The sequence below is a fragment of the Eurosta solidaginis genome, chromosome 1 (assembly GCF_040869045.1).
Source record: "Eurosta solidaginis isolate ZX-2024a chromosome 1, ASM4086904v1, whole genome shotgun sequence".
NCBI lineage: Eukaryota > Metazoa > Arthropoda > Insecta > Diptera > Tephritidae > Eurosta > Eurosta solidaginis.
The window spans coordinates 30,822,782-30,948,359 of NC_090319.1; the positions used below are offsets into that span (position 1 = coordinate 30,822,782).

Sequence of the window (125,578 nt, forward strand, 5' to 3'; positions counted from 1 at the left end):
GTACCGAGGAGTGCCTTGATATTTGCTATTAAATTACACTCTACACCTTTGCTACGTCCTCAGCGGAAACTTTAATTACTTTGTCTCTCTCTCTCTGGTGATGCGTTGCAAGAACACAGAAGACAGCGACGACACGACAACATCATCAACTCGCATCGAATCACGCGCGGGGTCAAAATTGTGGCTTTGCTTGAATTAAATTTTTATACTCAGCTGAGCAGAGCTCACAGAGTATATTAACATTGTTCGCATATAGGCAATCCGTAACGGCATAAACTAATCGAGATAGATATAGACTTCTATATATCAAAATGATCTGGGCGAAAAAAGAAATTCATTTAGCCAAGTCCGTCCGTCCTTCCGTCCGTCCGTAAACACGATAACTTGAGTAAATTTTGAGGTATCTATATGAAATTTGGTATGTGGGTTCCTGGGCGCTCATCTCAGATCGCCATTTAAAATGAACGAAATCGGACTGCAAGCACGCCCGCTTTTGCGATATCGAAAATTTCGAAAAACAGAAAAAGCGCGATAATTCATTACCAAAGACGGATAAAGCGATGAAACTTGGTAGGTGGGTTGACCTTATGACGCAGAATAGAAAATTGGTAAAATTTTGTACAATGGGCGTGGCACCGCCAACTTTTAAAATAAGGTAATTTAAAGGTTTTTCAAGCTGTAATTTGGCAGTCGTTGAAGATATCATGATGAAATTTGGCAGAAACGTTACTCATATTACTATATGTGTGCTAAATAAAAATTAGCAAAATCGGATAGCGAACACGTCCACTTTTTATCAAATTTTAATAAAAAATTTGACATCTTTACAGTATATAAATAAATTATGCCAACATTCAACTCCAGTAATGAAATGCGCAACAAAATACAAAAATAAAAGAAAATTTCAAAATAGGCGTGGCTCCGCCCTTTTTCATTTAACTCGTCTAGAATACTTTAATGCCATAAGACGAACAAAAATTTACTAACCCTTTTGAAATTTGGTAGTGGCATACATCCTATGACGACAACTGTTTTCTGTGAAAATAGGCGAAATCGGTTGAAGCCACGCCCAGTTTTTATACACAGTCGTCTGTCCTTCCGCTTGGCCGTTAACATGATAACTCGATATATCTTTACTAAACTTAGTTCAGTGAACTCACTTTATCTTGGTATAAAAAATGGCCGAAATCGGACTATAACCACGCGCGCTTCGATATCGAAAATTACGAAAAATTAAAAAAATGTCATAATTCTATATCAAATATGAAAAAAGGGATGAAACATAGTAATTGGATTGGTTTGTTGACGCAAAATATAACATTAGAAAAAACTTTGTAAAATGGGTGTTACACCTACCATATTAAGAAGAAGAAAATGAAAAAGTTCTGCAGGGGAAATCAAAAGCCCTTGGAATCTTGGCAGGAATACTGTTCGTGGTATTACATATATAAATAAATTAGCGGTATCCAGCAGATGATGTTCTAGCTCACCCTGGTCCACATTTTGGTCGATATCTCGAAAACGCCTTCACATATACAACTAAGGGCCACTCCCTTTTAAAACTCTCATTAATACCTTTAACTTGATACCCATAACGTACAAACACATTCTAGAGTCACCTCTGGTCCACCTTTATGGCGATATCCCTAAATGGCGTCCATCTATAGAACTATGGCCCACTTCCTCTTAAAATAATCTTTAATACCTTCCATTTGATACACATGTCATACAAACACATTCCAGGGTTACCCCAGGTTCATTTTCCTAAATGGTGATTTTCCCTTATTTTGTCTCCAAAGCTCTCAGCTGAGTATGTAATGTTCGGTTACACCCGAACTTAGCCTTCCTTACTTGTTTGCATTTTCGTTTAATTATTTTGCAAACATTTTTGCGTGTAAATACATATTTCATCACAGTTAAGTACACATTTTATCATTATTTTAATTAAAAATAAATTATGTTGATTGCAATGCAGTTAAGCGAATGAATGAACACGATTTTATATTATTGATTATTGCTTATTTATAGGATAAAAATTTTTGTTTATGACTTAGCGTTGTAGGCGGCGATGTTTGTTTTTATAATTCGTGCTGTTTTATTGTTTAACAAAAATAAAAAAATATTTACATATTTTATTATTTATGAATAATTGTGTAAACATATGAGATTGTAAATGCCCAACGCATTTTTTTAAAGTACTTAATGACGGAAATTAAATTACTTTAAATGACGTCACAATCATTTATTTTGACGTCATGAACAATAACAGTTAAAATTAAAGGCAGCGCTGAACAGAATTTCATTCAAAGAGCAATCGCCTACACTCGCAAAATCACCTAAAGAGATAAAAATCAGGGTACCCCCTAGATGGACAAACCTTCCACGCCCACGTCTCCTGCACTCTGCGAAGTGGTCAAGCCCAACAGTGCGCTGGCGGTCTAGATCTGCAGTCATCCATCTGGGAACATGACCACGGATAATTGGAAAGATGTGCTTAATGACCTTCTCAGGTTGTTTAGGGAGATAATAACCAAACATCCGTTGCGTGCTCCCACGAACCGCCATGCAGGCCTGGTACCAGCCTCAAATTGATCTCCTGCACCGACGAGCGTTCTTGCAAATTCAAAAGGCTCGTCATATCTTCGGTAGGTAAGCTGTGGCCTGGGGTCGAACTGGTTGCGGTCAGTTTAAAAGAAATTCCAAACAGACGGAGAGCTTGGGCCTGGATGGCAGATGAATTGGCGGAGCCTGCAATGGTCTGGGAATCATCTCTCAATGTAACCCGGGACTACCCACAAGTGATTGGAGCATAGTGTGGGTTGGCGAGACAAGGGAGTAGCAATGCTATGCTTATTTCCTGCATCTGCTGATAATTTATTAGCAAGTGACAACAACAGTTTTTGCCCTCTAAGTACGCCCATCATGAGCCTCTTATCTCTTCTCTTTAGAGATTAACGAAACTTTGTAAATTTGATATTGTTGAACTTGCACAAGAACTTAGGTGTTCTGTGGCTTGATTCCACACCATTTCTCCTTGATTACTCATACGCAACGCGTTTCTCATTTTTATTTCTCCCAAAAAAAAATGGGTCGTCCAAGTCTGGCGCCCTCCTTCGCCAAATGCATCGGTCTTTCCATTACACTCGATACTCTTTTGACTGAAAATCCAATAGAGATGTACTTTTCTGTCTGATCGAATCCTCTACTGTACTTGGTTCCACTCCAGCACATTTGTGTTGTAGATGGTGTATTATATGAGCTCATTGGCTTGATTCCAACCTGGACGAATAAATACTAGCTGGCGCTTACCGTGTGCTTTTATTATGATCTGAAAATTCATCTGTTGTTGTTGTTGTAGCGATAAGGACACTCCCGAAGGCCTTGGGAGTGTACCGATGTTGATAGTGCTTTGTCGGATACAAATCCGGTACGTTCCTGTAACAAGCACCATAAAGGTGCTAGCCCGATCATCTCGGGAACGATTCGGTATGACCACATGAAACCTTCTAGGCCATACTGCCCACCCACCCCCTACATCCATCAGAAGTTCGGGGTCGCCAGAACCTCGGCTTTTAATGAAACAGGATTCGCCACGGGTAGGTGAGGTTGGCAATTGGGTTGGAGAAGTTATATATTCCGCTGGCAACCTTGAGAGGGTTGCATACGTACCGCGGGTATATTCTATGCCCCCTACCCCGCTGTGGGGTGAAAAATCATCTCTTCCTACTCGGCGGATCATATCAACTGTATGTTCCGTTGACTTTAGCCCCAGAAGTCACCGTGGTGTCCAAATCGTGAATATTTCCAGCTGAGTTCCAGTGCCTCCCAAATCGTCCTATGAAAACCGCTTGGGATAAAATTTCTTACTGAAATCTCTAAATGCTAATTTTAACGCCTTCACGCTGATTAAAATGCGATGTTTGGCTCTCTATCGGAACCTGGCGTGTGTTGCATTCAGTACATCTGTGACTGGTGTCGGGAAAGGAGGTTACGCGATTCTTCTCATTAGTATCGGGCATGTACGTTTCCCTGATTTTGGCCCCCTTCAACCATGTACGTGGTGTAAGCCAATCCCTAAGAACCAAGGTCGACACTATCCATTAGTTCATTTGAAGACCGCTTTCATGGTGCTTTTTATGACATTCTTAAGCGCTGCTCTTTGGGCTGTATAGGTGTTATGAGTTTCATCATTCAATGGTGATAAGTAGGCAGTCTGTGCAATTCGTCGTATTTTGTGGCATTTAAACGCTCATACCCTATTTCGCCATTCAACCAATACAGGAATCCGACAGGCCTTCCGCATATGTCCTTCATTTTGTGTCATCATTCCATATAACATGAAATATTTTTGGTTTAAAAAGTTGTTGTTTCCATCTCCTTCTTTGTAGTTGGTTGGAAGCTTTCACTAGCTCCAAGCTAATAGATTTGTGATCGCTGTGTGTGTAGATGTTGCTGATTATCGACTTTGCTCGTCTCGCTATATCTCTACCAAGAAACTAAAGAATGTGAGAGAGCCTTGCCAGTGTCGAATGTTTACTTATCACGTTCATTTAGAAGTTCTAGCCTCAGGGGTGTAAAGCTTTCGAGAAAAACTCTACCTTGATCGTTAGTTCCACTACAATCCCATACGAATGACCATTCATTGAAGTGTCCACATATTATAAGCGGGTGTTTGCCCTATGCTTTTATTATCATGCCAAGAATCCCAAGATTTTTGTCCACGTGAATTCTGCCCCTACCTCAACCACTACTCCCACCTCTAGGTGTATGGTTTCACACGTTTTCTATTAAACAAATATAGAAAATTGTGCAAAAATTTTAAAAAGTTTATATGAGTGCTATAAATTGTTAAGATAACAAAATATTCCCACCCCTTCTGGTGCAAATTCCGCAAGCAAGCCCACCAGTGCGTATGAATGTTACGGCGCCAGATAACGAATAATTCGATGTCTAATTTGCAGTAATCAAAATGCAAATACATATAGGCATATGACATGCAAACACAAATATGAGTTGAAAGGCAATGTGTGTGGGTGTGCGTGTGTATGCACGTCCATTTTGCCTTGATGCATACATTCAGCACAAATACCCATTAGAACGTTGCATATCGTTTATTTGAACAGTGCAAAATAATTTCATTGCATGTTTGCATTTACATTTCAGTCCAAATAATTTAATTGCATATTAAATTTATTTGAAACATATATAAAATGCGCATTAAAATAAATATTATTCGTTTGTGCGTAGATTTTTAATCTAAATACATTTACAGTAGAGTACACGAAAATAGCGTTGGCAATTCTTTATCAAATTTCAGTAATTGTCAGAGAACTGCAAAAATCACAATTTTCTTGATTTAATGAAACACTAATACTGTTTTCACACAGAAACTTAATGATCTCATTTCACCTTCTAATGAAATCGTAAATTTTTTGCTTTCACACAGAAGTAACTGCTCGATTAGTATTAAGGATGAAATGTCAAGCGAATAAAATGACAATGCTATATGACAGACAATCATGGCGGAACGATACAAGGTAGCAGCATGGTGACATACCTACATACATACCATGTACTTTGTTTTTGTAAATTCAATGGACAAATGTCAAAATCCTACTGCGCCGGAAGTAGATGTATCAAATCAAATAAAAAAGGTTATAATCAGCTGTTCGATGCGGCCGCCTTGTATCGAGACAATGACATTTACTTTGACAAATGACATTTTTAAGCCCTGAACACACCAAAAACTAAGAAACTGAATACTCCCAACAGAGTTGCATTGTGCTTTTGACTTCATTAGGCATTCGGTTAGCTACTAATGAAATAATTATAGATTCGAATTTTGTAGGGAAGATTGAGCTCAATAAGCGTCTTAATGTAGAAAACTGCCTTTATTATTCAATACGCCGTCTGTGTGAAAACAGTATAAAACTTGCATTCATATTCAATCATGCGAATAAACTCATAATTGTATAAACTCAGCATCTGTCTTTGCTAGACTCCGTTAGCATGATTGCGATCGAATGACCGAACAGGTTTTGCGTACGATTGTATTGATCAAACGAAGGCAAGCGGAGAATAAAATCAAAGCACGAGAATTAGTATCGTTTAATTCGGCAAACAAGCAAAATCGTAAGCAATGTTTATATGTATGTTTATATCTGGCTTGTAGCCGTGACGTAAGGGCAGAAGAATCAGCAAATATTCAGACGCATGGAGTTTTCATATATGCCTTTTCATTCAGCGATGAATGTAATCGCTGTTGAGGCAAACGAGCAAACGCCTGAATTGAATATTCACGCATGCAATAAGTTGGTTGATTTTAAATCAATGTCGATTATGTAACTTTAAGCAAGTTGGATCATTGAACACGATCATGTTGCCGAATGTAATCGAACGTTGTTGTATTCGATTTTTGCTGTTCTCTGATAATTGGGTAGTTTGCTTTAATTTCTAAATTTAGGAAAACACGGTTATGCGTTTTGTAACTGATACTATGCAAACCAGGCTCGAAAACGTTTTCGAAAAATTGAAAAAAAATTTACCAAAATTTCCCACTAATTTTATAAAAGCCCCGTCACATAAGCAGTTTTCCATATAGATGCGTTTTACTCAATCTTATGCATTATGAGCATATTGCACGTATTTTTATGGATAACGGTAGATTGAGCGACACTGGCGCCATCTGACATGAAAAAGTGGGCAACTCGCAAATTTTGTTGCAAGCAAAGCGTAAGAAGAAGAATTTGCTTTGGCTAAGGGAGCTGGCACACTTTGCTAGTAAAATTTTTTTCCCACTCATTGCTGACTTTTCTAACAGTTTTCGCAATTAACTGCAATATAACAAATGAATACGACACAAAATATGTCAGCAAATACTTTTGTTGTATAAAGATATTGTTTAAAACAGTGCTTCGCGAAATTTTGGATATGAATGGCAAGGCGAAATAAACTTCAATCGCCAAGTCTGAAGTTTCTTCATATTTACAAACGCAACATCTTGGTTGATTATGGCGATGTTACTGGAATGCATAAGCTTGTGTTAAACACATCTATATAAAAAATTCCATTGTGCCGTGGCCTTAAATGTGCATGCCATGTTTTGATATGGTGATGTCCAGACTCTGGTTTTTTGTTGCTCAATCATGCCAAAACACCGAATGGATTTCGATGAAATTTGGCAGACATATAGACAATAGTTTTGTAAATAGATTGTCCTAAACCCTCTCTAGGTTGTCCCAGAACGGCGGAAGAATACCGGAATTTCACACATATAGCAAATAGCTTGGAAGAACCAACAGGCTTTATTTTTATTGAAAAGAGTTCCCGACTCTGACATTACTTGATTTAGAATCTTTGTTATATTTATCACTCAAAAAACAACCCTTAACCAATAACATAAAGTGCATAAGTAGTATAGGTAGATCAGGGTCTTAAAACTTTTGGAAAAGCGAACAATACCACCCTACTGTAATGCATCCTCCTTATACTTTGCACAATTTACACAGCTATGAGATTGGCACTACGAATAAACGCCAAATGCATAGCTGTCGCTACTAGCGTCATCTGTGGCTTTTCGGCAACACGAAGTCGAATAATCGACGAAGTTTGACTGACACTTTTCTTCTTTGTACAATAAACACAGCTATACAATAATACGCACTACAAATAAATGCCAAAATCAATGTGTTTATTGTGCAAAATATTAGTTAGATTACTTACCTACATCGCCTTCACCAAAACAGTTTAGAAAAGTCACAGCAAAAGTGGGGTACGGGGCTTTGGGTCTATTTTGGGAGCATCTTAGAACTATTTCCACACTTGTGCGATACATGTACCGAAATTTTCGATATCGAAAAAGTGTGCATGGTTATCGTCCAATTTTACCCATTTTCTTCCTATACTGGGTCCATGAAATCTACTGTACTAATTTTGGTAAAAATGTCTTTATTCTTGATCATTGACGCCATCAAAACATATTTTATTGCACACAACTGTTAATACCTACACACATATCAATAAGCTGATAAACAGCAAAGTTTTTAAACAAAATTTGCATTTTATCGCAAATAAATAAACTGAAAAATTGTTGTAAAAAAATTGATTAAAGCAACAACAAAATGCCACGAAATATTCCGTTAGTTCAAACATTGTTCATTTGTGGCATTGTTCATGTGGTGGTGCTGGTCAACGTTTGTTAGTACATCGCTACAGTTTGGCAGTATTAGGGTTAATTGTATGCCTGATTTGTCGTCGTCGATTAATTCCGGTGCATCATTGCGGCGCAACGCCACAGCACCTCGGTTTCAATGCGATGCATGCATTTAAGTATTTTCAAAATTTTCAAATTTAATCATGTGATCTCCTCACGCTCCGCTCCACTTATTGTCACATTATTGCCTTTCAATGTTTATGTAATATTTTTTTGTTTGTTATTGTTGTCACATTATTGCCTTTCAATGTGTGTGTAATATTATTTTGTTTGTTATTGTTGTTTAAAATTTTTTGGTTAGCCTGTTTGCTTATGCATATTATTCGCGTTTATCGCCACATTGCGGCAACTGTCAAATTAAAATAAATTTTTTTGGATATAAAAAAAATTTTAATTTTTTTATTCAATGTGGTATAAAAGGCAGCAAAAGTAGAGGCGCTGGAATTCAGTTTGATTTGGGCTATCAAGCAGTTTCGATTACAGTATTATTTTTAAAGTCAGTTTCATTTAAGCTATCAGTTTGGTTATTAAGCCAGCTAGTTGCAAAGTATAAGTGTTATTGTGAAGTACTTTAATAAAGGCCATTTTTCCATTATTCAATATTGGAGTTATTTATTCAACAATTTAGCGATACGAACGTTAGCAGAAGATTGCAAATAAGAGGATTTGCAAGTAAATTCGTTACAGTATTATAAATGTGAATGTTTGGATATTTGGAATGCTTGGATATGGTGATGTTCAGACTTTTGTTTTTCTCACTCAATCACGCCAGACTGCCTGATCCTAGACCGCCTGGAAGCAGTTACTTTTTAATTGTTTTTACTCTTATTTAGTCACACATCATAGCCAGAGCATCTGAACATATTTTGGAAGAATATCGCAGTAAATAGGCTGAAAAGATCTACAGACTATATTTTTATTACGAAGGATCCCATGCCTTTGACAACAGTTAATTTTAAATTCTTTAAATCGGTATTACTCAAATAAAACTGGCCTTAACAAATGACATAAAGTGTATGGGTCATACAGAAAAGCGAAAATCCACCTTTACACAATAAACACAGCTATGCCATTGGCACTACGAAAGTATACCAAATGCATGCCTGCAGTCATCTGTGGGTTGCCGGTAACATGACATCGAATGAACAGCGAAGTCAAGCTGTCACCTTTTTATTACACATTAAACACAGTTATGCAATTGGCACTATGACAGACTCCCCCCCCCCCCCCCGCCCCCTCAAATAGATCGAGTTTTACAAAATAGTAGAAAAGAGAGTAGTGGCACCCGTCTCCCATTTCGGGCAATTGCGGCAACATTTTAGCACTATTTTGTGCCTACTCGGAAACAATTTGGGACAATTTCGAAATTTTTTTATAGATCGGCTCTATTTTGGCGGCCACCGTGGTGTGATGGTAGCGTGCTCCGCCTACCACACCGAATGCCCTGGGTTCACACCCCGGGCAAAGCAAAATCAAAATATTACAAATAAGGTTTTTCAATTAGAAGAAAATTTTTCTAAGCGGGTCGCACCTCGGCAGTGTTTGGCAAGCACTCCGAGTGTATTTCTGCCATGAAAAGCTCTCAGTGAAAACTCATCTACTTCGAAGATGCCTTTCGGAGTCGGCATAAAACTAGTAGGTCCCGTCTCGCCTATTTGTAAGAAAAATTAAAGAAAGAGGCCCGAAGCAAATTGGAAGAAAAGCTCGGCCTAAAATCTCTTCGGAGGTTATTGCGCCTTACATTTATTTTTTATCTATTTCGGGACATACAATCATTTTGGAATAGTTTCAGTGATATTTCAAGATGATTTCTGATAGCTTTTTCTTAATTTCGAGACTGTGCCAGGATAGTTTCGGTATAATTGCAAGGCTTTTCCGGGACCATTTCGACATAATTTCACGATAGCATTTGGATATGTGTTGTTAAGAATATGAACAATCCTTTGCTGGATTGAACCCAGTGCACTCCAGTATGGGCTTTTCTGGTAGTTCGAGTGTCTCGGGAACTTTTTTTTTCGAAATGGGAAAATTGGGAGTGCCACGAAATCCCCAAAAAAAAAATACCCAAACACAAAATTCCCAAAGAAAAAAATACCCAAACACATAATCCCCAAATTCAGAATCCCAAAAATCAAAATCCCCAAACACAAAATCCCAGTGCTATGATAAACATAATGACCGTGTAAAAAATAGCAATATCTCTTTCCTCTTTCATTCATATTTATGTATGTATAACCATATATTCACGTTTTGGCAATACATATTTTTACTTATCCATATATAGGACTGCTAGTCGCTCTAATTCGAACAAGCTAACAGAAGCGTGTACTACGCAGAAGGACATCACCGTGGCGGTAGCCACGGTTATCCCACACACCTGGACTTTGCATGGCGTAGCCCAGGGTTATTTTTTATAAGCGCGGCCGAAGGCCGCCTATGCAGAAAGTTGGTATGGATAATTAGCCTTCTTTGGTCGCGGCGATTTTAAACCCAATTTGAATTTATTTCACACATAAAATGGGGATTTTGATTTTGGGGATTTTGATTTGGCGATTTTGTTTTGGGGATGTTGTTTTGAGTATAACGTGGTAGACCCCAAAAATGAACATCACGCATCTGCTGCCCATGAGATATGGTCACTTATGAACGTTACTTATCTTTTTAACCGCCCAGGAATACACTGCCAAGTGTACCTTTTACCCTCCTTTGTTACTTTGGCAAATGTTCGACCCCCATTATGTGGAGGTTTTTACGAAAGTAGTCATGTCATGTCCAAACCAACTGCTAAGTAAATGCTGTCTAACTCGCCATTAAAACGTGAGTTTTATGCGGGAGTGCCACGAAGTCCCAAAAAAAAAATACCCAAACACAAAATCCCCAAAGAAAAAAAATGCCTAAACACATAATCCCCAAAATCAAAATCCCCAAACACAAAATCCCAGTGCTATGATAAACATCATGACCGTGTAAAAAATAGCAATATCTCTTTCCTCTTTCATTCATATTTATGTATGTATAACTATATATTCACGTTTTGGCAATACATATTTTTACTTATCCATATATAGGACTGCTAGTCGCTCTAATTCGAACAAGCTAACAGAAGCGTGTACTACGCAGAAAGGCATCACCGTAGCGGTAGCCATGGTTATACCACTCATCCGGACTTGGCATGGCGTAGCCCAGGGTAAAGCCCCCATTACTGATACTTAGCACAGACTTGACTTGACTTGGCGTAAACTTGGCAACTTAGCCACGATTATAATCCACTTGGCGCATACAATCTGGCATCATAATCAGAGGTGAAATTTATTTTTTTAAATAAATGTCAATTTGTATGACAAAATGTCAAAATGAAATGGAAACAAACAAATGGCATCTCAAAATGTAAACGTCACCTTAGAACTTACATAGAAAATCAAAATTCAACAGACTTCTAAGTCAAGTTAAGTGTTGCTAAGTTTTGAGTAATCAGTAAAATGCAATGTTCATTTAACAGAACTGTAAGTGGCAATGCTCAAGCCAAGTCAAGTATATGCTAAGTATCAGTAATGGCCCTTTATTTTTTATAAGCGCGGCCAAAGGCCGCCTATGCAGAAAGTTGGTATGGATTATTAGCCTTTTTTGGTCACGGCGATTTTAAACCCAATTTGAATTTATTTCACACATAAAATGGGGATTTTGTGTTGGGGATTATGAGTTTGGGGATTTTGATTTTTGGGATTTTGATTTTGGAGATTTTGATTTTGGGGATTTTGATTTGGGGATTTTGTTTTGGGCATTTTGATTTTGGGGATAACGTGGTAGACCCAGGAAAATTTTTTCTCCTTAGTAACTTCTTTATCAAAATAATGAAATTAAAAAAAAAAATAAGCAATCCTCTCACATAAGGAACGTGTATAATAAATTGCGAAAAAAGTTTCTTGACGAAAAATCGAGCAACCATATTACATTTGGCATATGCTGGGCCAGTGAAGCTCAACCCACAGGTCATATTTGCAGACTGGCATGCAATAGTGGATTCACGCTGATTTTCGAAGCTCCCTTTGCGAAGTATTGATCATCTTGATAACTTTACCCGCTTCATCCGCTTTAGTTCCTTAATACTTTCATTTATTTTTGGCTGGACTTAGTACTATAGGATTATTTACACAACCACTGTAAATACCTATTAAGATAAAGAGGCTGATATAGCCCACCCAAGATCTTGGGTTCACGCCCCGAGCAAAGCAACATCAATTTTTATTAAAAACGTTTTTCAATTAGAAGAAACTTTTTCTAAGCGGGGTCGCCCTTCGGCAGTGTTTCGTAAGCACGCCGTGTATATTTTTAACAATCCAATAGCAAATCGATAACCTCTAATAACAAGTACAAAACTTTTTGATGACATACCTATAAATATGCGAACAATATTCGAAAATAAATCATATCGATTAAAAAATCGTCAGCTTATTGATAACTATATAGCATAACACTTCCAGAGACTACGCTTACGCTCTGGGTTCCCCCATACCGTAAGCAAAGTATAGTATTATAACGAATTTACTGCAAATCCTCTTCTTTGCAACCTTCTGCTAAGTTCGAATCACTAAACTGTTGAATAAATAACTCCAATATTTAATAATGCAAAATGGCCTTTATTCAAGTACTTCACAATAAATAACTCTACTATTTCCCGACAGATAGCGTGCTTAATCGAAACTGACTGTAGCGCCTCTACTATTGCTGCCTTTTATACTCTTTGATTTCCTCGTTGCATCTTCTAGGCGCTTCTGTTCTAGAATCTACTAGTTGGTTATCTGTTATAATTATAACTACAGATGTACGTGTATAGCTCTCATATGCGCGTGTGTTTGTGAGCGTCACTTCCCCAATTATAATTGCATATCTCACAGTATAATTATATCCTTCTGGGGCCAGAACTGGTGTCATACCCGTTTCCCTCTGTAACCCAACTAAACTGAACCGGTGCTTTATATACTGTTAAGGAAACATCACCATTAACAACTGGATAGTATAGGTGGTACAAAGTTCGACAAGTGATTGACGACGGATTTTTAATAACTTCTTTTTTTAATTTAAGGATTCACTCATACGGCTATAAGTTTATGCAGCTGCTGCGTGAGCTCGTGATAATCTTATTGTAAGATACATTACACCTTGTTGTTGCTAAAATGGAGAACACAGATGCGTTTTTATATTTTCACTGGTCAAGTCAGCACTTATCACTCACTGCACGTAAATATGACTAAAGTAACAGATTGAACACAAATGACATGCTTCAATGGCGTTATGTAAGGGAAGCATTTACTGGCTTGACAAACAAGAAGAAAGAGAAAGAAACTTAAAGCAATCACAACAAATGAGCACAAATAAAAGAACGGCAAAAGCAGAAATGGTAGTATTCGAAAATTTTATATTTTATAGAACACTAAAAAGGAAATTTTCGTGTAAGCAATTTTAACTTATCACTTTACTTATTTATCAAGATGACATCAGTTTGGACAATGAGCATCTGTGACACAAACTCCGCAGCTCCGTTGTTGTTGATACGATTAAGCCGCTATGGAGATAACTGCATATATTTACATTAAGGTGGGTAAACTCTTTTTGTCACATTGCCACTAACTGATATTTTACTTGAAATTCTATGCAAAGAGGTCATTGGGCCCTAGTATAAAGCAGATATGGGCGGTTAGCCGAGCGGGCTGTGCAAATGTTGTTACACCTACACAAGAGCGAAATTGCACAAACGGGTTATCGAGCTCCTTTTCTCAAGCAACTGCTTCTAGCACATTATGTTTGTTGTCTGTTATATTCTTGTTATATGGCAACCCTTTAGCTATAAGTTCTCAAGCTGTAATATTATAATGGAATTAACAATAAACTAGTTTGATACACGCGAGCAAGCGAATAAAGCTGTAGTCATTGGTGCCGTTTGTCGTATCGCTGTAGTCGTATCCCTAACGTAATCAGCTGTTTATCGTTCCGACGGTAAACCAAAAACCAATTGGTTGGCTATGATACGGTTACGACCCTGGCGACACAGACCTCATTTATCATCTCAGTGAAAACCCGAGTCACAGCGTTACCTCCGTTTTGGCTTCTGCAAGAATGCCAGACTCTTTTGTAACTCCTTTTTGCCTTATCGGCCACTTCATTAAATGTCCTCTCTATCACTGTAATACTACCACCATCCCCCTTCTTTTGCCTTTTTAGTTTTTGAAGTAGCTGTTTCCCTTATATTGGGGTCCTTCTCTCCTACATGTCTTCTAGATGCGGCTAACCTGCATCACGGCCTGGGACTTAGTTCTTTCTGCCTCTTAAATGCAACTAATCATCCCATGCGATCCCTACCTCTTCCCTCTGGTCAAACTCATCCTTCTGGTTCTGCTATTGAAAGTTTTCACGCAGCTAAATTTTTGGTCCAAAATTGAGGTCGGCCTACATATGATAAATGCTCCCTCTTCCGGAGACGTGGTCAACCTAAGCCTTAGACAATTGTTAGTGCCACATGCTACAGAGGGATCTCTTATTCGCTCTGCTCGGTACTCTTCTCCACTCTTCTTCTCAGTTCGGACTTGCCAGCCACTCCCTAGCCGAGTTCATTGATTTTTCGCTACCTTCTCTCTCCAAGACCGACTCATCATCTACCGTGGCTTGCGACCCTTTTTAGCTCTATTTTCCTCATTTCTCACTTCCGTTGTAAATTTCGCTGTTATTCATATTGGTCGTTCGACAATATTGGTTCCGCCAGTGCCATCCTAGTGCCACTTTTCAAATCGGTCCGATATCAGAAAAAACTCCGTTCAACCGAATATATTCCTGGCCCGGAAATCATGCAATAACCACAGTTCGCTTAACAGCTTGAAGTGCTGGGTCACCGATATTACGCCGCTTTCATAGGAGTTTGAGTGACGCCGATGCAGGTGGCTTCTCGACTGAGGCCTTACACCATCGACTAGATGCCTACGCCAGTGAGAGGTCAGCACGGGAAGGTCCACACATGTTTCTAAATTATGTGTTGTATGAGTTTTACGTAGACATGAATATAAGACTGAGTTGGCATCCATAGGAAATGAAAAAGTTGCATAACACCGCCTCCCAAACTTTAAGCTTATGCCTAGAAGATCTCGGAAAATTGCTTGGTTATATGACATCCGATATTAAGAATTGATACGTCATTATTTTGTTCTTAAGACCTCTATACTTTCTTGCAATGTCCTTTGTCGAGTTTAGTTGTTTTCCATAGAGGCTTCATACAAACCTTAAAGGCAGTTTTCACCATCTTTAGATAGTCACCTACATATCTATAAGTTCTTGTTTTCCATAGAGGCTTCATACAAACTTTAAGGCAGTTTTCACCATCTTTAGATAATCACCTACATATCTATAAGTTCTTGAAGCTCACGTCGCTAACTGAAGCTCCGCTTGGTCACCCTGTGTTGGTGAAAAAGGAAAATGGATGGTGAAAACAGCCCTAGGACACTTAACTCGTAGATAAAGCTATGAAGCGGATGAAGGGGGCACCTTCACTGAGTTGGGGAAATAACCTGGAAAAAGACTTAATCAAATAGCCCAGTCGGTTAATCAGCAGTTAGGGCCGTATTCACCATCTCTAATTATGAAAGAATTTAATTGTAGGTTATCAATGATTCAGATAGCTTGATTTGAATTATAATTTAACTGAATATTAGCAATCTCTCAGATAACTTCATTTGACATTTTCGATTTCTCCAACACAGGGTGATGCACCCCCGGTAAATCTATAATTGTAAATATTTTGTAGTACAAATCCCGTAAATTTTTTGTGAGTACACGAAAACAGCTGATTTGTGTTTACATTTTTACCTCGGCTCCTCAATCAGCATGGAGGAAACGATAACTTCGAATGCTCAGAGAAAATTTCGATAGATCACTGACTGATGGAAGAAAATATTGTTACGAATTTACTTGCAATTTCCCTTATTTGCAATCTTCTGCTAAGTTCGAATCACTAAACTGTTGAATAAATAACTCCAATATTGAATAATGGAAAAATGGCCTTTATTAAAGTACTTCACAATAACACATACTTTGCAACTTGCTTAATAACCAAACTGACTGATAGCTTAAATGAAACTGATCTATTGCCCGACAGATAGCACGCTTAACTGAAACTGCTTGTAGCGCCTCTACCGCTGGTGCTTTTATACTCTGTGATTTCCTCGTGGCATCTTCTAGGCGATTCCAGAATTTACTTAGTCACCGCCATATAATTATAACTACAGATGCACGTATATAGCTTCTCATAGGCTTGAATTTGTGAGCGACACTTCCACAATTACAATTGCATACTTTTGGGAGCATCTCAGATATCTGCATGTGTTTGTGCATCTCTTCTCTGCTGCGTGTACGTACATATGTGTAGACATAATGATTTAGTCGTTTATGTAAATACAAGTGACTGTCTGCTTTATTGTTGTTATGACTTCATTTACTTAGCATCAGACTAGGGATGTGAGTATCACTTAGTGCCACTCATATTCGTCACAATATAAATCGTAATCATTGACAAGCAATGCACTCAATAGAGACATTTAATTTCTACATACCATCAAAATTTCATCAGTTCCCACCAATTGGTTTTGTAAATTTTATGGAATCACAAGGAGACAGCCGTTCAGTTGTTCACTTTTGCCTTTAGAGTCCTCATGGAACTTTATTGAAACAAAAGTGTTGACGCTTCGTCAAATAAACCAACAACTAGTCATTTAAAAATAGTCAGCAACAATATGATACTTAGAGATGCTAAGCCTCAAGTTTTCTCCAGGGTATCCTTATCCTTTTTGAGTGTGTGTGCATGTGTTAAGAGTCATTGACTTTTTGACATTACTGTAATTTCACTTATAATAAATTACAATGCAGTAATTATGCCTAAGCTTTTGTTGTTATTATTGCTACATACATACTAACAAATATTATTGTTGTTATTATTTATACATTTTAGACATTTGAGATGCCGGGAAGTCGAGTTTTTACCAAACAAAACAACTTAAGAAAGTGTCCTTTCACACACATACACTCACGCTTAGACAGTATAGAAGTTAAGTGGTCACACGTGTATTGTGCTTAATACCGTTACGTTTGCAAGATTGTGTGTTAAGAAACAATAATCACCTGTTTTGTTTTTTCTCATTTAAACTCAGCACAACAATACCGGAACGGAGCGGAAGTAATACAACTGTTAACGCCTTCGGCATGTCAGCTCATATAATGGGATATGTTGGTGTGCGTGGAGACCGTTTAGCGATGTCGCATTAATTATAATTCATTTTAAGTTACAAAGGTTCTGCAATAGCAAATACGGGTATAGGTTCGCTTGTGTGTGTGTGGGTGTACCCAAGTGGACTGTCAAAGGTGTTAAGTGTTAAACTACAAATTTTACTAAGAAAAGGAATAGTACTCGACTTATAATGCGCCATAATATAATTCATAGGTACAGGTAAGTGAATGCTTAGGTGTTGTACACATAATATATTTTGAGTTGAGTGTTAAATATTTGTTCCGCACTTAAGTTATGGGTCCTTTAGGCGCAATGCCTCTTGTTGGGTTCGAGTATTCGCGGCGGTGACGAACGGTGTTGCTGTCATGCGAAGGGAACGAAGGTAAAAGCGGATACCGTCGAAGAGCTCTGGATTAATTTATACATTTAGTACAGAGTTTTTAAACAAAAACAGACTACGCACCCACTACTAATTGTAAGAAAAAGGGTTCTATTTTCGTATGTATGCATGAAACATCGATATTTGAGCCATGAACTGGAGTTATGTATTCATGCCAGTATAAATGCACGTTTATTTCTTTTTAACACATGTAGTTTATCATGGAGCATGCGTACTATATTACTCCTTTTGTACTACATTTGTATGCATACGGTTGTACTAATGCCGTATGCATACAAAATCACTGGAAAAACATGTATATTTCATACGTACGAAAGCACTATCGCTGCATTGATCCATACGAATTGGTTCTCCATACATACATATTGTAACGAATTTACTTGCAAATCCTCTTATTTGCCCTTTTGCTAAGTTCGAATCACTAAACTGTTGAATAAATAACTCCAATATGTAATAAGGCAAATGGCCTTTATTAAAGTACTTCACAATAACACTCAAACTGTGCAACGAATAGCTTGCTTAATAACCAAACTGATTGATAGCTCAAATGAAACTCTACTATTCAAAATAATACTGCTCTTGCTCGCTAGATAGCGCCTTAATCGAAATCTCAAATCAAACTGAATTCCAGCGCCTCTACAATTGCCGCCTTTTATTCTCTTTGATTTCAACCTTCGCATCTTCTAGGCGCTTCCAGAATCTACTAGTCCAGCAGCTCTCAAACTTCTCAGCTGTAACTACAATTGCACAATTATATAGTTTTTCTCATTGCATACTTATAGGAGTATCTCAGATATATGCATGTATTTGTGCATTGACTCTCCGCTGCTCGTATACGTACATGGTACATATGTGTAGACGCAATTATTGTTTCGTTTATGTAGATACATAATGACTGATCCATGGATGTGAATTCACGTCACTGCTTAGCATCGGCTTAGAAATGGCAGCACTCCTTAGTTTTGCTAATATTTGTAACACTGCCCTCCACCTAAGTCTGATCGTCCCGATTAAATAAATCTCCCGATCTAAACGTTGCCAGCCTTTCTAAATGGACCACTTTCATTTTGGTTCGTTGTTTACCGATGGTTTGTATGCGGTACACTACATCGTAGATCCGAATACAACTTTGTATGGGCCTTCCCAATTACACTGCAATTTCGGGGACAAACCTTTTTTACGTTGTGTGTTGTATAAAAGCACCAAATCTCGTTCCTGAAAACCTTCTGAATTAATTGCTTTATCGTATCTGGCTTTCCTCTTGTCACTCATAATCATTGTTCGTTGCCTTATCACATCATGTATTTCTCTTAGCTCGTCTTCCAAATCACTAGTGGATTTCTTGACATTTCTCTCCGTATTGGAATCTATCCCAAACTGCAAATCAGCTGGCAGTCTAAGGTCATTGCCAAAAATTACTTTTGCAGGGTTTGGCCCGTTGTCTCATGCACTGCTGATTGGTAAGCCATCAAGAATAATGGTATGCGGGTATCCCACTCTTTATGGTATTTGTCTACTACTTTCCTTAAGTGTTCCTCAAATGTTCTATTGAATCGTTCTACCATACCATCGGATTGAGGATGCAATGCAGTTGTTCATGTTTTTCGAATGCCCAATGATTTACACATTTCCTGGAACACAGCTAATTCAAAATTCCTGCCTTGGTCAGAATGTAACTCCATTGGTACACCATACCTTGCAACCCATTCGTTTTTAACCACTTCTGCTACTGTTTCTGCTTCTTGGTTTGGGATTGGTTATACCTCTGGCCATTTACTGAAATAATCCATAACCAACAGTATGTATTTGTTTCCGCGGTTGCTAGTAGGAAATGGACCTGCGACATCCATGGCGATCCTTTCAAATGGTGCACTATTTACTTCATCTGGCCATGACTTCGGGTTTTGGGCCCTTTCGCTCTGTTGCATACCTCGCAGTTGGCAGTCGAGTTGGTGACCGACTGACGGCAACCAACCCAATGGAATCTCTGCTTAATTTTCTCGAGTGTCTTCGTGATTCCAAGATGACCTCCACTTGGACCATTGTGCAGCTCGCTGAGCACGTCAGGAATCCTCTTCCTGGGAACAACTATTAGTTTCTTCTTGCATTGACCATCCTCACTCTCCCATACTCGATGCAAGCAACCGGATATCAACTCTAGACTGTTCCAATATGACTTTGCAATAGGACTCTCTGCTGACATCTCCTCTCTGCTTGGTCTTTCGTTTCGTTCGAGCCCTTGCATAACATGTGACAGATCTGTATTTTCTAGCTGACACTTTCTTAGTTGTTCCTTGTCCCATTCATCCGTACACGTTATAGTCATTAGCCGAACATCTATAATGTCTTCTTTAGCCTCGGTCTTTGAACAGTGCTTGCATTCCAGACTACATGGTCTTCGTGACATTGCATCGGCATTTCCATGGGTACTACCTTTTCGATGCTCAATGGAAAAGTCATAGCTTTGTAGTCGCTCGATCTACCGTGCCAATTGTCCTTCCGGATTACGGAACTGCAGAAGCCATTTCAACGCTGTTTAATGCACTCTACCAATGCCAACAGTTCTCTCCGCGTAACACAGTAGTTCCTCTCTGGTTTTCCAATCGAACGGCTGTAATATGCAACTACCTTCTCCTGTCCATCGACCAGTTGTGATAAAACGCCTCCTATAGCATATCCACTCGCATCTGTATCAAGAATAAATGTTGCTCCTGAAATCGGATATGCTAACATCGGGGCAGTGCATAAACGCTCCTTCAATGTTTGGAAAGCCACTTCTTGCTCCTTCTTCCATTCAAAAGCTTTGTTTTTTCTTGTAAGCTCATGGAGGCTATGGGCTACGCTGGAAAATTTTGGTACAAATCGGCGGTAATATGTGCACAGCCCAAGGAAACTTCTCAACTCATGCAGGTTCTGTGGTCTTGGCCAATCCTTTACAGCCTCTATTTTTTCGTTCGCAGTGCAGATGCCCTCTGTCGTTACCTTGTGACCCAAATAATTGACTTCCTTTTTAACACTTTTTGGGACTTAACTTCAGACCAGCGCCAGCTATTCTCTGGAAAACTTCCTCCAAGTTCTTAAGATGTTCATCAAAGTTCTTGCCCAATACGATGATGTCGTCCAGGTACACCAAGCATGTTTTCCAATGTAGTCCTTTCAGTACCTGGTCCATGAGTCTCTCAAAAGTAGCTGGTGCATTACAAAGTTCAAAAGGCATCACTGTAAATTGCCACAGACCATCACCGGCACTGAAGGCTGTTTTCTCTTTATCTTCCTCCTTCACCTCAACTTGCCAATAGCCGCTTTTCAAGTCCAGTGTGGAAAACCATTTCGTACCAGATAGCGAGTCCAGAGTGTCGTCAATTCTTGGCAATGGGTAGCTATCCTTTTTCGTAACGTCATTCAACTTCCGGTAGTCCACGCAAAACCTCATTTTTCCATCCTTCTTCTTTACAAGTACTACCGGTGAGCTCCATGGACTAGCTGATGGTTCGATGACGCCGCTGTCGCTCATTTCTTGTATGATTTGACTCACAACTTCCCGCTTCGCCAGTGGAACACTACGTGGAGCATGACGGATCGGCCTCGCATCTGCCGTGTCAATTTGATGTTTCACAACATTGGTGCGGCCTGGTTTGGAACCATCCTGGTCAAATATGTTCGCGTACTTTAGGAGCAGTTGTTTTGCCTTACTCTGATAGGCTCCCTCTAGCCCCTGCGTCCATGCCGTGATGTCATTTGAAAGATCAGTATTACCAGATGAAACGTGTTCCTGGAGCTGTTCACAGTTAATAACTACTTCGGCCTCTTGGCATCTTCCCAAAATAGCTCCTTTGGTCGAATTGAATGGTGACTTGAACTCATTGAGCACTCTTACCAGAATACGTCCATCTTGTTTTGTCATAGCCAGGGTTTTTCCTACAAGTATGTTCAGTGCTGATTTATTTGCTGCGTGCAATATGACCTGGGTTGCCGCACTTGAAACATTTAATAACTCCGGCATTTTTATGTTGTGATCCCTTCAGTGCTTCCAAAATTGTGTCTACCCAATCTGGTCTTTCCACTTCCACACGATGAGCTTTGTATGCTGGTTTAGTCAATAGTAAGGCAGTTTCCTGAGTCAGTGCATGTGATACCGTCTCTGCAAATGTTGGCTTTGGGCTTGCGTATGTGGCTCGCTTCGTTTCGACGTCCCGTATGCCTTTTATAAAGCTCTGAATTTTTACTCTTTCGGTGTATTCCACGGGTGCGTCGGCATTCGCCAAATGTGCAAGCCTTTCGACTTCTGACGCAAACTCCTGCAAAGTCTCATTTGCTTTTTAGTAGCGGTTTTGCAACTCAATTTGGAATATATGTTTTCTATGCTCGCTTCCATAACGTCGTTCTGCAGCAGCCATCAATGCTTCATAACTGTTCCATTCGTACTCTGGAATCGTCTGTAAGATTTCGGCAGCTGGTCCTTTCAATGCTACGAAGAGTGCAGCAACTTTATCTTCAGCATTCCAGTTGTCCACTGTTGCGGCCTTCTCAAATTGTAGCTTAAAGACCTGGAAAGGAACGGAACCGTCAAAGGATGGTGTTTTTACCTTTGGATTACTCGCTGTAACTGCTCGATACGTCCTCTCAAAGCATCCACCTCGGCCTCGATTTTATCCTGTCGACCACTGAAGCCTTCATGAAAATGGGTTAGTTTTTATCCATATGCGCTTCCAGTTTAGATGATATACGGACTTCCTGCTCTTCTAGTTGTGTGGAGATCTGAGATGATATCTGTGCTGAAATTTGTGCCGACATTTCTGAAATACGCGTTTCTTGTGCTTCAATCTTCGATGTTATGCGTGTCTCCTGCGATTCTAGTTGTGATGCCATATATGTCTTCCGCTGTTCCAGTTGAGATGACACTGTCGATGTTTGAGCAGATATTGCAGCTAAAATCATGTTCAAGTCTGTGCTGGTAACCGTCTGCGATGTTTCGTTTTTCTCTTCAATTTTTGTTGTCTCCTCGCTATCAAGATGAAAGACATGCTCTTCCACATCAATTCCTTCTGCTTCCATTGCCTCTCGTAGCCGTGCCTGAAGTTCAAATTTAACGCCGCTTTTATTCAATCCACGGCTCTCCAACTCCTTCTATAGTTGCTGGATCTTCAATTCACTGAACTTTGCCATGTCCTTGTTGTCCTCTGGAATTTATTCAACAATCCCACTTCTGACACCAATTGTAACGAATTTACTTACAAATCCTCTTATTTGCCCTTTTGCTAAGTTCGAATCACTAAACTGTTGAATAAATAAATCCAATATGTAATAATGCAAAATGACCTTTATTAAAGAACTTCACAATAACACTCAAACTGTGCAACGAATAGCTTGCTTAATAACCAAACTGATTGATAGCTCAAATGAAACTCTACTATTCAAAATAATACTGCTCTTGCTCGCTAGATAGCGTCTTAATCGAAGTCTCAAATCAAACTGAATTCCAGCGCCTCTACAATTGCCGCCTTTTATACTCTTTGATTTCAACGTTCGCATCTTCTAGGCGCTTCCAGAATCTACTAGTCCAGCAGGTCTCAAACTTCTCAGCTGTAACTACAATTGCACAATTTTATAGTTTTTCTCATTGCATACTTATAGGAGTACCTAAGATATATGCATGTGTTTGTGCATTGACTCTCCGCTGCTCGTATACGTACATGGTACATATGTGTAGACGCAATTATTGTTTCGTTTATGTAGATACATAATGATTGATCTATGGATGTGAATTCACGTCACTGCTTAGCATCGGCTTAGAGATGGCAGCACTCTTTAGTTTTGCTAATATTCGTAACAATAGCCGTGTTTTTTAACATGCGTATATCCGTTTACGCTTAAACTTTATATTGACTGCTAAGGGACAAACTATAAATACACCTCTGAAATTGCTGCGCATAAATTTTGTCCTACTAAATTTCAATACGCATTACACTCAGATGTAACTGAAATATGTGTCTTTGTTTCACCCTCTACACTAATTCTATGTGTGTCCACAATTCATCGCAACAGATTCAGCTATATGTTATACCCTATGGCCATCAGAGCGTTGCGTCTCCGCTTTTCAGTACACCCTGTTGCTGTAGCTAGTTGTTTAACCACAGCCGCTAGATGGGTCTCCTAAGCATTATCTAAGCGAAGATACGCGTTTTGTTACACGCGCAAACGAAACGTATACGCGCGTGTTAAAAAACACGGCTAATATGTATGTAATTAGAATAACAATAGCTGTGTTTTTTTTTTTACTTCTATATACGTTTAGGCTTAAACTTTATATGGACTGCTAAGCGACAAACTTTAAATACACCTCTGAAATTGCTGCGCATAAAATTTGTCGTACTAAATTTCAATACGCATTATACTCAGATGGAACTGAAATATGTGTCTTTGTTTCACCCTCTACACTAATTCTATGTATTCTATAAGTGTCCACAATTCATCGCAACTGATTCTTACTTACTTACTTACTTAATTGGCGCTTAACCGTCTAAACGGTTATGGCCGTCCAACAAGGCGCGCCAGTCGCTCCTTCGCTCCGCCAACCGGCGCCAATTGGTCACACCAAGGGAGTTTAAATCGTTTTCCACCTGGTCCTTCCAACGGAGTGGGGGCGCCATCTACCTCTGCTTCCATAGGCGGGTTCCGATAGAAACACTTTCTTGGCCGGAGCATCATCTTTCATTCGCATAGCTTTTCATGGCAGAAATACAATCGGAGCGCTTGCCAGACACTGCCGAGGGCGACCCCGCTTAGAAAAATTTTCTTCTAATTGAAAAATCTTATTTCTAAAATTTTGATGTTGCTTTGCCCGGGAGTTGAACCCAGGGCATACGGTGTGATAGGCGGAGCACGCTACCATCACACCACGGTGGTCGCCAATACGCAACAATACTTACATGAAGTAATAATACTAAAAGCTAGAAAATAATTAGGTAGGTCCTAGGTACTAGTCATCATACTCCTCATCAGTCTAGGGCGTTGATCAGACAATTAAATAAAAGCGTTGGACGCATCAAATTTCTATTGATAGTCATATATAAGACCAACTAAACCTTGATCAGGTTATGATACGCCATGCAAAGAATATTTTGTAGTGCAGTGCAGTGCTGCGTAGTGCAGCCTAATGTGGCCTTACCTTAAGAACGTCAAATTAACCAAATGATTTTGTTTCGTTTTCTGCCATATCAAAACGAAATCAAATCGTTTATGTTGATTATTAATTTCAAACTATGCTGGCTATGCTATGTTATCCATTTTGATGGCGGAGTCATTAAAGGTGAGAGCATTAGCCAAGCTGATTGTAACTTTTCTCATGAATTTTTACAGTACGAACATTTCTCAGAGTATTTTTGACATTACCACCAACGAATTACACAAACAAATTGCATGGAGTTTGTGTGTATGTCCGCTCGCTGTTACCGCCTTACGGCTTCACCATGGCTATAACATTGCCAGCACAATTCAAACATAAAGTATCACCTTTTTGTTAACGTTTTTAACGTTAACGAAAGCTTTTCGTTTCGGAAAAGAGGATAAATACAATAAGAGCCGTCACTCGTTATTTTGTGGCGAGTATCTCGCTGGAAATTGAAAAAATTGATGCCGAACGTTTTCTGAGAGGGACATTTTTAATTGTCTCGCATTTATCCATGCCGTGTAGGCCCCTTGTGCAACTGTGATTTTTGGAAAGAGAATCAAATACATTAATTAAATACAGTCGAAAAATAAACACAAATACCACACGAAAATGTATAGAAGACATTTATAAACATCTCGCCCAAAAAAAAAGTAGCGACTACCTCTTAGTATACATCGAGTAAATGCCAAAAAAATAACGAGTGAAGGCTCTTATTGTATTTATCCTCTTTGGTTTCGGTTAAAAGCGAGATACAATTTATCTTGATAATTTCTTTATCGATAATATTTCGAAGTGTTTCAACGGAAACGGTGGAATTTTTTTGATAAACGATTAGCTTAACGTTAAGGTACATCCTTGGTTTAGTGACTCATTACTACAAGGACTCTTTCCTGACAATATGTTACAATCTAAGTCCTCAATACAAAATCCTCCTCGAACTCGACAATATTTGGATGTCACATCTATTCTTATATGTATTATGTGTTCCAAATATGAGCCCAATCGGACCACAAATACGATTGCATGTAATATTTGTTCCAAATATGAGCCAAATCGGACATTACAGGTCGCTTTCTATTCATGTATGTATGTATTATGTGTTCCAAATATGGACCAAATCGCACCACAAATACGACTTTTTTGAATATCTCGATCCTTGCGCCACCTAGTGGCGATTTTTTTCCATAGGTCACTTTCTATTCTTGTATGTATTATGTGTTCCAAATATGAGCCCAATCGGACCACAAATACGAATTTTCCTTGCCTCCCAACCCGCTGTCGTGGTTTATCGACACCTCTAGTCCTATTTATCAACAGACTATTGGGCAACAGGATTGTCACAGCGGTTGGGGTGGAGAAGTAGGAGAGACCTCCTGCTCTGGTTGATGTTCGTAAACTCCATGTATCGAATGCAGCAGATGCCAAGTGTACCCTATGCTGACAACCCGGCAATCATCGTCAGATGGATATCCCGGGGACTCTGCGCCACTTTTTTCAGGGATACTTGAATGTGGTGGCTAAGTAGTCTGAATTCTTATTTAGACAGCATTTAAACTTAGGGGGTTTAATCCTAAATAATATGTATGTAAAGGCAAGATTTGTGCCGCTAGGCTTCCGCCAACCTCCTGCACTCCAACTGCGTGCTTCAACATCACCCGCGCCTTCTAATTCAGCAGAAAGGACCCAAAATAAAGTTATAAAAATAACGCTCAACTGCCATAAACTGCAAAATCTTTTTGTCATCTTCAAATTATTTGACGTCCGTTGCGTTTATGTTCTAAAAACAAAACTCCAGGTATCCGGTTCGCTTGTTGAATAGAATTCCTGTAATTCAGCAAAACAAAAAAAAACAAGGACGCAAGGTAAAATAAGTTATAAGCGTGCATGCCTACAATTAATTAAACTGAAACGTTGACCAACTATTTTTTTTTTATTTTTAACATCGGCAGTGGGATATGGGTGTGATAATTACATACAATGAGGTTTGTGTAATGTATCATTAAACGGAAATATTATTGTATTAAGAGCTGGTATAGAAAGTGTGGCGTAGTAATAGTAATAAAAATACATGCCGCCTGTTAAAAGACGGCAAGGTTGTACATAGATAACAATACAAGCTTTGAAACTGTTAAACCTATCGAAGTCTAGATCCAGCTTCAACGAGCTATCCTCTTCGAATTTGTTTGAGTCGACGAACTCACCCGATTCCTCTTGAGATCACCGGATAATTTTCATCTTATCTTACCTCAAGCTAAAACGGAGAATGAAATCCACTCTCTCCACCGAAGCGATGCCGTCCTCGGTTACGAAAAGCACGAAAAAAGGCTTTATAAACATGAGTTCTTCTCCTTGATAACCATACAATCAACCATAGGCACCTGCCAGTTGTGAGCCAACAGTATTTTGACAGAATTTTCAGGATCCAAACCCTTGTTTGAGGAGACCTGGGAAGTTTAACGGCTGAGAAAATCGAGTAAACTATGATTCGGCACTTTTCTAAGAAATCCTACGACTACTGGTCCTCACAGTTAGCGCCACGTAATAATAATTTAAAAGTCGATGACCATCTGTAAAAACGTTGCCCAGATCTTGGCACGAATGCGCTTTTTCTGGCTAGTTTGGATATGGGAAAGACAAGGCACTTGCTGTCATTAAAAAATCGGCTCATTCGCAGAATATTATTACGAGACTGTTGAAGACTTCGTCTATCTGAGAACTAGTCAGCGTAGATTCCCATTGGAGGTGTGCTCCCGTGAGAAAGTAAAGATGAGATGGGAGGGCCCTTGAAGTATTCAAGAGGAAATTTCTCGGGAAAATGTTTGCTCCTGTTCGTGATACCAAAGGAATGGAGGTTTAATGATGAGGTGCATGTATGAGCTTTACGAAGATATGAACATAAGGTCAAAGCGGGTTATATTAATTTTGTCGAATGGGTTAACCCTTAATTAGTCGCATGAAGAAAATCACACAAATAGTCGCGTGGGGTCTCTGGTGACCCCAAACAAAACTTAGAAAAATAATTATAAAAACTAAATAAAACGATTTAGAATTTTCATAAACATAAACATACTTTATTATTAAGTATTTCAAAAAACTAAAAGGTAACTTTCACTTTTAACTTAAATTAAAAAATAATTAATTTCAAATTCATCTTAAAACATTTCATTTTTGCCATAACAGAGTTAAAAAAATAAAGAAAAGTTAATCTGAGCTATCAGTCACGTCTTGCTTAATGCACTCTGTGCATAATGGCTTAGAGCATCTTTGGCAAATAAATTTGCCACAATTGTGGCATTTAGATGCCACTTTCTTGTCATCCTTTCTGGGGCATGATGAACAGCGTCCGCGTTTAGCTGTTGATTGTTGCGGCGGCTCGTGCACATTATGTACTTCAGAAAGACGTTTTTTTATTGACCTGGGAATAGCAGATTGGCGAACTCGTCTTTTCTGGTGGTCCTCGACAAGTGTTGTAGCTAATTTTTTCAAAAAAATGCGCCTTATGTGTGTGTCGCTCTTATCAGTATTTGCTTTATGTACAACAAATGCGTTAATGCCAGATATGTTTATCAGATGAAAAAATACAGCCATCGGCCACCTTCTCGTTCTCCTCCCAACGTTGTAAGTGGCACAAAGTTGGTCATTACAATCAACACCACCTTTGGTACCATTATAATATGTAACTATTTCTGGTTTCTGAGCGCTGGCTGTTGCTTCATCAATGGCATTATCATTATGCATTGTTGAAAGGAGAACTACGGCTTTCTTTGGCTTAGGAACATAAGATACCATCGTAATTTGATTATGAAATCCAAATAGTGAGCTAAATTGTTCTCTGTTTTTGCTTGGTAGGAATTCACAAGGGATATCAGGCTTTCGTTTATTCAATGTACCAACAAGGGTCAATTTATATTCTGGAGTTAGCAACTCCTTAGCCAGTTTAACGCTAGTATACCAATTGTCAGTCGTTATATTGCGACCACTGCCTTTCACTGGCTGAACTAGGCGTTTCACTATCTCATCTGGAGAATTAGACACCTGATACTCTCCATCTGGCTGCTTACCCGAGTATACTTCAAACTTGTACAAATAATATGTTTTCGAATCAACCATGGCTTGCACTTTTATGCCATACTTATTAGGTTTATTAGGCATGTAAACTTTACCTTTAAAACGACCTCGAAAACCAATCAATTGCTCATCTATAGTCAAATTCTCACTGGCGGAATAAGCTGCTAAAAACTGGTTTTCTAAAATTGTACACAGATTTCTTATAGCTGCTAAATTGTCAATTTTTTGTCTTTCTTCTCGATCTGAGGTATTATCAAAGCGCAAACAGCGTAATAAAAACAAAAAACGTCTATGAGACATCGTAAGCCGAAACATTTCTATGCCAGATCCATCTTGTGCCCACAAATCTAAAAAATTCAAGTGAGAAGCTCTTAGGACTCCAGCCATAATCAATAAACCCAAAAATGCGTTTATTTCCAAAGTATCAGTTGGAAGCGCATCACGATTTCGTTTGAACTTACCTTTTAATTTCGAGATATATAAATTAGTGTTTACGACCAGAAGTTCAATAACTTCATTGTCAAAAAAGAGTCGGAAGCATTCTAGGGGAGATTTAGCATTTTTTGCATGCTGTTTAACTCCCGGTAAATGAAGAATTATGTTGTGGGTTCGCGTCCTAACTGCACTTGATGGCGGTGCTTTATACCATTTCACTTTTGATGCATTTTTTGGATTATGCCTGGATAAGTAATAGTTACCAAAAGATAATTCAGTATTTTCGCTGTCTTCGGTGTCTGAAATTTCGCTTTTCAAATCATGAGAACTTTCTTCAATAACGAAATTTGCAAACTCGCTTTCGGACGAAGAACCACCAACATCTTCCTCAATATCCGACAACTCATCCAGCCATTGCAGTATTTGCCTTTCTTTATCCATTTCAAAATAGCAAATTTAAAGAAAATCAGGGAAAACTATCGAAATAATAACGAAAATAGAATACGCATTCTAACAAAACATAGCTACAGACAAAAACAAATATATTTACTAAGAAAAACCCGAAACACAACAACTCACCTCCGAACGAAAATTTTACGTAACTAGTCGCGTGGGATCAGAGCATAAAACAGTAGCGACAGGTGTACACGCGTCGATGTTTTGATCTATACTAACTTGTACTCACAACAAAGAGTTAGAAAGCTAGAAAGAGAGCGAGCGCTAATTTGAAATGGTCTTGACCCCACTCGACTAATTAAGGGTTAAGAAGCTATGGTCCAGCAATGATGTGGTGCATGTATGAGCTTTACGAATATATGAACATAAGCTCAAAGCCAGTTATGTTAATTTTGTCGGATGGGTTCGAAGTAAAGTAAGGGAGGAGATCTCCACTGAATTGACGAGAGACAGGTAGGGAGAACTTGATATCCCTTGGTGCTGTCAATAAGGGCCAGTTATTGAAGAGATGTCTGGCGTAACACGTAATAAAGTGACGTGCTCCCCCTGCGGATTAGGGCCTGTAGAATTTGCCCGCGGTAGGTATACCGATCGTAAAATGCGATCATACCATGTAGCCGATGTGACGCTTTGAAACGTAGCAAATGTACGTCATCTTTTAAGTGACACTTAAGGATGCAAACGGTACATTGAATTTTTCGAAACATCGATGTTTTCCCCATTAATATCGATGTTTTGCTAGACGATACATCGGATAAAAAATCGAGAAACATCCGACATCGCCCATTCCTAACTATTTATAGGAAAAAAGGGCGCTTTGCAAATATGAATTGTACATGAAACATGCCTCTCCTTCTATTTCGTAAAATGCTGGTGTAATTGAAATTCATATGTACCCTTCGTCTCCTGTTACACCAACAAAAGCAGATGATATTGAAATTTGGGAAGATATGAAATCCGTTTTCCCAAAACTTGCGAAGATTGCAAGGATATACCTCCCCATCGTCGCCACATCTGTGCCAAGTGAACGGATGTCCTCAGAAGGTGCCGAAACCGTCACTCAGGATAGGAATAGGCTTCTGGGAAGTAGATTGGCAAAGCTTATTTGTCTAAACTCGATCTCAACTCTGTTTATGTAATTAAACAAGTAACTTTTGTACCTGTGCATCACAATCATATTGATGAGTGTAATTAATGTTAAAGATCCTTGAAGGAAATTCCTAAAAATGCATACATATGTATATAAAAACGTTCCTATTTTATTAAGAATGTGTGTTGTTTTTAAACCCATTGGCTTGTAAGTACTAATAATTTTACACCGACATTTCCGTAACACTAATGGGCTTTTCCATTCAAACACTATTTACACTAGCTAGTATGGAAAAGCCCGTACTTTCAAAGTTAAAAAGAAACTTCTGGCAATACTTTATATCGGTGGTTTGATTCAAAATGAAAACATCGATGTTTTTTTGGCGATGTTGCATCCCTAGTGACGCTTTGAAACGTAGCAAATGGGCGTCACCTTATTAGTGAAGATTTTATAAACAAGGCTTTTCAATCCTGGATTGGTGTTTACTCAAAAATGAGCAGTGTGGACGTGGTGTATGACCTGCGCGTTCGGACATTAAAAACTGTACCGAGGGGAGCAGGACAAGTCAGATGTGACCTGATACAATGTATCGCAGATGCCTGTATTCAGGACTTGTTTCCTGCCTTGAGGATTTCAATGGTTCGCGAGGGGTAGTGGTTTCATATCGTATTTTGGCGGTTGTTTTCGGATTTTTCCCTTTGGCTTTTGCCTTCGACTTTTTCCTTAATGCGATGATTTCACTTTTGGAGAAAGTTGACAAATAAAGTATACTTAACGAAGCTATGCAGCCTCTTCTTCGCTGGAGTTGGCAATAAGGCATTCCCTGCGGAGTAATGCGGCCACTTCAGACCTCCAATCAGACAATAAATCATTCTCTTTGGAGTGATGCGATCTTCTTAATTGGAAAGTTGGCATATAGTTTACTCTTGTTCCACTCACAAGACTAAACTGCCTCTTTACTTATTCAAACCTAATCATAAGTATTTCGAAGACTCTTTGGCGGAAGGTCAAATAAAAGGTTGATCGATTCCCAAAAGTGTGACCCCGTTGTTTAAGCCATTGTAACCTGTTGAGAAATTGAAGATAAAGTAGCCTATAGCTTGTGAATAACAATTGATAATTGTAGGAGTGGGTTTGTGCTCACTCTTCTTTTTGAAATGTTTGAGACTAGATCTAGAGTTTGAGTCCTTCATTGACAGGTACTCACGTTAAAGCATATTGAATCAATAAGATATTTCTATATTTGGTCGGTGTTGACGTGATCTGATATCATATCATATTTATCTTAAAGTGATAGAAACCTAGTAGACAATTTGGAATATGAAATTTAGAACCGCATGTTGTAATATATAATGTAATTGTAGTATATTGATATCAATCTGTTTATAAGTATGATTCTGCACTTCGAACTGAACTGAAATATTCTCAGTTTGGTAACTTTGCTATCCTGCGTTCCGTTTTCATTCAGTCCAACTTCGAAAGTCTCGATTTGACGTATCCTACACTTAAGCCGGAGTCATTGGTGCCGTATGTCGTATCGCTGTATCCGTATCCCTAACGTAATCAGCTGTATATCGTTACGACGGTAAACGAAACCCCAATTGGTTGGCTACGATACGGTTACGACCTAAGCGGCACCAATAATCGATTGCATTGATTCTCATAAGGTTGGTCGAAACAGCTGTCAAAAGGTTACCGATACGGTTACCGATAAGGCACCAATGTCTCCAGCTTTAGAGCGGGGTTCCGTTTTTCTCAGTTGCAAATTAGTTGACGGAGATTGTTTCGATTTTTATTTTCGGGGGTTTTAAAGCGCAATTTTTTAAAAAATATGTAAGTAAAATATACATTAATGTTTCTAACATTTATTTTAAAACAAATTTTTTTTGTGATTTTGTAGGGCAACAAGTACAACATTAGAGCAATATGAAAAATTGTTGGAAAAGCTGTCAACAAAAACAGACATTGCACAAGGTTTCTCAAAGAGGCCTAACGAAGAAGTGCAGGCGTTTTGGAAAGAGATTGCATCGGCATTGAATGTACTTGGTCCTCCATTGAACGAAGCGAATTTATGGAGAAAGGTAAGGTTATCCTGAAAATAACGTGTGTGTTTCCTAATACTTGTAATGATTTTTGCAGACGTGGGTTGATTTGAAGTGCTAAGTAATCTGTACCAACACCATGCTGGCAGCTGCCTTCAGAAAAAAACCTCAAAGCAGCCATTACGCTGTAAATTGCTGTTAAGGAAGTCAAAGTATTTCTCGGAACTTCTGCATCAAATATATCCAAGATATACTTAAATGCGTCTTTATTTAACCAAAAATTATTTGAATTTAAAAATATTTAACATGAATGAAGGTTTAGCACTTTCAGCACCAACTTACAATTCATCTCTCATCCTGAATGGATCACTGATGTCCCTCAATCTCCGTCTTTCCACTCTCACGTCTACATTGTGGGACGCAATGTCCTCCTCTTCAATTAAAACTGCAACGGCTAATGTTTCCATAATTCATTTGTGTTAAGTAAATGTTAAATAACGAAATGTTCACTAATTTAAAAAATTTCAACCAAAAATATTTCTATATTTTGTTGTGTTCTAATTTCATCAATTTCTCATTCTTCCTCTTCTTCTGTCAATTCAAGCGGAACTCAGGATACCTATTTTCAATTCAAGCGGAGCGAAAGCTGAAACGGACTTGTAATGCAGAATAGTGGTGATGATTTTTTGCACATTTTCCCTTATTGCTTCTATATAACAAAACTAAGGCCCTTATTATGAGACAAATTCAATCTTCGACTGTGGTCGAAAAAAATGATCGAACGAGTTTTCATTCGATATTATGATACGATATGATTCGATAAAGACTAGTGTCATTGTTCGACAATTCGATAAATTCAGCCGTTCAAAAAAGCACATTCCCATCAGCTATCAAATAAAATAAAAGCAAAATTATTTATTATGAAGAAAAAAAGCTTAAGTACGGGAACTAGCCAGAAGTAGAAAAGGGCTGAAATGAATTACTACACGTAATTGTAGCTTTCTAAACATGTTGTTATATGTGCTAAAAACTAAATTTCATACTGACAGCAACGTTCATGGACTGGATATCCAGTAAAGATTAATGGCTGCATTGACAACAATTCTCAGATTTTGCGCTAGGGGTTGTCTCAACTGAGCATCGGGAACGAGAATGCACTCGAAATTTTTTTCCACCTGATCCTTTGTGCAAGTTTCGTTTGTTATAAACGAATTTTGTCCCATTTTCGAAACCTATATTCCAAACTGTTGTTTTGTATTCACGACCTTGGACCTATATAAGATTAATACAAATAGGTCGAAAATACTATTAGGTAGCAAAATCGTAGAAGATAAACACAAAAAACTTACATTTCAATTTTCTTCTACTTCAATCCATCGTCGACAACAAGCTTCTATTCGATTCGAAATTAGATACAAAACGAAAATTTTTACAGCAATGAGATATCATAATACGAATTTGAAATTGCATTTTCGATGTTCGATAGCCAACGAAGATCGAAAGATGCTCATAATAAGGGCCTAAAGCTATAGCTAGAGGAGTCATGTGATTTTTTATGTTATGATGCAGAAGGTTGTCATATCGTATGATTATTTCATCTAAAAGAAAGTTGTATGATACGAACTAAAATGATCTTACTTTATGCAAACGATGTGGTATACTATGGCTTCTTCTAACAATACGGACTTTTTCTGTCTATGTGAGGTCCTCACGGACCGGCCAGTTCAACCTATGGCATGTTGCTGTTGTATCAAGAATAAAGACACTCCCCGGATTGCCCTCGCGTAGGTTAGATTGACAATTGGGTTGCGGAAGATCTGAAGCTATAAAGCTGTGTACTGCGCTTAGCAACCCTTTGAATAGGTCTGCCAACCTATGACATCTTTTATTATGGTTTGGTACAAGCTGTTTGGTTACTATTTTGGAATATACCAACATGCGTGCACATAAATTTAACTTTGATTTTGTGATATGATATCAATCGATGCAAAAATCTTGATTGCATGATAACATGCTGTTGTTTTTGTTGTTGTAGCGATAAAAACAACAAAAACAGTGATAAAAATAACTACATGATAACATCGCTCGGGTCTGCTAATACGTTCTTAAAACTGACAATATAAAAAATCTAAAGTGATATTTTGTTGCAAACTGCTTTAATAATTATTTTATTGCAGTCAAATTCTTTGTTTTAGTTTTTCCACATATGTATGTATATCTATCTAGTCCTTTAAAATTTTGATATAAAAAAGCTATATTTTCTATAGCAAGCTTACACCACATGGGCTTAAGCATTTTAGTAAAAATTAAAAAAAAAATCACTTAAAATTTAATAATAAAAAGAAAATGCATACTTTTGCTGTTTTTATTTTATAAATATTTGTTCTTTGCTTTTGCTTAGGAATTTCAGTTACGTTACTTTTTCGTGCACACTGTGTAACACAATACGATTTGTGCTTAACGAACATAGCTTATTTAGACATTTATTTATTTTTTGACATATATTTATTAATAGTTAATTATTATCACTATTTCAATAATTTGGTGTATTGCTTACATTTTCATATGTTTATGTATTTTTTTGTTTAATAAACGATATTTGCGTGCTACAACAAAGTCAAGCGATCTATTTTTAAATTTTCTATTATTTTTTCTTGCAAATAAACGTTTTGTATTTTTATAAAAATTTTATTATTATTCAATATTATGCTAGATCACGTGCAATTAATTTGGTTGTATATGAATTCAGTTTATTATTATTTTTTTTTTTTTTTTGAAAATTCTTTTTTAAACAAGTTTCGCTTTTCCACTAATTTTATTTGCAAAATTTTGCAATCGAGCAATAATTTTTTGTTCTTTTGTCAATTCGAATTATCAACTTATGCACTAATAACTAAACTTATTAAGCTTCAAGCCAAAATCAAAAAAAAAAAATATTCAAAACTTTAAATAATTTTTAGTGCATAATTTTGTGCATTTCTTGAACAGTGCTACGTATGTAGCGAAAGCTTTAAAAATATGGACCTCAACTTAAATGCTAGCGACAATTTGTTAAAGGTACAAAAAATTTATATTTACTTTCTATATAAATATGTTTTTTTTTGCCTTAATTTTGCAATAAAATTCGAAAACTTTATTAGAATCAAAAAAAAATTTATGCGCGTAATTCTTAGCTTAAGTGTGTCTGTATGTACATACGTAGTTGCCAACTTAATATGTCATACCACTTTGGATTCTAGTTTTATCCTTTCAGTACTTATAGTTATAACACAAAATTGTTTGGGGCTTTGTTCTGTAGTCCTTGTGCTTTTCCTTTCGTGGGTGGGTTTATTAAGTTGTGACGTCATGCAGTATGCTTGATAAATTTTTATATGTTTATGCATATACTTTGCTGCTCTTGGAATTATAGCTTGCCTTGTTTGTTCTTTAATAGTAGTCACTATATCATTTGGCCGTATCGGGCGGTGCTGTAGCGGCGCCAAAGAGTTCCTCATAAGAAGGTGCTGTAAAAAAGATGTGAAAAGTTAATCGAATTTTTTTAAAAAAAGATATATAAATTATATTAGATTTTAGTATACAAGAAAGTGGAAAAACCCTTATGTTAACAGCCAGCTCTGAACCTATATAAAATTATCATCAGCATTATTTCATATGATGTTTTATCGCGTGAAATTGATGTTTTGATGTGATTACCCATAAGCTTAACTTAAAATATTTTACGTAAATTAACGTTTCCCCTCCGTAATGAGCGAAATCATGGAAAGGGCCTTGGCTAAATTCAGCAGATGGGCACAGGGATGTGGCCTTAGGTTAAATCCCGACAAGACGGACCTGCTTCTCTTCACGAGGAAGTACAAGCCACCTGCCTTCAGGCTACCATTCTTAAACGGCCAGCAACTAACCCTGCCATCGAGTACCAAGTATGTGGGACTAACAATTGACTGCAAGTTGAATTGGAAAGTATGCATCGAAGAGCGGGTACAGAAGGCCTACATCGCCTTCTATGCCTGCAAATCAATGTTTGGTAAGAAATGGGGACTCAAGCCAAGCATGGTACTTTGGATGTACGAGGCAGTGGTGCGCCGGTGCTTACCTATGGTTCCATAGTCTGGTGGGAAGCTCTAAGTAAGAGCTACAATCTCACAACTGCATGTGTTGGTGCCATAGGGGCCGGACGCACTTGCCCCAAAGCTGCTTTAGACCCCATTTTGCACCTGCTTCCGATCGACTTGCATATACTTTGTACATCGTCACAAACCGCACTGAGACTCAGGGAGTCTGGGTGTTGGAAGGATACTCAGCAAGGGCATAGTAGTATCCTAAAGAAACTTCCGGATGGTACATGTAGTACCGAAACAGATTACTACCCTCGCAAACTGAAGTTTGATTACGGTTGTAATACCGCCATTCCAAGCAGGAACGAGTAGAAGAGAAACCCGGGCATAAGGGTCGACGACATCCAAATCTACACTGACGGCTCCAAGATGGAATCGGGAGTGGGGGCCGGAGTCTACTCTGACTCCTTAGATTTGTCTGCATCATTCAGACCCCCATCACACTGCACCGTGTTTCAAGCAGAAATCCTCGCGATTTGGCAAGCCTGCAAATCACTGGAGGGCTTGAATGTATCTGGTAAAGTTTGCATCCTGTCGGATAGCCAAGCAGCGATAAAAGCGCTTTCCTCGCCACACATTAACTCAAAATTAGTGTGGGCTTTTGTAAGCGACTCATATCCCAGTTATCCACCAATCTAGAACTATGCGTAATCTAGGTCCCGGGTCATAGGGGGATAGAGGGTAACGAGAAGGCCGACGAGCTGACACGCAGGGGCTCATCGGAGATGAACGAGGAAATAACCAGTGTCGAAGTAGGCATACCCTTAGCAGTAGTAGCCAAGGGGAATATCCAAAGCTTCTACTTGAGGAAAGCACAAACAAAGTGGAATAACATCACCACCTGTGCAATATCAAAAACCATTTGGCCAAAATATGATGAAAAGAGGACGGGAAGTCTTCTGAACAAATCCAGGGCCAACACACGCAAACTGATAGCAGTCTGCACCGGTCATTGGGCAGTTAGCTAGAGCCCGACTAAGGTTCCTTGGAACCCCGTTTCTAGAAGACCTCAGAGGTTTATCTGTGATAGCATTCCCGAATATTCTTAATTTATCAACAACTCTGTCTGGTTGTTATACATTGAACGTAACATTCCGAAGGTTTTAAGACGAGTTACATGGCATCAAAATGGCTTTAAATAGCTACTTGGGCGACCAGGGTCGCAGCCATTTCACCTACCTACCTAACGTTCTTCAATGTGATTTAGATTGAAGTAATCCAATTAAATATGATTTGCTCTATATTCTGACCTGATCTTGCGTCACACGATGCGATGTCATCTCTGTTTAATGTGATATGATGTTTTAGCGGTTCACATGACTTGATATGAAATTATGGCATTATGAGCTGATTTTATGAAATTTGACTAGGTATCACACGACCTAATTATAACTGATTTGGCCTGTGTGATATGTATGTACTAATTTAATTTATTGTTATCAGCAAAGCTCGTTATAATAGGCCGACTACAGTCACATGGCTCGATATGATATGATGCGGTAATCTAACCTGTTGAAATGTGGTACAATGTGTCAGATGTGACCTTATTGAATGTCAACTACAACAATCTTAAGTCTGTAACTAAATGGGTCGCGTGACTGCTGGATAAGTTCTGATTTGATGTATTAGCCGTAATCGATCGAAGGAAATGATTTTGTGCAATAGTGAGCTTCGATTTGAAGTAGAGTTTTGCAATTCAATTATTATTATTGTCGATTATGATTCTAATTTGTTTTGCAATATTTTGCAGCTAAAGATACCTTCGCAGCATTTATCTTATTTTTTATTTTTCGATGTGATCTTGTATCATATCACACAGTATGCCCTAATTTGCAGTGAAAATTTTTATATATTTTGAGGCATGGAATCCTCCGTTGGTAACCATTTATAGTATATGAATTGATATAATGTGATTGTAATTTTGATTTGGTGAAATGATATCCATTGATGAATCTATCTGATTTCACCACTTTATAACTTACTAGCAGACCGGCAGACGTTGTTCTGCCCTAAATTTGGCCTATCTGCATACATGTTAATAAGCTTTTTCCGTCTAACTCTGCCCTACCCCTCTACACTTTTTCCTAATCTTTTTATTCACTCCTCCCTCTGTCTTTTTCGTTTCATCTTCGTCTCATTCTATCTCTTTCTCAATCTCCTTCTCTCTTTTCTCTTCTCTCAAGTTTTTCTCCTTCTTCTTCATCTATTATTGCCAGTCCCAGAGGGTGGTATGTATTTTGTTCAACTCCCATTCCGAGTCTCAGTCCCAGTCCTAGTCTCAATCCCAGTCCCAGTCCGTCTCTGGTATACCTCCCGGAAAAAAGCATCGAAAATACTAATATAGGCAAATTTATATACGAAATTTCAGGCAAATCGAATAGGACGTATGTAAATAGGTATGTGGGTATTATTAATTATTGTCTTTATTTCGGCTTCGCATGCATATTTACCAGTTTTGCCAGGCTGATGCGACTAAATCGGATATCATAATGAATTTTAGAGCTCTCACCAACAGCTTTCATTTGATATCCATAATACACACACATTCTAGGGGTATCCGGGTCCATGTTTTGGCCTATATCTCGAGACCCTAGTCAATCAGCTCATCAACAGCTTTCATTTGATATCCATATTGTATAAACACATTCTAGGGGTTCCCGGGTTCACGTTTTGGGCTATATCTCGAGACCCTAGCATCCCAGTTGTATGAAGATTATCCTATACTATAGAACTCATCAACAGTTTTCATTTGATATCCATATTGTATAAACACATTCTAGGGGTACCCGGGTCCACGTTTTGGGCTATATCTCGAGACCCTAACCTCCCAGTTGTATGAAAATTATCCTGTACTATAGCACTCATCAACAGCTTTCAGTTGATATCCATATTCTATAAACACACGAGTTATGGAGTGACAATCAAAATGTACACTTCTTTTTATTTTTTTTTTTTCAAATTTTGAATTTTTTCTAAAAAAAAATCATAACTCAAGAATGGCTAAACCGATTTGGGATTTCATAATCAACTAACCATCATCTCTCCTTCCTGTATCTTTGCTAAAAATTTCATGGCAATCTTTCTATCCGTTCTCGAGTTATGGAGTGACAATCAAAATGTACACTTCTTTTTATATATATAGATTTTGTCTATACAGCAAATTATGTTGCAAGAAATTATTTGATATATATTATATCATACATATCTCGAACTTATAGAAGCTACGTGGAATATTTATGGTTATGATATTTAAAGTTGTATATTTAGCATATAATGATATAATAATCAAAGCATAATCTGATTTTCTGCCCTGAGATTGTGTACATATCATAATTAAAAAACATACGGGTTTCATGATATGGGGTCGTTAGGTTTGGGCTGGGCTCCCTTAAAGTTTTTGTGTCGCTTGACAGGCCAGATTCCGCAAAGGAAGAAGTTCGCGGTGGTGCAGATTAATTTGCACCACTCAGCTTCCGCCTCTCTCGACCTAACGAAGTTCATTGCAGAAAACGGAGTGGACATAGCTCTAATCCCAGAACCCTGGCTACTTAGGGACAGGATTGTCGGATTAGGGCTAGACGGCTACCGTCTACATGCACCAAAAGAGGGTAAAATTAGAGCATGCATTGTAGCTAAGAAAAATATTAATCTATTTATCTCTACACAGCACTGCAACGGAAACCTCGTCAGTGTAGTCTGCGAACAAAAGCAGGAGCGCAAGCTGCTGCTATCGTCCGCATACTTCCCGTACGAGGGGGACACGCTCGCGGAAACGCATGGAATGGACCTTGTCCACAGTAGGATACTCTTCAACATCGATCTTGAAGTGGACGTTGCCCGGCCAGACTGGAATAAATATGCTGAAGTAGTTTCTCGCAAACTGGCATCTACGGAAATGGAAGTCAGACGGGGAGCTAATATATATAGACAGAGCGGTAAACCGACTGACAACGATATTGACAAACACTTTTGAACTCTGTTGTCCCCTTACTAGACCACGGCAAAACCGAGGACTACGTCGTGGAACAGAGAGCTAAGCCAACTCAGATCAGCAGCAAGAAAACTCTTCAAAAAAGCCAAACATAGCCCGCTGGAAGAGGACTGGGATGCCTACAGATGTAGCTTTAACAAATACAAAAGCTGCATTAGGAAGGCAAAAAAGATATCATGGGAACAATGCTGTGAGAACCTGGCGACGACAAATGAGGCATCAAGACTTCGCTAAATACAATCAGGATCTAGTTTAGCCCCTAGTAGCATAAGGAAGTCTGATGGCTCATGGACCGTCTCCAGTCAGGAAACTCTAGAGGCCTTGATGGAGACACACTTTCCGCGATGTACGGATGCGATAGGCACGACGATGCCAGAAAACCACGCATACCCTTCGGAAACCGGCGTCACGGACATCGTTGACCGGTATAAAATATCATGGGCTATAAAATCATTCGAACCCTACAAATCGGCGGGACCGGATGGTGTGATACCGGCTATGTTACAAGCCGCTTGTAACGAATTGATACCACATCTACACGGCATCTTCTAAAGATGCCTACAAGATTGTTATCTACCCGAAGCCTGGAGAAATGTACGGGTGGTTTTCATTCCCAAATCAGGAAAGCTTAACTACGAGAAAGCCAAAGACTATAGACCTCTCCTACTTTATCCTTAAAACACTGGAGAGACTTATCGATCTACATATTAGACGCAGTACCAATCTCTTGCAGATGGATGCAGCTCAGCACGCATACCAAAAAGGCAAATCAGTTGAAAGCGCCCTCTATAAGACAGTCAGTGCCATCGAGAACTCACTGAACTACAAGGAGTACACGTTAGCACCTTTTCTCGACATTGAAGGCGCTTTCAACAACATGTAGACGGAGGCCATCTGCAAGGGTCTTACACGATTTGGAACCAAAATCTCTATAGCTGCATGGATTGATTCTATGCTTAGGAGTAGGGTTGTCAACGAAACTTTAGGAACTGGTTCTATTGGTAAAAGGACCACCAGAGGCTCTTTTCTGGATACTCTTGGTCAACGAAATTCTAGAAATCTGTAGAAGAAAAGCAAGAGGGGTAGTTGCGTACGCTGACAACTTAGTGATTCTGATCACAGGCAAATTCTTGCCAACGATCAGCGATCTCATGGAAACGGCACTTTGCGACGTTTAGCGATGGGCAGTGAAAAATGGTTTGGGGGTAAACCCAACAAAAACCAAACTTGTCCTGTTCACGACAAAGACAAAGTTACTTACCGAGGCTAAACGACACAACGCGAAACCTATCTTCGGAAGCCAAATATCTTGGAATTATACTCGATTCTAAATTAAGCTGGAGAAGGAACGTCAAGATGAGATCAAAGAAAGCTCTAGCAGCATACTACACCTGCAAAATGGCTTTTGGGCGGAACTGGGGACTGCCACCATATGTAATTCATGGCATGTACAGCACAGTCATTCGACCGATACTAACATATGGAGCTCTGGTCTGGTGCTAGACAAAAAGAGTAATCAACAGAGGATCGGGAAGGTACAAAGGCTGGCATGCCTGGGAATGTGAGGCACCGTGAGCAACGCACCTCAGGAAGCGCTAAATGTAATCTTTCACTTGATGCCTCTGCAAGTCTTCGTGCAGGGATTAGCCGCAAGGGGAGCTCTACGACTAAGAGAATCCAACATGTGGAAATCGGCTAAGCACGGGCACGCGACGATTCTGGACGATATGACGAAGGGACAATTAAACGGAATAATAACCGACCTACCATCCAAAACCGACCACATCACAGCGGCTTTGGATTTCCAGGTTTAGAACATACGGTATCCTTCAAGAGATGTATGGGAAGTAGGCCTAGGCAATGGCAGGGGCATTACAATCTACACCGACGGCTCGAAAATGGCAAAGGGAACTGGAGCTGGGATGTACTCAACACATCCACAGTTAAGCCAATCATTCCGACTTCCTGACGCATGCAGTGTATTCCAGGACGAGGTCTACGCCATAGACAGAGCAGCAAAGCTGCTTAAAGTGTGGTATCCGACACCAACAGCCAAGTCATCTCAATGTCTCCCTTTGCTGGGTCCCTGGGAACAGCTGTATTGAAGGGAATGAACTCGCAAATGAAATGGCTGGGAAAGGCTCCGATTTGGACATAAGTTAGGTGGACAGCTGCGTCCGACCACCGCTGAGGTATCTCCTGGGGGAATTGGGGAACATGATAACAAGGAAACGGAGTTGCTATGGACCAAAAGAGTTGACTGCGAAGTGTCAAGGTCCTTATGGCCATGCTTGGATAGGAAAGGCACCAGCATCGTTCTCTGGTGAGGGTACTTAAGGGGTACTCAAGGGGTACTTAAGGGTGTCATCACAAGTCGTTGTGCTATCGCACCAATGCTCCGACGGTAACGAATACCAACAAGCTCCATCTGCAGAAGCTGTCAGGATGAGGAGGAAGAGGAGCCGATCTACCACTTTCTCTACCAATGTCCGGCGCTTCAAAGAAGAAGGCTCAGATTTTTGAGCTCACGGTTCTTCGACAGCCTGGCAGAAGTTGGGAAGGTGAACGTCCCGCTTCTTCTTGGGTTCATCACGGAAAGCAAGTGGTTCATTGAGGATTGCTAGGAGGTAATGGGGTTAAACGAATGTTCTGCCACCCTGCGCTTACTGAGGGCACTCACAATGGACAAGAATGTTTCCGAGTGGAAGTGTGGGTAATACCCACGCACGACCTCTTAACCTAACCTAACATTCATGATATGATATGCTGTGATATCGTATGATGATCTGATCTAATAGAATGCGGTGATATGATCTAAAATTGCAATGTTTGATATAAACTGTTTAAGTGAGTTGTGCTCACTTAAATAGCAAATGATATTCCTGTCCTTAATTGACCTCTTGGCACCTAACCACCCATCTGTAACTTGCGATCACTTCTCCAGTGACTTGCGTTCACTTCACTAGTTATGACTTGCGTTCATACAACGCTGGCTGTAGAGTAGACTGCAGTTGCCATCCAGTGCTTCCAGTCAACATTGTTGGAGTTGCCTTCCATCAATCTTTTTCTTCCTATATATACAGGTGCGATGCATTATCTCACTCTCTTATTTACGTGGAAAGCTAAGCAGATATCATCAACCAATATTAAATCTTCATCGAATAATTAATTACGAAGCGAGTACGAACATCATCACCTACGCCAACTCCAGGGAAAAGAAAAGGAAGTATTCACCCACAACCGTAAGTTATATCTGTAAATATCAATCATCCGAGGTAGCACTTGCGCTGCGGTAATCCCCTAACTCAATCTAACCCTTGCGCGGTCACCACCATACTCGCGTGAGATTGGTTCTCGAATCCCACCTAGCCCTTGCGCGGTCGCAAGACGGATTAAATCCCGAATTATATTCTTCAACTTAACTATTCAAATTTCATTTCATTAAATTTTTTTTCCATTGTGGAATTAGTTATCTTTTACATCATCATATTTGCTGTGTGAAGTATCAGCCTTTAATTTCCAATTGTTAGTTTTAAGTATTAAATTCAATAAAAGAATTAGAATTGCATTAGTATCCACATGCGTCAATGCTTTAAACATAAACTACTTGCTGTAATACGGCATTCGGAAGCAATCGCGAAATATTCTTAAAATAGCCACGAAATAAACTCGAAACACAGTTATACAGAAAACAGTCCTGAAATTATCTCGAAATATCTTGAAAATATCCGAAGATAGTTCCGAAACGATCCCGAGGTAGTACAGATTTGATACCTAAATAGACCTAAAATTATGCCGAGCATAATGTCAATATGACCTCGAAAGGATCAGGAAATAGTCCCGAAATGATCCCGCAAACGCTTCCGGATTTATCTCGAAATAGTACCCAACTGATGTGTCGATTATTTTACCTTTCGGAAATAGTACCTTGTCCATAATAATATCTCTCATTAAAACCCTCTACTTACGCAGTTCATGCGCTCCTGGCGCTTCAGCTCTACGCAAAAATGATGTTCTCGCAGCGGACGATGTGGAAGACATTGACGAATCGTGGTGTGGCAGTGTTGATGACGCTGAGCCAATTGACGGCGACACAACTGCTGGTGGAGGTTGGGGTGATACACTAGCTGGTAATTGCATCAGCGAATAACCAGGTGACTCTGAGAGTGGTGAATATATTGGTACCTGCGCTGGTGGATAAGAATTAATCATAAGTGGACTACTGGTCTGTTGTTGATACATAACATATGGTATTGTCGTTGGACTACGCAGACTAGCGCGTGCCGAAGGACTATTAAATTGTGACGATGTACCCGAAGCATAAGAAAGATCTGCATTAGCACCACCCACAGCAGGACTGAGTGTAGCCGCTGAAGAATCTGAAGTGATCGAACGTATTGAACTGGATTCGCTGTCTTGTGAAGAATGTGTGCTGTTACTTAATATATTAAATACTATAATATCAGCAGTGCTATTACCATTATCATATCCGCGTGGCGGACGTGGTGGACCACCGGATAAATTATTAAGCACACTACCGCTACAATGTATGCTATTGTGACTCTCAAATGAATTTCCTCCATCACTATTACTTCCAGCACTAATGCTATTACGATTATCATATCTGGGTGGCGGACGTGGTGGACCACCAGAAAAATTATTAAGCACACTACCACCGCTAGCACCACCACGCGAGTACAACTTGAAAGGCAAATTAAGTACAAGATTCTTGAAGAAGCCACGCAGTACAGCCTCAACACGCAATTCATATGAAATATTTATAACGCCACTTAGCTCATCATCGGTTGGTTGCGCCGTCGTTGGTATCATCAGCTCATGCGCAAAGGAACGCTCACTCTTTTTGTGCACAGCACCAGTCTCTTTATTCGCAATTGTCACACACTCCATTTTTTGTATTCGCAATGGTACATGACTATAATACCAAATATATTGTAGGGCGCTAAAACGTAACTTTTCCACATTTGTTGTGCTATTATTTGTCACAGTGACACAAATCTTCAATGGTTCGCCACGTACCGCGGCATCTTCGGGCAACAATGCCAGCATTGTTATGGGACGTGTACCGAAAAGGCTTATGGTTTTTGTGATTTGTTTCTCTACTGAGGTGGGATTCGAACGATAACATGGTGACAGTGGCATATGTTTCATAATGGTTAACGGTATTACGTGACGTTCGTCGAACGTCCAGGGACGTTGTATAAGTATTCTTAACTTATATTTGATGGAACCATAACTACCTTTGAAACTTGAAGGTAAATTCCTTTCGAGTGGTACTGTAAATTCGAATGTATGTTCGCCAGGGCTTAGTTCAATGCCGCGCGGCTCGAAGACAGGCAGTATGTGTTCGTTGTGCGCATAAATTTCTTTGCTGGAATAGAAAAGGCTACGCGCTGATTCATTGTTGGAGTTTTTACGCAATATTTCCATCCATTTGCATTTTCCTTTACCGGTGATTTGAACTTTAATTGCTGCGTAAATAAAGCGAAAGAAAGAACAAAGGCAAAAAAAGTTAAAGTATATGTCACATTGTAATATAGTAAATGAATTCCAATACATGCAAAACTATATTCTATCTGGGGGTATCCTGGTCCCCCAACCTCTTCTCTACAGTTCTCTAAGGACAATATCCGACCTTACCGCTTTAGTAAAACTGGGAAGAGTAACTGCCACGCTCCGACGGTATACCGTCCGTTGAGCAGATAAATATTGCGAGGCGATATTTCGAGATGCAACAGGATATATTAGAAGTTGTTCTTGCTGTTGATGTAGCAGTGCTTCGCCCCATCCAATAGGTGCGACCGATCACAAATTGTCATCAATATCATCTAACGGGAGTCCAAGGAAACTTGCTGTTTCAACAGGGGTGGACCATAATGTGAGGGGTGTTAGAGGCGTTAGTTCCACATTACAATTAAAGAGATGGTTGGTGTCATGTGGGGACACATTGCAAGCGGGTCATACACTTTGTATGTCGGGGTTGATTCTGGATAGCTAAGAGTTTAACCTGTTACAGTATCCAGATCGAAGTTGAGCTAGAGTGACTCGCGTTTCCCTGTGGAGTGTGTGTTCCTCTTCCGCAAGTTTTAAGTACTGTTCTTTGAGTACTGGATTCACCGGGCAATTCCTGGCATAAAGGTCCAACGCCTGTTTGTGGAGTTCACTGAGAACCTGCTTTTGTTTTTTTGCTTCATACGGCTGAGTTCTCAGGTGCCGTATTTCCTCATAATGCTTACGGAGATGACTCATTAAGCCCCTGGGCGGTGTTGGCCCATCAATCAGATTTCTGTTGGGATGCCCAGGTTTCTGGGTATTCAACAGGAACTGTTTGGTTAGCATCTCATTTCTCTCCCTGATGGGGAGTATTCTCGCCTCGTTAGTAGATGAAGTTCTGGGGACATAAGAAGACAGCACGGGGCGGTTCTGAGAGCAGTATTTTGGCAGGCCCGTAGCTTCTTCCAGTGTGTAGTTTTTAAGCTTGGCGACCATATAGCGGACGCGTAGCATGCAATCGGCTGGACAATTGCTTTGTAAGTGGTAATGAGCGTTTCTTTGTCTTTTTCCCAAGTACTTCCAGCAAGATATTTGAGGATTTTATTACGGCTCTGGATTTTCGGTACAATTGCGGCTGCATGCTCACCAAACTGTAGATCCTGGTCAAACGTCACACCCAAAATTTTGGGGTGTGGGACAGTCGGCAGCGTAGTGCCATCGACGTGGATGTTCAAATTGGTCGACATTTGGGACGTCCATGTTGTAAAAAAGGTCGCGGAGGATGATGTGCGAGGCGAAAAAACTGGAGAGGTCAGGGAGGTAGCCGTTTATTCTGTTGCAAAGCTCATCGATCTGTGGGCCTGGGCCTGTGGTCATTATTGTGCAGTCATCGGAGTAGGAAATGATTCATCATGATTCATGTTCTATGGTTTTGATTTAAACCGGAATTTATCTGGGTGCTAATGGCATTTAGCCCGGTGGTTGTGCTATGGAGTTTTCTGAAGCTGATGACAGGCTAGCTGCAAATTTGCTTTGAAGTAGGGGAGCAAAATGGCTTCAAGCGTCTTGGCTACTGGCGATAGGAGATATCGGGCGATATGACTCTCCTATGTTAGCTGGTTTCCCAGGCTTTAGTAGCGGGACCACCTTTGGCGTTTTCCATTTTTCGGGAATGACGAAGGTGGAAAGAGACAGGTTGAAGACATGTGCTAAATATTTGAAACCCTCTTTCCCTAGGCTTTTAAGCATCGGCATGGCGACGCGCTGAATTTATGTTTATGTGCGTGTCTGTTGGCCTTCCGTCTATCTTTGTCGAGCGTAGAATGCATTATATATTGTCGGCAAAAATCGCTCGCGCATTTTTTCGTATCCGACAGCACTTTATCGCCAAAGGCGGTGGAAATTTTGTCATTGTGCTTACACGGATTCGATAGGGACTTTACGGTGGACCAAAGCTTACCTACACCGGCAAAGAGGTTACAACCGCTTAGGTGCTCCTCCCATTTCGCCCGCTTGTGTTCATCCACAAGCAATCTGATGCGTTGGTTTATATCCCTTATTTGTGGGTCGCCGGGATCGAGCTGTCTTATAAGGTCACGTTCTCTCGCTAAATTTGCGGCCTCCGTCGGAAAGTGAGGCCGAATTTCGGGAATTCTTCCGGCAGGAATAAAAGGACCGGCGGCGGATTCAATGACCTTGCGGAAAGCACGTTCCCCTTGGCGAGCATCAGTCGGTATAGGGAGGGCAGCAAAACGGTTGTCTGTTTCCTTTTTTAAAGTTTATGAAAGTGCGTTTTTCTGTGACGATGAAGTCGGCGGTACGCTCGAGCGAAATAAGTATAGGCAGGTGGTCGGATGCCAATGTTACCATCGGCTGCCAGTTGACGCTAAGGCGTAGACTACGGGACGCCCTTGGGCTTGAACAGCAAGGATCCACAAAAGAATTATAAAAGTTACGTGGCCGTCGGGTTTAGGGATCTAGCCCAGAACAACCTGTCCGATGCAACCATCCCTTGCACGAGACACACTAACAAGAGCATGACCGTCCTAAAAAGATTCTTTTCCGGCAGGCGCAGCAGAATCATTTCTCAGGACCGTTGTCAGGAGACGAACCCGGATTGGATTCGATACCTTCCCGGAGCAAGAGAATATGGAGCGGTCCCGCTACAAGGAGCTGCTGGGAGGATGATAATTTGTGGGAGGGACGCACCAAATTATTTGGGGTTACACTGAAATGACAGTCCTTGGTCGGGAAAAATCTCGAGTCGCTCTGGTACATAGAACCGACTGCCTTGGGAAGCGGATATATTAGAGGTCGATCAGTTACTTATTTCAGTGTCAGAAGTAACAGAGGTCGATTAGTTACTTATGACACTCAAATATATTGTGCTCCAATTATAGGGTAAAGATATTTTTAAGGAGTCGCTAAGAAATTACAGACTTTCTACTTCAGTTTCAAAATTTTCATTTTACAAAATTTTCTATTACAACAGGGTTATACAACTGGGTATACAAATTACAAAAGTTCGTGAACGAACATTTTATCGCTACACACATTAATACGACTACCCAACCATATTTTTATTCATTACGAAAAAGGGCCAAAACTAAGAAAAAAAGATCGTACAAGTATTTCTTCAAACGTTCAAGAAATAAATGCAGGCTTAAATTTATGGTAGCGGCATCAATCTTTGAAGCAATTTTATAAAGAAAATGGATAATAATATAAGAAAACACATATTTTTATTTAAACCATTTTCAAGTTTGGTTTACAAGAGAAAAATTTTTAAATTACTTGAGCGATTTCTTGTAATCTGGATACCGCGCTTAAGAAGTATTACGCCTGGTTTTTCAGTGCGAATTTAAACTCCAGTTAAAGTTGACTAGAGTTTAACCCTGCCACTTCGGCCGCTTAAGGTGAGATGAGTAGCAAAATTTTATGATATCGAACAAGTTGGCAAGGTTAAACTCTCAGTCCACTCTAAGCAGGAACTGAAAAACAGGGCTTTGAGTACCAAACAACTTATCTCGCGTCATATAAAAAAAGGTGATCCAATTTACTTCACGACTACCTAGAGCAGCATCACCTACACCAGCTCGGAGTACTCCATTTCATTGTGCGGAATTATAGGACCGTTCGGCGTTTTGAATACCTTTGGCCCCGTACATGGTTTAATTATTACAGGTTACCCATGTAACCTTAGACCACCCTGTGCTTTTCATTTCATTTCATTTATTTGCAGTCAATGGAATAAATCCTTACAGACTAAATATATTAAATAGTTCTTAAATTCAATGTAGAGCTAAAAGTATGAAACTTATATACATATGTATATATGGACCGGAGAGCTTAAAATGCAGAGTTTGAAATAAATAAAAATTTAAACCTTGGTAGTGAAAAATCCAATGAAACCGTAACGCTCAGTGAGTCAAACTCTCGTATAGCACGGGCAATAGGAGCATTACAGGCATAATTAGTTCTAAGATTATCACCATAAAAGGGATAGAAATTTCGGAGAGAACTTTGAGGGACATTAAATCGAAACCGCTCCAGCAAGTACGGGCGGTCAATAAACCCATTAATAATGTTATAAGCGAAACTTAAGCAGATAATAGATCTACGATCCAACAAGGTCTTAAGGTTTAATAGCAAGAGACGAGAAGAATAAGGAGGTATAGGTTCAGAGAAGTTTAAAGGTCGAAGAGCATATTTAAGAAAGATCTTCTGTATACGCTCTATTCTATTTACAGCTGTCTGCTGGCTTGGCCTCCAAATAAAAACTGCATATTCCAAACGCGACCTAACAAAGGCCGTGAATAATAACTTGATCGTATACGGATCTGAGAATTTTATAGTATTACGCCTAACGAAACCAAGCATAGAATATGATTTAGCAGTTATATAGTTTACGTGATTGTTAAACGAGAACTTACTATCAAAGATAATGCCAAGATCTTTAATCTCATTAACACACTGAAGCTCACAATTTGAAATTCTGTAAATCGTATGTAGTGTACTAGTTGTTTTCGCATAAGTTATGTGGAAACATTTGCCGGGGTTCAAGGAAAGATACGATTCCTCGCACCAGTGGTAAAGTTTGTTAATGTCATTTTGTAATCTTGAGGCATCATCTGGCCCCTTAATTGCTGAGAATAATTGCTCAGAATTTTGCTTTTCACATTCCAAACTCCCAAGCACCTAAAAATGAGAAATGTTATTTCTTTTCAAACTCCTTTCTGAATAATGAACAAAACTTTAAAACAGTACTGAAAGTTTGGGTACACTTTTTTAGTTTTGATAGTTACTTTTGATAACATTCGGGAAAAATTTAATAATTTTGCGGTAAATTTTTGGGTAAATTACAAATAATAACGCAATTTGTAACAATGTTGAGTACTTGAACTTTGTATTTATTTTGCAGATGCCACAAATAAGCGCAAATCCTGGTTGCTGTGCTGCCCGAATGCTAAAAACCCGCAAGCAAAAACCGTGGTACTGTTTTGATGCACTTTCTTGCTGCTGGTCAAAAGGATGTTCGGCGCTCTTTTCAAAACATTTGGCTCGGCCGTTTGAGTTTCGAGATCTCGTTTACGGAGTACTAACAATTTCCGGAAGTTCCGGCTGTGTGCAACTGCCAATAGTTTGAAACCTAGCGTGTGCTCAAGCTGGGCATAGCTAAAGGCAGTGCGTGACTGTTTCTTTGCAGCTCTCCTTGACGCAGCTCATGCCCAAGTTGTAAAAAGGGATCTCCGTTCTTTCTGCATGCAGACAAGTGGCCAGTGATTGTGGCCATGATCCCAAAAATTATTTTTCTTAAATGATGCATCTTCACCACCAATGCTGCATCTATCGGTGCCTGTTGCCCAGTTAGCTGCAGCCTAAAGCGACCTCTTGCAGCTGCTGACGATCTTGGACGAACTGATGGGGAGTTAAGCGTCATGAGCGCTGTTTGAGTAAATGGTCAGATGTGTTATTATATAACTCTATTCGAAAGAAATTTTTTTCGGATTAAAAAAAAAAATTTCATTTGAAAGCATTTTTCTTCGAATATAGTTACAGGATAAGACCCCAGGACTTCTGCTTGGAAGATACTAGCCGAGTTTGAAAGATGCGCTGACAGCGACAGCTAAAATTGCTGAGAAGCTTTCAGCTCCTAAACCGCAGTCCATATATCAATCTTAGGATTTATCTATGACGCGTTATGCTCACCATCATTTCCCCTCAGTGTCAAATGTGACTAATAGGTTGTTTATGGTCACATTCTCTAACAAAGCCCTTGGCTAAAGCTTTATCAATCGTTGTGTTTCAAACGGAGATTTTTGTCGAATTTGTGCCTTTTTGAAAAAGGGGATTTCATTTTTCCCTTCTCCACTTCTTCTTAAAAACAACCATGAGTGCGGAATGTCATATTTTTAAAAAAGATACATGCGAAACCTCGTGTAATTGAATCATGGGCCCGTATCGGCATTATTGCTCTAATACCGATTCATGGTTGCCTTAGAGTACACGAAACGGCGAAGACGAATTATGAGGTTATTGCTGCATTGGCAATGCAAAATCGCCTAAAGAAATGTTGGAGGATTTATATAAATACTTTAGTATACAGAAAGTCGCAAAGTACTGAAACTATTACAACATAGTGATACATATACGAAAGCGTAAACATAGCACTGCAGAGAAGAGGAATTCAGATGCCTATCCAGAGATGGATTGACAATCTACTCCACACAAGAATTGATGAAGTCCATGTAGGCAACAGCGCAGTTAAGGTTAGTACCACGAGGGGGTGCCCCCAATGAGGTGTCCTGTCACCCTTTCTGTGGAGCCTAGTAGTAGATGAACTCGTGCAAAAGCTATCAAACAGTGGCATAAGATGTCAAGGATATGCTTTCGACATAGTTATAATTCCAAAAGGTAAATTTGAGAGTACGCTCTGTGACATAATATAAAGAGCATTGAACATTACAAGGGGATGTTGCGCCAGTGTGGGGCTTAACATCAACCCATCTAAGACTGCCATCATCCCCTTCACCAGAAGAAGTGTCCCACCAGTCCTGAGAGCAAGAACTATAGATGGCGTGGCACTAGAATATGGAACCGCTGTGAAATAATTGGGGGTCACTTTTGACACCCCAAGCTCCTATGGAAACAACACTTCGACTCCATGAAAGATAGGGCCACGAGGTCCATCATGGTATGCAAGCGTCTAGCAGATAAATCATGGCGCTGTAGCCCACATGTGCTAAGATGGATGTATACCATGATAGTAAAACCTATGATAACATATGGCTCGATAGCCTGGGCATCGAGAACATTTCGGGCGACGACGAGGTAAGCACTACCAAAACTTCAGCCACTGGCATGCGTATGCATCACGGGAGCTATGCGCACATGCCCTAAAACAGCGCTGGAGGCTATCCTCGATCAAACCTCGCTGTATATATCGATAGAGCAGTCAGCCAAGCGAATCCTCTTGAATATCGCCAAAGGAGCGCTCGGGCAAAGGTAAAGTTATATCGTCCCGGAACATGGAGGAATTGAGAGAGAAGATCCCAATCTCCAAACTCCCGAGGGATGATATTCTCAGGCAGATAGTTTATGAGAAAAGGTATAAAGTAGAACTGGGAGACAAGGGTACGTGGGAGGAAAGCAGAATTGATAACATTCATCAGCTAAATACAATAGTATGGTATACCGAAGGCTCGAAGACCCCAGAGGGGATTGGATCTGGAGTCGTTGGACCCATAGCCAAGATATCAACACGCCTGGGAGATATCAACACGCCACGAGCATTTTTCAAGCGGAAGTATTCGCCATAAGCCAGTGTGCTGACCTGAACCTTCAGCGCGAATACTACAATGAAACAATTGCCATACTCAGTGACAGTCAGGCGTCAGATCTCGGCGTCTGAAATAAAATCAGCACTGGTTGTTGTTGCTGTTGTTGTTGTTGTTGTTGTTGTTGTTGTTGTTGTTGTTGTTGTTGTTGTTGTTGTTGTAGCGATAAGGTTGCTCCCCATAGGCTTTGTTATCGACGTGATGGTCCTTTGCCGGATACAGATCCGGTACGCTCCGGTAACACAGCACCATTAAGGTGCTAGCCCGACCATCTCGGGAACGATTTATGTGGCCACATTAAACCTTCAAGCCATCCCACCCTCCCCACCCCCAAGTTCCATGAGGAGCTTGGGGTCGCCAGAGCCTCGTCTGTTAGTGAAACAGGATTCGCTGCGGATAGGTGAGGTTGACAGTTGGGTTTGGAGAAGCTATATATTGCGCTGGCAGCCTGAAGGATTGCGCTACACAGCCACTTGAATCTGGTATTTTAGTCGCCTCTAACGACAGGCATACCTACCGCGGGTATATTCTGATCCCCTAACCCGCTAATCAGCACTGGTCCTTGAGTGCGTTGAAAAGCTAAATCAACTAGCAGCATACAACGAACTACTGTTGGCCTGGGTTCCTGGCCACAGGGAAGTTGAGGGTAATGAGCAGGCGGACAGCCTAGATAGAGAGGCATCAACGACACGACCTATTGGTCCTGAACCGTTCCTGCCAGTATGCGTGCAGGAAATTAGAGGGCATCTATTAGTAGAAGAAAGGGAAAAGAGGGACGAACACTGGCGCAATATGCCAGGCCTGAGACAATCTAAGTTACTGTTAGGGGGTTACAATACAACTCGATATAGGGCATTAATAGGCCTCTCAAAAGATAACCTAAGAATCCTAACAGATATTCTTACAGGACACTGTAGACTGAACAGTCACATGCAAAAACTGGGTATATCATCGAACAACGCATGTCGATTTTGTGATCGATCAGAGGAGACGGCGGATCATATCCTCCTGGAGTGTGATGCAATCTCAAGATGCAGGGCTAAGTTTATGGGCTCGCCATGGCCAGAGCATTCTCACATCAAATCCCTCAAGTCAGGTGAACTGCTAGGGTTCATCAGAGATGTCGGCTTTGATGAGGTGCTGTGAAGCAGCTGAGGGCTCAAAAGACCAATGGTCGCAGTGCGATCCTCAATTAATTATCTATCTAGTGATAAATATTAAAAAAAAAAAAAAAACAACGAAAATAATACATGTGAAGCAAAACTTGGTAAAAATTGCAGAAAATCAATGACTTATGTTCATGCGTGTAGGTACATGATATTAATTGAACCGGCTATAACTAAAGGCTCCATTACTGATACTTAGCATAGACTTACCTTGACTTGGCGTAAACTTGGCAACTTAGCCACGATTATACTCCACTTAGCGCATACAATCTGGCATCATAATCAGGTTTGAAATTTACTTTTAAATAAATGTCAATTTGTATGACAAAATGTCAAAATGACATGGAAACAAACAAATGGCATCTCAAAATGTAAACGTCACTTAGAACTTACATAGAAAATCAAAATTCAACAGACTTCTAAGTCAAGTTAAGTGTTGCCAAGTTTTGAGTAATCAGTAACATGCACTGTTCATTTAACAGAACTGTAAGTGACAGTTCTCAAGTCAAGTCAAGCCTATGCTAAGTATCAGTAATGGAGCCTTAAACATCTCACACACTCATAGAAAATGTTGCAGAATATGAACCGAACGAACGGAAAATTTTTGATAGAAATGAACGTAAGTGGCAACAGTGATGATAATCATGGTACATTTGTACTTTTTTTGGTACATTTTGTTTCACGAAAGTACGTTGGTACTACATTAACATATTTGGTACATTTTTGTAAAATACAGCACTACACTTGAAGTCATTAGCAAAGCAGCTCTGAATGTATACAAAAATTTTAAATTTTTCAAAGAAAATATATAGTTGAATTGTTTTGTTGACGAGCACAATTTGCCATTTGCAAGTATGGATTATTTAAATATGTTTATGAAAAATAGCATAACTGATTCTAAAATTGTGAACAAATTTTGCATCAACGGAATTAAAGTACAGACAATAATAACTCAAATAACAGGGCCAGAAAATTATAAATCCACTAGCAGACCCGGCAGACGTTGTTCTGCCTTAAATTTGGTCTATCTGCATACATTTTAATAAGCTTTTTCCGTCTAACTCTGCCCTCGCCCCACTACACTTTTTCCTAATCTTTGTATTCACTCCTCCCTCCGTATTTTCCGCTTCATCTATCTCCATCTTCATCTCATTCTATCTCTTTCTCACTCTCCTTCTTCTCTCTTTTCTCTTCTCTCAAGTTTTTGTCATTCTTCTTCATATCTTATTGCCAGTCCCAGAGGGTGGTATGTATTTTGTTCCAGTCCCATTCCGATTCTCAGTCCCAGTCCCACTCCGAGTCTTAGTCTGAGTCTCAGTCCCAGTCCTAGTCCTAATCCCAGTCCCAGTCCGTCTCTGGTCTACTTCCCGGAAAAAAGCATCGTAAATATTAATGCAGGAAAATTTATATACCAAATTTCAGGCAAATCGAATAGGGCGTATGTAAATACATAGGTATGTGGGTATTATTAATTCATGTCTTTATTTCGGCTTCGAATGCATATTTATCAGTTGCAACAGCTTTCAATTTGATATACATTATGTAAAAACACATCCTAGTGTTACCCTGATCCACGTTTTGGCTGGTTTGGTTTATCCCGAGACCCTAGTCACCAATAGGTATGAAAACTGCCCTGTACTAAAGCACTCATCAATAGCTTCAATTTGATACCCATAATGTAAAAACACTATCTAGGCGTTCAGGGGCCCACGTTTTGGCCTATATCTCAAGACCTTAGTCACCCAGGGGTATGAAAATTACCCCCTACTAAAGCACTCATCAACAGCTTTAATTTGATATCCATATCCTATAAACACATTCTAGGGGTACCCGGGCCCACGTTTTGGCCTATATATTCAGACCATAGTGACCCAGGGGTATGCAAATTACCATCTACTAAAGCACTCATCAACAGCTTTCATTTGTTCCCCATATTCTATAAACACATTCCAGGGGTACCCGGGTCCACGTTTTGGCCTATATCTCGAGACCCTGTGTTCCTGAATTTTCTTCGCTATAAACCTCACGGAGCCCAAGACCTTTCCAACGAATGCAAAACCGTGGAAATCGGTTCGTGCGTTCGTTAGTTATAGCGTCAGGAAGGAAAACCCGACTTATTTTTATATTATAGATAATTGCATTTTATCAGAATAATTATTACTCTCTAATAATAGATGAAACGACTAATATATGTATATCAAAAAATTTGGCAGTTCCGATTCGAATTTTTGATAAAAAGTGCATTGATAGATTTTTAGATTTTATAACTTTGACCGATAGTAGCACGGAGGCCATTTTTAATGCCAATATTAAATCATTGAAAGACCATTCAATACCACTTGAAAAAATTATTGGTTTCACTGCCGACAATTGCTCGGTTATGATGGGAGCAAAAAGCGGATTGCAAGCAAGGCTGAAGCAAGTTGTTCCAAATCTGCATGTTAATGGATGTGTTTGTCACATTTTAAATTTAGCTTCAATGGCCGCTTGTGATGCATTTCCCAACAAAATTTGTTAAAAGACGTAAACTATAATTTTTGCTCTTAGGAGGGCAGAGTTTCAGAGTTTTCAAGAACATTTCGGTACAGGAATGCATGTTATACTAAAGTCCGCCCCCACAAGGTGGCTTTCTAGATAAACAGTCATAGATATAATTATTTTGCAATGGGATGCCCTCAAGTATTAATTTAATCCTTACGTATCTGAAAATAGAAGCAGTAATCAAAATATTAATCGTATATCTGAAAATTTTCAAGGCCTATTTATAAAGTATATTTTACATTTCTTTCTTAAATTTTAAATTAAATAAATAATGTTAATATAGAAATGCCGTCTGAAGATATTCGCATACATTTACTTATTACCAAATTAAAATTTTATAAAAAAATCTTATTTAGACTCCAGTCCTATTTGGATGTTAAATATTGATTCAGACGAAAATCACTTAACCCCAGATGAAGTTTACTGCGGTGTTAATGTGGATATTGTTCTATCAAACAACCTTTTCGAAAAAGATGACGTACACATATTTAAGAGCTGTGCTAAACAATTTTATATACAATTTTGTAGTACTTTATTAAAGAAAGTAAATTTGAATGATAAAACTTTGTTGTGAGCTGCAAAGCTTTCACCAGAAAGTATTTTAAGCGGTGAAACAAATGGTATTGTGCCTTTAGTTATGGACTTCTTTCCGAAATCTGCATTTAATAAAATAGGATTAAGAGCAGTTAAAAATAAATTAAAAGCGCAAATTTTTTCCAATATTTATAGAATAGTTCAAGGCATATTGTCAATTCCACATTCATCCACAAACGTAGAAAGGATATTTTCTATGCACAATTTAATTAAAACTAAGTGCAGAAATAGACTTCAAATAAACACAGTTTCGAATTTAGTAAAAACTAAAGACTTGATGAAATCAACTAACAGTAGTTCTCATAATATAGATACGAAAAAAAACTTTTTGTCAACTGAGGTATTTAAAGAACTCAAAGAAGTAGAACTGTTAAAGTAGTGATTGAAACTTGTGTTGTTAGTATAGATGTTTCTCAACTTTTATAGCTGAATCTAAACCTTTTGTACCTAAAATGTTTTTGCATTGAATGCAGCTCTTATTTTGTTTAAATATTAATTTTATGTTCCTTACTGGTACTCAATAAAGAAATCTTTTTATATATGTACATAATTGTACGCTTCAATCGATAAACTTCTTTTATCATTTTTACTGCAAAAGTATTTCTTCATAAATCATATTTCCCTGTTATACTACCTTTAATTTGTGTTAGAAAGTTTCCTGACTAAAAAGAGTTTTTGGATAAAGAAGCAGAATATAGCTCTAGTTTGGTTCAAACTCACATCCGAAGACTTTTGGTACATTCTTGGATGATTTGGTACATTTTTTTTTTTTCCTCGTTTGATACAAAATGAAAAAATCCATTTATCATCCCTGAGTGGCAATCGTGCATATTTGTTTCATTTCATTGCGTTCCAACTAGCCAAATACTATTGTGACCGAAAACAAGAACAAGAATAGCTGACATTTTTCTTTTCTGTTCGAAGCGTGTACGTGAAAAAAATTTTGCTGATGGTGTTTGATTGATTATAAAGCTCATAAAATTATAAAATTTTAAGAAAATTGTATTCGTTGTGAGTACAAAATGAGTTCAAAATAATTTTACTACTAAATTTTCAAGGAAAAATCAGAAATTAAAGCATTTAAGCGTAAGTGAAAAAATGGTTGCCGGTTGTCGGCGACGCAGCACGAAGGTTACTTGTCGGCCATCTATATGAAAAATGTATACAGGAAATTTTGTGTCAGCAGGAATGGATGCACATATTTATTAGACCAACGCAGCTATTTTTAAATGAATAAATTAAATTAAAATTTTGAGACAAGAATAATTATTGGAATTTTTTTACAGATGGCGTACGTTTTGTTTACGGAAAATATTTATATAAATATGTCTATAACAAGTGTGTGTTGATTGAAAAAAGTTTAAATACTAACGCGTACGTCGGCAAAGAATAATTTGTCGTAAAGATTCATGCATTTTATCAATTTGCATTAGTTAAATTACAATTGAATTTGACTGCAAGTGTATATGAATTATCAAACCGAAATGAATTCAAGCTATATAACACGAGCCTTGAGCTTTCATGGTCAGCCCATGCAAAAAATATGGGAAGATGAACGTGGTACGGGTAGCCTACAAAATTGTGGTGTACCCAACCAAATCGACTACAGCATTTATCAGGAACGTCAGCGTTATTTTACATTTCAAGATCGTGCTAAACGTCTCAAATTACATCAATTTTTTGCTCGAAAGGCAACTGATTTGTATGATGCTGAATTGACTACCAGTAAAGTGCAAGTCGAAAAAATTGCAGAAAGTATGTACCTAGATAATAAGAAATTATTTGTTATGATTATGCTTATAATACTTACTAGAATCAAAGGTTAAAATGCATATGTAGAAAATTTAAGTGTGTGCTAAGCAAATTTTCAATTTGGTTGCATTATAAATTAGCAGTAAATACCAGAGAAGCGATTGGTATTGTATTGCTAAATACTAGTGTGTTATTTGTTTTTAGTTTGCATTGAAGGTTGTAGATACGTTGCGCCTGAAATATATTTTATTTTGCAGATATCCAATATATAGCAGCGCTACCACCGTATGAACTCTTCGTCAACAAAAATAAAGACAAACAAAAAAGTTGTCGTTGTGTTTTAGAAGCGATAAAGCCTGGCGACATCATTTATTGCCAGGTGCAAAAAATAAGTCTTAATGTTGTCAAACCACTGTGTATGGAAGAGCCAATGGCACGCTATTTAGGTGATTTGCCAATTAAGGTCAGTATAAGAATATAATGGGCATTTTCTGTGTTTTATTTCTAATTGTATTTGCATGTTGAGATTTTTGGTTTGGAGAAAGTGAGAAGATATTGCAGCACCTCCGAAGAGTTCTTGGTGAGACTCATAATGGGTTAAAATGGATTTTCTAATGAGTTAAAAGTTTCCTTTTTCTGGACCAGGGTGGTGACAAAGAATTAATAATATATTGGGTTATTTTGAACTTGGCACACACCTAATTTTACTCAAAATATTTGTATATGTGTAATGTTAGCACTTTTAGGGTCTGTGCATTTAGCACAATATAAGGCCCCTATTATGAGACAGATTCGATCTTCGACTGTGCTCGAAAGAGCTGATCGAACGAATTTTAATTCGGTATTATGACGCGCGTTCGATGAAGGCAAGCGTTATTGTGAATTTCGATAAATTCAAAAGTTCACAATAGCACATTTCCTATACTCTATCTAATAAAATAAATAAACAAAAGCAGAACTAGTTATTAAATGCAAATATTAAAAAAAAAAAGTATGACTACATCGGAATTGTGGTTTGATGATTCGTCAGATGAAGAGGAAAGCTTACTGGAGTTAGCCAGAAGTAGAAGACGGGTGAGATGCTTCAAATCCTTTCGAAATGAATTCCACCACGTAAGTGTAGCCTGCTAATTACGTTGTTAAATTGTTGAAATTATAAGTTTTGTTTATAGATTTATTCAAAATTTCAGGCTGTCCAAAGAAGCGTTCATGAACTTGTTGCGCAGTACAGATGAACTGCTGCAGCAATGCACAAGAGCCAAGTCTATTCTTAATATTTTTTAATTTTGGCAACAGTTCTCCGATTTTGTGCTCAGGGATCCTACCAACTGAGCATTGGAAACGAAAATGCACTCGGACTTGCCCAGCCGACTGTGTTGTGGTACTATCAGAGGTGTTGAATGTCTTAGACAATTTTATTTGTGAAAGATGGATAAAATTTAATCACGAGGAGGCTGAGCTGCATCAAGCAAATTTGCATTTCTATAATGTGGAAGTTCCTTTGCTATATGGGGATTTTGTTCCATAATTGAAACCAGCCTTTCAAGCTGTTGTTTTGTACTCGCGACCTCGGACCTATATAAAATGAATTCAAATAGTATAAAATTAATACTAGGTAGTAAAAAAGGAGAACATAAATACAAAAAACTTACATTTTAAACCATTCTTTTTCTATTCGATACAGCATCGACAACAAATTTCTATTCGCTTGGAAATTAGATACACAACGAAAATTTCGACGGAGATGAGTTGTCATAATACCAATTTCAAATTCGATGTTCGATAGCCAGCGAAGATCGAAGATCAAATAATGCTCATAATAGGGGCCTAGGAAATCAGATACCAATGTCGTTTGATAAAAATACAGCAATGCATTTGCATAGTAGTTGCTTTAACTTCACCATATATGCGAACGAATATATTTATCACCCACCCTCTTCTATCTGTATATCTGTGTACATGATTGGCTAATTGGACGCCAAAACATTAGTCGAGAACTATTGAGTTAAATACAGAACCAAGAATTCAGACAGACTTAGTGTTGTTAGATCCAGAAGGGTTCGGGTATTTGCATGCTCTCTTTTAGTTCTTGGAATTCAAAAAGCTCTGTCAACTTAAAATGAATTACAGTAAAACTATCTTAAATTGTCATGTAATTAAAGTCCTATAAGGATGCTAACCATTCTTACAGTATCCCAGCTACTGCAAGTTGAGGTTAAACAATTTTTAAAAATGAAAATGAATGAAATAAACACAGATCATGCTCCTGTTATAAATTTCATAATAAAAAAATTATACAAACTATTTTTCTTTTTATAACAAATTAGGCATATCTGACCAAAATCGGTGTGGATAATAATGGTAAACCACGCGTTTTAAACAAAAATGATCTGGTGCGTTGTGAGGTATTAGAAATATCTATAGATGCAGAGCGTCTCTACCTTAGCTTGGAAAGTGCCAATGAAAAAATTAAAGAACTTTTAGGCGTTGTAACATATGCAGATTTGCCAAAATATTATCGGTATGTTGAAGTACATAAAAACTAAAAACTAATAATGCATAGAGATGGTCATTATGGTAGAAAAGAAAAAAATCGTATTGTACTATTTCATGTGCACGATCAGCAAACATATAGTTTATTTATACGGAGAATGTAGAATCCAACCTTCATTGGAATCTCAATAGAAAGGGACAATATGAAAAAGCTTAGAACTGTAGCACTTTGAGCCGATGTAAATTTTTCTGTGCAATTCTTATCTAAATTGCACTTGAATTTTTGTTCTAATCGCACTCATGTCGATTTTCAATATAATTTGCCCACATCGTACTCAAGTCAGGAGAGATAAAAGTAATACTAAAAATTTAATGTGCTCAGTAGGATATATTTAATGCTTGGTTTTCGTTAGGTCAAATTTGACCATATCAGGAAAACAGCTTGTCATACAAAGCCAAATGCGTTGGCCGTCCGTTTGGACTACATAGGACAATTAAGCTGATCAATAAGTGAAAACGACAATTGCCCAACGGTGTAGCAAACTTGAAATTAAAATTTAATTTGACCCATTGAAAGCCAAGCATAAGACTGGATACTGTATTAAGTATCTTATTTCAAAATGAAAACTGGCTTCAACTATCATGCACAATTATGACCTCGCTTTACGTTGTCTTCAAACTTGATTGGTTATTGTTCTTATTATTGAAGAAAATACTTAAGTTATTTTTAAAATATTTTTCCAATCGTTTGCATTCTTAAGCCTAATCGATGAGCATAAATCGGATAAATTTGAGGAATATATGGTTAAATCAAAGGAATTCTTAAATCCTAATTATGATATACTTTATGAAATCAATGGCTTAGATGTAAACGAAACATATAGTTTTATGAGTTCGTTAAAAAGTAATTTTCCACGTGATGAATATGCTAAGGAATTACGTCGCACACAAGCAAGCAAATGGGCCTTTCGGTGAGTCAACTATTTTTGAACAAAACTTCCTAAATTTTCTTTTTTTTTTTAGACACCTACATATTTTAAATGAACATCTTATACAAAATGTATGAAAAAAAATTAAAAAAAATTTTGCTTAGATCTGTTGCTGAAGGCATTGAACATTTTAAAAATGGCAATCATGTTGAAGCATTTCAATGTCTGAACAAAGCGCTCTCCATTGATCCACGCAATGTTGAAGGTTTGGTGGCACGTGGTGCACTCTACGCAAACAAGGGTTCATTTCTAAAGGCAGTGGATGATTTTGAAACGGCCCTAAAACTCAACGCTTATCATACTAATGCACGTAAATATATGGGAGAAACATTAGTGGCACTTGGACGTCGTTATGAGGATGAGGGTCGTATAAAAGAAGCCGCTAAAGCATATCAGGATTGTTTAAATATTATTCCAAATCATGAGCAAGCGCGCTTATCACTTGAAGCCATACGACAGCGTAATGTTCCTTATTTTGAGACTGCTGTTGCTGCTGCGGTGGCTGCTGCTGCGCCACCTCCCGTAATAACTATGCCGCTCCCCATGGCGCCAGGTAGTGGAAGTTTTTAAATTATAAGTAAACTTATAATTTTTTTACACCTTTTGTTTGATTTTATTTGTCAACGTTGTAACGATAGTGGTACAAATAAAAGAGGAAGTGATTGATCCGGAAATAGATGTTATTGCAGTAAAGGAATCTTCGAGCGATGAAGGCACTTCAACGAGTGGCGGCAGCAGTTCTGATAGTGATCATTCTGGTAAGCATTTGTTTTTGAATGCACTATAATAATACGATTTTTTTTTAATTTTCAGTGTTTTATTTTTGAAAATACATATTATTTTTGCAAGTATTTTCTATTGTTAAAAAAGAAATTGTGTTTGCACATTTGGTTAAAATATTACCGATGCCCTAATATTACAGATCATGAAGGTAATGGCAAGGAAGGTTCGCTTTCGCCGCTCAGCAAACGTATGGCATTACATGTCGCCAGCCTGCAAAAGGAGGAGCAATCCAGGAAGCAGTTAAATCAACCATTTTATATGACAGCTTATAATGTACCCCCTGATCCACCAGTGGTGGCTGCAAAAACAAATATGAACGATTTTAGGGTAAGAAATTATTTTTTTAAATTAAGCCGGAAGTTTTTGTAAACTCAGCTGTGAATAAGAAAAAGGATGTTCACAGCATAAATAATGATAGCACAGAAAAACAACGGGGAATCAATCGCTTTTTAAAAACTTCTACTTAGGACTGAGATAGGACACTGATTATTAAAATGGTGAATTGAAAATCTGTAGTAGTTTTTCAATGCAGTAACTAATACTGTTCAGGAAAAAGAGCGATAACAATGTCTGCTTAGAAATTCAACGGAAAATCTTGCCTACACGCGCTACTTTGGACTGAGTAGGAATTGAGAAATAAAATACTCTTTTCATAAGAATCAAGCTCTCCAGTCTCTAATCTGAACTGTACTAAAGTGTGGCTTTTTCAAAAATGTCGATACTCTGTTGTTTAAAGGTAATATCTCACCTATTATCGAAAAACCCACAGCTGAGTAGACATTTGGTTCCCTTACTCAGGCAGATAGGATTTCTTTACCAGGTAATTTGGTAAATATACTTGCAGCTCGACGATGACGATACTGGATCACGTGTACGAAAACTATTACAAGATGCTTCGAAGCATAAGAAGGAAAAACGGAGAACAAAAAAGAAAAAGAGTAAGAAATCGCGTAAAGGTAATCGCAAAGAAAAAGCCGCTACAACGTTACTAGACAGCATTAATTTTCAGGACGCATACAAGTGAGTACTTTGCATTTATATACTTAATAAATCAAGCCGAAATTTTTAATATTCTATACTCCTTTCATTCTATCAGAGCAATTAGCAGCATGAACATCGAGAATAAATTATCGGAAAATTTACAAAAGTATGAAAAAACAATTGCCCAAATTAAAAAACGTCAACATGAATTGGTACAGTCTATAGAAGCTGGCATGACTGAACGCAAACGTTCTGAATCTCCACCACCACGTGCACCATCAATGCGTTTGCCCAACACCAATAATAATTCTACAACTAACATTTATGGATCATCAGCAACATCAACATCATCATCTAAAATATATTCAAGCTATCCAAGTACTTCAGCAACAGCAGCTGCTGTCACTGCTGCAGCTGCACCAACAACAGATGGAAATGATCCAACAAAATTATCATTTCAAATAAAGCGTGCAGCTAAAGTGGATCTAATGGGTTTATTACGCATAGCAACACCATTGAAACAAAGAAGCCCTTCACCAAGACGCTCACGTACGCGTTCTCGTTCACGCTCACGCGGACGTCGTCGACGTAGCCGCAGCCGTAGCCGTACTCGTTCTCGATCTGGTGGTCGTTGGGGTCGGCGACGCTATCGTTCGCGTTCTGCTTCTATTACGCGTGCCGCAAGGCGACGTCGTTCCCGTAGCAGACGCTCTTCAAGATCGCGTTCACCATATCGCCGCTCACGAACACGGTCACGTTCACGTCCCGGACGTAGCCGCCGTGATTCCCCACCACCACGTGGTGCTGATAGTAGGCGCGGGATTGGCAGAGATCGAAGACCATCACCACCGCCACGTCAGCGCTCCATTTCACCGCGCTCTAAATCAAAAGGGGGTAAGAAACCAAAACGTGGCGGTGGGGGTGGTGGGGGCAGGGGGGCGGGTACTGCTGCACGTGGCAATGGTTTTGGTAATCGTGTATGGCGTCGTGAAGAGCCAAACGATGTACGTAATGTAAATGGACGTTGGTTGCATGACAAATTCGACGAAGCTACGGGAGCACCAAAGAAAGTGGATGATGGTCCTTCAATTGAGGAAATCGATGAAATAATAAATAGAGCACAACAACAGCGAAAACTAGAGATTATACAACGCGATAAAAATATTTTGAAGAAGCCAATGTTTGGACAATTTTAATATTTAAGCTTTAAATTTAAAATATTATATATAGTATATAAATTACAAATTCATAAATGTGTTTTTTGGTTACTAATCAGCGAATTAGTTTTATTATTTCAGTTTCCTTGCAATCTACACAAATATAGAAAGTATTGTGAATACACACACACACACACACACATATATATATATATATAATAAACTTAAATAAATAACTGCAATAAATTATTGCATAATTGAATAAACATAAAAATATATGTTATTAAATGTGTTCATCAAATTATTTAGAAATGACAAATTTTAAGTGTTAGGATGATTACCGCAGCTCAGGGTACAACTTTGGTACGATTTACAACTCAAGAATATTGGATTTCAATCCAAAACAAAACTTATTCAGGCAGACTATACCAGGATTGGAAGCAGTTCGGCGAGAATTTGCGAAGTTTGTGAGGGATTTATAAGATAATTTGAGTAGGTGATTTTCGGAAGTTTTCACATTTTGTTGCAGTGTTTGAGCTGAGTATGCAATTAAGAAAAAGCAGCTGCCTGCAAACGTTAACTCAGTCCTACGAATCAGATGAGGTGAATTTAGGGTATTGTAATATTCCCGGAGTAAGGCATGTCTCAAGTATGAGACGACCGAAATGCACCAACCCGAAGATTCGGGGAGTCAAAAAGTTGGTCTAACGGAATGAGGGCTAGTATCAGATTGTACCGAATTCATATCCGGCAAAGTATGGCTCACCCCCATGAATATCCGGGGATTGTTTATGTAATTACAACAACAACTGCTTGCGATTATAAAAGAGAAAGGTTTACGGATCCCTACAGGTTGACGACGTCGATCGCCGAAGAACATTTAACGATAGGCTTAGATATAGTTCAGCTTCAGCAAATCAAAACCCGGCGGCCGCGCTGAATATACCATATTGTGCGATTTGTATTCTCATCGGAATTCGCCTATTTAAGCAGAGAAAGAAAGACCAAGTGACGAATCATATAGGATCTTTTCGAATCCCAAATTGTTGGTATGTGGCAAAAAAATGGAAATAACAGTTGCTATTCCTTTAACGGTTGTTGTTGTTGTTGTAGCGATAAGGAAGCTCCGGAGGTTGTTGCTGTTGTTGTTGTAGCAGTGCTTCGCCCCACCTAACAGCTGCGACCGATCACAAATTGTCATCGATATCCTCTAACGGAAGTCCAAGGAAACTTGCTGTTTCAACAGGGGTGGACCATAATGAAAGGGGTGTTAGAGGCGTTGGTTCCACATTACAATTAAAGAGATGGTTGGTGTCATGTGGGGACACATTCCAAGCGGGGCATACATTTTGTATGTCGGGGTTGATTCTGGATAGGTAAGAGTTTAACCTGTTACAGTATCCAGAACGAAGTTGAGCTAGAGTGACACGCGTTTCCCTGGGGAGTATGCGTTTCTCTTCCGCAAGTTTTGGGTACTTTTCTTTGAGTACTGGATTCACCGGGCAATTCCCGGCATAAAGGTCCGACGCCTGTTTGTGGAGTTCACCAAGGGCCTGCTTGTGTTTTTTTGCTTCATACGGCTGGGTTCTCAGGTGCCGTATTTCCTCAAAATGCTTACGGAGATGACTCCTTAAGCCGCTAGGCGGTGTTGGCTCATCAATCAGATGTCTGTTGGGATGCCCAGGTTTCTGGGTATTCAACAGGAACTGTTTGGTTAGCATCTCATTTCTCTCCCTGATGGGGAGTATTCTCGCCTCATTATGTAGATGGTGTTCTGGGGACATAAGAAGACAGCCCGTGGCGATTCTGAGAGCAGTATTTTAGCAGGCCTGCAGCTTCTTCCAGTGGCTAATTTTTAGGCTTGGCGAACATATGGGTGACACGTAGCCGGCCAATTGCTTTGTATGTGGTAATGAGCGTTTCTTTATATTTTCAACAAGTACTGCCAGCAAGGGATTTGAGGATTTAATTACGGCTCTCGATTTTCGGAACAATTGCGGCTGCGTGTTCACCAAAATGTAGATCCTGATCAAACGTCACACCCAAGATTTTGTGGTGTAGGACAGTCGGTAGCGTAGTTCCATCGACGTGGATGTTCAAAATGGTCGACATTTGGGACGTCCATGTTGTAAATAAGGTCGCGGAAGATTTAGTCGGTGATAATGCCAGGTTTCGCGAGGCGAAAAACTGTAGATATCAGGGAGGTAGCCGTTTATTCTGTTGCAAAGCTCATCGATTTGTTGGCCTGGGCCTGTGGCCATTATTGTGCAGTCATCGGCGTAGGAAACGATAGTGACTCCTTCTGGTGGTGAAGGCAGCTTAGATATGTAGAAATTAAACAAAAGTGGGGATAGGACACCACCCTGTGGCAACCCTTGTTTAATTCTTCTTGGTTTTGATGTTTCATTTCTAAATTGCACCGATGCCTGCCGACCACCCAGATAATTTGCGGTCCATCTTTTAAGACACGGGGAGAGGGTAGACCCTTCCAGGTCTTGCAGTAACGAGCCATGGTTGACCGTATCAAAAGCTTTTGAGTGTAACGAGTACTGTTCTATGGTGGGGGTTTTGATTTAAACCGCAATTTATCTGAGTGCTGATTGCATTTAGCGCGGTGGTGGTGCTATGGAGTTTTCTGAAGCCATGCTGATGACAGGCTAGCTGCAAATTTGCTTGGAAGTAGGGGAGCAAAATGGCTTCAAGCGTCTTTGCTACTGGCGACAGGAGAGATATCGGACGATACGACTCTCCTATGTTAGCTGGTTTCCCAGGCTTTAGTAGCGGGACACCTTGGCCATTTTCCATTTTTCAGGTATGACACAGGTGGAAAGAGACAGGTTGAAGACATGCGCTAAATATTTGAAACCCTCTTTCCCTAGGCTTTTAAGCATCGGCATGGCTATGCCGTCTGGGCCCACTGCTTTGGATGGTTTAGCGTGACCAATGGCATCCTCAACGTCTTTGGCGGTGATGGTAATTGGTGACGCGCTGAATTTATGTTTATGAGCGTGTCTGTTGGCCCTCCGTCTATCTTTGTCGACCGTAGAATGCATTATATATTGTCGGCAGAAAGCGCTCGCGCATTTTTTCGCATCCGACAGCACTTTATCGCCAAAGGCGATGGAAACTTTGTCATTGTGCCTAGACGGATTCGATAGGGACTTTAATGTGGCCAAAAGTTTACCCACACCGGCAGAGAGGTTACAACCTCTTAGGTGCTCCTCCCATTTCGCCCGCTTGTGTTCATCCACAAGCAATCTGATGCGTTGGTTTATATCCCTTATTTGGAGGTCGCCTGGATCGAGCTGTCTTATGAGGTCACGTTCTCTCGCTAAATTTGCGGCCTCTGCCGGGAAGTGGGGCAACAGGTGGCAGGATTGATGTAGATGTTGATGATTTCTAGGTTTGCATCGCCTGACCGGACAGAGAGGCCTTGCAGTTCTAAGACATTGTCCCTGCGGTCGATGGCAGGATCAAATATATGATATTGCACAGAGTGGTATATGATAAACGCGAGGCCGCCTCCATTTCCGCTCACGCGATCTTTTCTGTGGACATTATACCCAGAGCAGGTTTGCAGTGCAGATATTGCTGAGTTTAGTCTCTTGAGTCGCAGGAATGCGGATGTTGTGCCGCTTCATGAAATCCACTATCTCCGTGATCTTCCAGTTAGTCCATTACAGTTTAACTGCAGAATTCTGAAGTGCATAGGGGGAGACATCGCCACTCTGGGAGTAAGGGACGGGTGACTACGCCTGGGTTGAGGAAGGCTAGGACGCAACTGCTGTTGTGGCCCTGGGACTGGACGTCCTTGGTCAAGCATTGAGGTACCAGGTTGATTTGGGTTTGCGACCTGGCAACATGTCGCAATGAAACCCGTCAGGGGGGGCCGTCGCGGAGACCAGAACATCTAGGAAAGTGGCAGGAGCTGCATTGGGCGGATGTCGCAAACATACATTCTGTGCTGGCAAACGGTGCAAACGGAGGTAGATACTAAGAGTCTGTTTCCCTGACCTACACGATTGCTGCCGAAAAAGAGGGGGAAGGGGGGGGGGGGGGGGGGGGGGGGGAGACGGGGTAGGGGCTGATGCTCAGCATTGCTACCGACTCTACTACGGAGATAGTAGTTATGAGTGGTAGCAGCCTACATTTTGGTGAGCACGCAGCCGCAATTGTTCCGAAAATCCAGAGCCGTAATAAAATCCTCAAATCCCTTGCCGGCAGTACCTGGGGAAAAGAAAAAGAAACGCTCATTACTACATACAAAGCAATTGGCCAGCCGTTTACGTGCGACGCGTCACCCATATGGTCGCCAAGCCTAAAAATTACCCACTGGAAGAAGCTGCAGGCCTGCCAAAATACTGCTCTCAGATTCGCCACGGGCTGTCTTCTTTTGTCCCCAGAACACCATCTACATAATGAGGCGAGAATACTCCCCATCAGGGAGAGAAATGAGATGCTAACCAAACAGTTCCTGTTGAATACCCAGAAACCTGGGCATCCAAACAGACATCTGATTGATGAGCCAACACCGCCTAGGGGCTTAAGGAGTCATCTCCGTAAGCATTTTGAGGAAATACGGCACCTGAGAACCCAGCCGTAGGAAGCAAAAAACACAAGCAGGTCCTTGGTGAACTCCACGAACAGGCGTCGGACCTTTATGCCGGGAATTGCCCGGTGAATCCAGTACTCAAAGAAAAGTACCCAAAACTTGTGGAAGAGGAACGCATACTCCTCAGGGAAACGCGTGTCACTCTTGCTCAACTTTGTTCTGGATACTGTAACAGGTTAAACTCTTACCTATCCAGAATCAACTCCGACATACAAAATGTATGCCCCGCTTGCAATGTGTCCCACATGACACCAACCATCTCTTTAATTGTAATGTGGAACCAACGCCTCTAACACCCCTTTCATTATGGTCCACCCCTGTTGAAACAGCAAGTTTCCTTGGACTCCCGTTAGAGGATATTGATGACAATTTGTCATCGGTCGCGGCTGTTAGGTGGGGCGAAGCACTGCTACAACAACAGTAGTAGCAGCCTTTTGAGTTGTTGACGCCGTGGGGCGCGGCAGCAGCGAGTACTTGTTGTGGCTTGCTGAGCGGCGGGGCTGCTGGAAGGTAGTGGGGGCGCTAAGGCGTAGACTACGGGACGCCCTTGGGCGTGAACAGCAAGGAGCCACAAAAGATTTATAAAAGTTACGTGGACGTCGGGTTTTGGGATCAAGCCCAGAACAACCTGTCCGATGCAACCATCCCTTACACGAGACACACTGACAAGAGTATGACCGTCCTAAAAATATTCTTTTCCGGCAAACGCAGCAAAACCATTTCTCAGGACTGGGGTCAGGAGACGGACCCGGATTGGATTCGATACCTTCCCGGAGAATATGGAGCAGTCCCGCTGCTGGGAGGATGAAAATTTGTGGGAGGGACGCAACAAATTAAATGGGGTTACACTGAAATGACAGTCCTTGGTCGGAAAAAATCGCGAGTCGCTCCGGTACATAGAACCGACAGCCTTGCGAAGCGACTCCCCGGAGGTCTTGAGGAGTGTTATCGATGTTGATGGTCCTTTTCCGGATACAGATCCGGTACGTTCCAGTACCAAGCCCGACAATCTCGGGAACGATTTGTTGTGACCACAAACGACCTTCTAGGCCATACCGCCCTCCCACCCCTAGATCCATGAGGAGTTCGCGGTCGCCAGAGCCTCGGTTGTTAATGTAACAGTATTCGCCACGGATAGGTGAGGTTGACAATTGGGTTTGGAGAAGCTATATATTGCGCTGGCAACCTGAAAAGGTTGCGCTACCCAACCCCTTGAATCTATTTGGTATTTTCTATCCCCCTAACCCGCTGGGGGTTCCTTTAATGGTCAAAACCTTTTACGCGTCAAATAAGTGAGTTCACATTTCGTTGAGGAAGCTTACGTCACATATGGCTATCAATGGCAGCTTAAACATTTTCGAGCAAAGTTGTAATGTTGCTTCCCGCGAAAAACCCTACAACGAAAACGAAATCGTTTTAAACTTAACGAGATCCTGCCTTGAAACTTTCTAATACAAGAGACAGACAGATTTCCGAAGCACGGTCTGCGTCTTCACTGGAAGTAATCTTCATGCCTTCCGACAAAGAGAGGTGATTGGAAACACATTCTTTCCAATATCCCAGTACATGTTAAGCTGTGTTGACTCAAACATTCAGACAGCATAAAATACCAATATAATTGATGAATATATGTTCCAAATTTTTTTACCTTAAGCCGGGAGCAATAGAGGATTGGAAAAGCGTCCTTTCCTACTTCTTTAAAGAAGCTGCTCCCAGACCCGTGCTTATCTTATGCTTAGGTCGATATCTTTTATGAATTGACATTTGGTTGCTCTTCAAATGACAATGAGAGAACAAGATGTAAACAAGACAGCAATACGACTCCGTATGCCAATGTAAAGCAGTTGGCAAACTATTGCAGAAAGGCAGGACTACGCTAATCATCAGATATGCCGCCAATGAGGAATAGAGGGCATAAGTAACACTTAAATGGGTTACTGCCGTCTTAGAAGGAGAGAAAATAGGTTTAAGTTATTATCCTCAGAAACAACCTGCCTGATAACTTAATTTCGGGATGTAGGGTCTCCTTCAATGCCCACCTCCAGGGCCAAAATCAATAAAAAGGTCAACTATAAAGGATCCCTGGAACCGCGATTTCAATTAAATTTTCTAAGTCTTATTGAAAAATAGTTTAAAATCCCAAAGGCCTTTGCCGGCTTGAATTTTAATGATATATAAAAAAATCTGATGGTATATATATCTTGCAAGTGAATAAAATGTGCTTCTATGGGTAATACCGACATCAGGATGGCACCTGGCAAGGAACCGTCTGTTGTTGTTTTTGCAGATATAAGGACACTGCCCGAAGGTTTCCGAGAGTGACATCGATGTTGATGGTCCTTTGTTGGATATAGATCTGGTAACAAGCGCCATTAAGGTACTAGCCCGACCATCTCGGAAACGACTTAATATGCCCACATTGAGCTTTCTAGGTCTTCTCGCCCCCACCCCCAAGTTGAATGAGGAAGATATGAATTGCGCTTATCAACCCCTTTATTCTCGCAAAAAACCTCTCAGGGTACAGTGAAACGCGCTATAGGATCTTATGAGCACTACGAATCTCAGGAGATTGAGACTAGCCAAAGTGGTTTCCCCACCAAAAACAACATACGAGAACTATTAGGCTGCGAAGTACTTCTGTCCAAGAAATCTAACATTCTTTACTTTGTACGCAATGAAGGAAATTATATACTACAAGACAGTACAGTACAGGACACGTACATAAGTTCACTCACGCAGCCTTTTACTTGCTCAACATGGATATTCCGCGGCCTCAATAACAGAAAAGTAATGTGTGCCTTTCTAGGCTGAAAATGCCTTCGGCAGTAGTATCTATGTAACGGTGATAATAAATTAAGTTAAATTCGAAGCTTTTTTGACAAAAAAAAAATAATTTTTTCTGTTACATTTTTAGCCGGTCTCCTAAGTTACTTCATCAACGACTTCGCTCAGATGCGGCCTTATTACGGATTCAAGGAGTTGTGTAGGGTATTCGAGGGGTTGTGTAGCGCAATATATAGACCCCACTCAACTTATGAGCAGACCAACGAGCAAATTCACAATAGAAGTCGGAGAGCAGCCTAAACAGTGAAACAGAGAGAAATCTACCTGAAATAAAGCCAAAAACAATGTCAACAGAGAGGAACAACGAAACAAATGTGGGCGCCAAACAAAAAAACTTACTTGACGTAGGTATATATGTATGTACTTTTGTATATACATACAGTGAGTCTGACAGTTGTTCAATAAATTATCCCAACATATGGCGGCCGCAGTGGTGTGGTGGAGCGTGCTCCGCCTCTCACACCGAGGGTCCTGGGTTTAACACCCGGGCAAAGTAACATCAAAAATTAGAAACAAGTTTTTTGGCAAACACTCCAAAAGTATTTCTGCCATGAAAAGGTTGTCAGTGAGAATTCATCTGCCTTGCAATTTCCTTCTGATTAAAAAAGAATCATACATTGGCGTGAGTACGGAGAACCACAAATGCCGCTAATACTTGAAAGTTATACCTACTAGGAAATCTGGCGGATGAAAAAAAAAATTTAAGACCGTATCAAATTACTTCAGGAATGATAATGTTAACCTCAACTGAAGTAAAGCGTATGCTTAAGTTATGGAGAAAACACTACGTTATGTTACTCTGTGTGGATCGGAAACGATCTTCCAGAACTATGGGACGTGGCATTATGCTACCGACTGTCCGGTACCCAAAAATATTGGATGTGACTTCCGATAATGACCTACATTTTGGCGAGCATGCAGTTGCAATTGTCCCTTAGTTTTTAAGTCGTAACAAAATCCGCAAGTCCCTCGCTGGAGCACTTAGGGAAATGATAAAGTAACGTTGATAGCTACCCATAAAGCAATTGGCTAGACGTTTGTCCGATATGGTCGCAAATCTTAAAATAAACACACTGGAGAAAGCTGCAAGCCTGCCAAAACACCGCGCTCAGAACTGCCATGGGATGTGTTCTTATGTCGCCTGAAGATCATCTAAACATTGTGTGCGAATACTTCCCATAAGGAGAATTGAAATGCTAAACAAATTGGTTAAACACTCAAAAACCTGGGCATCATAATAGACATCTGATTGAAGAGGTCCCGTCTCCCAAGGACAAGAGGAGTCATCTGCGTAACATGAAGAAACCTAGCGCGTTAGAACTCATCCAGTTGAACCTGATGAGCATAGAGGTCCTCTGCCCCGAGCGAGGTCTTGGGAGTGTTGATGCTCCTTTACCGGATATTGATCCGGTACCTTCTGGTAACAAGCAACATTAAGGTACTCGCCCGACCATCTCGGGAACGACTACATGCAACCTTCTAGGCTATACCGCGACCCTCCCCCTAGAGCCATGAGTAACATGGGGTCGCCCGATCCACAGCTGCTAAAGAAACAGAATGCGCCACGGGTGGGTGAGTTTGACAATTGGGTTAGAGAAGCAATAAATTGCGTTTACAACCCCTTGAAGATTGAGGTACCCGACCCCTTGAATAATTTGGGTATTTTAGTTGCCTCTTACGACAGGCATACCAGCCGCGGGTATATTCTTATCCCCCTAACCCGCTGCTCCCAGTTAGCTTTAGGCTATTACGAAACACGGATGACTGATATGGATTGAAAACCATAGACACAATGAAACAAATAAATAAAAAGTTTGATATTTTTAATCCTATACGAGTTGCTGCTTTTAGTTTTGAATGAATTGCCAATTGCAGTGGAAATAAATTTTCATGGATGAATAAACAAATTTAAAACAGTGTTAAATTTTTCGACTCACTGTAAATACTTATACAGCTACATACTTCAGACATATGAACAACCACCAGGCTTTGTCAAACCCCCTTAGAATATCATAAAATTCTGTCTGCGTAATCAGTCAATGGCCGGTCGCTGGATGTGCGAGTAAAAAAAAGCACATAAAATCGGGTTCGGAATATAATTTCATATACATACATATATCTAAGTTTGCAACAACAAAAGACGCAGTAGTTGAACACGAGGTGACAAAAACATGTAAATCAATTCATTTGATTATTTTTATGATAAATTTCTAAGCATTAAGTTAATAAAAAATCGATAATCGAAAATAACGTTGCTATATATTTGTGCTTGCTATTTGACTACATTAAAAAAAGTTAAGATGAGCTCCTTAAGGACCTAGACAAAAGTTTAAGATAATGTCTACTTAGCCATCGCTTTTTGTTGTTGTGATAAAGTGATATCAATGTGATGTCTTGGAAGACATTTTCCATTTGCTTTAAAGTAAAAATGAAACAAGTAAGGAAGGCTAAGTTCGGGTGTAACCGAACATTATATACTCAGCTGAGAGCTTTGGAGACAAAATAAGGGAAAATCACCATGTGAGGAAAATGAACCTAGGGTAACCCTGGAATGTGTTTGTATGACATGAGTATCAAATGGAAGGTATTAAAGAGTATTTTTGAAGGGAGTGGGCCATTGTTCTATAGGTGGACGCCTTTTCGTGATATCGCCATAAAGGTGGACCAGGGGTGACTCTAGAATGTGTTTGTACGATATGGGTATCAAATTAAAGGTACTAAAGAGGTTTTTACGAGGGAGTGGCCCTTAATTGTATATGTGAAGGCGTTTTCGAGATATCGACCAAAATGTGGACCACGGTGACCCAAAACATCATCTGTCGGGTACCGCCAATTTATTTATATATGTAATATCACGAACAGTATTCCTGCCATGATTCCAAGGGCTTTTGATTTCGCCCTGCACAACTTTTTAATTTTTTTCTTCTTAATATGGTAGGTGTCACACCCATTTTACAAAGTTTTTTCTAAAGTTATATTTTGCGTCAAAAGACCAATCCAATCACCATGTTGTATCCCTTTTTTCGTATTTGGTATAGAATTAAGGCATTTTTTTCATTTTTCGAAATTTTCGATATCGAAAAAGTGGGCGTGGTCATAGTCGGATTTCTTCCATTTTTAATACCAAGATAAAGTGAGTTCAGATAAGTACGTGAACTAAGTTTAGTAAAGATATATCGAGTTTTCATAACGGCCGAGAGCGGAAGGACAGACGGTCGAATGTGTATAAAAACTGGGCGTGGCTTCAACCGATTTCGCCCATTTCACAGAAAACAGTTATCGTCATAGGATCTATGCCCCTACCAAATTTCACAAGGATTGGTACATTTTTGTTCGACTTATGGCATTAAAAGTATTGTAGACAAATTAAATGAAAAAGGGCGGCGCCACGCCCATTTTGAAATTTTCTCTTGTTTTTGTATTTTGTTGCACCATATCATTACTGGGGTTGAATGTTGACATAATTTACTTATATACTGTAAAGATATTCAATTTTTTGTTAAAATTTGACTTTAAGCATTTTTTTTTTCAGATTTTGCTAATTTTTATTTAGCACACATATAGTAATAGGAGTAATGTTCCTGCCAAATTTCGTCATGATACTTCAAAGGCTGCCAAATTACAGCTTGCAAAACTTTTAAATTACCTTCTTATAAAAGTGGGCGGTGCCACGCCCATTGTCCAAATTTTTACTAATTTTCTATTCTGCGTCATGAGGTCAACCTACATACCAAGTTTCATCGCTTCATCCGTCTTTGGTAATGAATTATCGGACTTTTTCGAAATTTTCGATATGGAAAAAGTGGGCGTGGTTATAGTCCGATTCCGTTCATTTTAAATAGCGACCTGAGATGAGTACCCAGGAACTTACATACCAAGTTTCATTAAGATGCCTCAAAATTTACTCAAGTTATAGTGTTTACGGACAGACGGACGGATGGAGGGAGATGGCTAAATGAATTTCTTTTTTCGTCCAGATCATTTTGATATATAGAAGTCTATATCTATCTCGATTAGTTTATGCCGTTACGGATTACGGTTATGTCAACAAAATTAAAATACTATGTGAGCTCTGCTCAGCTGAGTATAAAAAAGGCACCCAATCGCCCACGGTTGAAGCAGTGCAGCTATGTGAATACTCACAAAAGTACATACGTACATATGTACATATGTATGTATTTACATATTGTGAATCAATTGAAAAATTTATATAAGCAAAAATGTGTGAATGCATCACTTCGTATTTGCAATGTTTTAAAAGCAATTTATGTAAATTGAAAAATATAAATATGCACATGCTAGAAAAGATAAAAATAAAATAAATACGTAATTGTAAACAATTAATATGAATTGATGTGAAAAGCGCATTGTTGCACGGTGGAGTATTTTGATGTAACTAGAGACAAAAATGAATATCTGAATAACATAAAGAATCCGTTGTGTCTGACTGCCGAGGATGTGGTGACTGACTGCCGATAGAATAAGCTAAGGGAGAAAATCCAGGAAGCTAATTTACGGACGTAACATTATATAAGGACGCTTAACATGTCCAAAGCGTTTGACTAATTCAACCATGGCATCCCTACCTCAAGACTTAAAGGAGACATTCTCCCTCCTTGTCTCTCGACACACAGTGTTTGAAATTCAACCACAAGAATAATCAAAGTAACTTTATCAACTACCATAGAAAAACTTAATACTACCGGCTGCAGTTTAAGCTTTATAGTTTTGTGATTTTGAGTCTGGCTTGCGTTTTAAAAAACTCGATTAAGGCTGCTATGTCGGTTTCGAGAAAGATTTTGCTCAAATACACCGGGAATTTGCCGGCACCGTGCACGTTTTTGATTTTGGTGCCATTCGCAGTATGAGTTTCGGTTTGAATTGGGGTATCAGGTTCGGCTTTGGTTCCGGTCCTCGCTTCGGATCTGGCTTTGATTACTGCTTACTTTCTCCTTTCGTTCCTGGTTTAAGCTCTTAATTTATGCTTCGGTCCATCCAATAGAAACGAACACTTACAAATTGTTATTGATATCCTCTAACGGAAGTCCAAGAAAAATTGCAGTTTCAACAAGGCTGGACCATAAGTCATGGGATCATGGAAGGCATTGGTTCCACATTTCAATTGAAAAGATGGTTATTGTCATGTGGCATACACAGTACGTGCATGACATATGTACATTACCTTTGTCGGGGTTGATTCTGTATAAATAAGAGTTCAACCTAGTACAGTACATATACAGAACGAAGTTGTGATCGGATGACCTTCCTGGAAAATGTGATTTTTTCAACTGCGAGTTTTGGTTATTGGACTCTTGGAGCGTGGTACGCCGGACATTTATCAGGATACGGATGTCTCATCACGGATGTAACAGGGATCCTGTTTATGCTTATCTGGTTCAAACGGCTGAGTTCCTGTGTGCCGCATTTGGCCATATGTCCCTGGGAGCAGCGCCTTGCGAAGGTCACTTTCATAAATATTGTAACGAGTTTTGGAAAATTCCGCTTATTTGAAACCTTCTGCAAACGTACGAATCACTAAATTGTTGAATAAAGCACTCCAATGTTCTGTTTTGCAAAATGGTCTTTTATTAGACTCCCTTGGGAGTAGTACAATTATACCTCACTTCGCAACTGATATCGTGTTTAAATCAAACTGATTACTAATTCTTCAGCTTGTGCTGCTTTTATACTCTTGGCTTTCTCGGTCACCCATTTCTCCTAAGGTCTAGTCATTGCGCGAACAGTTCGAGAACAATTGTACCTCATGCTTGGTTAACAGCTATATACATGTAAATCTGTAGTCCACGTCTCTACCATAGCCTTATGAGTGTGTATGTGTGAGTAACTACTTCGGCTGATGACTACATATTTGTGTGTGTGAGATATCTCTTCGTCGCCTTCTACATAAGAGTTATTCCTTTATTGTTATTGTGCATTTATTTAATAGCAGCTTAGTATTGCTAATATATGTACGTCACAATATACAATTTTGGAAAACACCAAAACCGTGATTATGCAGTTTGAAATACTAACCTCTATTATAAATTGTTGAAACCGGGCGTGGCACGGCCTACATCTAAACAAAAACGAATTTCTCAACTGTTATTGGTTATAAATCAAAAGCGGGTTATGTTATAATCACAAAAGCCGGAAACTATTTATCTCTGTCATACGTAATTAGTCTGGAAAAAATTAACGCAATTGGTAAAGGGTCACGCCCACCTTTAAATAAGAATACTTCAAAAATTCGTGAGAAATCTTCTACGCAATATCTTAACATAACACAACTTTATACCAATGCTTTTTTTACTTCTTAAGTGTATTTATAACAAGAAAATGAATGAATAAAAAAAATTCGGAAACGGGCGTGGCACCGCCTCTTTTCTGAGCAATATTTCTTAACCTTATCATCATCCACATAACTAGAACGATTTTTCTTTCTTTTTTCTTTCATCTTGTTTATTTTTTTTTTATTATTTTTTATACTCAGCGTGCTTTGCACACAGAGTATATTAACTTTGATTGTATAACGGTTGGTCATCAGTATCGAAAAAAAATTTGATTGAGCCATGTCTGTCCGTCCGTCCGTCCGTTAACACGATAACTTGAGTAAATATTCAGACCAATTCTAAATATTCTCGCGGAATTTTGTTCTCGCGGATTTTTTTATTCCCGCGGAAAAATTCCTCCAATTCTTTTCTCCTAGGGAGAAGAATAATTGGGGAATAGGAATTTCGAATTTTCGAAGTCAGCTGTTTTGTCAATTGAAATTTCGTTGCGCATTTCTTATTTTGTTTAAAAAATTGTAAAGTTTAATTATTGTTGCCAATTTGTTTGAAATTAAGAAATAAGGTATAAACAATGCACATTATTGCATTTCATGTGGTATTCACTGAAATGAGTAATGAATTGGTGCCACAGCAACATCAACAGAAGAGCATAAGAAGAAGACCGGCGGGATAACATAAATCCGCCGGAGTTGCCTGCATTCATTCTGCAAAGCAATTTTCTGGCGGCCAAGTCGAGTTGAGTTCGCCTTTCGCCATATGCCAAAATCTATTTAAGCCTTCTTAAAAAATCCTTGCTCAATTTCTGGATGGCTGCATCAAATATGCGAAGAGTTCTTCCGTTGCTTATGATATACTTTTCGACTTAAAATAAAGAATATTGTGGTTGTTGTTGTATTAACAGTGAGAATATTGTGGTAGATTGTAAATACATATTTTAGCACAAATTTGTACAAATAAGTGTTCTTTCTTAAAATAACTAATTTCCTTTAGCTATTTTGATGCATTCCCTTTAATTTAAGTATTGAAAAAACTCCTATGAAATGGCAGACAAATCTCCCTCACCCTCACATTCATAATACCTACTTTTATCGCATAACCGGTTTCCGCTTTTTCGAACATTGTTCAGAATAGGAGAGAGAGAAGTAGAAAAACTCACAAGGAATTTTTATTTAGAATACGAGGAATGGGAGAAGGTAAAAAACTCGCACGGAATTTTCGTTTAGAATTGGGCTGATTGAGATATCTTCACCTAATTTGGTACACGAGCTTATCTTGACCCAGAATAGATTGGTTAGCTTCAAATAAGGGGTTATATTCATAAAATTTTTACAAAGTTTCAAATTAACTCTGAGCTAAAAAGATAACTTACCGTTCTGTAAGTGAGCGTAGGATATTTTATTCATTAAAACATCCCACTGTACCCCACATCTATCGAATTCAAGTTGGCGTTTGTAGCTCATGGATGGATTGTGACGCTGTTTAATGAAAAGATCTTAAATGTGTCTTTATTGAAAATGCTTTAAGACCAAGCCACAATGAAGTTTTTTAATGCCAGTAACATCGCCACTAGATATACAAGAAAAATACTTGCAACATATTTTGTGCCCTATTCACTTGTTGAATTGCAGTTTTTATTAACTGTGAAAAATGTTAGAAAAGTGCCAACAATAAAAAAATAATTTCACTTGCAAAGTGTGAAAGCACCCTTAGCCAAAGTAAATATGAAATTCTTCTTATTGTGCTTTGCTTGCAACAAAAGTTGGAAGTTGGGTACTTTTTCATGCCAGATGGCGACAGTGTCAATCAATCTGCTGTGTTCCATAAAAAAGGTTGCTATTGATAATAATTTGGGTATGTGATTTGTATACATTAACTCTGGTAATAAAAATTGTCTTTGGAATTAGCCGTAAGCCGTTTATAGGTACGATTCACAAGATAGGTCGTGTGTCGCTTCTTCTTTGTTAGAAGTGACGCAAATTGGGAATACAGAGTCAACCGTACCGTCTCGCATTTTTCGCCTACAAATCCTCTGCGAGCATTGACCTTTCGGGAACGGAATACTTCTGTATAAACATCTCCCTAAACATTTCCACAATCTGTAAATGCACCTGCGTTTTCAACTACACAATCTTTGTATGGAATAAAAACCAAACAACATACACCCGGTTGGTACATATTCGCCGGTTTGCTGATATGAAATAAAAATAAATATAAACAAAACGCGAAACATGATAAGAGTGACACTCAAATCTGACCAGTAGATAATAGATGGAGTGGGGACAGTGTACTGAATTGTTGAAATTTATATTTAAAAAAATGCTTTCTATTAAATATATGTAAATAAAGAATAAAAACGAAAAATGACACACCAATGAAACCGGAAGATCGTTGTGGTTAAGCCTGGCGCCCCTCGGCAGTGGTTTGGCAAACACGCCGATTGTATTTCGGCCATAAAAGGCTTCTGAGGGAAAGTTTATCTTTTTTTAGAATCGCATAAATTTGCTGTTAGATTCAGAGCCGACTTCGAAAGCCAATGCCTACGTTTTGGAATGGACAGAGACGCTCCGGCCAAGAAAGTATTTCAGCCGACACCGCAGTTTGGAAGCAAAGGAATTTAAAGAGGCAGTGCTTGGTGCTCGCAATTGGTGTCAGTTATCGCGAAACAGAGGAAGCTGGCGTGACTTGTTACGAAACGGCCATAATCGCTTAGGTGGTTAAACGCCAATTAATAATGTTGATGATCATGTTGGTGGAATACCAGTAACCCAGTATCTGATAAACGATCGGCTGGATCGGCTTGTACAGATATTTCGCATTTTCGCCACATCTCTCAGTGGGATGTCCACAACAAAGAAATTTTTTTAAAAATCATAAAAGATACATTTATGTAGGGCAAGACTGGTGCTCTTTGCCATAACTGATTCACCCGGTATGACGATTAACGTATCGTGAGCAGCTTGCTTCTTGAGAATTTAATCAGATTAAAGTTAAGTTACATTTACGAAATAGAACATTAGGGAAATAGAAACACAATACTGAATGGTTTGAGAAAATGAAATTTTAATTTGATTTAAAATGCCGCACGGTGGAGTATTTGATCAATCTAGCTGGCCAAAAGTCGATTTTTCAAAATATTCCAGTTTTTTTAAATATACTCCCTGGCGGTCCTAAATGTACACTGAATAGTATACATACCCCAAAACCCATTAACAACGTCAACGGAGCTAACCGCGCACATCTAAAGTTGTATAAAAATTGTGTGCAGTTCGATGTATTTTTGGATTAAAAAGCAATATACCCTTCTAACCTAAATACTTGTTCACTTGTTTAGCCTTAATAAAATCTAGTTACAATTCCCTTTAAGACAGGTAAATGTGTTTTTAATTCATATGTTAGATTTTTTATAGCGCATGTTTTAACTGAGTTATTCTACTTGTAATACTACTACTTTTCAATATTAAATTTTTTAAAAACCTTGCAAACAAAAAGATATATCTCTTTTTCATGGCATATCATGTCAGTAATTTTTTGCCAATACATAAGCTTGTGTTTGTTTCAAAGTTTAATAACAAAAACGGCTGCGCATACCCGCGATTTTTTGAGTGGTGATCAATATTGTAAGAGACTGATACCCTTATTGGCAAAAGGTGCCAACCTTGTGAAAACATCCTCAGTGGCAACACCTAGGTAAAAAGTCTTAAAATGTAATAGTATATTGATGTAACAAACTTGATTCAAATCGGCTAAGCCGTTTCCGAGATGGTAGTGGATATGCAAGGAAATATAAAAAAAGCTGAGGTGGCAACCCTAAGTGGTAACCCTTCTTAAAAATGTCAATAGAAATGCGGAGTAAAATACTTTTCGTTTCATAGCCACATTCACATATCTCATGTAATGCCAAAAAAATTACCCCGGATCCATCCGAAACCGGTGGCCCCGTTCCATAGTAATTCTGCGCGGAACACCTTGAATTTGTTGTCAAATATTTCCTTTCATAACAATGAAGTTAGAAAACCACTTTTTGAACAGAATTAACTGCTGTTTTAATTTTGGCCAGCTAGATTGATCAAATACCCCACCGGTGCGCCGTTTATCAGTTTTAGATTATAGAGAGGGTTGAGCTCAGTAGAAGTTGGGAAATATTTGATAAAGGCGTTTCGGTTTGATTTGTTCTGGTTTTTGTTCTTATTAATTTTTAGATATTCGGCTATGCGAATAACCGATTAGTCGATTGGCAAAAGTTGTTTAGTAAAATAATCGTTAATCACTAATCGACTAGTTGTTTGCATGCGATTAGTAGCTATTCATTATTTTTTCTTTGCAATTTGCAAGAGTTCTGCGATTCGTAAGAACGTTAGACGATAGTTAACCATCTGTAGCTCACATATTTAGCAGCTTGCATCTTCGGCATCCTCGAAACCGTTAGCAGATTGCGCGCAATGCTTAATTGAAATACCAGTATGTCGATTTTCAGTTAATGCAATAGTTGTGGCTCGACTATTCGATTAGTCGAATAATCGGTTGTAAACAAGAGCTCTAGTTTCCACCGCACACGCTCTCCAATGATCAGATAAGAATCTCGACTCCAAAGAAATCTTTGAAAACTATACTAACACTCGACGGAGTTTTCTCGATTTAAGACTAATGTAACATTTTGTTTGGGAGCGTTATGCTTGTCCAGTGTTTCTCGAGTGTTAGGAAATGGAGCTTATTATATAATTTTCATCTAATAGATATCTAACTTCGTTGTTTTTTGGGTTTGAGATTGATTTGATGATACGAAACGCCCAAACTTGAGAAGTAGCGAAAATAAAGAAAGTTATCAAAGCTTTGAAATGCATTCAAGAAGTAATGCTTGAAATTCGAGAATAATATTAACTCCGATATTCAGATTAAAAAAGCTTGTTCGTGCTTATGACGTACTGTGCTTCCGAATCAATGTGCCATTGTTAAGTACTATGATTTTTCAATGTAAAATTTAAGCAAATCCAACACTTTTTTATTAAAAGGCATAAATCAAGCTACTCCAAAAATTAAGACCTAAATGAAATTTACAAAAGAATAGTACTAACATTAATAAGTAAAGAAGGCTAAGTTCGAATGTAACCGAACATTACATACTCAGCTTTGGAGACAAAATAAGGGAAAATAACCATGTAGGAAAATGAACCTAGGGTAACCCTGCAATGTGTTTGTACGATATGGGTATCAAATGAAAGGCGTTAATGAGTATTTTAAAAGGGAGTGGGCCTTAGCTCTATGGGTGGACGCCTTTTCGAGACATTGCCATAAAGGTGGACCAAGGGTGACTCTAGAATGTGTTTGTACGATATGGGTGACAAATGAAAGGTATTAATGAGGGTTTTAAAAGGGAGTGGCCCTTAGTTGTATATGTGAAGGCGTTTTCGAGATAAAATAAAAAAAATAAATGCAAGGCGCGATAACCTCCGAAGAGATCTAAGGCCGAGCTTCTCTTCCAATTTGCGTCGTGCTCCTCTTGATTTTCCCTACAAATTGGCCGGACGGGACCTACATGTTTTATGCCGACTCCGAACGGCATCTGCAAGGCAGATGAGTTTTCACTGAGAGCTTTTCATGGCAAAAATACACCCGAAGCGCTTGCCAAACACTGCCGAGGGGCGACCCCGCTTAGAAAAATTTTTCTTCTAATTTAAAAAATTTATTTCTAAAATTTTGATGTTGCTTTGCCCGGGGTGCGAACCCAGGGCATACGGTGTGGTAGGCGGAGCACGCTACCATCACACCACGGTGGCTGCCAGATTCGAGATATATCGACCAAAATGTGGACCAGGGTGACCCAGAACATCATCTGTCGGGTAACGCTAATTTATTTATATATTTAATACCACGAACAGTATTCCTGCCAAGATTCCAAGGGCTTTTGATTTCCCCGCCAGAACTTTTTCATTTTCTTCTATTTAATATGGTAGGTGTCACACCCATTTTACAAAGTTTTTTCTAAAGTTATATTGTGCGTCAATAAACCAATCCAATTGCCATGTTTCATCCCTTTTTTAGTATTTCGTATAGAATTATGGCATTTTTTTTCATTTTTCGTAATTTTCGATATCAAAAAAGTGGGCGTGGTAGTCGGATTTCGGCCATTTTTTATACCAAGATAAAGTGAGTTCAGATAAATACGTGAACTAAGCTTAGTAAAGATATATCGATTTTTGCTCAAGTTATCGTGTTAATGGCCGAGCGGAAGGACAGACGTTCGACTATGTATAAAAACTGGGCGTGGCTTCAACCGATTTCGCCCATTTTCACAGAAAACAGTTATCGTCATAGGATCTATGCCCTTACCAAATTTTACAAGGATTGGGAAATTTTTGTTCGACTTATGGCATTAAAAGTATTGTAGACAAATTAAATGAAAGAGGGCGAAGCCACGCCCATTTTGAAATTTTGTTTTATTTTTGTATTTTGTTCCACCATATCATTACTTGAGTTGAATATTAACATAATTAACTTATATACTGAAAAGATATTAAATTTTTTGTTAAAATTTTACTTTAAAAATTTGTTTTTTTAAGTGGGCGTGTTCGTCATCCGATTTAGCTAATTTTTATTTAGCACACATATAGTAATAGGAGTAACGTTCCTGCCAAATTTCATCATGATATCTTCAACGACTGCCAAACTACAGCTTGCAAAACTTTTAAATTAAATTCTTTTAAAAGTGGGCGGTGCCACGCCATTGTCCAAAATTTTACTTATTTTCTATTCTGCGTGATAAGTTCAAACCACCTGCCAAGTTGCATCGCTTTATCCGCCTTTGGTAATGATTTGTCTCGCTTTTTCGGTTTTTCGAAAATTTCGATATCGAAAAAGTGGGCGCGATTATAGTACCGATTTCGTTCATTTTAAATAGCGATCTGGTATGAGTGCCCAGGAACCTACATACCAAATTTCATCAAGATGCCTTAGAATTTACTCAAGTTATCGTGTTTACGGACGGACGGACGGACGGACATGGTTAAATGAATTTCTTTTTTCGCCCAGATCAGTTTGATATATAGAAGTCTATATCTATCTCGATTAGTTTATGCCGTTACGGATTACCGTTATGCGAACAAAATTAATATACTGTAAGCTCTGATCAGCTGAATATAAAAATACTTCCTCGAATAACCCAAACAACCTGATTCCTTATCTGCCCTTCGAGGGCGATCTTAAGGCCACAATAGAGGTGGACGGTGCTCAAATGGCGGACGAGGCGATACACGTGTACACAGATGGTTCCAAAGTAGTGGAAAGAGTAGATTCTGCGGTATACGGCGCTGATCCGGAAATAAACAGATCCTACAGGCTGCCGGATTACTATAGCGTTTTCCAAGCGGAAATAGTAGCCGTAACCAAAGCAGTAGCAACCCTGGAAGAAAATAGCTCAAGCTGTAATCGTGTTAACTTTTATACTGACAGTCAAGCAGCAATTAAGGCAATAAGCTCGCATAGCACAGCACCTAAATGAGTGTTAGAGTGTAAGCAGTCCCTGAGGAGAATCGGTACAGGGAGAAGCATATATCTATATTGGGTCCCAGGGCATATGGAAATATATGGGAATGAGAAAGTGGATGAACTAGCTAAAGAGGGCGCATCCCTTGAAGCTTGCTCCGTAGACGTCCCAATTAGAGTGGGCGAAACTAAGCGAAGGCGAGAGGTGCACATGATCGACTAAGCAGGAAAGGCGTGGGTTCAAGCGCGGGGCTGTAAAGTGTCGAAGATTATGTGTAGGTCTTACAACCTTAGAATAACAACGTTGCTTCTATCATTAAAAAGAGAAGACTGTAGACACATGACGGGTCTTCTGACTGGACAATGCCTTCTGGCGTCGCATGCCTTTAAATTAGGCTTGGTCAGTGATAGCAGATGAAGGAAGTGCGGGCTGGAGGAGGAAACGATCGTGCACGTTCTGTGCTCGTGCCCTGCGCTTTCCAGGCTAAGACTCCAGCTATTAGGAGTGATACAGCTGTCAGATCTAGAAGCAGCAAGTGGCTTAAGTCCTAGGAAGCTTGTAGTATTTGCCAAGAGGTCGGAGTTATTTTATAACATAGGTCCTAGTTTTTGATAGGGTTTTTCAGTTTGACCGTTAAAACAAACTTCTGGTAACACTACGGGCTTATTCAGTCTATGTGAGGTCCTCATGGACCGGCCAGTTCAACCTAACCTAACCTAACCCAAACAAGACAAACTGAATTTTGTCACTAATACAGCGGCTCCCAGATTTCTGATTGTTCTAAGCTGATAAAAGTGCCTATTGTGACAAATATTACTACCATTTTGAAGGTTATTTTATCGAAAACTCGTAACGTGATTCTGTCTTAAAATAAAATTTCCAATAAACAAACAATAGAAAAATAAGTAAGCGATCTGAATATAATTGACTTTTGTTTCTTTTGACACAACTAAATAAATAAACAAATAACTTCTGACGAAGAATAATAAATTTAAACAATAATCAAAGTAACTTTAGCTAAATTTATAGTTGTTGATAGCGTTGAACATAATCGAGGAACCGGGTACCTTAAATGAAGTAACCAAGAATCCGGTTCACAAGTTACTGCAGCGGAGTTTCTTAAGACCCGTAAGCGACCAAAATAAATTTTTTCGGAGACAAATTTTTCTTATTAAACATTTTTTTTAAGTGTATAAAAAGTGTTAATAAAGTCTTCTATTTTAGCCATAACTTCTCAAAGGTTTATCGCAGAGATTTGAAATTCGATTTCAAAAGATCAATCGAAAATTTCCAACTATTTTTCAATTTCTGGGGGGAAACGGCAAGAGATATCCCTAAATAATATGTTCTATACTTTTATATAGATATGTTAAGAGATTTAATATCCAAACTCTGGTATCGTATATAATTTTGCCATAAAATATCTTGGCTGGAAAACTTGGCTTGGCAGGTTGAATTTAAAATTATTTCGACTCGCCCATTGCCGACTTTTGTATATCAGATGGCGCTATTACCTAAAAATATTTGAGTTGGAGAATTTATTAACTTTTTGTAGATTTTATTTATTGTTTTGGATACATTTTGACTAAGTGACTTATTTTTTGTGGAATATGTTTATAATTTTTTGCGTTTTCTTCATTGGCGTTATGGTTAAGGAAGTTTAACTGGCCCTTAAGTTTTCCATATTATTTCAATATATAGTAAATAAAGAGGGTGTTATTGCCTGTTAGATATTTGATAATCCAGCTCACATAAAATACTCCTGTATAACCTACAACATTGGCGACGGCCGAGACTACAGCTATGTTTGTCCCTACTCATTATGATGCCGCTTTTATCCCTTCAATTTGTAATACTTCTAAACCTTCAAGTTCTGCACAAGTTACAGCAACGAAAGCCTCAGGGTCCTCTGCGTTCTCAGTATTGATCTCGTGTAATACCGAGCCCGGTATGCACGGTTCGATTTGTCTGAAATTTGGTATTTGCCCAGATAAGTACGACACTTTTTTTTCCGGGAAATGGAGTAGGGACTGACTGGGACAAGGATTTGGGTTGGGACTGTGAGTGGGAGTAAGGGGTGCAGAAACGTGAAAAGAACTGGAGAGAAAAGAAAAGAGGGAAGGTGAAAGAAATAGAGTAAGAGAAAGAAAGGGAAATAAGTAAAGATGGAGCGCAAAAGAAGTGAGGGAAAAGACATGGAGGGAGAAAGAGACGCGGAAAGAGGAAGAGGCAGAGGGAAGAGTGAACAAAAAGATAAGGAAAAGGGGGAGAGAGAGGAAGGGAGAGTAAGAGGTAAAAAATCCTTAAAAGTTATGCAGATAGACCAAAGCTAGAGCAGAACAACGTCTGCTAGTATATATATAAAAATTTATGAAGTTTAAGTTTTCCCAAGAAAGAAGTATTTCTTCTTTAAAAACTGAAACGGTAAACTAGTGGACACAGCGTTCTAACCAGTTGCAGCGTTAATTTTTAATAAAGATCTCGAGAAAGGATCCAAAATTTTACGCAAATCCCGCAATCTGACAACGTTTCAAAAAACTGAACGGTAAAATCTATTTATTACCAAAATGTTAGGGGTTTGAACACTGAAATTGTAGATATATTTCTAGTTAGCCACGACCTTTCTTACAATACCATCGTTTTTACTATTATTTGGCTAAAACGTCATGTATTTAACGCTGAAATCTGTGCAGTCGATTTGAGATATGTATTTCGTAGGGATCGGCCTATTAAGGTGGGTGTTTTAGTTGCAGTTCATGTAAGTTTCGCTCCTGTAGTGATTCCGTTACTGAAGCCGATGACATTGAATTTCTCTTTGTGTGACAGACAGACAGATGTTTTCCGTAACACTTCTAATTATTCCAGACATCTGAGGCTATACAAACGAATTTTTAAATAATCACAACCAAACATCCCTAGTTGTAGTACACTCACACATCAAATGAATAAACCCACTCCCCAACAAAGCACCAAGACACGATGCAACAACTCTATATTTTTTATTGCTTCTACTATATTTAGAAACATGTGATATTTTGTGCGATTGGCTTATCAGTTAGCACAATTAAATTTATGTTTTGTATTTTTGCTACTTTCAGTTGCAGTCGATGCGTCAACGAATGCGCACAAAATACACTAACAGTCCAGAATAAAAGTCAATTAAATTAATAAAACGCGCAAACAGTCAACACAGCGAATATGCTCTTCTCCAAAGTCTTCCGTATGGTAATACTGGGCGCTCCAGCCTCTGGTAAAGGTACAATTTCAAAACGTATTGTCGACAGATTCGGATTCGTTCACATATCACCGGGTGATATGTTGCGTCTCCACGTCTTACATGGCAGTGATTTGGGTAAAAAGGCAAAAAAATATATGGATGAAGGAAAATTGGTGCCCGATGAAATTGTAATGAAATGTGTGCTCGGACGCATAACCGAAGTTGGTAATAAATCATGGATGTTAGATGGATTCCCACGCACACTGGTGCAAGCTGAACGTTTGAGTGCAAGTGAACCGTTACATGCTGTCATCAATTTAGATGTGCCACATGATGTGATCATTGAACGTGTAAAAGGGCGTTGGATACATTTATCATCTGGACGTGTATATAATGTGGGCTTCAATGATCCCAAAGTACCAGGCAAGGATGATGTGACTGGTGAAGATTTGGTGCAACGTGCTGATGATAAACCTGACGTAGTGGCCGAACGTTTAAATGTCTATGAAAAAATGTTACGACCGGTGTTGAATTATTATCAAAAACAAGAATTGATAACAAATTTCAAAGGTAGCACAACAGCAGAAATATGGCCACAAGTGGAAAAATTTTTATTGGCGAAAAGGATGAAAGCAGTGGCGGAAAGTATTCAAGGCTAAGCGGTTGCGAGTGCGAAATGTGAAAATCCAAAGAATGTAATGTAATGTTGTAAAGTAATTATTGAGTTTTATAGCCAAGTGTAGCACAAAGCCATATTACTTAAAATGATAAATGAAATCGAGAACAATAATCATTATTTACAAAACTTTTTTATTATCAATATACACCGTTTGGCAAAAAATAATAGGAAATATTATTGACAAATTTAATTTATTTTTTTTTATTATTTAAAAAAAATACTTTCATAAATTATGTTAACATAAACTACATAAACCAATTTCTAAAACGTTTTCGACACAAAAAGTTTAAAAATCTTGATCAAAATTTTGAAATATTTACTGGGAATTTTTAAAAAACTCTGAAGTATGTAGTTTTGTATTCCAATAAAATTTAGTCAGCCAAAGTACAAGTTTGAGGTCTCCCTTCAAATTCGGATAGGTTTTCGAAAATTTGTTTTCGCAGTTTTTCAGATTTTCTTCCTCGATATCAAGGCGAAGCCATACGAGGTGGTGGTAAAGCGAATTCAATCAATTCGCCGTGACGAAAAATGTCAAGTCAAGAGAAAATTTTCATTGATTTCCAAGGCGAATCCATACCAGGTGGTGGCAAAGCGAATTCAATCAATTCGCCGTGCAGAAGAATGTCAAGTCAAAACAAAATTTTCATTGATTCCGATTAACTGACATGTTGTAGTACAAGGCGTCGTATAGAAAACTATCAAGAAGAAGCAATCAGCTGTTGGGATAACAACACCTGGTACTGAATACACCTTGTTCGATATGAAAAATAAAATTATACAAATAAAACTGCATATCAAAACGATTCTACACAAGGAATGACAAAGCGAATTCAGCCCAGTTCGGCGTGCAGAAGAACGTCGAGTCAAAACCAAGGCGAATTCAGTAGCAGGTGTTGTTATACCAACAGCTGATTGCTTCTTCTTGATAATTTTCCATAGAACGCCTTGTACAGCAATATGTCCGTTAATCGAAATCAGCGAACATTTTCTTTTGACTTGACATTCTTCTGTACGGCGAATTGGTTGAATCCGCTTTGCCACAACCTGGTATGGATTCGCCTTGGTCAAAAGTAAATTGGCATTGATTTCGATTAACTGACATATTGCTGACACAAGGCGTTGCTTGGAAATTATCAAGAAGAAGCCATCAGCGGTGCAGTGAAATAACTCCCATGAAATAAGTCCCAATGAAAATGAAATAAGTCCCAACTTTAATAAATGAAATAACTCCCAAAGAAGGAAATGAAATAACTCCCAATATTTGCCAGGTATTTCATAATGAAACCACAAGTCCCAAAAAAAAATGAAATAACTCACAAATGAAATAAGTCCCAAAAAAATGAAATAAATCCCAAATCAAAATTTGAAATGGTATCTTTATACTATATAATCAGTTACAATGAGATTTGAAAAATACAGCAAACTATTATGTACATATGTAAAAGTTACAAATACAAGAAAACTTGAATAGTGTCGTCGAAGTAAACGTAATCTATTTAAAAAAATCGAATTTTTTTATGAAATTAACATAATTTATTAAAAGTAAAAAATAAAAGGAACAAGTCTGCGTAGAACACCTTTCTGCATAGGAGGCCTACGGCCGCGCTTATAAAAAAATAACCCTGGGCTACGCCATGCCAAGTCCGTAGTACACCCTTCTGCGTAGAAGGACATCACACACCCGGACTTTGCATGGCACGGGGTTATTTTTTATAAGCGCGGCCAAAGGCCGCTTATGCAGAAAGATTTTCTACGCAGAATTACTGTGCATCGCGCGATTTTTTATCCCAAATTTTATATTTTTTTGTAAAATAAATAAATAGAGTTGAATGAAAAAGGTCCATTTTCCTCGTTGGTACTATTTAAATATTTTTCATCCCAAAGAAATTTTATTGGGGATTATTTCATTTGGGAGTTATTTCATTATGAAATAATTACCAGCAAAAATTATGAAATAAGTCCCAATGAATTGGGGGCTATTTCATAATGAAATAAATCGCAATTTGTATGGAAAATATTTGGGAGTTATTTCATTTTTTTGTTGGGAGTTATTTCACTGCACCGCCATCAGCTGATGGGATAACACCACCTTGTATTGAAGTCGCCTTGATTGCATACTAAAAATGCTTTTAAATATTTCCAGTAAAAATTTCGAAATATTTATGATTTTTTAAGACTTCTCGAATTTTTCGAAAATTATTTTGAAATTAGTAATAGAATTTACAAGAACTTTTACTAAATCTAAATAAAGATTTGGAAATAGTTATGTAGTTTTTTAACTTTCTCAAGTTTTTCGAAAACGTTTTCGAAATTGGTTACATAGGTTTCGCTAACAATACACTATTTTTTTTTTAAATAAACCAAATAAATAAACAGTAGAAAATAACTAAAATATTAAACTAATTTATTGTTTTACTCGCAGGTGTAGATGCTTGTATTGAAGCGGTGCGAACGAGTTAAAAAGAGTCATTTGTATGAAATTTGTAGTTTATAAAAGAAGAATTATTAAGCTGATGTCAGAGTTTTATGTGTTAAGTATATTTCTCAATGGAATCATAATCGTGAAATGATTATGGTGAATTTCGCTAAAAAATATTGTTGAAATCAGTTTATTTAAAAATTGTTATGAATGCTAAAATTTAATGTTAAAAGGGCCTTTAGTAAACAAAATTTCTACAAATTCCATCTTCATGTTAAGGAGCAATTTTTATTTTTTTTCGGCTCACCCTAATATATGGTACATACAATGCATAAATATATGTACGTGTTTACAAGTTTATATAAATGTTTGTAATGAATAATTTAGTCCTTACATGTGCATCTGTATGTATGTATGTATATACAATAAACAATATACAAACAATATGCGCAAATATAATATATAAAATATAGTTACAACGATTATTTTTGTTATTGTATAAATTCATGTGTATGTTTGTAATTGTTAAATGTGTGTATACAGTAATAATTTACGTTGTTATTATTCTAAACAAGTAGTATTTAAATAAATTATTAATAAAATTTACATTACGCTTTGTTTGGGGTTTGTGAGGTTGCCAATTTAAATTAAATCAGGCGAGATAATTTAATAATAAACAAATAGCATGAGATGTGTGCTGCAGCATGGTACAGCGCCATTGCGCTGACATTAAGCATAGCGCCGCTGGCACTGAAACTTAGAAACACCAAGGTGAAGAGGGATCTCAGTGACCTCAGTAGTGCAAACTACCTGGAAAACACGACGAAAACAAGTATGGAAAGAAAAATGCCATTTAAAATTCGTTATTACAATGTCCTACAAATTTTTTATAAAGTTATGAAAAAATTGCGCTCATACCGGCTTTATGATATCAACGCATGCACACTTGCGCTTCAACCCCCCACTTTTTCTGAGAGCTGCCAAATCAAATTGAACGAATTGTTACTAAATTTTTACATAAAACCCGTACATATAAAAAGAGATATTTATATCCAGATAAACAAAATTTACAGTGAATGTAAGCCAGAATTTCCAAGCTTCTATAATAAATTTTTAAAATAAGTAATTCGCGCCTTATTTATTTTTCTTTCAAATATAATTCAATATCTCCTGTGGCTTTTCTGGCTATCACCCACTTCGTCCTCTCAACCATTCTCTCACACCATTCACCCAAATTTTCTCATTTGGCTCTCCCACTTTCCCACTCCCTGTTCCTGTAATATTCGCATTATTCTCCCAATCTCTACCTGCCTTTCTCTGTATCGACGGTTGCCACTTTTGGTCCATTTGGTTCCTTCCAGCCCCATTTGGTCCGCTGGTCCCTTTTTTCAATTTTGGTCCTTTTTAGGTAGTAGCCACGATATTGGTACTTTTCTTCCTTTTTCACTGAGGTTAAAATTCAAAACTCTGCCCACAACATTTGGTACACTTTCATTAGGATAGGATAGGATAGGTTAGGTGGTAGCTGCCCTGATAAGGATAGCTCACTTGGACAACACGTAGGTCCGTTGTGATACCACATACACCAAAAATAACGGTGACTTAGATCTAGCTACTTAGAGAATCGTTAGGTAGCAACGATAAAGCTCCGAATGATACCGATCTCAACTTTGGATAAATCCTCGGGAGATCAAATTGACTCGCGACCGAAGTACTTTCGCCTAGTTCTGGCAAAAGCTGGGCAATCAAGCATAAAGTGATTTGGTGATTCCACCTCATCATCCTCCATACAGCTGCAGCAGGATGGAGTTTCCAGTAAATTGAGACGTACCGCATGGATACCCATGGGATAGTGCCCTGTCAAAACCCCAATGACCATTGATAGGTGAGCCTTAGTGAACCCAATTATTTCAGCAGACCTCCTGCCATCCACTTTCGGCCAGAAAGATATTGCTACCCTGCAAGACGTGGTGTCCGCCCAACGTTTGCTGAGCTGACTCGAGGCCCAGCTATGGAGGAGCAATCCACAGGTGGCCAGCGACATCCCGAAATCCCTACAGTCATCTTCACACTTTCATTAACCCACATATAATTTTCAATTTGCAAAATTGCTCAGTCAATAAAATGTAGCAGCCCAATGACATTTCATAGGAGATACTGTAGGCGAGGTATTAATAAGAAAAGTGATGGATCTAAGGGCAAACACATTACACGGACCTTTCAGAAAAAATTCTTGTTTTAGTATCCAGATATTTCGATCGGTTATCAAACACTTTTCGTGATATATTTTTTCACTAGTTGAGCTAAGAAAATTTTTCTCAAATGCACGTGTGCCTCTAAGAAATTTGGCAGGGCTTTCCACTGATGGAGCCATTACGATGGCCGTCGAGATAAATTTTGAATTGAAAACTAAGTAAAATAATGAAACTAATTGGTTTTATGTTTGGTAAGACTTTCAAAATTTTTTACAAAGAAATCCTATGTATCGTGGTGTTCCAGAAGTATTGTGGTTTTAAGGCACGCCGAATACTTGAAAACTAAGTAGCTTGGCATAAGAAATATTTTAACTGTAAGTAAGGTAGGAATACTTCTTGAAAGCGGTAACTTTATAAATGAATAACGAATCGCGATTGAACAAATTTACTTTTATATTCAGATTTTGAAGCAAATGTAAAAAAGATTTGATTTCGAAAGATGTGTTTTGTGTTTTATTCAGGTACAGAACCCCATAAACTTCAACAGCAACGCTGTTAACTAATTTCTTGTACATACTTAAATGTAATCAGGTTCCGTTATTGCACAGTTGAAACTTTTAAGACGTTTGATTTTTAATCTGAAGCCTGGGTCTAGATTCAGTAAATGTGAGTTTTTCAAAAATCACACTTACTAAATGTTACTATGAAATTTCAACGTTCAGGGGAAAAAGTAAGCACCATTTATGATTTACTGAGTTTGCTCATAGTTCGGCTACACCAAAACGTAAATTTTTGAGCCTTTTCTTACTAAAACCCAACTGCGCTATACATTTTATTTCTTTCCAATTAACAACATAATGCTGGAACTAAGAGCTTTGTCAGCAAAACTACATTCAAAACGTATATTTAGTGAAAGCATGCTGTTATCCTAGAAATTTGAAAATATAATACCTAAAAGTAGTGTTTTTGTTTGTGCAGTTTGAACTAAGTCCCCTATTTGCTAAGTTTATTAAAATTTTGTATAGGAAACCATGGAAAAATCCTGAAATTTTATATTTAACAACGACTACGACACTTTTGTGAATTGCTTGTATCACAATCAAATAACACAAAAATTTTATCCTTTTTTCTGAGACTTGGTCCTTTTTTTCGATGAATTTTGGTTCCAAATGAAAACATTCTGTGGCAACCGTGTCTGTCTCTCTCTCTCTCTCTCTCTCCTAAGTTTGCTAAAGGTTTCTCATTATCTAGAAAATTTGTCTTCTGGAAAACATGGAAAAAATATTTCACCAACCTTCGAGAAATATATATCTAGTCCTGAAGTTGATATCCAACCATTATCTAACCTTTGAGAAATGTATAGCTCCAAAATGAATATCCAGCACATTTCTCCAGTTGATATCCTACATTTGATATCGAGTGGAGCCGGAGTTGAAAAAAAAAATTACTACAAGGTGGTACAATCAAAGCCAACAACGGTTATTGGTAGCAGTATTGAAGCATTATCAATTAAAAATAAATTATACAAGTTTAATTTTATTTTCGTTAAAATACTGTTATATTGGAATCTTACATTTGAGTCAAGTTCGAGAATCACACTTGAATACAAATTGCGAACTATCTTTTTATCAACTTAGATAACAGCAATTTTTGCTTTATAAAAAAATTTCCTTTTCTAATTCGTAAGCTGAGCCACTACGACGAAACCACGATTAAGTGTATGCTTGTTTACAACATGAGCTCTAAAGTACTCAAGCCCCAATGGCTCGTTGGGTATATTCCAAGCACTGATGACCTGATACGAATCTTTCATTCTCTCTCAATTTGTTTCCAGGAAAGGGGCTTGAAATCAGCTGTCTGTTCATTCAATTGTAAACAAAAGTTCATTCGTTGTAAACAAAAGTTCATTCATTTACAAGAATGGGGCCTGAAGTCAAAGGGCTATAGAGTTGCCTACAATACGCAAAAAAAATTCTCCAAGAAATCCGTTCGGTTTCATTATTTTCAAATAAATCAGCAAGTAAGCTGATAAAAACTTATTAAAATTTATTCAAAAGGTAAAGTTTTGTAGAAATATTTTGTGGTAGATAAGTGAAAAAATATGAAATAATATACATATTTCAATTGCGTCGCTTTGCTTTGTTGCTCTGGCACCGCCATAAGATAACAATAAGCGGCTAGTCCCTTTTTTCACTTTGATGCGACCAAAACGTTTATGTACATACATCCACATACAATAAAAAACGCAAAAATGTATAAGAAATTACGAAATTATATCACTTGGTGAAGTATCTGCGTTGTCGTCTGCAAAAGGCTGTTAATTAAACATGTTGCGTTAACCTATACGTATATCTGCAATTTATCTCAGCTGTAAAAAATGGAATGTCGCAACGCTCCTCAAAAACATGGCCATTATGCATCCATTTACATCAATGCGAAGACTAAGAAGCTGACTTTTTCACCAATCGAAAGTTGCTACCAAAACCCGCTGAAAGGTGTTGTCACTGATAAATTTTCCGCGGGTGAAAAAGCGTTATTTTTTTCTTCGGATTTGTAATACTGACAAAAATTCGAGTTTTTTGATATTCCATTTGACAATCTTGAGTAAATTTTCGGTGAAAATCATAAATTAAACCTTTACCATCTAAAAAAGTTTTTCTGAAATGCCCAAATTTGATTTTGAGCATGATGGCATCTATGGCCAACGTTATAAAAAATGCACATTTTCACGCGCTCTAATAGAGCGAGAAGTTTCATATCAGGTCATCAGTGATTCTAAGCAAATAACTGATAGGTTAACTGTAGTTTAACCTTGCCAGATCGGCCGCTTAGGCTCAGCTTAAACTTTAGTAAAATTAGACTGAAAAGCTCCATAATAATAAGTTTAAGCGTAGTTTAACTGACAAACTGAGATGAACTTGTACTGAAAACCGGGCCTAAGAACTATAAACGAGATGCTATATGTAGATATAGCCATCGGACCGTTAATTGGTCTTACTTGAATTATAAGCAAGTGCTGGACGGATGTCACTCCTTCAACTTTTTCCAAATGCTCCCCCACTCCTCTTTGCTTTTTAACAATTTCGTACTTTCACTCCTCCCCCACTGCTTCTGCTGATGTCCTTCTTCACAGCAAGGCTCTGGAGTTGAACTTAACACCATACCTTTAATAACATACGTATGTTGGTTACCTTAACCTAAATTGAAATGAACAAGTCAAACCCAGATTGAGAAAGACAAATATAGTTCAGCATGCCTCCAAATCAGGCATGGTTGTACACTGCGCTGTTGTATGAAGACAACTTAATGTGAAGTCTTTCTGATACAACAACTCGTTCTGCAGCAAACCTTAAGCTCTAGCTTGAACCTGCTATATATTACTGAGAAAATTAAATCGACGTGCGCTGAACGCGTCAGAGCACAAATCTAAGATCCATATGAATTTATATGGTCTCTTAAGGTTTATAAAAATTTTTATCTTTTTCTAATAACTTCCAGGCATGAACCCCTTTTTATTCAAGTCGCTGTGGGTAAAGACGGCGGTGAAATACCCTGCCCAAAACGACGAGCTAGCGTGAGTGCAAGCAAACCTGCTTACCGCCGCTCCTCAACACCCGTAACAGAATGCGTGGTAAACTAACGAGGATCCAAAAAAGATGGATTTTGTGGTAGCCGCTGCAAAAATGAAAACATTGAACGGAAGCAAAGTGGGCCGGCTGGTTGTGCTTGTGATTGAACGTTGCAGCAAACATACTTACATCCGCTGAGCTTTAATAAGGCTTCAGCACAAAAAATCAATTTATGAGTCATCATCATCAAATAAAATAGGCTTTAAATTTAGTTGCAGCTTTTTTGCAGATAACTCATAGCAAATCATGCCAAAAAGCAGAGATTTAGAAACCAATTCATTTGGACTATGACTATGCGCCAATGTTTTTCTACTGGTAAGAAAAGAGCGTCATAAACATCGTGGTAGTAGCAGAATTGGCTGATGCTGGCCCATCTTTGGCACACCAGCTGTATAGAGAGAGTTTGGTACAGCTAACGACGGCTCTTCAGAGTCTCAAACTGTCGCATGTATTTTCGCAGTTGAGGTAATGGCCTCGTCACCAACTCCGTAATAGGCAGACAATCTTCACTTATCTATACTTACCTTCTCTACATCTCCACATAATCAGCCAATTTTCAATTGATAGTCAATATGATGACCGGAATGCAGAGGACTTTTTAGTCACCGGATGAATCGAATCTCAGTGTTCCCGGAGCCTACCCTACTATGATTCTGATTGGAAGTTGTGGTTGAATGAGTCGACTGGGTACGTGAAAATCCACAACAACAGAAGCGTCGGAAGTCTTAAAAAAATTACCCGTAATTTATCTCAAGGGTGCTAAAGTTATTTGACTATTGAAATCATACGGATTATACTCAAGATAGAAAGTAAGAGTGTCAGTAAATGCAATGTTTATGCATTTTTTATTTATCTACAATTTTAAAAATATACATTTGGTATATGGTAGGATTAACGTCATCACTTCACCTGGATTTGTTTGTTAGGTACATTGCATCAGATAACGCTTTGAAAGTCATATACACAAAGGTGCAGAGTTGGGCAAAATTTATTCGAATGACGTAAAACACATTTGTGCTCCCTTGATGATGTCGCGGCAAATCACACCCTAAACGGCTTTGACGATTGCTCGGGCGGATATGAATCTGAGTCATTCAGGTGATTATACCAATCTGCCGGTCTATCCTAGAATAAACTGCCCAACAAAACATCGTGTGAACCGAAGACTACTTCAGAGGCTTTAGAAGCGCTTAGAACACTTATGGTGATTTCTTTTCTACACGAAAATGTCGCCTTTTCGTCAACTCTTCAAAAAGTTGTGTTCTGTTGTAAAATCAGTGTAGCCTCAATAGAGGGCATCATTATCTTTTCTCAGCAACCTACCCCTAAAATGGCCAAAAGTGCAACACTACTTGCCCACGCTGCCATTGACTGTGCAGAGAACAGCCCTGTCAATCAGCTGGTTAATCACATTGACAAAAAACCACAGTATACTAAAACAGTATACCAAAACGAATTTTATTTGAATAAATATAATTTGCAAAAGTTTTTGTTTATTTGGCGCGAAGAAACAGCTGATTACGTGACAGGGTTACAATTTTTCTTCTTTTCAAGTCATGCAGGGTGGCACTGAATATTTTAAGTGGCTACAATTTCACAGGGCTAAGTGAGAATCTTAAAAATGTTTGCCCCTGAAAGTGGCGACATTTTCGCATAGAAAAGAAATCACCATTAGTCATTGTGGGTAAGTATAAGTGTGTCGCTTAAGTTAGCATAGCGGGAAAATCTGGGTTGCCATTGTTGTTTCGGTTGAAAACGGTCAATTAGGGTTCTGTGCAGGGACATATAAAATTAAAACTGGGCTTTGTACTTATGACGATGGTGCCACTTGTTTAAAAAAAAAAACCAAAATAAGAAAACCACCAAATCGAAAAAAACAAAATGGGAAAACAACAAAAAACTAGTTTTTCAGTTATCAATACAAAACGAAAAACCCCTTTTTGAATTTACTGTGCAAAAATTATGAGATACCGGGACACCTATTTATCGGGTAAAATTTTGCAACTTCTCATCCTAGCGAAATGCAAAATTGCGCCCTCTTGTTGCAAAAGTTTTGTTTGAACGAACAGGATTTTTCCAAAGTTATTAACATTTTGTTCAAGTTTTGACAAAATTTCATTCACGCGAACGAATTTAATAAGATGATAAAAAACATCCTTTTTTAATGTTGATGTTTCCGACAACATAAAAGTTTGAGTTGTTTTGGAATCGTTTCAACTTAAAGTGTTACGAAAATTAAACTTGCCGAATTACATGTAAAGTTACTTCAGTGGTGAATTACCTTCTAGCGATTTGATTTACTTTTCTATAACTTACAAGTTCTCTTTTTAAAATGTTATGTCAAACATTTATACAGGTTTTGTTCGAAACAATCAAGTGTGGCAACTACATGCGAGAGAAGAAATTGAGAATGAGCTGAGCTGCAACTGAAAGAATTGAGAATCAGTTTTGTGACTACTATTTTCATTTCTATTTGCAAAACGAAGTTCAAAACTATAAATTAAATAAATTATAAAATATAAAATTTGGTAAAAGTACGTTTGATAAAACAAAATAATAAAGTGTATAATGTTTAATGTGTGCCAGCATATTTGATGTAAGCCCAATTGACGTTCGGTTAGTAAGTGGCACCGTGGTGTGATAGTGCGTGCTCCGCATGCCACACCGTATGCCCTGGATTCGCACCCCGGGCAAAACAACATCAAAATTTTAGAAGTAAGGTTTTTCAATTAGAAGAAAATTTGTCTAAGCGGGGTCGCCCCTCGGCAGTGTTTGGCAAGCGCTCCGAGTGTATTTCCGCCATGAAAAGCTCTCAGTGAAAACTCATCTAATAAAATCAAGAGGAGCACGACGCAAATTGGAACAGAAGCTCGGCCTTATATCTCTTCGGAGGTTATCGCGCCTTACATTTATTTATTTATATGGCAACATAGGTACTTTCGTACAAAGCTGTCGCAACAACTTTTTTGTTCATTTGACTACTAAAACGGTCAATTATGAATCAACGATTTGTGCGTAGTTGATTCAACATCCTATTGCGATGGATAAAGATTAACAGAAATTTCGGTTGAATTGACCCGTATTTCGGTTGATTTTACTAGTCTTTTTCTTTCAGTGTGTGGTGCTTTATATTTTGTTAAGTTTTTCTAGACTTTTTCGACTCTAAAAGCCTTCCGCGATTTACAACCAGATTGACTGAATTTTTGTATGTGTGCGTGTCGGGTATTTGACGCTTGCCCTGCGACTATCAAATAAAAAGCCATCAATCAACATTTGCATTGAGAAACCGTAGCGTTCGGACATGAATATGTCGTCGTCGGATGATGACTTTTTTTTACTTGCAACTACAGCAGTTTTATTAAATAATAAAAAAATTAATAAAATGTTTATTAAATAATAATAAAAGCTTTACATTCCATAAAGCTGGTAAACATTGATAATTTTCAATAAATTTTAATATGAATTGCTTTTCTTCCGCGCACTTGTTCATTTTGAATGTCGACACAAACTAAATACAACACTGCGTTTTGTCAATCACACCCCGCGACTATCAAATAAGCTAGCGTCAAATGAAAAAATCAAAAATTTTTGATTTTCATCAACGTGTATCCGACAACAAATACGTGTGTCACGAAGCCACCCGACTGCACTAACACACAAAATTCAGTCAATCTGGTTGTAAATCGCGGAAGGCTTTAATTTAAATAAATTTTGCAATGTCCGTATGTCACCGCATTGTTGGAGGCTATAAGTCTTCTATTATTTATATTTCCGTGGTAATATATGCAACTATTTCAACTGTAAATACTACAAAGTTTTATTGAACTATTAAATGCAACTAAGGTAAAAATACTCTTACGTACCAAAAATGCAACTCTAGACCTGAGATTTGCATCAGGTGAGCGAGGCTGTATAGTATTGTACACTATGCACTTAGTCGTGTGTCGGCACCGTACTCAAGCACAATATATTTGAGAACGGTGAGAAGATAATTTTGTCTAATCCCTAAGTGCAGCTGACACAAAAATATTCACCTTACAGAAAGAAGAAGGGTGGAAGAGCAACCACGCGTTAGTCTGAATATCCAGTCCTTCCCAATGGGAAGAAGATTTGAGAGTGATATGTGAAGGCGTCATATCTATAGATCAGCCATCGAGTTGCACATTACTACCCTTTGGGCCAGTGTTATTTGCTATGGTTTAACCAAATAATTAAACTACTCAGGCTATGAAACAGAGAAGATCGCTTGCAGATTTATATGATCTACATCGTAATTTGTCAGCTTCGTCAGGAACTTAGTACTTGAAGAAAGCATGGTTATATAAGATGGAGAGAGGATCGAAATAATTGCAAGCAAGTAAGGTGATACCCAATACAAGCCAGTTTTTAGGAATAAACTAACATTGCGACTATAAACTGAGATATAACCTATCCTATATTTCAAGTTGGATCAAACTACATACGGGGTGCAAAACAAATTCAAAATCGGTTCAGTAGTTTAGGAGTCCATCGCGGACAAACAATGTGACACGTGATTTTTATATATAAAGATAAAGCGCGTGCCGAGCAGCCTTCGAACGGAAAGACTGACGGATGGATGGACGAGCATTACTAGCTTAAATTTTTTTTTTCGGCAGCGGTTACTGTTTTTTCGGTTTACTAAAATCGATGAATGTCACCGAGGCAATAATAAATTGAATGAAACCATAGATCGAGCCCAATCGATTTCGATAGCAATCCTGAAATGATGAGAAAGTGAAAATATCACAAAACGTGATTTCAAATTCCGTAATAAGTTTCGAAAAGAAGCAAAGACTGACACTGCCCACTTTTTACAATGCTTAGACTTTTAGAGAAAATACCTAGATACCAAATACTATTTGGTCTAGCTCAAATAGCTTCAAATCTGAGAAAACAATTTTAAGCGTTAATTACCTAAAAAGAAAAAAGCAACATCATTTAAAGTTTGGGAAGGGCGTATTGCCCATAGTACAGGTTTACAAGTATGATATGTATGTATGAGAAGGAAACAATTCCTTTCTCTTTCTAACACACTGTCGTTTGACACTTCGGTCAGTGTCAAACTATTGTGGAACTCAGTGGAACCTGCTTGGAACATACGTTTGACACTGAACGAAGTGTCAAAATTACCAGGGTTGCTGTCGTGAAAGCGACACAGGGAAACAAAAAAGGAGCGGAATATCAGATATGGGTTGCTGTGATGGTAAATTTTTTTGAACGAATTTAGTATGAAAATGTAGTGCACCTATATGGATCCTACAGAAAATTATACAAAAGTATTGAATTAGGGTATCTGAGGATGCGTAGTTATTCCAGTATTAAGAATACAAACACGGGTGCTACGTTTTTCTACCTGTTCGAATGTTCTCCGCGAAAAACAGTTTGAAACCGAGGTCGACTGCAATAACTCGTCCAAAAATGTGGAAAGAGAAATGAAAAGACGCGTTTTGCCCTTTTATCAATAGTCCAAAGGCGAAAAAGTATTTTATCAGGTGAGCGTGGCTGTGTATGCCCGTGCTGCCAGATATCCTACTTGTAGACCTTTACAATGGTTCTGCTCAATCGAAATTTGATTCTTTAATTTACCATGCCTTGTTTTTAGTGGTAGATCTACCAACGGGTAGGGTAACGAAATGTCTTAAAGGGCGAGACAAAAATGAACAACTGTTTTGTATTTCTTCTTCTTTTAGTGCCGACCATTCACAATGTAATCAAAACAAAAGCAAAAAAACTCACTCAGAATTACGAGAAATATAAATGACGTTATTGAGGCCAACAAGCAAAACAAATGAAACAGAAATAAAAGCAATGAAACAACAACAAATGCAATGTGAGGCAAGAATAAGATTCAAGCAGTTAAAAAAATAAACAAAATTTTTTTAAAACGCGAGATTATTCGTAGATGAATGCATTTTTTTTGCGAAATATGATATTTCTGTTTGGCTTTGTTTATTTATCAAGCCACGCAAAGTATGAACATAAATGAAAATAATAAAGATTCGTTGTTCTTTGATCAAGTCGAGGAGTCAAAGCCAAAGTTAATGGCAGATTAAGCTTTCATAGCAGAGGCACACACATGGCTATGTACGCAAACGTACATGCGGCCATAAGTATGTACTAAATGATGAATCAGGTTTCTGTAGAATGCTTTAGGTCTAATAAACCAGCTTTTTCAGTGGCCGCTTAAACATACATATGTATGTATATATATTAATTAAAAAAATATGCATTCATACATTATTTAAATACAGTACGCACTCGTTAAACGCAACAACTTTTACTACATCTGTTGAAGCTTGACAATAACGAGGTTTCAAGCCAAAATTTCCCATCTTGCTTTTTAGAAGAGTCGATTGCCTTTCATGATATGCAACACCTGCTCAAACTTAAAAGTTCTACAAGCCCGGAAGAAGTAAAGGATTAAACAATTTGCAGGTTTGCAGGTTACTACTATCAGATTTTTACGACACGCCAATGTCTTTGTCGAAAGCATAGTTCATACTGGTTTGCCAAATAACGCCAACACCGAACCAGACTCATTACCGTGCGATTTCTTCTTTCATCTCATACTGGGGAAGATAATTGAAGCAATACCAGTTCGATACACTACAAGAGAGAGAATTGCACGAGTTTACGATGACATTAGCTGTGTTTTTTGTTTCACATCTATATACGTTTACGCTTAAACTTTATATGGACTGCTAAGCGACAAACTTTAAATACACCTCTGAAATTGCTGCGCATAAAATGTGTACTACTAAATTTGAATATGTTATACTCCGATGTAACTGAAATATGTGTCTATGTTTCACCCTCTGCACTAATTCTATGTATTCTATGCACGTCCACTATTTATCACAACGGATTCAGTTATATGTTATACACATAAATACAATAGAGGGTTGTGTCTCCGCATTTCGGTACACCCTGTGCTGTAGCTAGTTGTTTAACCATTACCGCTAGATGGGTCTCGTAGGCATTATCTAAGCGAGGATAGGCTTTTTTTCTTGCGCAAAAGAAACGTACACTCGTTAAATAAAAAACACGGCTTTGATAGCATTGGCCATAAAAAGCCTGTCTTCCCGATCCTGTATGAAAAAATATATAATCGTGGGTACAGCGGTAAATGAGGGCATGAAGAGTTACATGTTAACAGATATAAACTAAAAAATGTGACTTTGGGTTGAGTAGGCGAATAAAAAGTAGTGGTTTTTTGAAGAAACAAAAAATTTAGCTCTATATATAAGTCGTTTATCTTACATGTACTATGATATATGGCTCCGAATCAAAGACAAAGTTGAGAGGAGTTGGAATGTCTCTTTGTATATTCGAGAGAAATCATGCAGGAGGATTTTTGGTCCTATGTGTGATGACTACGGCGTGTATCAGAAGAGGTTTAATGAGCTCTATGAGCTTTACGCATGAGCAAAGCTGAACTATTTTAGATTCTGACTTGTGATGTTGGAGTTGAATGAAAAGCGTCCGTTGTCCTTTCTCATTCGTTGGACAATTTAAAATATCTGGTAGCACCAAGCAAGCAGAAATTAGATAAAATGGTTGCATGCTTGTGGTCGCGGAAAGTAAACTAATAAGTTATTAAATTTTACAATAATACGTAAATTTAAACCAAAGAAAATAGTTGTTTGTGGTTTTATAAACATTACAGAGTGTAGTTATGTATAAAATTCTTGTGAAGGTGCTCGTGTGTAGATAAAAAGTGATAGTTATACTCTAGTAACTTTAACAACAAATTACTAATAAATTGTTAATAACAATTGAAAATTACTGATTAATTCTCGGTGGGAAACTCCCTGACAAATTTGTTACGATAGATGTGAAGTTATAAAGCTTGATTTACGCTTATCAACCCCTTAAGTCCCAGAGATATTTTTATTTATTTATTTATTTATTAGTCTACAAATTTTACAATTAATCAGACTAAATATAATTACGGATTGCAGAATAAATTATAGAAGCATACATTAAGAGCAAAATTATATTATAAAATATGAATATATATTACTAAATCAGTTGTCGGGATGGATTGTGATACCGAGCAACGGAATTGATTATTAGTGTTGTCAGAATAGACGTGATTTCGAGCAGCTGATGTATATTTAACACACAATAAGTAGGGCTGTGATGTGTGGGAGGTTGGAAAGGACGTGTTTCCAAGCCACCCGCCCAAAGTAACTGGATTTAGTTTAACATGTTAATTCTGAAACAGTTATGAGTTCAAGGCAGTGAGTATAAATTTTTTTATACTGTAAAGTGTGTCACAAATATCAATATTATTGCAGTGATTATTGAAATCTTGACACAGACAACGGAGAGGTTCATGCATTTAAAAATTCGATCTACATGTAATTAAATATAGCGGTTGGAAATACCGAGAGGGCCTAAAAGGGACATTAAGCATCACCTCGCCAAGCAGAAATGGATTGTTTATTACCCCTCTTAATAGTTTTGCCATACGGCTCTGCAGTGAAGGCAGCTGGAAAAATGTTAACGGGCTGCAGTAGGGCGGTAGATTCCTGGATGGATCCCAGGGCAAATGATTTAAAGCAAAAAACAAAAATTTCTTTTGGACCGATTCCAATTTTTCGCTAGGAATCTGATAACGCGGGTTCCAGATAATGGAAGCATATTCCAATATAGGTCTTACTAACGATAAAAAAAAAAAGTTTCAGTGTCATAGGGGTCATTGAATTCCTTTGACCACCTTTTTACGAAAGACAAAGTCACTCTAGCCCGATTCACACACGAGTCGATATGTAATTTGAAGTCCAGTTTAGGGTCCATTATAAGGCCAAGATCAGTAAAGTTTGTGACTTGCTTTATGATATAAACGCCTATCAAGTACTGATGGGATTTAAAAGATTTCCTCGTAAAACACATAAACTTGCACTTCGGTAAGTTTCAACTAGGTTATTCAGATCCGATTGAAGAAGTGCCCTATTTTCAGGTGAGCGAATGGCCATAACCAGTTTGACATCATCAGCGTACATCAGCGTCATGAAGCCCTTCAAAGCATTTGGGAGGGCATTAATGAAGAGCAGGAACAACACTGGACCAAGCTGATTTCCCTGAGGAACTCCAGAAGCATTGTAAATTTTACCAAGTAGCGCAACTAACAGCTGATCGGTGAAAATTTGCACATTCACACGCACAGTTCTCGACTCAGTTTCAAAACAAAACTTTAGATTATTTAATTCAAATTTTCAAGTGAGATAATACTTACAAATTTATGTATACAGAATATATATGGCATTTTGGGAAAATTTTAGAATAGCACCCCCCGATTTCGGGGTAAAACTTGGTATCAAATGAAAGAGGGAGTTCTCCCGAGCACAAATATATATATTTTAAAGTGCGCAAACTTATAATTTGAAAGTTATTTGTTGTTAAAGTTTGCAAATTTAGCAAATTTCTATAGCACTTTAAAGTACAATTAACATATCTTTCAAAACCTTAATCCACATATATATCTATATAAATTGGCAACGATAAACTAAAATTGCATTTTTGCATTGTTTTTACTTATTATAAATGTTTTTATTAAATCAATCGCGCTTTTGTAGCAACATGCACATTTATATATATATATATTTTATTGATGACATTACAAAGCTGTGCTGCCACATAAACAAAAAAAAAAAACAAATATAAATATTACCTTACCACCTTTCAGTTAATAGGGGGACTCATGTAACCGTATAAATGCCTTATAAAGTGTGTAAACGTTTAAATTTATCTAGTGCGTAAACGAGCTGTCAAATTTTGTATGAAAAATCATTTACACAATTTGTATAAATTTACGCGCACATTTCATTGTGTAAACGCGATAAACTCGAAGGAATGCAACCTTGCAGACATTAGAGCAGGCATTTTCATCAGAAATCTCCAACATCAGCAAGTAAAGGCGTTTTAGTTTTGATTTTTCACTTAATCTTGGTATTTTTTAATCTGTATAACAATCAAAAACATTTTGTTTGGCAATAATACAGCTGATAAATAATCAAGTTTATCAAGAGTATTGCTAGGTGCGTTCATATAACCGCGTGTGTAAATGGATATAATTTTACACCTTATAAGTTTATATGCTTTCATGAGTCCCCCTAATAAAGAAAAAGGCTACCGCCACGGTGATGACCTTCAGCGTAATACAACCTTCTGCACAGAAGGGTGTACTACGCAGAAGGACATCACCGTGGCGGTAGCCACGGTTATACCACATATCCGGACTTGGCATAGCGTAGCCCAGGGTTATTTTTTATAAGCGCGGCCGAAGGCCACCTATGCAGAAAGGTGTTCTACGCAGAATTACTGTGCATGGCGCAGCCGGTGTTGGATTGGCTAACATAACAATAAACATAAGAGTTATAAGGTAATATCACGTTCAAATATCGTTCACGAATGCAAAAAAGAGCTTTTTCAAATTTTTGGTAAATAATGAGTAGAAAGTTTAGAGATATATGTATATACATCAGATGAAAGGTATTTTTATAAGTTATTTTTCGATTCTGCACTTGTTCCGTTTTTTAGATGTGGCAGCACAGATATGTAATGTCATTAAATATATATACGTATACACATATAAAAGTTGTATAGAAATTTGCAAACTTTAACAACAAATAACTTTTAAATTATAAGTTTGCGCACTTTAAGATATATATATTTGTGATCGGGAGAACTCCCTCTTTCATTTGATACCAAGTTAAACCCCGAACTCGGGGGGTGCTAAACTAAATCGCTGCCGAGGGATTAAATAAGCAGGTAAGGGGTTGACAAAGAAATTGAGGGCAAGTTCTTAGCACAACAGATGGTATTTCATCAGGTCCATTGGAGTAGGAAATTTTCAAACTTTCCAGATGCCTTAGTACCTCATCTGTATGAACATATGGGATAACTACTGAGTTAAGCGAAGGTAAGATATATTGATAATCCACCAGAGGGGAGTCAGGGATAGTCGAATAATTAGATTTAAAAAAGTCAGCAAACATATTTGCAAAATCTCGGAGTCATTACTAGAAATCTGATCGTTATACTTCATTACAGAAGGAAACCCTTTAGTTTTTCTTTTGGAGTTGACGAAGGACTAAAATGATTGCAGTTTTTTATCGGTTATTGTTATGGAAGCCCCACCGTACCTACATTTACTCATTCATGCAAACATAAATATGTGTGCCTGATAGGCAACTGCATATACCGAATGCAGTGATGAACTCAAGAAGCATTCCAAGATACTATCATATGTATGCCATTCTGTTTGTGAATGTGTATTTATATTCTGACAATATATTTACAGCAAGTGTTTTTGTTTTCAATGTAAATTTACATATATATTTTTTACTTACCACGTATTTTTGTGCGCTTAGTTAAATTCAGCCAAACTTCACCTTTAATTGTATCACCTGCAAAATATATTTTATCCGGATTGCTTAAGGTTATGCGTAACCGCTCCGTTTCCATTGTGAACACACGGAGTAAGCACTTCCTTGCACTTTTCCAATTGGTGTTTCTTATAAAAAATATATTTTGCAAAATATTTAGTGCGTACTCATGTGCATAAATAATTGTTCACCAAATTTTTCTTAAGTCAGCGAGAGCTTTCGTCCATTCTCTTTGTGAATTTGTTACGTTTGCTTAGTTCTCCGCATCCTTTTTGGCCAGCTTAAGTACAGAGGCCAAATGATATTTGCTGTTTTGTGTTTTTCTTCTTTTTTTTATCGAAAAATAAATCACTTTGACACTAAGACACTACGCAAAGCAAAAGCATACACCCGCGCCCCGGTTCGCTTCCTTTACTTTCTCTTGGTCTATTTATGTTTGTTAAGCTCTAGTACCATGGTACCCTGGTGATCTCTATTCTTTACTGTTGTTGCTCTTTTCACAACGAATTTTTCACGCACATTCACATACATGCAATCTTTGGTTTAGTAACTCTTCAATTTCCTGTCCAATTTTAAAAATGCACTTGCTGCCATTTCACCACTTTATATAAAAAGTAGTGAATAAAAAAGACCAAAATAGACGATAATTTGCAAAAGCAAGAACTCTTCTGAATAGCTTCTCTTTTTTCACGCAATTTTGGTCCGCACCTATTTACCGCTACACCAATTCTTTTCGGCTTTTGTGATTTTTCTTTCTTTTACCATTTTAGCCATAATTGCTATTTCCACCCGCCTCAAATACTCATCGAAAAAACTCATTCACAGATTTTCCTCGCAAATAACAAAGAGAAGCATTCCATTCTTCAGCAAAAAGTTTATTTATCTTTCATGTAACTCGTGTGCGTGAAAGAGATGCTTATAACACATGCCGTAATTGGGAAAACAGCTGTACAATTAAAGCATTGCCAGAGAAAGAAATAATTTTATTTTTGCAAAAACAGGGTGTGTACAAATTTTTGTACTGTTTCGTTTTAGTTTTCCACCAAAGAGGATTACACCTCTATTATGAACTCATACGATACACGATAAACGCTTGCATCTGTTATACCGTATTATGAAATAAATTCTAGCGTATGAAACCCGATCGTTAGCTTTTATCGTTTATCGTGGTATTGCCATACGCTAACTATCGCATCAGCTGTTCAATTTTCTACGCTAGCTATCGTTAATAAATTTTTGCAGGATACGTTGCGAGCTATTTAAATAAAAGTAAATATATAATTATTACAAAATCCAAAAGAATCCAACTAAAGCCTCATTCCCAACACTCTATTGCAAAACCCTGGACAAGAAACCTTAAAGTGGCACTAACTTCAAAATATTTGGGATGGATTGTTGTGGAAACGCATTTACGATGGAAGCAGTAAGGAAAGCGGTCGGCATGATGTGTTGGTGCACAGTGGCTAGTCATTGTCGGCTGGGGCGGGTCCTTGCCAATCTTACTGTTCCTGCGCCATAAGCAGAAAAAAAGTTCCTATCATGCCTATCAAAACGAGCAGCTGTCAAATTCAAAACAAACTGACAGAAGCGCAGAGACCGACTCAAAACGCTTATAATTCAAATCAAAACGACATCCGGTCGAACCGGATGCCACGGACAACCCCTTAACATTCCAAAATTTAAAAATTCAAAAAAAAAATTACCGCAAAAAAATTTACCGAACCGGACATGGCCGGTTACCAACGCTGAAAATCGAAAATAAAAAAAAAAGCTGAAAATTAAAATATAACAAAAGGGGGAAAAACAAAAAGGGCCGAATATATCTTGGGGGCGCAGCGGGTGTCGTTGCGACGCCCGGTGCTAGACCCACCCTCAAAATCCATGGCCACCGACGCACCTATTTTTCGGTGGCCCCTTACCTGATCACCCTACGTGCCTTCTAAATAAATGGCGACGCCAGCATTCCCATATTATTAACAACTTTTATTCAAAATTCATTATTACTACTAACATAGCTTTCTGTTTTTTTTTTCTTACTTCTTACTGCAAGGTCTTTTGAATATATTTAAGCTTATAAATAATTTTAAAAAAAAATAGCAATCTAAAAGGCGTGTCAAATTAAAGAGGAACTCTATTCCTTTTGTAAGTTTTAGAAAAATTTATTGTGAGCCGCGTTTTGCGACGGTTCATTGAAAATAATAATAATACTCGGTTAGTTTTATAATCTAATATACTATATATGTAATAAAAAAATCTTTTTTTTTCAGAAATTTGGATAAATGCCTTTTTTTTCTTTTTTTTTTTTCACAAATCTATCTTAGGGCTGTACAGTTTGGATTAATTGGGGCCCCCTTACAAAATTAATAGTTGTTGTATTAAACTTACTTTGAGTTTAGCTGAACATCAATTTGGTATTACACATAGTATAATGACACTAATATGTACTATGCACTAAGAAATTAGTTATAAACGCAACTAGGACTAATCTTGGGGTAAATCCTACCCCTCAAAAAATATTGTTTCACAAGCTCAAGTAAAACGTAAGCTTTTAGATTCATGGAAAAATTACCGGAGTCATTCACCTGTTCAGGTAAAACATGAACCTTTTAAACTTATAGTACAATTAATGAAATTGTTTTACTTGTTCAGTTGAAACGTTAACTACTTTACATGTAACAGTCAGGGTTGGTATTGTTCGGGTTTCGTGCAACTCAGTCACCAAAAAAAAATGTATACAAAAAAAAAGTTTTGTTTTGATAATGCAAGCTAACCCGCATTACTTGTTATTTGCGTCTCTTAATATAGAGTTAATGCATTTTAACTGATAATGCAACTGAACTTGAATTACCAGTAAAACTTTGTTCCTTACCGAAACAATATCAACACTTTTGCTCACTCCACGATGGCATCAATTAAAAAAAATGTAATAGTAAAATTCTACCATAACGCAAAGCAAATTTTAATAACTGAAACACTTTTTCTTTTGTTTCACAGGCAGTATACATTGCGCACCTATGACCATTAAAATATGCTTTGTTTTTTTGTTGGTTAAAAATTTGTTTCCAGTATGCAACAATTTTGAACGTACAACAAGAATTGCTTTTTTTTTTCTTTTTAACTTTTCATTTCCTCCGGTCATTGTGCATATTGCATTAGTATTCACATTTGCTTTGATTCTACACTAGCGTGATAGCCCTAAGTTCGAGTATGTCATTAACATTACATAATGTTGCGGAGTCAAAATTATAATTTTAAAGGATAGGGTTAAGGCTACAAATACATAACTTTAGTTCAGTAGTGGAACGAACTCACCGCTTTAACCGCTGATGTTCGTTATCGCAATTGGAGTGCCTGCAGGCCTATATTCGCTGCCCTGTGGTCGTCATTGCAGCTGGTTTATTGTAGCCCATCTGGTCGTAGCTGATATGGGTTGCGCTAGTAGTGTTGTTGCCGGTATGGACGCAGCCAATAAGGATGCGCTAGTAGTATTGTTGCCGGTATGGACGCAGCCAATAAGGATGCGCTAGTAGTATTATTGCCGGTAGGAACGCAGCTAATAAAGATGCGGCTAGTATTTGGGTGGGTGGTACCGCCTGTTGTTGGGGTTACCGTTAGTGGGCGCAAGCCTATGTACGTGGCCCCGCTACGTGCGTTGCAACTGGTGTGGCGGTACGTCTGATGGTTGTTGCGCTCGTGGTTGGCGCTTATGAAGGAGTTGGGGGAGGTACTACCGATAGTGATGCCCGTGGTAATAGTAGGCCCCGTTGGTGGTGGTTGGCGCTGTGATCCGAAGTAACTAAATGACCCGGGTGGCGATAGAGCTTCGTGCTGGCCTTTACGCCGGAGGTAGTGTCCTCATTCGGTTAAGATTTATTACCACCCAATTTTTTTACATTTGCTGCGCTGCATACAATTGCCACTTGAACATGCCTAATGTTTGAGAGGTTAAATGCAAATCTAATTCTGGCGTTGTTTCATTAATGGGAAAATGTTCACGCTGTGAGTTCCAATAATCATTTATAAATACAATGCGTAAATACGTTTTACCACCATCATCTTTTTGGTGTCTATTTGGCCGGAAACTCGTGCGATTTTCTCGATTTTTTATTTCTTACCAATTTTTTATCTTTTTTCGTGTGTATACGGCCGGAAACTCAATGCCTTTAGCTGGAGTCATTGGTGCCGTATGTCGTAGAGCTGTATCCGTATCCCTAACGTAATCAGCTGTTTATCGTTACGACGGTAAACCAAAACCCAATTGGTTGGCTACGATACGGTTACGACCTTAGCGGCACCAATAATCGATTGCATTGATTCTCATAAGGTTGGTCGAATCAGCTGTTAAAAGGTTACCGATACGGTTACCGATAAAGCTCCAATGTCTCCAGCTTTTCTTCCTTTCTTCTCTAGTGATGGCCGGTCTGTCTTTTCCTTGTTTTCGATAATTTTTTATCGCAACTTTCGCCACATCGCTAGGTGTGTTCACGTGAACACGCTCCCAAGTGGGTCGTAGCCGTAGACCGTAGCAGCAGACCGTAACAGGATGAACTATTTTTAGACATACTCTGAAATTTACTTTTTTTATTGAACTTTTTTTTACTTTTCTTTTAGTATGTCAAGTCATTACACTGTAGAGTTTATTTCAAGAAGATTGGAAGCATCTCTCAATTTCCTTCTTTCTATAGCCTTTATGCGAGTTTCGTCAATTTGTTCATTTGAGTTTATATAAAAGGCAACATACATAGGTAGCAGAAAACATTTTATTATTACACCTTTTAAAAACTTTTGCCACTTTTAAGCCGGAGTCATTGGTGCCGTATGTCGTATCGCTGTATCCGTATCCATAACGTAATCAGCTGTTTATCGTTACGACGGTAAACCAAAACCCAATTGGTTGGCTACGATACGGTTACGACCTTAGCGGCACCAATAATCGATTGCATTGATTCTCATAAAGCCGGAGTCATTGGTGCCGTATGTCGTATCGCTGTATCCGTATCCCTAACGTAATCAGCTGTTTATCGTTACGACGGTAAATCAAAACCCAATTGGTTGGCTACGATACGGTTACGACCTTAGCGGCACCAATAATCGATTGCATTGATTCTCATAAGGTTGGTCGAATCAGCTGTTATAAGGTTACCGATACGGTTACCGATAAAGCGCCAATGTTTCCAGCTTTAGGTTGGTCGAATCAGCTGTTATAAGGTTACCGATACGGTTACCGATAAAGCACCAATGTCTCCAGCTTTACGTACAAGACAATTGAATTGTTGGTATTTACGTTTTGTTTTGCTATCTGTTTCGTATAGATTCACAAAAATTTTTAAACAAAACTCAGCCGTCATTCACAATAGCAGATCTATCAGGCGTGTGGAAATCGCAATATGAAAGCCGATTTTTTACCATACGCTAGCAAGCGGTTATCGTTTATCGTATGTAAATTCATAATAGAGGTGTTAATAAATTTTTAAATTCTTATCTCTCATATATCATTTATTAAATTATTATTAGCCGTGTTTTTTTTACACGCGTATACGTTTACGTTTGCGCGTAAAAAACGCTTATCCTCGCTTAGATAATGCTTAGAAAACCCATCTAGCGCCAGTGGTTAAACAACTAGCTACAGCACAGGGTGTACCGAAAGCGGAGACACAACCCTCTGATGGCAATGGTGTATAATAGGGGGACTCATGATAGCATATAAACTTATAAGGTGTAAAATTATATCCATTTACACACGCGGTTATATGAACGCACCTAGTAATACTCTTGATAAACTTGATTGTTTTTCAGCTGTATTATTTCCAAAAAAAATTTTTTGATTGTTATACAAATTAAAAAATACCAAGATTAAGTGAAAAATCAAAACTAAAACGCCTTTACTTGCTGATGTTGAAGATTTTTGATGAAAATGCCGTCTGTAATGTCTGCAAGGTTGCATTCCTTTGAGTTTACCGCGTTTACACAGTGAAATGTGCGCGTAAATTTATACAAATTGTGTAAATGATTTTTCATACAAAATTTGACAGCTCGTGCGTAAACTAGATAAATTTATACGTTTACACACTTTATAAGGCATTTATACGGTTACATGAGTCCCCCTAATATATAGCTGAATTAGTTGCGATGAATTGTGGACACGCACCATTTTTAAAGTTGATACATAGAATTAGAATAGAGGTGAAACATAGACACATATTTCAGTTACATCTAAGTATAATGCGTATTGAAATTAAGTAGTACTAATTTTATGCGCAGCAACTTCAGAGGTGTATTTAAAGTTTGACGCTTAGCAGTCCATATAAAGTTAAGCGTAGCCGTTTATGGATGTAAAAGAACACAGCTATTATTATGAAATTTATTTATCCTCTTTGTTCTTGCTAAATGAGCCTTTTAGAGCAGTAAGTAACTCCATTTTAAAAATGGTGCATGAGTCTAATTCTGGTTGTTGGTGTTGTTGTAGCAATGCTCGCCCCACCTAATAGCCGCGACCAATCACAAATTGTCATCAGTATCCTCTAACGGGAGTCCAAGGAAACTTGCCGTTTCAACAGGGGTGGACCATAAGGAAAGGGGTGTTAGAGGCATTGGTTCCACATTACAATTAAAGAGACGGTTGGTGTCATGTGGGGACACATTGCAAGCGGGTCATACATTTTGTATGTCGGGGTTGATTCTGGATAGGTAAGAGTTTAACCTGTTACAGTATCCAGAACGAAGTTGAGCAAGAGTGACGAGCGTTTCTCTGGGGAGTATGCGTTCCTCTTCCGCGAGTTTTTGATACTTTTCTTTAAGTACTGGATTCACCAGGCAATTCCTGGCATAAATGTCCGACGCCTGTTTATGGACTTCACCAAGGACCTGCTTGTGTTTTTTCGCTTCATACGGCTGGGTTCTCAGGTGCCGTATTTCCTCAAAATGCTTACGGAGATGACTCCTTAAGCCCCTAGGCGGTGCTGGTTCATTAATCAGATGTCTGTGGGAATGCCCAGGTTTCTGGGTATTCAACAGGAACTGTTTGGTAAGCATCTAATTTCTCTCCCTGATGGGGAGTATTCTCGCCGCATTATGCAGATGGTGTTCTGGGGACATAAGAAGACAGCCCGTGGCGATTCTGAGAGCAGTATTTTGGCAGGCCTGTAGTTTCTTCCAGTGGGTAATTTTTAGGCTTGGCAACCATACGGGTGACGCGTAGCACGTAATCGGCTGGCTAATTGCTTTGTATGTAGTCATGAGCGTTTGTTTTTCTTTTCCCCAGGTACTGCCAGCGAGGGATTACTTCTGGTGCTTACAGGCTGTTGTTGTTGTAGCGATAAGACACTCCCCGCAGGCCTTTTGTAGTATTATCGATGTTGATATGGTCCTTTGCCGGATGCAGATCCGGTACGTTCCGGTAACAAGCAACATTAAGGTATAAGCCCGACTATTTCGGGAACGATTCAATATGACCACATTGAACCTTCTTTGCCATACCGTCTCCACCCCCTAGTTCCTTGAGGAAATTGGTGTCGCCATAGCTTCGGCTGTTAAAGAAACAGTATTCGCCACGGGTAGGTGAGGTTGAAAATTGGGTTGAGAAACTATTTATTGCGCTGCACAACCCCTTGAATCAATTTGGTAATTTAGTCGCCTCTTACGTGAGGCATATCTGCCGAGGGTATATTGTAAGCCCCCTTACCCACTGGGGGCTTATAGGCTGTTCATGTTCGGTAGCGCTATTCACTTACTATTTTAACAATATTTGACAGCGGTAACTTAGCTTAACGACAATTCCAACATCTCTTCTACTCAACCCCAAAACTCGACAAAATAAAACTCGCTGTTAACGTTTTCAAATTTTACAATTGGCAACTTATCGTGGTCTTTGATGATTAAGCTGTCGAGATAGTTCGTACACGTTTTTTATTTCAGACCACATTATTATTATTAACTAATTAGCGAGCTTTGCTCATACATATTGCTTTATACAATTGTTTTTGTTATTGATATTAGGGAAAAATTGTAAGGTTTACAAACGGTGAAGGTTAGGTACTAGGACAGGTTTCTCAATTTCACTTCTTCATCAGCTAGCTTTTCGGGAGCTTTTTTCTTCTTTTTTTTATAGTATAGCATTTGAGCTTATAGCATCTAGCTTGTCGCGGAACGCGACTGCAAATAACGCAAGAGTAGTGGACCTTGCTGTTGCCTTTCTGGTGAACGCCATACTGAAAAAAATATAAAAAACTGCTGTTAATTTTGAAATAATATCAAAAATATTTAACTTTGCTGAATCCTGCACAAAATTTTTAGCGCGAACAAATGATAAGTTGTTTTTTCTCAATTCGTCTTTGACCTTTTCGTAAATTTTGACATTTCATTACCACTTTTTCTCGAATTGAATAAAATACTTCTGTGGCTTTCAGGCATAACCTAAAAGGTTACATTTTTCTCGAATTTGGGCTAGTGTGCGATTCGATATACATTCGAATGTTAAACTTTATAGAATATATAAATTTATATTGGAATATCCAACATTCAGTTCATGATATAGACATACCAGCTCCCGTTTTTCAGTCATCACAATTTGACCCATACCTATGTACGCACAACTCTGTGTCAAGCATGGTATAAATATTACCAGGTAAAACCATCTACTCTTCTTGGCGGCCACAAAAAAATTGTTGGTTTGACATTTTTCACTTTTTTTAATGCCAAAAAAATAAAATGCTTATGAAATAAGTGAAAAAATATTTCGAAAAGTTTTGAAATCGGTTTTTATGTATATGGCAAACAAATGAGTTACCAATATAATGGATGCCTCAACACGTCCTATTTTTGCAAAGGGACAAAAGAAAAGACCTTACTTCTTATTCTTAACATCTTCTAATTAAGAAGCGAATGTAAGAGACCACGCCTATTGATTTTTCATTCATCCTTCTTCACTTGGTTGATAAGTCTTTAACCCTTAAATATGCTGCAACTTCACTTTATAAGAGATCAGCAGTCTCAAGTGTCCTCGCTACTGCGAAAAAAAATGATCTTGGAGGTATTCTTTGGTTTGTTTTGGTCCTTTTCCTCGCGGTTGGAAGATAAACCGTTTAGGAGATGCTGGTCGTTGCGTAGCAAGTCACTCCAGCTAACCCTGTTTCGCGATAACTGACGCCAGAAGGGGCACCAAGAGAGATTCTTCCCCCACCTGCTTCTCCGAACCCAGTGGAGATCTTCCCATAACTTGCCCACGCCAGCAAAAACGCTGTAGCTCTTCGCAGCTTAGATAATCATCATCGTCCAGTTGGAGTATGATAGTTCGTGGAGGCTGAATTTACCGGGCTGAACGGTCAAAGTCCAGTATAGGGCTAGTGTATTGGCCTATTCATCAAAAAAATTTAAGAAAATTTGTATAAATGGTATTGATTGTCCCTCGGCATTAACTTGGCGCCTAAAGTGCGTCCGCCTTCGCAGATAAAGTTTTGGGTAAGCACAAAACAGGTATTTAGATGAGCCAGTTCGTAGAAAAACGAATACACGATACGTAGCCTTCGAATTGGATGGAAATCTAGACCTTAATCTCCTCAGATATATATCACACCAAGTAATTGTTATTATTAGTAGATATATATTCTTCCGTACACCTTGGTGGTAAGTCGGGGTTTTCTTCTCGTCGCGCAGACGCAGATAAATTTCTAAACAATTTGTTGAAGAAAATTTCTCAGAAGAGGATCGTGGCCTGATGCTTCTTTTTGCGGGAAAACACAATACAATTCTTCAATTGAAACTTTGGAATGCGGTTGACCGTTGAGATTTCTTTCCCACCATAAAAAAGTCATTTCCACCAATAAAAATTCGGGTTTGGATAAAATATTGTTACGAATTTACTGCAATTCCTCTCATTTGCAACCTTCTACTAACGTTCGAATCACTAAACTGTTGAATAAATAACTCCACTATTCAATAATGCAAAATGGCCTTTATTAAAGTACTTCACAATTAACACTATACTTCGCAACTGCTTAAACCAAGCTGATTTTCGTGTCTCTACTGTTGCTGCCTTTCATACTGTCTGGTGTCCTCGTTTCATATTTCTAGGCTTTTCTATTCTAGAATTTACTAGTTAGTTATCTGCTATAAAATTACTACGTTTATAGCTTCTCATATGCGCGTGTATTTGTGAGTGATACTTGCACAAACCATTGCCTACTTTTGGGAGAATCTCAGATATGTGCATGTGTTTGTTCGTTTTCTCTCCGCTGCTTGTATGGACATATGGGTAGACATAATGATTCATTTGTTGATGTGCATACAAGTCACTGCTTAGTATCGGCTTAGAGATGACAGTACCTCTTAGTGTTGCTAATATTCGTAACAATATCATAATATGAATGTTAGAACGCAAAAATATATGGTAATTCTATACAGCATGACACTGGTAATATGCGTCCGAAAATACCGAGAGGGGTGTCAAGAGACTCGTATTGACCTCAACAACAATAATCCGAAGGCGGAAAATAAAAATTTTAGATCGTTCAAAAGATATTAACGAAAAACTGAAAAATTACCCCGGAGTGGTCCGAAACCGAGGGTGGGATCCATAGTATTTTTGGGCAGAACACCTTTCTGCATTGGCGGGCTTTGGCCGCGCTTATAAAAAATTACCTTCGGTGGGTCCAACACCGGTTTGGAGACCAAAACTATATCCGCGGAGCACACTTATGTTGACAATTTTTTTGTGGGTACCTCAAAATCATCAAAATTACAACAACCACATGAAAATTTCTTTTGCAAATATCTCTTGACAGACCCAAAATTGTTTACCTCGGCTTTCGGATTCGCCATCCTGGATCAAAAACGCGTCTTTTGATACCACTCTTGATATTTTTGGACGTATATTAACAGGCGCGGATCTACGGGGGGTAGGGGGCATCCCCCGCCCCCACCAAAAGGTCGAGAAATTTTATTTTTCAAATACTTTACAGAACAAAAATGAAATATCCAAAGAAAACAAATATTCAAATGTTCAATACTTAATTTTGGCATTTCACGATGCACGGCAATTTATACATGCATACCGCTTTTATAAAAATAAAACAAAATTTATGAAACTTTTTGATACCATTTCCCACCCATAGCCAAGCTCACGATCCGCTACTGATACTAAGAGTGTCATGCTGTCGTATAGAAATACCAAATATATTACAGTTTGTTATATTTTTGTTATGAAAACAAAACCAAAATAAAAAAAAAAAATGTGAGAGCAGTGAGAATTTTAAAATTTTTTCAAACGTCATTTCGGCTCTCACCGGTTTTACCTTGTAATATTTATACCATGGTGTCAAGGTCAGTAAATTGATTCCCTCTTTTCCGAAGTGTTCTGTTCCCAATGTACGTCTCAAAATTGCGAATTGAAATTTGAAATAAAAGGAAAAGGCGAAAACTTAGTCTTGGCTTTTTTCGGGTAGTATATTTTTTTGGCGGCCACCGTGGTGTGATGGTAGCGTGCTCCGCCTACCACACCGGATTCCCTGGGTTCAAACCCCGGGCAAAGCAACATCAAAATTTTTAGAAATAAGGTTTTTCAATTAGAAGAAAATCTTTCTAAGCGGGGTCGCCCCTCGGCAGTGTTTGGCAAGCCCTCCGGGTGTATTTCTGCCATGAAAAGCTCTCAGTGAAAACTCATCTGCCTTGCAGATGCCGTTCGGAGTCGGCATAAAATCATGTAGGTCCCATCCGGCCAATTTGTAGGGAAAATCAAGAGGAGCACGACCCAAAGTGGAAGAGAAGCTCGGCCTTAGATCTCTTCGGAGGTTATCGCGCCTTACATTTTTTATTTTCATATTTTTTTTCTAACCAATTTGATTTATAATCCATAATAAACCCGTTTCATGTTTAAAAAAATTTAAACATTGTTTTATGGCTATCATTGCTTAGGCGAATTAAACTTATCTACCTATGTACATACATATATGTATGCATAATAATTAGAAGGAAGGAGAAACTCCAAAGTCTTAATCCGGATTTGCGGCTTCTAACTTTTCTGAAGTCTACCTACCATCCATAAATACATATACATATATTATTATATTATATACAGCATACATTGTATATATATACGTAAGTTTGTATTTTCACGTTGGAATGAGCGTAGTGTAGAATGGGGGAGAACAAATTTTATCCACAGCCTTCTGTACTATCTGATTATACTTCTATAAACCAAACGAACATCTACAATATAGACTATGATCCATTTTGAAGACATTCTAGATAATATCTTAAAATTACACGAGCTCTAACGTCAGCGGATTAGACCTTATTAGAGTTTGTTACCGTGTCATTGCAATTTCTGCCAATCGGAAATTTGTGTTTTCCAAAAGCTTATTTGGGATGCTCTGAACTGCTCACCAATCAAAAAACTATTTAATTGGACTTTGTCTTTTCGCAATTAAAAAATTATAAAAGTATTACTATTTTTTTAAAGTGCGACCGAAGGCCGCCTACGCAGAAGGACATCACCGTGTTTTGTTTAATTGGATACCTGTTTCAAATACCGAGATATATATAGGAAATTTCGATATTTCTTATTAGCGGGCGTGACTTTTTTCAAACCTATATACAGCAAGAAAAAACCGGGTGACCACATGAACCTACTGTGAAATTTTTGTCAAGATCGGTTGAGTATTTTGGACGGCTACTGGATATCTATTTTTATACTCAGTTGAGCAGAGCTCACAGAGTATATTAACTTTGATTGGATAACGGTTGGTTGTACACGTACAAAGGAATCGAGATAGATATAGACTTGCATATATCAAAATCATCAGTATCGAAAAAAAATTCGATTGAGCCACGTCCGTCCGTCCGTCCGTCCGTTAACACGATAAATTTTCAGGTATCTTGATGAAATTTGGTATGTAGGTTCCTGCGCACTCATCTCAGATCGCTATTTAAAATGAACGATATCGGACTATAACCACGCCCACTTTTTCGATATCGAAAATTTCGAAAAATCGAAAAAGTGCGATAATTCATTACCAAATACGGATAAAGCGATGAAACTTGGTAGGTGAGTTGAACTTATGACGCAGAATAGAAAACTAGTAAAATTTAGCACAATGGGCGTGGCATCGCCCACTTTTAAAAGAAGGTAATTTAGAAGTTTTGCAAGCTGTAATTTGGCAGTCGTTGAAGATATCATGATAAAATTTGGCAGGAACGTTACTCTTATTACTATATGTATGCTTAATAGAAATTAGCAAAATCGGAGAACGACCACGCCCATTTAAAAAAAAAAATTTTTTTAAGTCAAATTTTTAAAGAAAAGTTTACAGTACATAAGTAAATTATGTCAACATTCAACTCCAGTAATGAGATGGTGCAACAAAATAAAAAAATAAAATAAAATTTCAAAATGGGCGTGGCTCCGCCCTTTTTCATTTAATTTGTCTAGGATACTTTTAATGCCAATGTCGAACAAAACATTATCAATCCTTGTGAAATTTGGTAGAGGCTTAGATTCTAGGACGATAACTGTGAAAAAGAGCGAAATTGGTTGAAGCCACGCCCAGTTTTTATACACAGTCGACCGTCTGTCCTTCCGCTCGGCCGTTAACACGATAACTTGAGCAAAAATCGATATATCTTTACTAAACTCAGTTCACGTACTTATCTAAACTCACTTTATATTGGTGTAAAAAATGGCCGAAATCCGACTATGGCCACGCCCACTTTTTCGATATCGAAAATTACTAAAAATGAAAAAAAAATGCCATAATAATATACCAAATACGAAAAAAGGGATGAAACACGGTAATTGCATTGGTTTATTGACGCGAAATATAACTTAAGAAAACAACTTTGTAAAATGGGTGTGACACCTACCATATTAAGTAGAAGAAAATGAAAAAGTTTTGCAGGGCGAAATCAAAAGCCCTTGGAATTTTGGAAGGATAACTGTTCGTGGTATTACATATATAAATAAATTAGCGGTACCTGACAGATGATGTTCTGGGTCACCCTTGTCCACATTTTGGTCGATATCTCGAAAACGCCTTCACATATACAACTACCACCACTCCCTTTTAAAACCCTCATTAATACCTTTAATTTGATACCCATATCGTACAAACACATTATAGAGTCACCCCTGGTCCACCTTTATGGCGATATCTCGAAAAGGCGTCCTCCTATAGAACTTAGGCCCACTCCTTAACTCATTAACACTTTCATTTGATACCCATATCGTACAAACACATTATAGAGTCACCCCTGGTCCAC

At 38.4% G+C, this 125,578-nt stretch overlaps 2 protein-coding genes and 1 long non-coding RNA gene across 12 annotated transcripts; 2 read left to right on the forward strand and 1 right to left on the reverse strand.

The window, feature by feature from the left end:
- The first annotated feature begins 13,322 nt into the window (after positions 1–13,322).
- On the forward strand, positions 13,323–17,679 carry LOC137233473 (uncharacterized). 2 transcript variants are annotated; one of them, XR_010949592.1, is made up of 3 exons: positions 13,323–13,610; positions 13,702–13,807; positions 17,202–17,679. It is a non-coding gene; the product is annotated as an uncharacterized lncRNA (long non-coding RNA). The 2 variants fall into 2 exon arrangements; XR_010949062.1 differs by lacking the exon at positions 17,202–17,679 and adding an exon at positions 13,871–14,005.
- Positions 17,680–35,490: 17,811 nt separating this feature from the next.
- Positions 35,491–112,196, reverse strand: Leash (leash). Of its 2 annotated transcripts, XM_067784159.1 has the most exons (4): positions 111,293–112,196; positions 45,724–46,734; positions 45,214–45,660; positions 35,491–36,642 (listed from the first exon to the last, which is right to left on the reverse strand). In XM_067784159.1, the coding sequence occupies exons 1-4, from the start codon at positions 111,405–111,407 to the stop codon at positions 36,584–36,586; spliced, it is 1,632 nt and encodes a 543-aa protein (XP_067640260.1). In that variant the 5' UTR covers positions 111,408–112,196; the 3' UTR covers positions 35,491–36,583. The 2 variants fall into 2 exon arrangements, with proteins under 2 accessions (XP_067640260.1, XP_067640249.1); XM_067784148.1 differs by having other exon boundaries at positions 45,214–46,734.
- LOC137250737 (GTP:AMP phosphotransferase AK3, mitochondrial-like) lies at positions 59,279–94,694 on the forward strand. 8 transcript variants are annotated; one of them, XM_067784091.1, is made up of 10 exons: positions 59,279–59,405; positions 59,681–60,149; positions 60,404–60,609; positions 62,474–62,667; positions 63,401–63,610; positions 63,733–64,181; positions 64,267–64,386; positions 64,551–64,738; positions 65,256–65,431; positions 65,508–66,668. In XM_067784091.1, exons 2-10 carry the CDS (start codon positions 59,861–59,863, stop codon positions 66,586–66,588), a joined length of 2,913 nt encoding a protein of 970 aa, XP_067640192.1. In that variant the 5' UTR covers positions 59,279–59,405; positions 59,681–59,860; the 3' UTR covers positions 66,589–66,668. The 8 variants fall into 8 exon arrangements, with proteins under 8 accessions (XP_067640192.1, XP_067640202.1, XP_067640183.1 ...); XM_067784082.1 differs by having other exon boundaries at positions 59,293–59,480; XM_067784072.1 differs by having other exon boundaries at positions 59,293–60,149.
- Positions 112,197–125,578: the final 13,382 nt, after the last annotated feature.

Excerpts from the sequence above, each read along its gene's own strand:
- LOC137250737 (XM_067784091.1), top strand. The coding sequence starts at position 59,861 with ATGAATTATCAAACCGAAATGAATTCAAGCTATATAACACGAGCCTTG. Across the intron at positions 62,668-63,400 it reads GATTTGCCAAAATATTATCG|CCTAATCGATGAGCATAAAT; the intron begins GTATGTTGAAGT and ends TGCATTCTTAAG. Across the intron at positions 64,182-64,266 it reads GCCGCTCCCCATGGCGCCAG|TGGTACAAATAAAAGAGGAA; the intron begins GTAGTGGAAGTT and ends TTGTAACGATAG.
- Leash (XM_067784148.1), bottom strand. The coding sequence starts at position 111,407 with ATGGAAACGGAGCGGTTACGCATAACCTTAAGCAATCCGGATAAAATA. Across the intron at positions 46,735-111,292 it reads TAAGCGCACAAAAATACGTG|CAATTAAAGTTCAAATCACC; the intron begins GTAAGTAAAAAA and ends TTATTTACGCAG. Across the intron at positions 36,643-45,213 it reads GCCAGGAGCGCATGAACTGC|CACCTTCTTATGAGGAACTC; the intron begins GTAAGTAGAGGG and ends TCTTTTTTACAG.